The sequence below is a fragment of the Bos indicus genome, chromosome 6 (assembly GCF_029378745.1).
Source record: "Bos indicus isolate NIAB-ARS_2022 breed Sahiwal x Tharparkar chromosome 6, NIAB-ARS_B.indTharparkar_mat_pri_1.0, whole genome shotgun sequence".
Taxonomy (NCBI): domain Eukaryota; kingdom Metazoa; phylum Chordata; class Mammalia; order Artiodactyla; family Bovidae; genus Bos; species Bos indicus.
In genome coordinates, this window is record NC_091765.1 from 98,366,447 (window position 1) to 98,486,316 (window position 119,870).

Sequence of the window (119,870 nt, forward strand, 5' to 3'; positions counted from 1 at the left end):
CCCCATACACTGTAGCCCTCCTGGCTTCTCCGTCCATGGGCTTTCCCAGGCAAGAATACTGGAGTGGGTTGCCATTTTCTTCTCCAGATCTTCCCGACCCAGGAATGGAACCGGGGTCTCCTACATCGCAGGCGGATTCTTTTATCAGCTGAGTTACCAGGGAAGCCCCTAGAGGCACAGTGGAGTGAATAAGGTACTATAGTTAGTATCCTGCGATACTATTTGAGATCTCTGGTGGCTCAGAGGTTAAAGCGTCTGCCTGCAATGTGGGAGACCTGGGTTCAATCCCTGGGTCGGGAAGATCCCCTGGAGAAGGAAATGGCAACCCACTCCAGTATTCTTGCCTGGAGAATCCCATGGACAGAGGAGCCTGGTGGGCTACTGTCCACGGAGTCGCAAAGAGTCGGATACGACTGAGGGACTTCACTTCACTTCAACATTTGTCACACTGTAACTTGATTGGTTTCGCCAGAGCCTGTACATGTGCAGTTCTCTTCCCAATACAGCATTTCTAAACGCCTTCACTGGAAGTAAAGTAAAATATAGCAAACTCTCGTATTTAAGAAAGTAGGCACGTTTTTGTGTTCACTAAACATACATGTATGAATGGTCTTAGGCACATACCAGCCAAACAGGACTGCTAGAGTTAAGCAATCTTATTTATCTGCTAGACTTGTCCTTCACAAAGATAAACAAAACTATCACTCTGATTCTGTATGAATTATACTTTGCATCTGGCACTCTTCCCCTACATTCTCTTGTAGCATTTCAAAAAAGGTCACAGGTTGTTTTAACTTCAGGGAGACATGACCTGATTACTGAGTTGTGCGATGCCAGCTGTGGCTGTTCTGAAATTTTGCAGAAGAAAAAAAAAAAGCAGGACCTTCATTGGGATACAAAGCCTCTCCCTATTCCCTAAAGGAGGCAGGTTTTGAGGTGCTAGCCTACTGTGTTCCCTCTTTGCTTGCCAAAGAAATAAAACCACTATTTCTCTTCCATACTATTTCTGTTCAGCATCGGAGACAAGATTTTGGCATCACTTGTAAACCATTTAGTGGTGGTGTACACTTATGGTTCAGTTTAAAAAGCAAATATAGTTAGTTCTGTAAGGCTGAAGTAGACCTACTCAAGAGGCTTAGGATAGTTGTTAATTTCAAGTTCTAAAAAGCCTTCCATTTTTCACTTACCATTCCAAGGACTAGTTTACCTAAAAAGGTGTCAATAAAAATCCGATTTAAAAGTCGGACCATATTTGGGGGCTCCCCTAGTAGCTCAACTGGTAAAGCATCTGCCTGCAATGCAGGAGAACCAGGTTCAATCCCTGGGTCTGAAAGATCCCCTGGAGAAGGAAATGGGAACCCACCCCAGTATTCTTGCCTGGAGAATTCCACAGACAGAGGAGCCTGGTGGAGTCAGAGTTGGATGCTAGTGAGTGACTGTCTCTTTCATTCTGTTAGACAGGGTTTTGCCTGTAAAGTCCAAATGACTTTGTATAAATTTTTATTTCAAAGCCTTGATGTAGTAGCATACAATGTGAAAAGTGTCAATAATAATTGGTTATGATAAAGCTTACAGTTCTAGACTTGATGCACTTATATCTGACTGAATATAAAAACTCCACACCTTGTTTTAAACGCAGGTGGTTCTGCCTTTGACTACACAAGCTGAAATGGTGCAAAGTCTTAATCTATGGGATTAACAGTAATTGTTAATATTTAACAATTATTTTGTGACTTGGCAAAACATTAAAAAACCTCTTGATGTTGGTTATAAATGTAATTTATAAATTTTTGTGTAATTTTGTAATTTATGGTTTTAAAGTAATATTTGTAGCAACACTACAAACATTGGGAATTCCCTGGCAGTCCAGTTGTTAGGATTTGTAGCTTTCACTGCTCTGGTTAAGATTAACTCCTGATCAGGGAACTAAGGTCCCACAAGCCACATGGTGCAGCCAAAAAAAAAAAAAAATCAAACCCAACAATTATCTCCCCCACCAAACAAAAAAACCTCAAAACAAACCACTGGAGACACTGAAAGTTACGTTTTATTTCTTTATTAAAAAAAATGTATCAAGTAGTTTTGAAATGTGCTTGCTTTCTCATTATAAAACTTATAATATGGAGTGAGATGCCAAGGCATCTTATCTATGCCTTGGCAAACTGTCATACTCATTTCCAAGTTTGAATCAGCTTCCAAAATTTTATCTTTTAACAGTCAATGTCATGATAGTTCTGCAAGTTCCTTCAATGTTAAGTTGTTCAACAACATCACTTCTTTTGAGATGCATTCATTGTTTACAACTGCTTTCCTACATAAAACTTCACTGAGTTCTGCCTCCTATATACCTAGAACTGTTTCTTGAATGGCAGCAGCGTCAACACTCTAATGGTCATCTCTATCTTCTAACTCCATTTACATCCCATCTGAATGCTGCAGTTTTTCCACAGTACAGCCTCTCGCTACTGCAAGGACTGCCTGTAGTTCTTGGAATCTGAGCACACATTTCACAGTAACATCCTTATCTGAGTTTGTAGCTTCACTAGGTAGTTTAACATTAGTTTGTGTTGACTTTGAGATGAAACCAGCCTTTACTGGCAGTAAATAGATGTCCTTGTAATTACCATTTCCTTCAATGTAGCAACTGATTTCAATGCCAAACTGATTGGTATTTGTTCTTGATTACACTACAAAGGAGAAGTAAATGCTTCATTTCAACCATAAGCGGCTTTCTGTTCTTGGTGAAATTTTACACTAAAAGATGTTGAACCAACTTTACCTTGCTTTTATATTCATCAGACTCAAAAAATGTGGCTTGTACTGTAGCTTCATGTTGGTCGTGGTATCATCCTATATTTGCTTTGCAGTGGCCATTTTCAAAGCTTCTAACACTAATTTTATCTGCAGTGTTAATCATTTTTCATTTCTTTGTAGTTCAGTCATATTTATTGACCAATTCCCTCTTCTGATTATCCATTTTTGTAAAATGTTCCATGGGCTTATCACTGGGAGACAAGGAGGCAACAGTTACATGCTTTGCTATCTGTGTAACTAATAGATGTTCGATGACCAAGACTTTGAAAGAAGTGATGTAACTGATACCATTCTTGATGCACACCTTTTCTTTGCATAATGATTCTGGAATAAAGAGCCATAGCCAAGTTTATGCAATAATACACAGTTAATATTGTGACAATTGAAAGTTCCGCTGTGTTGCTGTGGGTCAGGTGCTGTTTAACTACCGTGTGAAAAGATTCACATGTTGAAATGGCGCAAAGGACCCGTATCTAAAACAGAAAAACTTGTGTTGGAAATTCACAAAATAGTCAACTTTTAACCCAATTTAGTTAACTACTGGCCAACCAAGTTCTAGATCAAATAAAACTGAAGTTTTTCTGAAAAGAATGTTAATTCTAAGACTCTGAAATACTCACTGAAAGAATGTTTGGAGATAATGTTATATAGAATTCTTCAAAGAAGGATTTGCAGACAGTCCAAAAACACCCTTTTAGAGTGTTTAAATTTATGGAGAATTTAGAGCCCCTCCCCTCATTTCAATAGTCTTAAGGACTGCAAAAGATTAAAGTTCTGGATAACTGTACTGTTGTCCAGATGGTAAAACTTCACAATCACAAGCCCATATGTGTATAACATTTATTGAACAGCAGCCAGTACTATGTTTACTTCTAGAAAACAGTAGCATCCAGCCCATTAATGTTTAAATTGTTTTCGAATGCGTTAATTTCATATATCTTATAACTAAGGGCCATAAAGTTTATATCAAACTTTAAGAAATAGAAAATTAACTTGGTTAAATTTGAGAAACACCCCAAGATGCCATGCCTAATTCATAGCAGGTCAATCTGGTATTAGGTTTGAGGTTCTCAGCTCTGACTACCTGCCTATCTACTGTTCTTGAACAAAGCTCAAGTAAAAGGATGGTCATCCACAAGCATACCAAAGAATTATTTACAGAATATCCAATAATTCAACCAATTTAAACCGAAGAATATATGACCTCTAAGAATTTCAGGGCCTGAAAGAATTATATCATTATTTTTTTTTAAAGATGATTATCAAGGTTAAAAGTCCTGCCACACACCCCCCCCAACCCACCCAAGAGCCTCTCCTGAATTAAATGAAAGTTATATTATCTTTGAAATAATATTTTTTATCTTTGAAAGCTGAATGAGGAAAAAGTTTAATTAAATATCCACATTATGCTCAATACATAATGAATACAAAATCCAATGTTTTTCTAAAATTACTATCTTAAAAAAAATAAGTTTATAAACTTCTTACCTTATATAAATCTTCAAACTCTTGATAAATCTCACACATGGTGTTCTCTAAGAAAAACACCCTTCAATTTTATTCCTAAAATGAAAAACATTTACAGGCAAGTCAATGTACAAAAACCATATCTTAACTATATGCATCATGATTTTCTTTTCTTCATTATGTCCTCATTCACATACATTAATCACAACAAATCATGATGTGAACAGCAATGGAAAAGTTTAATCATTGGACATTTGTACTTATTTTCAACTTAAGCTCTAGTTTTAAGTTTTTATTGCTTAGCTCCCCTTTAAAAATACATAAAGGCACATTTCTATAGTTTTCCGTTTTCTCACGTAGAACAGACAAGACTTCCAATTTTACTATGACTGGAAAAAACTCAACAAAGATAATTTCAAGCATGTCACTTACTTCTTTGTACAGGTTAGCTTATGCTAACTTGGAGGTGCCTTCTCAACATTAACCCTGATATTAGAAGAGTACCCATACCTTCCTGACCTGCATATAGGTTTTTCAAGAGGCAGGTCAGGTGGTCTGGTATTCCCATCTCTTTCAGAATTTTCCAGTTTATTGTGATCCACACAGTCAAAGGCTTTGGCATGTCAATAAAGCAGAAATAGATGTTTTTCTGGAACTCTCTTGCTTTTTCGATGATCTGCAAGGAGATCCAACCAGTCCATCCTAAAGGAGACCGACCAGTCCTGGGTGTTCATTGGAAGGACTGATGCTGAGGCTGAAACTCCAATACTCATGTGAAGGGTTGACTCATTGGAAAAGAGTCTGATGCTGGGAAAGACTGGAGGCAGAAGGGGACTACAGAGGATGAGATGGCTGGATGGCATCACCGACTCAATTCACATGGGTTTGGGTGAACTCTGGGAGTTGGTGATGGACAGGGAGGCCTGGCGTGCTGCAATTCATGGGGTCACAAAGAGTCAGACACGACTGAGCGACTGAACTGAACTGAACCCATACCTTAACACATCCCCAAACTGGTTATGCCTCGCTCTGTGTGTAATGTCTTTGTTACCAGACAACGTTTCCAGTGATCATAAACACTAAAACTTTAAAGGAAAAGTGGGAGAGTCGTCTCTGCTAACAAAGAACTTTCAAGCAGTGATGATGCGAAAAGACTCAAAAAGATTACAAGTCTCCAGAACTAATTAGAATTCTGCCTATTTAGAACATTATGCGGAGAAGACAAAGGCACCCCACTCCAGTACTCTTGCCTGGAAAATCCCATGGACAGAGGAGCCTGGTGGGCTGCAGTCCATGGGGTCGCTGAGGGTCAGACACGACTGAGCGACTTCACTTTCACTTTTCACTTTCATGCACTGGAGAAGGAAATGGCAACCCGCTCCACTGTTCTTGCCTGGAGAATCCCAGGGACAGAGGAGCCTGGGGGGCTGCCGTCTATGGGGTCACACAGAATCGGACATGACTGAAGCGACTTAGCAGCAGCAGCAGAACATTATTACTGCTTGACAAGGTCTATGTTTTGCTCATTAAGAGGGACAGAGCCCAGGGCGGCGGCGAGCAGCAGAAAGAAAAGGACATATACTCACCCTTTGGGGGAAAAGGGCAAACTCCTCTAATTCTGCTGCTGCATATTTGTATTTTTAATGCATCCTATCTCAAATATTTGTGTAATTGCCTACAAGCAATCAGACTACATTCCTTGAAATACTCTACATAGAAATTTCAACTGTTTCAAGTCATTCTGCACCCCAAGCAAAATAATAAGGCAAAGGATACACAATTTCTATCTACGGTTTAGTGTTACTGAGCTTCTCTAACCACTTCCACCTAGGAGGAATTAGGAGAGGGGAAACGGGTCCGACAACAATAATACTTAATTACGTGGGCTGCCGTCTATGGGGTCGCACAGAGTCGGACACAACTGAAGTGACTTAGCAGCAGCAGTCAGGCTCCAAGATGGTCTCTGATGACCCCTCCCCTCTTGGTAGTCACACCTTTGTATAGTGCCCACCTACACCACACTAAGGCCAACAGAACAGGGCACAAGCGATGTTTTGTCACTTTCAAGCAAATTAAAAAAAAAGTATTAAAAGACAAGCTTCCATCTTGGCCTTTCTCTTAGACCAGTCCCTCTGGGTAAAGCCAGCTATCACGTGGTAAGAACACTCAGGAAGCCCAGGGAGAGGCTCACACGGTGAAGAAGAACTGAAGCCTTCAGCCAACAGCCATCAGGGAATGGAGGCTTGCCAACTGAAGACAGTTTGGAAGCTGATGTCTGTCTTCTACCTCCGTTCCTTACTGTTTAATCAGTGTTTGCTTTAAATCGCCAAATATTGAGCAATCTGTTACAAAGCAATAAACACTAACACAGAAGGTCAGAAGTCAAGTGAAGTGAAGGTCGCTCAGCTGTGTCCGACTCTTTGCAACCCCTTGGACTATACATACAGTCCATGGGATTCTCTAGGGCAGAACACTAGAGTGGGTAGCCTTTCCCTTCCCCAGGGGATCTTCCCAACCCAGGAATCGAAACAGGTCTCCCACACTGCAGGCGGATTCTTAACCAACCAAGCCACGAGGGAAGTCCCAGAAGGTCATAATCTATATCCAAAAAAGTAAAATGTACAACTTATGAATTAACTGAAAAGGTCTAAAATTCATGGGCAAGGATTGGATTCAGAACTGACTTTATACTCAGTCACCAATAATTTCAAAACCCCAAGGCCTTCTGAAGAACAAAAATCCCCAGAGAACAGGATGAAAAATTCAGTGAGAATATGTCAGTTACTAGAAATACATTTTATGATGTCAGGATGACAAATAAATGTAATACTAGCTAAAAATCTGACAAAAAGATAGGTAGTCAATACGGAAGATACCAGTCCTAGAAGGCAAAGCCTCTATTTTTGCTTTCATAGCTGAGAAAAATGTGTTAAAAACAAAAAATCCTGCACATACAAAACATTTAGTACAACTCAATAAGCATTAGCTGTTACTAATTTTTCCCCAAGTAAGCAATTAATGAGATTTTATAACATAAAACAGAAAGTTAGATTTCATTCAACCCTTTATAAATATATGTTTTACTTGGACAATCCTCCCCTTCCACTCACTGCTCTTGTACCAGGAATACTTAATATGCTAAAAAAAAGAAAGATATTACACTACCTCCCCTGCAGTTTTAGTAATTCTCTTCCAAGACCCAGGAATCTTTTTCCGACATCTTCAAGAATACAATTCCTGAAAAGAGATATTTTATTTCAAATTATTTTTTGCACTGGTCAGTGCTTTCTACAAATAATATCTTTAATACAGCTTACATATCCTCATTCATGTATTCAGTAATCACATAAGTTCATTATGTGAACAGCAGTGAAAATGTTTAATCATTGGATATGAAGCTATCGAAGGAAGCAAAGATATAACCAAATGAGAAATAAATTGAGAACTTCAATTTGACCAGGAAAAAAATGAAAAATAGTAACAAAAAGTATATAAAGCTTATTAGCAAATGTAAAAATACATAAATACAACTCAACATCAATGATGCCATTTATAAAGGATTGCATGCTTCCCTATCCAGAAGCACACTAAGAATACCCACAGCACCGACCCCCTGTGGCTGTAAAGTAAGCTGGTTACTTTCATTGAGCAGGTGTGCATTGAAGTCAATTGTTCCCCAGCACTGCAGTTTTCTGAAACCCATCTGTAATAAATAATTAGATGGATACTGTCAAGACTTTGAGAGCCACATTCTCATGAACTAATTCAGCAGGAAAGAAAAACATCCCTTCTTTGTACTCTGATGCTGAACTGGCAGCTCTAGCTTAAGAAAATGAAAAATGTGTGCCTGCACCTGGACTCTCTTAGGAGCAGCACCCACCTCCGTGCCCAGCTCGAAGCAGGTTAGATTATCCCTGAACCCATCTTAACAGCAGCCCTTTTGCCCAGGGCTCTACTTCAATCAGAAATGTCCAACACCCGCAAGCATTGCTCTTTTAATACTCCATAATGGTAACTTTAAGTCTCCATTTAAAGTTATCTTTAATGGGTTCAAAGAGCCTAAGCGTACTTCCCTGGAACCAACACTTTTTCAGTTCAGTTCTGTTCAGTCGTTCAGTCGTGTCCGCAGCACACCAGGCTTCCCTGTCCATAACCAACTCTCAGAGTCTACTCAAACTCATGTCCATTGAGTCGGTGAGGCCATCCAGCCATCTCATCCTCTGTCGTCTTCTTCTCCTCCTGCCCCTAATCCCTCCCAGCATCAGGGTCTTTTCCAACAAGTCAACTCTTCGCACGAAGTGGCCAAAGTATTGGAGTTTCAGCTTTAGCATCAGTCCTTCCAATGAACACCCAGGACTGATCTCCTTTAGAATGGACTGGTTGGACCTCCTTGCAGTCCAAGGGACTCTCAAGAGTCTTCTCCAACACCACAGTTCAAAAGCATCAATTCTTCAGCACTCAGCTTTCTTCACAGTGTAACTCTCACATCCATACATGACCACTGGAAAAACCATAGCCTTGACTAGACGGACCTTTGTTGGCAAAATAATGTCTCTGTTTTTTAATATGCTATTTAGGTTGGTCATAACTTTCCTTCCAAGGATTGAACTGAATACTACATAAGCATATTATAATGGAAAGCAACTGTGAACAATACCTTGAGATGAATCTTTTCAGCCAGAATCTGGATTAAGTAACAAGGGAGAAAGAACAACCTTGCTTGGATGCTGGACTCATTCTTGCAGCTAGAGACAGAAATAAAAAAGTTTACGAACATTCGTTTTCTTTAATGAGCCTCCAACGTTAAGCAGGAAAGATGCTACATAATATACTAAGGACGTCTTCAAACATACAAAATAGAAAGTACGCCCCACCTTGGCTCCATTTTGTTTCTTCTGTAAAAACTGAAGTCTCATACCGTAAACATAAAGAGCTTAAAAAAAGACATCGTTCTAAGATCTTCTCATTCCTGAAAACTATCCACGATGTCGCACATCCCAAGCAAAACCATTTCACTGCCCTCCCTCCTGCCCCTCCTAGTACTTCTATTGACGAGTCCCCACTAGACCGTGCGCTTCCCCCCAAATCCCCAGAACCTTCTTACCTTATCTCCTTCTTAATCCCCATTGCGGCAAAGGATCTTGCAGGAAAGAGCTCGATGAATTAAAAACCGACTTATCTTGGTATTAAATTCTCATTAAATCCTGAGGTCACATACCTACTCTACCAATAGCTCCGACATTATCTCCGCATCAGATACCTGCAAAATAAAATGCAAGAAAATGACATGCCCCCCATTAAATAATTTATTTGGGTTCTAATTTTGCCTTCAATATTTTTAGGGAGCCACGTTCATCCTTTCCTAGACCTCCCGACACTTTCAGAGCTCGCACTTTGAGACCCACCGGCATGCCTCTGGATTCGCCTCAACTTTTGTCCTGCCTTTCCCCCTTGGCATTCTCTGGCCGAGCCTCGGAAGAAGCCCGGATGGCCCTAGATTTCACCAGGCCGGACGAAAAAGAGCCCATTGTAGCGAAATATAGTTACCACCCTCCAACGAGGAGCGAGGGGAGGCCCAGAGGTTGGCTCAATACCCCCCGGCCTTTCCGATTGGCTGCTGCGACGTGACGTGCTCTGTGATTGGCCACGGCGGCGAGCGCAGCGCCCGCGGAGAGGTAGGGCGGGAGCCAAAGAGCCTTAAGAGCCCGCCTTTCTCAAACAAATAAAGGTGGTAGCTGCGGAGTCAGCGGGCGGAGCTAACTTGACCGCGACTCATGCTGTCGCGGGAACACCGGAGGTGGAGCCCCACGTAGCAAGAAGATGACCCGAAGTTGCTCGGCAGTGGGCTGCAGCACACGAGACACCGTGCTGAGCCGGGAGCGCGGCCTCTCTTTCCACCAGTGCGTGAGAACAGCCTCCGCGCTAACTCCCAGCAGGGCCAGGCGCTGCAGGCCACGGGGGTGGGGGCGGGGCCGGGTGGTGCGTCACGCCGTCGACGTGTCGTGCGTAGCGTGGGGCGGGGGAGGGAATTGGGCAACCTGGAGGGTAACGCTCAGTTTTGTCATCCTGCTCTGTGTTTGTCATCCTGCTCAGTGTTTGTCTGCAGAGTGTGTCTGCGAAGTGCTTGTTTTCTCCTTGCCTACCAGTGCCCTGTAGCTTGCCTACCGGACCCCAGTAGCTTTTAGCAGGAGTTACTCTAAAGGAGTCTTGCTGCCTTTCCGTCGTTTTATTGAAGAGGAGAAAGGAAGGCAGTTTAGAAGAACTGTTGAAGGCGTGCGCTTTCTTTAGTGTGTGTCTTGCTTGGGAGCTTGAGTACATATGCGTTTGTTACGAATAGAGCTCGTAATAGAGCTTGTTTGGAATAGAGCTCGCCTCCCTTCTCCCTCCGGTTAGCAAATCCAATTTACTGATGGTGGGTTGTGGTGAAGGAAAGTCCAGCGTTAATTGGTGCCAAGCGAGGGGAATGGATAGATGGTGTTGAAAAGTTCTGAACTCCCTGATGGCTTTTAGATTTTTTCAAAGCGGCATTTGGGATGAGGGCTGCAGGGTGCGTGACGTTATTCTGATTGAGTGGGGGTAACAGGTTGGTGTTTGGAGAAGCTGAATCATCAGCTTTCTGGTTGTGGTTAGACCTCTGGTTCCAAACCTGAGGTCTAAGGGCTTGTGATCCACAGGTAGTCACCATTCTCCACCTGGGTGGGGTTTAGTTTTTACAGAACTACCTAAAGATAGCCAAAACGTTATGTGTATTCCTTGAGAAGGAATTGGGACTATTGTGTTGTCACTGAACTATTTATTGTTCAGGCTATCTGGTTTAAGTGCTACTTTTCTGCTTTCCCTGATTTCCCTAATTAGTCACTGCTTTGATCTCTTTGGAACTCAGAGAAGGCTTGGGAGACTGAATTCCATCACCCTCCCTCCACCCCCCGCCCCCCCCTCCAACACCCCACTTTTAGAAATAAGAAACAGGAGACACAGGGCTTTTGTACCCAGGAGGGTTCTGAAGGCCCTTGTTTTCAGATTTTAACTAGTACTGTGTGTCTTTACCAGTTGTTCACGATCATTAGCCCAGCTCTGCAAGCCAGGTCCAATTCTGGCTGTATTTGGTCATGGCAAGGAAGTTTCATTTGGCACAGGACTGGGGTGTATTTTCAGACTGATCAGATTTGAACCCACATCTGTGGGACAGTCTGGTAAAGGTCACTGAAATTAATGCGAGGTAGAAAAGTGGGTAGAACAGATCCTCTCAGAGGGAAAGAAATGTTTGGTATTTTTTAAAGTGGTAGCCTAATAAGGCAATATGATGAGGTAGCGAGTTAGACCAAAGTAGACAAAGGACTTTTGTGAAAAGATCAAAAAGACCTGTAGGGGACAAGTGGTATTTGAATTGGACCTTGAACTCTATCTAGAATGGAGGGTGAGGTGGACAGAGGATAGCATTTAAATAGAAATAGCATGGAAAAGGGTTTCCCTGGTGGCTCTGATGGTAAAGAATCCGCCTGCAATGTGGGAGACCTGGGTTTGATCCCTCAGTTGAGAAGATCCCCTGGAGGAAGAAATGGTGAACCACTCCAGTGGTTGCCTGGAGAATCCCCATGGACAGAGGAGCCTGGCCGGCTACAGTCCATGAGGTCGCAAACAGTTGGACACGACTGAGCAAAGAAGCACAGCACAAAGCACAGCATGGGAAAATAAAAGAATGGAAAGTGAAGATGTAGGAAACAAATTATCTAAAAACATGTCAAGGAGTTTCAATTATGTATGGTAGGCTTTTTGTAGTGTTGCTTATTTTTAAGGGAGGCCCTTCCTCCACCTAAGCTGCTGTAATTGTATCCTTTCTTCTCTGAGATTTGCTTCCATCACTTAGTTCTTGTTCTAGTTTCATTTTAAATTGCTCTCTCTGATGGTTACTTGCCTAAAAACACTGAACAGGCTTGAATTACTTCCACTTTTAAATACACACAAACTCTTGAACCTTTGTGCACCTCTGCACTACCCTACCATTCTCCTTCCATTTACAACCAAGTTCCTCAAAACAGAAGCCTGCACCTACTTCCCTAAGTCCTGTTGACTTATCAACCTACCGCAGCCAGATATCTGTCCACACCCACTGACTGAGGGTTATTGGTAATCTTGCCAAACCTAAATGAGCAATTATATTAATAAGTCTTTCTCTTGACCTGTTGAACTTTTAATCATACTGGTCACTACTTGAAACCGACACCTCCTTTGGCTGTTCTGACATCCTCTCCCTAGTTCTCTCCCTTTTCTTTGATTTCTTTCTCAACGTTTGCTGCCCTGTTTTTCCTGTGCCTTTTTCCTGCTGCTGTTGCTGCTAAGTCACTTCAGTGTCCGACTCTGTGTGACCCCATAGACGGCAGCCCGCCAGGCTTCTCTGTCCCTGGGATTCTCCAGGCAAGAACAATGGAGCGGGTTGCCATTTCCTTCTCCAGTGCATGAAAGTGAAAAGTGAAAGGGAAGTCGCTCAGTCGTGTCCAGCTCCTCGCAACCCCATGGACTGCAGCCCACCAGGCTCCTCTGTCCATGGGATTTTCCAGGCAAGAGTACTGGAGTGGGGTGCCATTGCCTTCTCCAGCCTTTTTCCTAGTTTCTTTAAATAAGGAAGAACTCACTTACTGCTTTTATTTGTTTCATATGTTGTGGACCAGAGCAAGACCTGCTTAATTAAAAAAAATTTTTTTTTCGATACAATTATTACACCAGTGTGCTGTGACTCTTCCAGCCTGATTTCTTCCCCGTTCATTTCATTTTCTAGATTAGTGAACTGAAAGTCACTCAGTTGTGTCTGACTCTTTGCAAGCCATGCCAGAATACTGGAGTGGGTAGCCTTTCCCTTCTCCAGGGGATCTTCCCAACCCAGGAATCGAACTGGGGTCTCCTGCATTGCAGGCAGATTCTTTACCAACTGAGCTATCAGTAAAGTCCTCATGTTCTAGATTACTGGAAATTATGTTTCTAAAAATGCAAATTTTATCATGCTCACTCCCTTAGGGAAGGGTTTTAATCCCTCGGGCTCTTTAGTGCCTAAAAAATAAGAGTCCAAGCTCCTCTGTGAGCCTTTCCTCTATACCTCTGTTCCAACCTAAATACATTCTGTCTGTACTTCTGTTAATGGTACATGTGTGCAGAATTAAACACAGTCTATGTATGAATGAGAAGGAATTGTTGGCCTTCCTGACAGCTAGAAAGTTGTAAGGAAGACAGAAAAGAATAGAGAGGAGAGAAGGAGTTAGGATACTGTGGTGTAAGTCCTAGTGACAAGGTAACACTGGTCTGCAGTAGTTCAGTCGCTCAGTTGTGTCCGACTCTTTGCAACCCCATGAATCGCAGCACACCAGGCTTACCTGTCCATCACCAACTCCCAGAGTTTACTCAAACTCATGTCCATCGAGTCAGTGATGCCATCCAGCCATCTCATCCTCTGTCGTCCCCTTCTCCTCCTGCCCCCAATCCCTCCCAGCATCAGAGTCTTTAACAATGAGTCAACTCTTCACATGAGGTGGCCAAAGTATTGGAGTTTCAGCTTTAGCATGAGTCCTTCCAATGAACACCCAGGATTGATCTCCTTTAGAATGGACTGGTTGGATCTCCCTGCAGTCCAAGGGACTCTCAAGAGACTTCTCCAACACCACGGTTCAAAAGCATCAATTCTTCGGCGTTAGCTTTCTTCACAATCCAACTCTCACATCCATACATGACCACTGGAAAAACCATAGCCTTGACTAGACGGACCTTTGTCGGCAAAGTGATGTCTCTGCTTTTTAATATGCTATCTAGGTTGGTCATAACTTTGCTTCCAAGGAGTAAGCGTCTTTTAATTTCATGGCTGCAGTCACCATCTGCAGTGATTTTGGAGCCCAAAAAAATAAACTCTGACACTGTTTCCACTGTTTCCCCATCTATTTCCCATGAAGTGATGGGACCAGTTGCCGTGATCTTAGTTTTCTTATTGTTGAGCTTTAAGCCAACTTTTTCCCCTCTCCTCTTTCACTTTCATCAAGAGGCTTTTTAGTTCCTCTTCACTTTCTGCCATAAGGGTGGTATCATCTGCACATCTGAGGTTATTGATATTTCTCCTGGCAATCTTGATTCCAGCTTGTGCTTCTTCCAGTCCAGCGTTTCTCATGATGTACTCTGCATATAAGTTAAATAAGCAGGGTGACAATATACAGCCTGACGTACTCCTTTTCCTATTTGGAACCAGTCTGTTGTTCCATGTCCAGTTCTAACTGTTGCTTCCTGACCTACATATAGGTTTCTCAAGAGGCAGGTGAGGTGATCTGGTATTCCCATCTCTTTCAGAATTTCCCACAGTTTAAAGTGATCCACACAGTCAAAGGCTTTGGTCTGCAGTAAGGGCTCAGCAAAATGGTAATATGGGAAGGAGAGAGTTAATCAACTTGCTGTTGCCTGAAGCTGCCATCTTCAAACTATTTGATCATGGCACTCTTTCCATAACAAAAATTTTGAATACATGCCTCTGATATTATTATGAGAATATTGGTGCTCTGTCAAACATATGAATGACTTAAATGGAAAGTGGGACCGGCAAGTTAAGAATTGAAATGACTCTTTGATATATTCTCTTTCTGTAGGTATAAAGAGATTAAGAAATTTATTTCATAACCAAGGAAATATATGTATTGGTAATTTGGAACAGTTCTGCCTGAACTGTTGTAATGAATTCTATTTTAAACTTTTATTTATATGTTACAAACATCTGTTTTCAATAAGCAGATGGTAACATGTTTGCTTGTCTCTCTTTTGGAAGAGGCTTAAGCTATAGGTGTAGTTAAAGCCCTCCCCCTCAGTCCTTTCTCTCTCCCTCCCTGGATGTAACCCCTGTAGAAGAGGTTTTGTTAGCCACTTTTCTGGAAAATATTTGATGTGCAGGGAGCCAGAGGTAAATCCTCACTAACAGTGTAAAAAAGGCATAGTCAACAGGAGGAAGAAAATGGATTCTGTGTTACAGAAGCCAATTCATTATTGTGTATGTGAGATGGTGATTGGTTGAGAATTTTTCTGGTAAAGAACCCACCTGCAATGCGGGAGACCTGGATTTGATCCCTGGGTTGGGAAGATCCCCTGGAGAAGGGAAAGGCTACCCACCCCAGTATTCTGGCCTGGAGAATTCAATGGACTGTACAGTCCATGGGGTTGCAAAGAGTCAGACATGAATAAGCGACCTTCACTTTGAGAGGTGGCTTTAGACTGGGGACCTCTGGATTCCAGTTTTATTTGATTAGTTAATCTATTTGCTTTTAAATATGATTTATGTGGCTGGTCTGGGCCATAGCTGTGACACACAGGAACTCTGGGTCTTAGTTGCAGCATGCGGGATCTTTAGTTGTGGCTTTGCAACTCTTAGCTGTGGCACATGGGATCTAGTTCCCTGGCCAGGGATGGAATCGAGGCCCCTTACCTTGGGAGCAGAGAGTCTTAGCTACTGGCCCACCAGGGAAGCTCCTGAATTCCAGTATTAACTGACTATTTACTGATGGCTAAACTTGGCTGCTCCAGTCTTGGTTTCATCTTCTGTAAAAGGATAAAAACCTGTCTTACTGAGCTTTTTTTTTTTTTCTGAGACTAAAAATGTCTTTAAAACATACAAAACACAAGGTAAATGCTTTAAAAGTATTATCAATTATTAATACCAATTTATTTTTGTCCAGAACTCAATCATGCTGGTTAAAGACTGCAGTATTTACCAGCCTTTTCCATGTCATTTTACACATCAGAAAGCTACAAACCTAGAAACCTGTTTGGGACTGGCTTAATGTAACTACTTCAAGAGCTCCAGGTGGCCCAGGCCCACCCCATGGGCTAAGGGGGTTGATAGCTGTGCTCTCCAGGTGTGCCAGTTGGGAAGCTCTGCATCGGAAAATCAGGCTAGTAATGTAACTTGGTAGACCAGCCAACTTTTGATGGTCCCTGACTTGTTAAGAGACTACACTCAATCTGGAAATGTTGCCTCACAAACACGTATCATCATTAAGAAAACCCAGTGAAAAGAGATGTGCCTTTGTTTATTGGAAAATAATTCCCTGTACATTCTCTCATGATTGTGTAGCATCATTTTTCTGGAACAATAAGATAAAAAGCCCCCAAAGTGGAATTAGTTGTTCCTAACAAAGAACAAACTTTAGATGGTACCTTTCCATTTACAGAGTGCTTCTGAACACATCTGTGTCATACACTCTTCCTGCCGCCCTGGAGGAAGCTGATAGACTGAGAGATGTATCTAGTGCCACATGGCTGCAAAAGGGAATGGAGGCTTAAGTGCAGGTTTTCCAACTCACTGTTGTTTCTCAAGCTGATTGAGAGAGTATCTCAGAATTATGTTTTGCCATTTTGACATATCATTTCCCTAACAAAATTAGCTGAGGAAATGAAACTTTTTTTTACCAGTTTCAGTTCTTTACAACTGTGCGCTTTAAAGCATGAGTTAAAATATGTAAGAGTGATACCTGTCAATCTGTCTCCAAGATAAAAGAAGAAGGTGCAGATAGAGCAGTTCTGTGATTTAATCTCATGAGTTTTTTCCCTCACTCATTTCTGAATATAATAATTTGGCTGGGATTGACAAGTAGAAAAATGCAAGGTAGTTTTTATGTTCAAGGCTAGGAAAAAGTTGTCCTTTCAAAACGAAATAGAAAAACTGAGTGTAAGAAATGTACTTGTTTTCTTTTGTTGTTCAGTTGCTAAGTTGTGTCCAACTCTTTGCGACCCCCTGGACTGCAGCATGCCAGGATTCCCTATCCTTCACCATCTCCCAGAGTTTCTTCAAACTCATGTCAGTAGAGTTAATGATACTGTCCAACCATCTCATCCTTTGTTATCGCCCTTTCCACTTGCCTTCAGTCTTTTCCAGCATCAGGGTCTTTTCCAATGAGTCAGCTCTTCCCATCAGGTGGCCAAAGTATTGGAGCTTCCCCATCAGTCCTTCCGATGAATATTCAGGGTTGATTTCCTTTACAATTGGCTGGTTGGATCTCCTTGCAGTCCAAGGGACTCTCAAGTCTTCTCCAGCACCACAGTTCAAAAGCACCAATTCTTTAGTACTCAGCCTTCTACATGGTCCATCTCTCACATCCATACATGACTACTAGAAAACCATAGCTGTGAGTACATGGACCTCTGTCAGCAAAGTGATGTCTTTTTAATACACTGTCTAGGGTTGTCATAGCTTTTCTTCCAAGAAGCAAGTGTCTTTTAATTTCATGGCTGCAGTCACCATCTGCAGTGATTTTGGAGCCCAAGAAAATAAAGTCTGTTGCTGTTTCCATTTTTTCCCCAATATATTTCCCTTGTTGTGATAAGACCGGATACCATCATCTTTGGTTTTTGAATGTTGAGTTTTAAGCCAGCTTTTTCACTCTCCTCTTTCACCTTCATCAAGAGGCTCTTTAGTTCCTCTTCACTTTCTCCCATTAGGGTGGTATCATCTGCATATCTAAGGTAGTTGATATTTCTCCTGGCAGTCTTGATTCCAGCTTGTGGTTCATCCAGTCTGCTGTTTCACATGATGTACTCTGCATATAAGTTAAATAAGCAGAGTGACAATATACGTACTTGATGTGATCCTTTCCCAGTTTGGAACCAGTCTGTTGTTTCCTGTCCGGTTCTAACTGTTGCTTCTTGACCTGCATACAGGTTTCTCAGGAGGCAGGTCAGGTGGTCTCATAGTTCCATCTCTTAAGAATTTTCCAGTTTGTTGTGATCTACACAGTCAAAGGCTTTAGCATAGTCAGTGAAGAAGTAGATGTTTCTCTGGTATTTGCTTGCTTTTTCTGTGATCCAGCGGATTTTTCTACTTGTTTTCTACTGTTTAATAATGAATTTCCTCAAAATTCATCAGAAGCATCTGTTTTCTCACAAAATTTCTGAGGGTCAGGAATTGTGGAGTGGATTAACTGGGGGTGACTGGGAGTCTCATAAGATTGCAATCAAAATGTTAGCCAAGACTGCAGTCACTTGAAGCTTTGATTGAGGCCGAAGGATATCCTTTCAAAAAGGCTCTCATGTGGCCTTTGACTGGAGAACTCAAGTTTCTAGCCAAGTGGACTCTCCACAGGGCTGCTTATGGTATGGCAGGTAACTTCCCCCAAAGAAAAACCATTCAATAGAGCAAGGAAGACAAATCTTCAGTGTTTTTTCCTGATCTGCTCTTACAGCCCATTATCACCTTTAGAAGCAAATCACAAACTCCAGCCCACACTCAAGGGGAGGGAAATAGGCTCCATCCCTTGAAAGGAGGCATACCAAAGAATCTGTGGATATAGTTTAAAATCGCCACAGGAAAGGAAAGACACACATGTTAAATTTGAGCAGGTTCTGTTAAGTGTAGGCTGTGCAGATAGAATGTGCAGGATATTAAATGTGAGAATTGTCCACATACAAGTTGAAACAGATGAGATCACTTAGATACTGAGCTTTTGGATTTAAAAAGTCAAAGAACTTTGAAAAATGAAATCAGATCAAGTGAGTTAAATTTTAGCTGGACTTAATGTTTACATAAAGCTGTTAAATAATAAATGGGTTTGTGTAATAAATAATACTGTAGTATTACTATGATGTTTTCATGTTAATGGAACTTTAATATGATTGCTGTAGATTTCCAACTGATACTATACAGCGCTCAAAATGGATCAGGGCTGTTAATCGTATGGACCCCAGAAGCAAAAAGATTTGGATCCCAGGACCAGGTGCTATGCTATGTTCCAAACATTTTCAAGAAAGTGACTTTGAGTCATATGGCATAAGAAGAAAGCTGAAAAAAGGAGCTGTGCCTTCTGTTTCTCTGTACAAGGTACTTAAATCTAGGTGTAAGCAAAATTCAACTTTATAGAAACTGAAAATTGAGACTGCTCACATTATAGCTAGGATTTACAGAGATAAAAGCAAAACCAAAAACCTAGGCCTACAAAGTAAATCCAATAATACAATACTTTTGTTTTTAAAAATATATATGTAATATTACATAATATTTTAAAAATACGTATGTATTAATATTAATAATTATGCTTTGGAAGGTGTATATATGCAAATCATGACTAGAAATACATAAAGATTACTGACGTGATCGCAAAAATCAACTAGTGAATGTAAATAGCCTTAGAATTCAGGGTTTTGTTTAAATATTAGACAGTTTTCATAATATTGAGCTGGCCAAAAAGTTCCTTTAGTTTTTAAGTGAAAATAAAAGACACCTTTTTCATTTTCACCAAGAACTTCTTTGAACAACATATTTACTGTTTTGTTCCATTACCTTCTGCCATTTCCCAGGCAATTTCATAATTCTTTCCTCCCAAAACTTTCTATGTTTTTGAGCAAAGAACTTTTGCAAGTGTCTTTCACAATATTACAAGGAATTAAATTTTTTTCTGTTAAGATAATTTTATAAAAACTGAAATAATTGGAAATCCAAAGGTGCAGTGTCTGGTGAATACAGCAGGTGAATCAAAACTTCCCAACAAAGCCATAACAGACTTTGCCTGGTCATTAAAGGAACACACAGCCTTCCGTCAGCCTGATGGGAGATGATGTGTTTCTTATAGAGTAATTCTGGATGCTTTTCATTGAGAGCTGCTTTCAGTTGGTCTCATTGGGGTTAATCACTTGGTTTTCCAGAAGGAGCTCATAATAGAGGACCCTTTTCCAAACCCACCATACATACAATATCACCTTCTTTGGATGAAGTCCAGCCTTTGTGGTTGGTGGTGGTTCATTTCATTTGCCTCACAATCTCTTCCATTCCGCATTATTGTCTAGTATCCACTTTTCACTGCCCATCCCAATTTGTCTTAAAAATGGAATGTTTTCATTACATTTCAGTAGAGAATTGTGACATGTGGAAATATGGTCAAGGTTTTTTCACTTAACTTATGTAGAACCCATACCTCAAAGTGATGAACATTACCAGGCTGGTGCAAATCATTTCCAGTGCTTGATTTGGATGTTTTGAGTATGTTTGCTATCTCCCATATGGCGTAGTGTTGATCATTTTCAATGTCTCGATTTGATTGCTATCAACCTCAACTGGTCTACCTGACCATGGAGCATCATTCAGTGAAACCTGCAGCATAAAACTTTGCAAACCACTTTTGATGCGTTCAATCAGTCACAGCACCTTCTCCATTCACTGCACAAATCTTTTTTTGCGTTTCAGTTGCATTTTTGCCTTTCTTGAAATATCAGTAATTAAGTATAATATGCTGAAACTGTTGTTTTTTCCCCACCTTTAATATTAAAGTGGCTACACAAAAATTCACCAATTTTGATAGTTGTTTTTTTTTTTAATGCATGCTGATATGACAGCTGTCACAAAACAGTCTAACAAAATTGTTTCAAATGAGGTTAAAGACAACTTTTTGTAAGATGGCTCTTTTTTGTTAGAGCCATCTTACAAAAAAGAATGAACTCTTTGGCCAACCCAATACTTTGAAATTATCTACCCTTTTTTTTGGCTTTCCCCCAAAATGTTATTGATTTTGACCAGAAATGTACCTAATCATTAGCACTGATATGGAAAGAAGTATACAGGAAATAGAAGATTTTCTATGAGTCAATCACCAGTCTTGGTGTTATATTTTTATGTTTCTTTTGATTGTTTTTATGTTATCCTTTTACCCCTTAGTCACCCACTCACTCATATGTGACTCAGTCACTGTCTGCAGTCTTCATATAGTCACCCGACTATTCTATCCTGGCACTGCCCTAACCATCCTCTTATTCACTGGAATCTCTTTTCAGTGTTGTTTTATCTCATTCCCTCTTTCAGAAGAATATCCTTGGTGTCACATCCAAACTCTAAGTTCCAAGAGCTTTTTATTATTTGATTTGTGCATCTCTGACTACTCTGAATTCTCTTTTGGAACCACAAATACTTACCCACTGCATATATGATAAATTGCCTTGCTTTTATGATTTTGTTTAAAATCAGTAATAGTTACAATTTATTGAGACCCACAATGGTCCAGGCAGTGCACTAGGCAATTTATGTAAATTAGCTTATTGTATCCTCAAGTCAACTCTGTATTGTTATCCATATTTTATACATGAAAAGTTAAGGGATTATAGAGGTTAAATTACAGCTTTAAGTGAGGGAGCCAGGAGTCTGATTCCCCGGCCCATGCTCTGTCCTATGCCTTCCCTTCTGCACAAATAACTTCCCAATCTCCTTTATTAACCATGTTATTACTCTTTCAAAGAACAACTCAAAACCTTCCCAAATTATCACCACCTTTCACTAGTTACTTGAATCATTTCAGAAACTCAGCATTATGTTACTATTTCTGTATGGATCCCACCACCAAAAAACTTGTGTACATTGTCCTGGAGACTATACATTTTTAAAAATCAGAGATTATTACCTTTTCTTTCATACCTGATTCTCCACGGCAACCAGGCGAGTGCTTTGTATTCAGTGATATTTTAATAGATAATCATTGTGTGATAATTTCTGAAATAAACCTCATTTTCCTTTTGTGTCCTAGGTTCTCCAAGGTGTACACCTTAAAGGTAAAGCAAGACAGAAAATCCTCAAACAGCCACTTCCTGATAATTCTCAAGAGGTTGCTACTGAAGACCATAACTACAGTTTAAAGAGACCTCTGACAATAGGAGCAGAGAAGCTAGCTGAGGTGCAGCAGATGCTGCAAGTGTCCAAAAAAAGACTTGCTTCTGCAAAAAACTACAGGATGATCAAGAAGAGAAAGGGCTTACGACTAATTGATGCGCTTATAGAAGAGAAGCTACTTACAGAGGAAACAGAATGTCTGCTACGAGCACAATTTTCTGGTATGTTCCCCAGTGACCTGTAATACTTATTGCACAGCTCCTAATTTTTATGAAATATTACATTTTTATCTTGTATTGCCTATGAAAATATGCCTTTAGCTGAAGAGTCTCTAGCATAAATAAGAAAAATGGAAAATAATCACCAAAATCTTGTTACGATTATCCATTTTTAAAAGTTCTGTGTTTATTATAGGAGAAGCAAAGAAATGTGTAAATGATAAAAACAACACATAATCCTACAACCCAGAAATGAGATCATATAGTTTATACCATATATTGTACTTTTCACTTTTTATAGTCACACTTGTCACTGCAAATTCTTTGTAAGCAGTTTTAATTTGCTGCATAATTTATCACTAAAGCCTTTTTTGCAGTGAGTTGAACTAGATAATTTGCAAAATCTCTTTGAGTCTGAAAATTGTGTAAGTCTCCAAAGTTTTTTCTAAAATATTCTATAGAGTATATATATGTCCATTGAAAGACTACCTAGTCTTCTTCGTGAACCAGGATATTTGAAGAGGGGTAACATAAGAATTGCCAACATACTCTTTGATGAAAGGAGTAGGGATTTTTGGATTTGCATTCTGGTAAAAAAAAAAAAGAAGCAGCAGCATGTCAAAAGGACTAGATACCTCCAGTGGAGGAGCATATTTTGTGTTTTTCCAGGTGGGGAATATAGGTTATAAATAGGGGTGCTCACCAGGAACAGAATTTTTTTTTCTCAATGGTAGGAAAGATTTGTCTCTTCATTCTGATTAATGCTGTATACTATATCCCTCAAAATGTTTCTCGTGTCTAATTTTTACTCTCAAATAAATGGTAACCAAGGAACAAACTAAAACAGATGAATGTCCTCATAATCCAGAGACTTAATTTTACTCCTTTATTTCATTTTCTTTCCTGTTCCTCCAAAAATATCCACATAGGCTGCTAATGAATAGTAAAACATAATAACTTAGGTTGAAACATTTTTCATCCCTCTTTTTAGTGAAATGATCCACAGTGAACAAGATAAATTGATAGTCTCTAAGACTGGATAGTAACCTCTGAACCAATTCAGTTAAAATGTGATTATATTTGAATTTTGGTGCCTAGCACATTTTTATATCCAAATACTATGATCTGTGTCTGAAAATGTTACTGTACACATTTTTCATCACAAAGAATAAATTTACTCTCAACAGATTTTAAGTGGGAGTTGTATAACTGGAGAGAAACAGCTGAGTACTCGGCAGAAATGAAGCAGTTTGCGTGTACACTCTACTTGTGCAGTAGCAAAGTCTACGATTATGTAAGAAAGATTCTTAAGCTGCCTCATTCTTCCATCCTCAGAACGTAAGTGAATGACCTTTTTGATGTAAAATAAAACATGCTGTTCTTTCTTACAGTTTATACACTAACGCTGTGTGTATTCATACTCTTCGTTTCGTCCTTCTCTTTTTAAAAACTTGTTGGTGGTATTTGCATAGTATCACAATCTCGATATTTGATCAGCAGAGTGAGGGCATGTAGGCTGACAATATTTTTTTTTGCATTTTTCAGATGGTAGAGACCCTCTGGGTGGTAAAAACTGAATCTTGAAATAGTGGAATATACTTCAGTAGTTTTGTGTACTTCATATACTTCAGTAGTTTTAATATGTAACTAATCTACAGGAGTTCTAGACTGCTACCATTGGTTTGAGGCAAAGATCACTGATGCCAATGCAGTTATCCAGAGAACAGATTTATGAAAAATAATTTTTTAGGATCTGTGGTTAAAATACATAGATATATTTATTTTCTCTTCTTGTTGTTCAGTCGCTAAATCATGTCTGACTCTTTGTGACCCCATGGACTGCAGCACACCAGGCTTCCCTATTATTCCCTATTATTTTCTCTAAGTGGGAAGCAAAAAAACACAGTGACTGTGATGCCGTATAAATTTAATACTCACTATTCACTGTTATTTAAAATCACTGGTTTTACAGACCCCTTTATTTGTATTTGGCTCAAATGGCAGCAGTGCGTTGCCTCACACTTCTGGAAGCTAGAGGTCCAAAATCAAGGTGCTGACACGGTTAGTTCCTTCTGAGGGCTGTGAGGTGAGGGTCTTTCCAGGCCTCTTTTCTTGGCTGATGGATGGTGGTCTTCTCCCTGTGTTTCTGCACATCGTCTTCCGTTATCCACGTGTGTTTCTGTGTCCGCATTTCCTCCTCTTACGAGGACGCAGTCATGTTGAATTCGGGTGTGCCTTAGTGACCTCATTTTTGCTTGATGAGTAAAGATCCCCATCTCCAAATAAGAGCACACTCTGAGGAACTGGGGATCAGCATGATGATACATCTTTTTCAAGGGATGCAGTTCAATTTACACCAGTCACATTCCTGCTGCCTGGGCCTCCCATTACCTGGAAACTGTAGGCTAACTCCTTCCTGTGGCTCCCGGAGCCTCTGTGACGAAATGCGGCTCCTGCTGGGCTCTGCAGCTCATCTCCTGCCTCCCTCTCTGCCTTCTTAGAGTCCATGTTCCTTCCGTAAGGCATTTCTTGCCAAATCTGGCCTTGGAGACTTTCTCCTCCATCTGCCTGATATGCCCATTCTCCCTGTTAGTCCTGGAGGTTAGCCCTTACCCTTCAGACTCAGATCAGATGTCACATCCTTTCTGAAGCCCAGCCTGCTGTTCCTCCAGTTCTGGCCGAGGTACCCTCTTGCACACACATATGGAACTGAATCTTAGTACTTAAAACACTGTCTGCCTCATGAGACTGTGAGCTGCTCAAGTACGAGATCTACGTCTGGTTCTCTGTTACACCCCCTGCCCTGGCAGGGTGCCTGGAACACAGTGGTCTCTTGATAAATATTTATGGAATGGAAGAATGCCTGGATGGGCATTTAGGATTGTGAACAGATGTAAGGAAAAAGATCTGGAAGAATGTCTTTAAAATATTAAGTGATTTTTTAAAAAATTATTTATTTATATTGAAGTATAGTTGATTTGGGAAGATCCCTTGGAGGAGGGCATGGCAACCCACTCCAGTATTCTTGCCTGGAGAAGCCAGTGGACAGAGAAGCCTGGCGGGCTGCAGTCCATAGGGTCGCACAGAGTCGGACACGACTGAAGCAACAGCACACACGGTTGATTTACAGTGAACAGTGTTTTGTTGCAGGTGTGCAGCAAAGTGATTCAGTTATATGTGTGTATATAAATATATTCTTTCTCAGAGTCTTTTCCATTATCAGTTATTGCAAGATTTGGAATGTTCCCTGTGCTGTACAGTAGGCCCTTGTTGTGTATCTGTTTTATATAGAGTGGTGTGTATATGTTAATCCCAGATTCCTAATTTATCCCTTCTGCCTTTTTGCCTTTGGGACCCATACTTTTGTCTTCTATGTCTGTGAGTCTGTTAGTTTTATAAAGTTCACCTATTAACAGTGTTTTTTTTTTCTTTTTTTACTTTCCATTTTGTACTTTTCTGTATTGTTTCATTTATTTTAAAAAATGAAAGTGTCATTTTATACAATCAGAAAAAAATTTTTTTCACTTTGAGTCAGGGAAAAAGTTGGTGTGAGAGAGAAATCAGTTGCTTCCCTACAACTCTAAAAACCTGGTTTGGGTATTTCTACTCTAAGTTATAAAAACTTAAAAGAAAATGAAGAAGTTCACTTGTCTTTCTGCCTGATAAGCGTCACTCTAGTAGTTGTGGACATTAAGATATCATTCAGATTTCCATTTAGAAGGCAAGCTCACCAGAACATAAGCTTTTTTAAACTGTTTAAGCTAGAACTCTTACTTAGAAGCATTAAAGAGTTTCATTATATACTTACTGTATGTATAACACAGTTAGCATCTTTAGAGTTCGAGAATCCTAATGCAAAAGGACAAATTTTAACCACTTGATTAAAATTTGGTGACACGCTTGAAAAGGGGTTTTCACCATACCAGTGAATTGTAGGTAAAAAAAAAGCCTGTTGAGAGCCATTATACGTTTTCTCATTGTCTTATTTTGCCCTATTTTAAAATATAAACAACTAATATTTTTGCCTTCTAAATAGTTACAGTATGTCTTTTGCATCCTATAATTGTCTCTCAAATCTATTAGTGCATCTTGAAATCAATTTAGTGAGTCATAATTCACATTAAATTTTATATATGCATTTATATGCACACATACATATAGTAAGGATATGGCATATAATAAATTCTATTTATGAAAATTCTGGGTTGCAGCAATCTACCTGCAATGTAGGGGACCTGGGTTTGATCCCTGGGTCGGGAAGATCCCCTGGAGAAGGGAATGGCTACCCACTCCAGTATTCTTGCCTGGAGAAGTCTGTGGACAGAGGAGTCTGGAGGGCTACAGTCCATGGGGTCACAATGAGTCACACATGACTGAGCAACTAACTTTCAGATTGCAGCAAAATACTTGGAAAGCTCTGTCCTGAAATACTTATGGAAACATACTTTAAAATTTCAATTAGAGATCGGCTAGTCTAGGAAATAATCTTGGCAACCTAGGATATAGCCCCCAAATCAGAAATTCAACCTAAAAAACGTCATTTGAGAGTTATAAAAGTAAACTTCAGCAAAGACAGACACTTCAGTCTACCTCAGAATCGATTTAGTCTTATTTTAGACAGTTACTAAACTTGACTACTTCCTTTCCTGCTGCTGCTGCTGCTGCTCTCGCTTCAGTCGTGTCTGACTCTGCGCGACCCCATAGACGGCAGCCCACCAGGCTCCCCCGTCCCTGGGATTCTCCAGGCCAGAACACTGGAGTGGGTTGCCATTTCCTTCTCCATGCATGAAAGTGAAAAGTGAAAGTGAAGTCGCTCAGTCATGTCTGACTCTTAGCGACTCCATGAACTGCAGCCTACCAGGCTCCTCCGTCCATGGGATTTTCCAGGCAAGAGTACTGGAGTGGGGTGCCGTTGCCATCTGTAGCAAATTAGAGTAAAATAGAACTGATGAGAAGAATTCTGTCAGTTAGTGACAATCACTAATAGGAGACAATTAGCAGCAGCCTGGGAAGGTCAAGGAAACTGTAAAAGACTTCCCTGGTGGTCCAGTGGTTAAGAATTTGCCTGCCAGTGCAGGGGACATGGATACGATCCCTGGTCCAGGAAGATCCCACATGCTGCAGGGTGACTAAGCCTGTGTCCACAACCACTGAACACATATGCACCTAGAGCTGGTGCTCTGCAACAAGAGAAGCCACCACAATGAGAAGCCCATGCGGCGCAACAAGGAGTAGCCCCTACTCTGCAACTAGAGAAAGCCCTTGGGAAGCAGCGAAGACCAGTGCAGCCTAAGATAAATAAAAAAAAAAAACCGAACTCCCAAGATAAATATCATAGTATAGGTACTTTTGTTGGGAGCAAACAGACACTTAATTGTCCCAAAGGGCATAATTCTTTGACTGTAAAGTCAGGAAAGCACTGAACGAGGGTCTCAGGAAAGCTGAGTTTCCTGTTTGTGCATGACCAGCAGCACAGCACGGGCCAGGCATCTTACCCTATCCCTCTGAGTTCAATCCCTGGGTTGGGTAGATCCCCTGGAGGAGGGCATGGCAACCCATTCCAGTATTCTTGCCTGGAGAATCCCAGGATTCATGGACAGAGGAGCCTGGCGGGCCACAGTTCATGGGGTTGCAAAGAGTTGGACACGATTGAGCAACTCAGCACAGCACAGCAGCTGCCTCACTATCTCCTCATCTATAAAATGGGGTAGATGTACTAGATTTCTCAAAGTTTTCTTCTCCCTCTACAATTTTCATTTCAATGAATATATAGGTAAGGCTGGTTTATCATCTAAATTATAAACACATCGATTAGAACAAACTAGGTAATTGATTTGTACACTTAAGTGAATAAGTTTAAAATTATTTTGTGGTATGTTTGCGTCTTAAAAATGCTATTTTTTTTTTTTTTAAGTTTCTCTACTGGGGCTTCCCAGGTGGCACAGTGGTAAAGAATCCGCCTGCCCAGTTCAGGAGATGCAACAGATGCTGGTTCGATCCCTGGGTCGGGAAAATCCCCTGGAGGAGGAAATGGCAACCCACTCCATTATTCTTGCCTGGAAAATTTCGTAGACAGAGTTGCCTGTCCATTGGGTTGCAAAGTTGGACACAACTGAGCAACTGAGTGTACGCACTCTAGTTTCTCCATTATCTTACTATTTTATGGTCACAATAGGAATATATGCTTGAAAGTGTCAGTACAATTTGGCTACTTGCCTTTATTTCAACAGGGAGTTGAGGCTACTTTAGAACCATTTAAGGCATTTCCCCCTTTTTAATGTCTTCATTAGTGGTTTTTTAAAAAATATTTGGCTGCACCAGGTCTTAGCTGCAGCACGTGGGATCAGTTCCCTGACCGGGGATCAAACCCAGGCCCCCTACACTTGGAGCGGGGAGTCTTAGCCACTAGACCACCAGGAAGGTCCCTCTTCTTCTGTGTCTTATTATTTTTCATCTTTTACATTTTCTAGATGGCTGTCCAAATGCAAACCTGGTCCAGGTTTCAACAGCAACATTTTTTCTTTTCTTCAGCAAAAAGTAGAGAATGGAGACCAGCGGTATCAGTCTTGTTCACTGGTGATTAAAGGTCTATCTCTCACGCAGCAGCTCCAGTGGGACCCCAGCGGTCACCATCTGCAAGGCTTTATGGACTTCGGTCTTGGCACACTTGATGCTGATGAAATGCCACTTGCCTCAGAAACTATTTTGCTCATGGCAGTGGGTATTTCTGGTCACTGGAGTACACCTCTTGGTTATTTTTTTGTAAACAGGACCTCTGGATATTTGCAAGCTCAGCTGCTTCGTCTGACAATTGGCAGACTAAGTGACATAGGGATCACAGTGCTGGCTGTCACATCTGATGCCTCAGCTCACAGTGTTCAGATGGCAAAGGCCCTGGGGATACATCTTGACGGAGACAACACGAAGTGTACATTTCAACATCCTTCATCTTCCAGCCAACAGATTGCCTACTTCTTTGATTCTTGCCACTTGCTTAAATTAATAAGAAATGCATTTCAGAATTTCCAAAGCATTCAGTTTATCAACGGCACAGCTCATTGGCAGCACCTCGTGGAGTTAGCAGCACTAGAGGAACAGGAATTATCACATATGGAGAGAATCCCAAGAAAACTTGCAAATCTGAAGAACCACATACTGAAAACGAATTGTGCCGCCCAAGTCTTCAGTGAGAGCGTGGTCAGGGCGTTAGAATGTTTGCTATCGTTAGGCCTGCCTTCTTTTCAGAACTGTGTTGGTACCATCCACTTCTTACGCTTAATTAACAATCTGTTTGACATTTTTAATAGTAGGAACTTTTATGGAAAGGGATTTAAAGGACCTCTATTACCTGAAACTTTTAATAAAGTCAACCATGTGTTAACTGAAGCCAAGACTATTTTTGTTACATTATCTGACACTAGCAATAATCAAATCCTTAAAGGTAAGCGGAAACTGGGATTCCTGGGATTTTTGCTTAATGCCGAGAGCTTAAAATGGCTCTACCAAAGTTATGTTTTCCCCAAAGTCATGCCTTTCCCCTATCTCCTGATGTACAAATTCAGTCAGGATCATCTGGAATTATTTCTAAAGATGCTCAGACAGGTATCAGTAACCACTTCTAACCCTACCTGCATGGCATTCCAGAAAGCTTACCATAATTTGGAGACCAGACACAGATTACAAGATGAGGTCTTTCTCAGTGAAGTAAGCAGCCTTGACATTTCAATTGCTCGAAGGACAGACCTGGCCCTTGGGACAGTTCAGCGTGAGTATGGTGTCAGCGTTATAGAGAGTCTTTTTTACAAAGAGGATATTTGCCCAGACTGGTCTGACTGTTTGCTGAGCGAGGCCTTACTAGACCTGTCAGTTCGTAGGCGAAATCTCACCTCTTGCGCTGGTTATATTGCCAATAAGTTATCAGCTCTTTTAACATGCGAGGACTGCCTCAGTGCGCTGTATGCATCGGATCTCAAAGCCTCTAAAATTGGATCCCTGTTATGTGTTAAAAAGGAGAATGGTGTGCATTTCCCTTCTGAAAGTTTGTGCCGAGTCATAAATACTTGTGAGCGAGTTGTGAGAACCCATTCAAAACCAACAGTTCATGAACCACTGCTTCCCAAACAGAGGGAATATTACCTTCAACAGAAAATATTATATGAGCTTTCTGGGCATATTTATCTTTTTGTAGAGTTAGATGAGCATCTCTTTGATGGAGAAGTATATGCCATCAATCACTTTGTAAAGTTACTGAAGAATATCATAATCTGTTTCTTAAAGATCAGAGCTAAAGATGTAACTCAGTACTCCTTAAAACACCACTCAGAAAGAATTGAGTTGAAAACTTTGTCAAGCAAACACTGGTCATCTTCACAGAATTACAGATGTTCGAGTTTTGCCAATACCAATAAATTCAGGCATTTGCTAAGGAACAATAGATAGACATTCAAATGAAGGACCTAAAATATATTAACATTTTTATTAAAAATAATTGGTCAACATTTATTTTAAAATTCAACTGACAATATTTTACAAATTCTGCACAGTGGACAAGTTTGTGTCTGTGTCTTAGGAATTTCTGTTATGCACGTTATCAAATCTGCATGGAATTTGGTAGGGCTTGCAAGCATTTGAGTTACCTAAAACGTAAAAAGCGAGAAGTCAGTAAGAACACTAGCCAACAGGTGCTGTGTTTGAATTTACGACTATCCAACTGAGTAATTCAACTGGACATACTTTAAAAACAAGTGAGAATGGCAGAAACAAGCACAATATTGTAACACAATTATCCTCCAATAAAAGTTTTAAAAAGAATAATGACAAAGGAGTCACTAAAACATTGACTCCTTTTATAAAGACTACATTCCCAGAAAGAGATTTGGTCTACAACTCTTAAGAATAACACTTGAAAAAAAAAAGAAGACTGTTAACAGAATACCTATCAAACTGTGAATATAGTTTACTTACACATGAAAATTAGGCCAAGTTAAATACCAAACACTACAAAAATCCTTTTGCTGGGGTACCTTTAAATAGAAATAATTAAACTCTATTAGGCAGAAGGTAAACAAACACATGAGCCCTGAAACGGACGATTCCTTGTGCTACAGCCAAGCTCGGAAATGTTGTCTGGGGAGTATGCAGGTGACGCAGTTTTCACAGCCCATTTGTCTGGACTTCATACTACTATGAATAATAGAGTGGGTACTTGACTCCTATTGGAGGAGCACAGTGCTCACCAGAGAACGCAAAGAAGCCTTTTCTCAACTTCTTCTGAAGAGGATAATGATGAAACATTTTCAGTTTGCAATAAGGTTGTTTCATATCATGTGATAAATCAGTTGGGGAAAAAATGGTCAGTTGGGAGAGTATGAAAAAGTTTGTCTTAATCACATAATGAGATTTTTCAGAAATTTGGGAGAAGCTTAAATAATCTGAAGATGGAAACATACTAAGAACAATTTTCTCTCTCGTATCCAGATCTGAAAAGACAAAATAGGATAACATATAGTTATATGTACTTCCAGAAATGGGGGTATTTTAATGGGGAAAAAAAAAATGAACACAGACATTATTCACCTATGTAAAGTATCTCTTATTGTCATTAGTATTCATAGACTACAGTTAATATGAAGACAAAGTTGTAAAAGATTAAGGACAGATAAAACTTGTTTTATTCATCGAAGTTCCCCATAAATAGTATATTTTGATATATTTCTGGTGGGTCTACCTCAAAGGCTTCAGTTTTGAACTGTAACCAGAACTGTCCTGTACTGCATTTTATAAGGAGATATTACTAAGGAGTCTGAATACTGTGGGTTTTGTTTTGTTTGCACTAGAATGAGTTTAGATGCACCAGGATAAATCTTATTTAAAGGAAGCCTGTTTATGTCACCACCTTTAACTTATTGCTTATATAAAGTCAAGTTTTGTACTTATTTTAACTTAAAGCTAGGTTCATATCTGTAGTGTCTTATGTTCTCTGCTGTTACATCTGACCCATGTCTTGTGTAATTTATTAAAATAGTGCTTTGCATTTATTTAAGTGCTGGGTATAAACTGGACAAACGCTGAAGACAAGAATTTTTCCATCACTGCCATTAGCTCAGTTAGTTGTTCTTGCCTTAGTGCAGTGATCCAAGTCTGATGTCAGATTTACGTGATATGATATGCTTCACAGTGAACTTGCTGTCCATACTTGATTAGGGTAATTGATAGTTTACAGTTTCTACTCAGCACCCTTGTTCTTTCTCTTCAGAGAAAACAAATGTTCAGAAATGTATCCTTCCTACTTTCAACAAATAGTGCTGGAATAACTGGATATACACATGCAACATGTTAACTCTAAATGGAGCAAAGATACAAATGGAAGAGGTAAAACAACTCTTAGAATAAAATAGTGGAGACTCGGATTCGGCAATAGCTTCTTAGGACACCAAAAGTACAAGCAAAAACTTCATCAAAACTGAAAACTTTGTGCTTTAAAGGACACCCATCAAGAAAGTAAAGGACAAGCTATAGAAACATTTTCCAAATCATGTGTCTGGTAAAGCACTTGTATCTGAGTATACAAAGAACTCAATAATAAAGGATAAAACAACACAATCTTTTAAATGGGTAAAGAATACGAAGTTATTCTTCAAAGGAGATATACATGAATATGTGCTCAACATCATTAGCCTTTTGGGAAATGCAAATCAAAACCACAACGAGATATCACTTCACACTCACTAGGATGGCTGTAATAAAATAGACAAGATAACAGGCGTTGGCAAGAATGTGGAGGAACTGGAACCCTCATATGCTGTTGGTAGGAATGCACACACTTTGGAAAACAGCCTAGCAGTTCTTTGCCAAATGACCCAGCAATTCTACCAATGGGCATATACCCAAGAGAAATGTACAAATTTCATAGCAGCATTAAAATAGCTAAAAAGTGACAAAGTCCAAATGTCCAACTCATGAATGGATATTTTACATTGTAACAAACTATCTTTTGCTGTGATGTACCATGCAGTACATTAACCAGAAATACATGAAAAGTTCTAGTTCCTCTACTTTCTCCCCAACACTTGGTATTGTCAGGGTTCTGTTTTGAATCAGCTGTTCTAATGGGTGTGCCATATTTCATTGTGGCTTTCATTTCTTTTTCTAATGACTAATGATGCTGAACATCTTTTCATAGGTTTATCTGCCAGTCACTGTCGTCTTAGGTGAAATGTCTGTTCAAGTCTTTTGCCTCTATTTTAAGGAAGGTTGATTGTTCTCTTACTGAAAACAGTTAAATAAAAACAGTAAGTTAGTTAAGTATTCTGGATAAAAGTACATTATTAGATGTATCTTGCAAATACCTTCTCCCAGTTTATGGCTTTTAAAATTTGATTGAGGTAAAGTTGTACAGTGTAAGTTGCAAGTATACAACATAATGAGTGGTTCACAATTTTTAAAGGTTACGATGTGGCTTTTACTTTTTTAGTATGTTTTGAAGAACAGACATTAATTTTATAAGTCTAATTTATTGATTTTTCTAGGGATCACACTTCTTAGTTTCTTATCTAAGAAATTTGTCTAAACCAGTCACAGATTTTTCTTCCTATGTTTTCTTGTAGATATTTTCCAGTTTTAGGTTTTGCATTTAGGTTATGATCCGTTTTCGTTGACTTTCGTGTGTGGTAGTTCATATTTTTACATACTGATGGTATCCCAGCACCATTTGTTAAAAGGACTGTTCTTTTCCAGTAAATTACCTTTGATCCCTTGTCAAAAATTGACCACATAAATATTAATCTATTTCTGGGCTCTGTATTCTGTTGCCTTGATCCATGGGTCTTTCATCAATACCACATTACCTTGATTAGCCTTATATAATTCTTGAAGTCAGGTAGGAGTCTTCCAACTTCGTTCTTTCATAAAAAATGTTTGGCTATTCCAGTTGTACCTTCCCATGTAAATTTTATAATCAGCTTGTTTTTACAAAAACTCCTTATGGGATTCTGACTGGAGTTATGTTGAATCTATAGGCTGAGGAGAAATGATATCTTAATATTGACTTCCAAACCATGAAAATTATATATATATAGAAGATCTTCAATTTTTTAATCAATGTTTTTGTTTCACATACAGATCTTGTACATATTTTTGTTACGTTTCATGTTTTGTGGTGCTGCTATAAATGGTAATTTTAGAATTTCAGTTTCTAAATGTTCATTGCTACTATGTAGAAATATACTTTTTTGCAAACCAATATTGCTAAATGCACTTGTTAATCCTAGTACCTTTTTATTAAGACCCTTTGACTTTTCTTATATAGGCAATCACATCACACCATCCACAAATAGACACTGGCATATTTATTCATTCCCAATCTATGGCCGTTTTGTAAAAAAAAGAAAATCTTATTGTACAGTGACCCAAACACAACACTGAACAGGAGTGTTTTGTTCCCAATCTTAGGGGGAAACACAGTCTTCACCATTCATGTGATGTTAGTTGTAGGCTTTTTGGTTGAGGATCTTTTCTATTCCTAAATTGCGGAAGAATTTTTTTAAACCATAAATGGGTGTTGGAACTTTCTCAGATGATTTTTCTGCTGGTTTCAGGGGGAACATTTTTGAGCTCTAATTTACATACCATAGTATTCACCCTTTTAAAGCATGTAATCTAGTAGTAGTTGGTATAGTCAAAAGGTGGTTTTCCGCAGTTTTTGAGATGATTGTTTTTCTTTTGTATGCTGATACACTGAACTACACTGATTTCTTTGAATGTTGGGTCAACCTTTTATTTCTGGGGTAAACCCAACCTGTTCACAATGTATTCTTTTTATTTACTGTCAGATTTTTCTGTTGTTCAGTCGCTAAGTCGTGTCCAACCCATGGACTGCAGCACGCCAGGCTTTCCTGTCCTTCACCATCTCCCGGAGCTTGTTCAGACTCATGTCCATTGAGTTGGTGATGCCATCCAACCATCTCATCCTGTCATCCCCTCTCCTGCCTTTGATCTTTCCCAGCAACAAGGTCTTTCCTAAGTTGACTCTCTGCACCAGGAGGCCAAAGTACTGTAGCTTCAACTTCAGTCCTTCCAATGAATATTCAGGGTTGACTTCCTTTGGGATTGACTGGTTTGATCTCCTTGCTGTCCAAAGGATTCTCAAGAGTTTTCTCTGGCACCACAGTTTGAAAGTATCAATTTTTCGGCACTCAGCCTTCTTTATGGTCCAACTCTCACATCTGTACATGACTACTGGAAAAACCATAGCTTTGACTATACAGACCTTTGTCGGCAAAGTGATGTCTCTGCTTTCGAATGCGCTGTCTAGGTTTGTCATAGCTTTTCTTCCAAGGAGCAAGCATCTTTTAAATTCATGGCTGCAGTCACCATCCGCAATGATTTTGAAGCCCAAGAAAATAAAATGTCACTGTTTCACTAAATTATAGTTACACTGAAGTCTGTGGCCTTATAATAAACATTACTCTGAATATACTTTTTGAAACTAAAAATGCCTTAAATGCAAAATAAAGTTTTAATTAAAGCCTTTAAAACTTAGTATTTTATAAAATTACTTGGATTAAAAAAGTTCACATTTGGTCTATAGGTAAGGGGAAAAATGTGCATTAAAGAAGCCCTAACAAGAAAAAAAAATCCTAAGTATTAACATAATGAAAAGTAACTATAGTAATAAAGGCTTCTTAGCTGATTGACTTCCCTCTCCTTTAAGCTGCTGCTCCAGAATTCCTATATAAAATATTAATACTTAAGGATTAATACTTAAGGATGCAGTACGATCATAGGGCTGGAGGTCCTGGTTTGAAGCTGTATTTACATAACAAGTATTCATCATCTTAGTTATTTGTGTTATAAAACAATAAAAATAGAAAACTTTTCTAAAGGTATTTTTATTCACATTTTACATAAGACTGAGAAAAAGTCAGTTGTCCGTATCAGAAAACGGGGAGGCTAAAGCAGCTGTCTGTCCTGCAGTGTCACTGCTCAGCTTGTTTTATTACCTGCAACATTAAGTTTCTGTTTTCCCATACAGTCCAGAGGTGAGACCTGCAGTTCTTGAGAAAAGGAAATTAAGAAAGGTGCTCTCCATAAGAACATCAAACATGAAGAGGAAAGAGTAGATTGAGTTTCTACTTAAAAGAAGAGTGGAAATAAGACATTCTCATTTCACAGCAATTTATGTTCATGATAATTGGGCAAAATGATAGATTTATTTTTCAGTTGTGTACCTTCAGAAGTAATGTCAAGTTTATTTAATATCAGATATTTTTAAAGGTTTCTTGCATGTTCAATAGTTAAAAGTGGTAGTATTAAAGAAAAAAATGCAAAACCTTTTTTTTACAGAATAGTATAAATGTTTATTTTCTGTATGATTTACTTTGCTGTTCCTGTTTTTACAATATAGAAAAGTGTATTCTTTGAATAGCTCTAGTAAATATAAATTTTATCTTTCTACTTTGGGATGTAAATAGAACTAAAAAATTATATACCCAACCCTCCCCAAATAGTCTTTTAAAATTGTTGAACTAATGTGGATATTAATCTTGTTCAGCAATTTGATGCAAATGCCTAAATACAAAAAGTTGTTTAGTAAGTACTACACAGGAAGGAAAAAGCTTAATACTTTAGATAGCTTCTTGAAAATCAGAAAAACTAGTAGCATTTGATTGCACCTTCAAATTTTTACAAGCAAAACATTCTCAAGCAATGCCATCATACATAATCTACAATTGTAATCCAAATTTCACAACCATATTATGCACACTGTATATAAATACACATCACAAAGGTGCAATTAGAATTAAACACAGAATATGTACAAAATGAACACAGTTTAGGTGTGGACCAAAAAGGTATTGTTATCTTTTGAAAAATAACTTGATTAGATATTACTTTATCCTCTTATACTAATTTACATTTATACAAATTTTAATTAAACATACTAGAGTGAGGTGCTAAGGATGTCGGCACTATCTACATTTAAAGTTACTGCACTATGACTTTATAAATCCAGATTTCAAAAGGAAGATACTTAATAACGGAATCTTCTTTTGGATTACTTAATTTCTATTGCCTATATCTTGCATGTTCATATGAACATATATACACACTTAATACATACAACTATAGATTCCTTGTAGGAAATGTAATAATCATATACTACTAATTACTGAGCATTAAGGTACCTAATAAAATGTCTGAATTCCAACATGGTTTTTTCTCATCATAAAATCCAGAGTCCTATTATAATGGGCTGTTAAATTCATAAAGCTTTTGAATTCTGAATTATTGAAAATGATTTATGTTATTTTAGTAATTATATGAAAACACTCATACTGTAGGCTTACCAAATCACTGGCTAAAAATAACGCCATATTAAGCTTCCCTTATAAAAAGAAACCCCACTATAATTCTGAAAGCTCTGTTAGGAGGCCCCTTTCAGTAAATCAAGGAAGAGCCATACATTGGTTTGAAACCTCATAGTTCAAAAGTCTCTAAAGAGAACTGTATGTATAGATGAAAAATCCTCTAAATTCATCTCTTAGAGCTTCAATACCCTTTATTTCTCCATCCAAGCCAAATTTCATACCTGATAATTATGTAAGGTTCTACTTTATCACTACATAATAAAAATATGTTTACTTCTATTCATATGCACCGTTCATTTTAATAGTACCCCTTAATCACTGACAATTTATTATTTCAAATACATACCGCCTCTCTCAAAGAAAATGGAAACATCTCAGAACTTGTCTTAGTCACTCCTTATTGCAGAAACAAATTGTCCATCTTTTGAGAATTATTTTCTGTCCTTTAACACTTTTATGTTTTTTAAAAAAGCAAAATAACTTTTTTATTTTAAAAGTGTGCCTATAAATGATTTCCCCTTCTGACAATTCCCAAAGTTGACAACAGGATGTTATTCCAGGATTCACCCTAAAAAGTTGATTTTTCTTAAAAAGATAGTCCTTTTCTAAACACAAAATGTCATTTGAATATATTTCATAAAAATTTGTTTATACAGACATTCTATCTGCTAGTACCAAAGAATAACTGGGTAATACCAGTACTACTTTGGCTTTTTGTACTGGAATAAAGTCATACAACGCCATACATTATAAATTATATAATAGTAATTTATAAATGTTCTTTGTCAATAGAATCAGAAGGATAGAACATCTAGTTCTTAAGAAACCCAAGCAAATTAAAAACCTATATAATACAATGAAGAAAAATTCAATTTAGAAGGGGCATAAGAAGATTTAACTAAGATTTTAAATGTACTAATTTCCTCCTTTAAAATTTCTTCTCCATCAATATAATTTCAGGTCTCAAGGACTGAATTAACAATACAATAATTATCAAGCTATTTCCAGAAAAATCAAGTGTCCCTGAACCTTCAATTTTCTATACAGTTCCATTTAGCAGTTTTTTTGTGCAAGAGTTAGCAATTCATGGCACAAGGGTCACTTTTTGCTTTTCCTGCAGAGTTGATGACACTCATTAAGCATCGCCCAAATTCCTCAAGTATCATCCGTTCAGCAGCTGCCTTTGATTTTCCCTTCTTGTCTGCCTGCTCCGCCTGGGCAAGAAGGCAATTACACGTGGCTTCAGCTACTTCTTTAGTGACAAACGTAAATGGCAACCTGCAATGATTTTTGAGAAAGAGAGAGATGATGGTGGTGTTGAATATCGGCAGAAGTGGCTGACATTCACCTGGACAACTTGTCTACATTTTCATGATTCAGCTGGCACAGTGAACATCACAGTTCGTGCCATGAACACAAGCACATCCCAAAGAACGTCACATTTTTAAAATATAACACTTGATATAAAATACGTTGACCTAGACAAGATTACCTGGTTAACTGAATGATGTAATTCTATATGTTGACGGGCTACTGCTATAACAGAAGTCCTCCTGATTCAGGAATGTAAGCTCTGAGTGCAGTTTTAGTTTTACTTACTCTTGTTTCTGCACTTCTGAGAGCAGTGCCTGACACAAAAAGACACTCCACGGATATCTGCTCAATGAATGAAATGTGTAATGTTGGAAACTGAAAGCACTGTCATTTCCTGGACAACACAGAAAATAAAGCACTTTCCTATAGGCCCTTATAGTGTTTTTGTAAAAAAACCACACCAAAAGTTTCCATTATTCCATAACGAAAACAAAACAATGGGGACACAGATGCTGTTCTGTACAGAAAGTTTCAGTCATAAAGACCTAAATTACTGAGTAGTAACTCAGAGGAATCCATCCCGAGGCTAGCTATGTGGAACCAAGTCTTAAAGCCTAAGAGACTAAAATCAGGTAACCTGCTCTAACCACTAAACAACCTGTAAGCGAGCAGTCACTGATCAAAGGGCCCACCAAATGAATGAAGTCAGAAATGAAGCCCCACTAGGACAAGACAGGGTAACAGGATTTCAGCTGCTACACACTTGCATGGAAATTTTTTTAGTATAAAACATTAAAATATAAAAACTTCAAATTTTAAATTAGAAAATATAATCTTAAAATATTAAAGTTAATATTATAATAATATTGTACAAGTAATCATGTATAATAGTAGCATTCATTATATAGTATTTGGAAACTATGGAGAGTAAATGGAAAGAAAAAAATTCAAATTTTTGCCACTCAAAGACAAAAGCCTATTAACATGCTAGCAGGGCTTTTTTAATACAGTTCGTCTTATACTTGGTGTTTTTTTCTTTTGGCTGTGCTGCATGGGATCTCCGTTCCCTGACCAGGGATTGAACCCTTACCCCCTATATTGGAAGCATGAAGTCATAACCACTGGACTACTGGGGAAGTCTCTATACTTAAGTTTTGATTATAGTGTATAATTTTGTGTTCTTTCACACTTCATAATAACAAACACTTTTCAGAGTTGAAAAATTACTTGTAAATGTTTTAGCGTAACATTATCTTTCATCTCCACATAGATATTAGATTGGGCTTCCCTGGTGGCTCAGTGGTAAAGAATCTGCCTGCCATGCAGGAGACTGGGTTCAATCCTGGGTTGGGAAGATCCCCTGGAGAAGAGAAAGGCTACCCACTCTAGTATTCTTGCCCGGAGAATCCCATGGACAGAGGAGCCTGGTGGCCTGCCGCCCATGGAGTACACAGAGTTGGCACGACTGAGCGGCTAACAGGCAATTAGATTTAATCATCTGAAGGTATACTGGGACCAGAAAGGACCCCCTGTGGCTCCTCTCATGAAGGTGTCTGCCCGTTTCTCCTTCAGTCAGTCCCAGAACCTCTTGCTGATTATAGGCCAGTAATAAGAGTTCTCTAGAATTAATATCCAAAATGTTTTGTACAAAAGCCTTACTTTTATAAGTTTTATAAATTGGATCTTATTTCAGCTTAGGCATTTTAAATAAAATACCATTTGCAAGGCTCATTCCATTTAGTAATTCCTCAAATTAACCTCTTACAGACTCATACAAATTCAAGTCAGAAGATTGTTGCACTGCTACTGCTGCTAAGTCACTTCAGTCGTGTCCGACTCTGTGCAACCCCATAGACAGCAGCCAGAAGGCTCCTCTGTCCCTGGGATTCTCCAGGCAAGAATACTGGAGTAGGTTGCCATTTCCTGCTCCAATGCATGAAACTGAAAAGTGAAAGTGAAAAATGAAGTGAAGTCGCTCAGCCGTGTCCGACTCTTCGCAACCCCATGGACTGCAGCCTACCAGGCCCCTCCGTCCATGGGATTTTCCAGGCAAGAGTACTGGAGTGGGGTGCCATGTCCTTCTCCAGACTGTTGCACTGGGCCCTGCCAAACTTTCCTTGACTCCTCACGGCCACATGAAAAGGGTGATGGTAAAGATAAGAAAACTGAGGTGAGGCTCAGAGAGATGAAGTGCCTGTCAAAGTCACAAATCACGAGCGCACCGGTAACTCTAAAACTCAGGTCGGCCCGACTGTAAGGCTCCAGCTTTCCTGCTCCAGAGCTCGGCAGTCTAGGAAAAGAAGCTTCAACAATACAGTATGTGAGGGGCTCCAATGAGGTGGGCAAAGTGCCAGGGGGGCACGGGAAAGGCAAGAGAAGGTAAGAATGGGAAGAAAGATGGAAACCAGTAAGAGATACAAAAATTTTGTTTTTCTTCAGAGTTTGTCAAATTACATAATTACCTCATCTTAGTAGGAAGAAATCCAATTAATAAGCCCAGTGACCTAAAACTTTACTGAGCATTTTACAACTATATATGACAGTGATTTTTCTGTTACTTTTATATTCCTTCACAAGTAATTAATGGTAGAAAACAGAAAAGTCAGGTTTGCAAGAACCAAAAATATGAGCCCAATTCTGCCCCCCAAGAGAAATTTTATCAGAAATGAATATATCATACCATAAAAAGCTATTAAAATGTCAACTTACTTTCCTCCTCCGCTATTCAAAGCTGGTGCTGGCCTGGTCAGCAAGTCTGAAATTTGAGAGGATAACTTGGTCTTCGCTGCTGTTTGCTGCTGCACCCTTACTTCAGCTGCATCTGCCAAGTGCATCAGTGTCTTTCTTTCTGGGCTTTCTTCAAAATTCTTACAGCCAATACACTTGCATATTGAGGAACACATTATTTTTGCCTAAAAGATTTACAAAAGAAAAGCTTCCAAATCAAAACCCAAAGATAATGAGAACCAACTGTCCAGCACAGGGAACTCTACTCAGTGCTCTGTGGTGGCAAAGGGCGGGGGTACATGTATACGTATTACAGCTCATTCCACTTTGCTGTACTGTAGAAACGAACACAACCTTGTAAAGCAACTGAACGCCAATAAAAACAAACAAAACAAAAACCACAGGACATAACCACAGTAGATTCCGTGACCAAGTCAACAGATAGAGTTAGCTGGTCAACTGACGGAAGATAAAATGGAAACACCTCTTGCTAGCAACACCCAGCGGGCCAGCGCTGCATGTAGACGGGTCCAGTATTGTTGGCCGTTCTGAGTGGCTATCCTATGCTGGCTTGAGGCCTTCCATACCAAGTTTCCCCTCACTATATAGATTTTCCTCCTGACATGAATAACGTATATTCATTCTAAAAAATATGAGTGATACATTACAATATTAAAAAATAAAGATAATCCATAATATAGCCACCTCAATCAAATCACCATGAACACGTTGGTGACCTCCCACTTATGCAAACACACACACACAGAGTATCACATTAAAGGGATTTCACAGATGCTGTTTTTATTATGAATACCTCTCCCACCCTACATTCCCCTCTGGATGCCCCAAACCCTTCAGTAGTTCAGTAGTCTTATCCAGCAACTACATGTTCCTCCGTAACTACTTTTATGCTCACAAGGCAAACCTCCTAATAGAATTTCGTTTTCTACAGAGTTCTTCAACAGGGTACTAGTGGCATTTGGGGCAGGATAAGACTACACTCTCAGGATTGCACCCTGGAATGCAGGTTATTTTGTTATCCACATATTTTCCCAAAAAATTTCTGGGGGAGAAACTGTGTAGTAAGACCCCTCAGTGAAGAACCACTACTACAGAGTTTTCAATCCACTTCGATGTTATTTTTATTGAAAATCCATAAACTGGTACTATGGTTTGCATACTTCCAGGTACAAGAAGTTATGAGCTTATAAAGCTGCCAATGAGACCCCAAACTGTAATGACAAAATGAAGGTACTGTTCCTCTGAAGTCCTGCTTGGGAAGCTAGAAGGCAGGTCTTCCTCAAATTAAGGCTGACTTTTCCAATGCAGTATTTTCCAACTGCAAAAGCAAAGTAATTTCCCAATTTACAAATAAACTTTTTTTTTTTGGCTGTGCTGTGAGGCATGCGGGATCCTAGTTCCCCGACCAGGATTCGAACCTGCATCCCCTGCAGTGGAAGCACAGAGTCTTAACCACTGGATCGCCAGGTTAAGTCCCACAGTAAATTTTTTTGTATGCCCTTTCTAAAGTTATTTTCAAAAGATGGTTAGATCATTTTTCCCAACCCATCTCACCTCATAGCATTCACAGTAGTTCTTAAGACATCCTGATCGTTTGCAGTTACATCCTTTGCTGTGACGTCGATCAGATTCTCCCTCCTTCCCTTTCCCTATCTTAGGCTTAAAAGCTTCTGGATTTCTGTCAAGGCATGCCTATCAAAACAGATCAAATATCAAGCCATGTTAAATCACAGCAGATTAAACTTCAACTCTGCAAAGGGAATTAACTTCCTTTGTAAAATACTTGAGCTCAACAAAAAACAGGTGAAACGGGAAACTTGTCAGATAAAAGAAATAAAAAATAATCACCTTTATTGCTTTTTGCCTTTCATTTTCATGTTCCAAGTTATTATAACAATTAGTACAATTGCAGTTGTTGCAAAATTCACCATTTGCAAAGCAATCACAATATCTGGAATATAAAAATTAGCATAAGTCACATAAAAAGTCATTGTTTAAAGAAACACAAAGCTAGAAATTATCTTATTTAGTAACACTATACATGCAGTAAAGCATTTTAGAAATGTACTCTGAGCCACTTACTTACAGAGTTGACAACATACACTGATTGTCAACTACAAGACAGGGCTCAAAGGTAAAGCCCCCGACCTCTACAATTTTGGTTTATAGACTTAGTTCTAGTAGTAACAGCTGTCAACACAAGAGCTATGTGACTTTATGCACTCAAAAGTAAGTTATTTCAAAATCACAAAAAGGAAAAACATGGGCTAAATTCTATTAGTGGAACCTGCTCACTTGAACTACTGTCATGTTTCTTTGGATTCTAAACCCTCATAAGACCACTGCATTTTATTTAACTGTTTCATGTCCAATCTCTTAGTTCAGTACTAACAAGCAAATTAATCAGCAATTTAAAAGACTACTCAAGAGTACCATCTCACTTAGGAGACCAAACACAAAGGTCCTAGTAAGTTCAAACTGACTAGTAAGGACAGAGACCACGTCTGTCTCATGCTGCTGTACCTCCCCTGTGGCAGAGACCCTAAAACTGCTGCTCTCTTGCCAACTCAGAGTGTCTGTACACTATCGTACGTGTTCCAGCATTCACTTGTCTGTTTACTTAGGACTTACGAAATCGGTCTGTTAAGAATTTTGTTAGCTCCATTTATTTTTTAAAGCATTTTCAGTTGTATCAAATGAGGAAACAGTAGCAAAAAGACTTACAATTTCAAACACAGCGATTTCGTACAATTACAAGGCTTTCTGGGCCGACTAGCAGACTCTGATGGGATTATGCTATAGAGACACACACAAAAATACACATTTTAATTAATCGAAGGTAACTATGTAAAATTATAAAAGTGTCTAACCTGTAAATTCCTCCTAAAATAAAGTTTTAACAAATATATCCACCTCTAATAAAAGTTTGCTATGTTGTTCCATATACATTAAATTCAAAAAGCAAGTAGTAATGTGAAAAGAAAGGTAAAACCAAGATATGGACTAAAACAGAAAAGGAAGTTATCAACAGTTTCTAAAGAACAATCCACAAAAAGTACTCTCTTCTAAGAGAACTAAAGTTGAAATCTCCTAAACTCTTTTGAGATTCAATTATAAAATGTAGTAAGTAGAAAAGGGTGTGTGAGGTTGGAGTTCAGGAGGGGAGAGAAGGGGAAGATTGGTTCCATGTAACTTAAGCTTCTCAACCAATATTATAAAGACAGCAATTAATGGATTAAAAAAAAAAAAAAAACCTGCCAAAGCAAGGCTCTAAACAATAATTTAAAAACTAGGTAATATCATTTTTAAGACATATTCAGGAGGAGATAGAGAAAATAGACAGAAAATAACAAAACACCTGCGCTGAATTGGTGACTGGGAGTAAAAGATAATTTGGGAGTTCTCTGACTATTCCTGCAACTTTTCTGTTTAAAGTATTACAAAATAAAAAGTACTGCAGGGGCATGCTCACATGGCTTTGAGGGGAGAAAAATCAAATACATGTATTTTGAAATATGTATGGCTATTTCACGCAGCATTTAACCTGATGCAACAACTTAAAACATATTCAAATAACTCACTCACCCATTGAACGGAAGCCTTGCCTGGGTCTGGATACCAGGTGTTCCTGTCAAGTTGGAGTTGCTTGCTATAGACACATAGGAAGACTGCTGGAGCTACATATAAAGAAAGGTAATTTCAGACCCTGTTTACAAAAATGGACAATATTCCTAAATATAATGATGGGGAAGAAGCACAAAATCACCTCTTAAAATAGGAATAACAGAATGGAAAATTTCATACAAAAATACTTACTACCTCATGGAGCTCTTTTAAAGACCCAAAACTAATACCAGAGGTAAAAAACAATATGAACATTTTAAAGTACTACAGGGCACAAATGGGAGAAATTCTTTCACAGAGGAATAATCGTATCAAAATTAGAAAATTCTCAGTGAATGTCCTGAAAATACTATAGTAACATGTATCGGCAAGAAAAATGCAATGTGTCTACTTGCAAATAAACTGGGGTCATTTATCACAAGTTACAGAAATGAGAAGTTATATGCATAATAATTAAGTTTCTATTTCATACTCATTCTAAGAAAAGAGATGCTAATGATAAAAATACTGAACACTAATTTTTTCAACCAGTACCCAGATATTATACTCCAAAGTACATTTCTTTAAAGTACACAGAAAAATCTGCCTCTCTCTCTTATAATCTGAGTACATCAAAACTGAACAACAGCTTAGAAAAGTAAGCTGTTTACTTTAGAAGAGTAAAAGTGTTAACTGCTGTGTTATGTCTGACTCTTTGTGACCCTATGGACTGTAGCCCACCAGGTTCCTCCGTCCATGGAATTCTCCAGGCAAGAATACTGGACTGGGTTGCCACTCACTTCTCCAGAGGATCCTCCTAACCCAGGGATAGAACCTGAGTCTCCTCAACTGCAGGCAGGTTCTTTACCATCTGAGATACCAGGGATTGATTCTTACACGAGAAGGAAAACTTCTATCTGCTTCCTAGAAAGCAGCAGTCCTAATGAAAGCCAGCTGACTAGACAATGTGGCTCTGATGCCAAAGATAACCAGACGTCATCTACAGCTGTCACCTAAAGAGGACCAGGTCTGGACAGACAGCTACCAGATACGTCACCTGGAGACACATCTCACAGTTTACTTTCTAAGAACAAGTCAGTGGCATCTTATTCATTACAGTCACAGCCCTTTCTAAACTCACTGGGACGGCTCATCTTGACTCAACCTACTTTCTCTTGTATCTACATGATCTCGCCCTCCCACCAAACTGTTCTCAGCTCCAAACTTGTATACAAATCAGGAGCTTGTATACCAGACTTGTGTTGTACATATCTAAATGCTAAAGATATATAAAAATAAACTTGGAAATTTTTATTAACATGTCAAGGTTTTGGGAAGAGTCTTCAACACTGAGTTACATGTTTTTGAGTAGTTTTAGAATGTGACAATGCTAGACATCTTAGACCTGATTAACCTTTCCAAGGAGACTTCCCAGGTGGCACAGGGGTAAAGAACCTGCCTGCCAATGCAGGAGATGTGGGTTCAATCCCTGGGTTGAGAAGATCCCGTGTAGTAGGAAATGACAATCCACTCCAGTATTCTCACCTGGAGAATCCCATGGACAGGGAAGCCTGGAGGGCTACAGTCCATGGGGTCGCAAATAGTCGACTGAGCACACATGCACACATAAGCTTTTTGAAATGCAGTGACTGGATTTTCTGCCCATACCTGAGTCACGTACTGAGCAGGAAGCACTGCGTAGCCCACATTCCCTGTTCCTGGAGCTGGTGCCAGCACAGTGCCTGGTGGCAGGTTCGTGAGGTTTGGCTGGATTTGTGGCAGTGGGGTGGCAGGCATGATGAGCCGCTGCTGTGGCTGGCTGGTGGTGACTATCTGAGAAGTTGGATTGATCGGTTTTGGAACAACCTACAAAGAAAGGCAGTGTATCAGGAACCACAAAAATAAATTTCATAGCTTCTCAATTCAGTTGAAATCTCTTAGACTTAGGGGATTAAAAGGTCCAAACCATTATACAGAAATAAGCTACAAGGGTATATTGTACAACACAGGGAATATACCCAACATTTTATAGTAACTAGAAATGGAGTATACTATTACAAACTGTGAATCACTATACTGTATACCTGTTAACATATAATATTGTATATCAACTCTGCTTTAATAAAAATACATAAATAAATCTTTTCTTAACTTTCAATTCTAGAGGTAACCTTCTGTTTGGGAGAGACTGAGAGAAGTGGCGTGACACTCACTTGTTTGACTGTCTGCGCTGAGACGAGTGGGACGGACATCCGCACTGGGGTGGTGTTAACAACAACTGGTTTAGCTTTGTAAAAAGGAGGGAGGAAAAGGACAGTTTATTTACAGAAAATAGTTGTTTAAAACATTTAAGACACTTAGTTCCTTCAGAATATCCTCATGAAAAAGCTTAAATAATTCCACTGGTTTCCTATTTGGAAGAATCTTTAACCAAGAGAGTTATTTTCAAAATTCTTTAACCCATGTACTGGGGAACTTACATCTAAGATAGCTCTAGTCTGCCTGCTTTATGAGGGATTGTCTGTCGTTTAAGATATTCTGAAAATATTTCAGCCTGTATTCAGAGGCTATGTAGATTCACTACTAAATCCAGTCAGATGAAATGATGCATAAATTAAAAACTGCCATTCGGGAGCGTGGGTTACCATGCTGTTCTATCTATTTCTATCTCTGTGTTTATATTCAAGCCAGAGAAAATATCATTCTTGTACAATTCATTATTTACAGAGTACTACTAAAAGGCAGTATAGCAGGAAGGTTAATAATATCATCCCCTTAGTTCAACTACACTTCAGTAAAAAAATAATTTAAAAAAGTGAACACAGTCTCCTAAGTCATAAGTCAAGATTGGGGGGTTCAAACCCCAATCCTGCTGCTTTCTCACTACTTAAGTTCTCTTTCCTGTATCCTTGCCTGCAGTGTAGGGTAGTATCTCCTTTACAGGGTAAGAGGATTAAATATGTTAATTCATGAAAATTTATTAGAACAGTGCTCAACAAACATCAAGTGCTCAATACATGTTAGTAGCCATTATTGTTACTGGTGTCGTTAAAACCCTTGTTACTACACAAATGTCATTGTGGACAGTGTTCCAGGGAAACTACAGTACAAGACACTTGCTCAAAGAGATTATTACATTCAAGCAGAACAGATTAGACAAGTACTCAAATAAAATAAAAATTAATTTTAAAAAAGAGACAGCACCATGGGAGTCCAGAGGAGACGGAACATACATATGCCTGGCAGGGGATGGGAACAGGAGGAGCTGCATCCTATGAAGGACAGAGCCTGAGATGGGTCCTGACCGTCGGCCAGGCTGCAGGGAGGGCACACAGACTGGAGGACGGAGGCTGAGATGGGTCCTGACCAATGGCCAGGCTGTAAGGAGGGCATGCAGACTGGAGGACGGAACCTGAGATGGGTCCTGACCGAAGGCCAGGCTGCAGGGCGGGCACGAAGACTGGAGGAGGGAGGTCACCGCAGAGGCAGAGCCTGACAAGTGGGGAGCCTGATGCTGGAAAGCTTCACATTTGAAGCTTCTCTTCACAAAATGCTTGGAAACAGACAAGTCTGGCTGGGACTGGGGGTTAAAAGTAGGTTGCTGCTGCTGCTGCTAAGTCGCTTCAGTTATGTCAGACTCTGTGCAACCCCCGAGATGGCAGCCCACCAGGCTCCCCTGTCCCTGGGACTCTCCAGGCAAGAACACTGGAGTGGGTTGCCATTTCCTTCTAAAAGTAGTCTAGTGCTGGCAAAAAAAAAAAAAGGCACCTGACTCTGGCTGTTTTGTTGAAGGTTTTGAATGTCAGGGCACAGATCTATATACGTCATCTGTATTTTTAATTCAGTAGGCAATCAGAAGTTTCTGAGCATTGTGATGTAAAGAAACACTACTGGAAGAGCACAAAGGGAAGCTGTTCATGGCAGCAGCATGTAAAACCCAACAGAGCTGTGAGGAACAAAGGAAGTTAGACGAGTACAGAACCTGAGAGCCTGACCTGGGGTGATGGCACTGGGAATGGAAAGGAGGGAAGAGCTGAAAAGTCAGGGTGGCAGGGAAAGGATGGAGAGAGGTGTAAGCACAAGGGAAGAAGAGTCAGCCGTCCTGGAACCCTCAAGTGAAAGGGAAAATGGTGGCCATTAGCACGAAACATTCAAGGATGCGCTGACCGGAAGGGAAGATGAAAGCCGACATGGAGCAGTGGCGTGAGATGATGAAATTCAGGAGACAGGCTGGCCCTAGACCTGTATGTTTGGATCAGAAGGCGCACAAGTTCCAATCAAGCCTGCTGCCACTCCCACAGTCTACAGGAGGGACCTGAGAAGACATCCTTCAGGTCTTACTTACACCAAAGACCTAGGGCCTGCGATGAGAGAGGCTGAGATAATAAACTGCTGTGGACACTGAGACAAACTGTTCTGAACAGTAAAGAACAGACTTCCTTGAACAGAAAGGCTGTTAACAATGTTAAGAGGGTTTTCTTTGTTTTTGTCTTTTTTACTTTTGGTCGGGATGGAAGGGTTGATGGCTGAAGACAAAAGTTGAGAGCCCTGGAAGAACACGAGACGAGAGAGAGTACTCTGATCTGAAAGGGCGCAGGCCTCCTCAGCAAGGTAACAAACTAGGGAGGAGGGGGGAGGTGGAAAAGGGAGAGACCTCCAGAAAGAGTGCGCGGTCAGTGCCGGGGGGCTGCGCTGTCTCTGAATATACTAAACATCACTAAACTGCCCCGTGTTTAACATAAGGATCAATCCTATGGTAGATCTGAATTGTATCTCGAAAAAGTTGCTATATGAAAAAAGTGTACGACCATGAATTACAGGAGCAGTGACACCTGACACCCGAATTGAAACTGTTTCCTATTCTGATTTGATTTTAATACAGGTTAGACTGGTCTCAGCGATACTATGAAGAATTAAAAGATGAATTAAAAAGAAATTAAAAGCCTGAATTCATGCCTGGGACATTGAAGAGGGGGCTCTCTACACCACCTGTTCCTTGAAAAGGCGACGCTGGTCACTGCTCCATGAGTGTGCCAGCAGTGATTTGGGGGCAAGTGCACAGAAATGCAGGAACTTTCCTGGTGGGCTGTGAGATGACGGGGAAGGAGTGTGCATCTTGCCCTTATTCACTTCCCACAGGAGACGTGAGTGGATCTCATTTGGATTAGGACAGCGGGAGTGTCCCCACGTGTGCACACACACATGCATGCACACACTAGCATGCACACATGTACACACACACAGCTGGAAAACGTGGGATCTCTAGGTTTACATTAGCTTGGCATCTGCATGCTGGGTTTTGACTGAAAATCTGGAGAATGGAGAAAACAGAAAACATAGTGGCCAGAAAAAAAGAACATGATCAAATATACACGGTGGGGATGGTCATACTGACGTCACACGTCTTAGTCAACAGTCGAGGTTTCTCCTCCTCAACTTTTGAGCTTGGTCCCACATTATCCCTACTGCAGCTTCCACAGAAGTTGGCATAATCTTTAATGTTTTGGTCTTCAATAGGAATTCTGAAGAATCCTTTTAAAATAGTCTCCTTCAAAACTTCAGAAACCATACCTGCTTTGAGGGCTTTTAGTTTCTTAAGTTGATTTCCTCCCTCACCAAGACTGTAGATTATATTTTAAAGAGGTTAATTAACCAAGCAATCTTCTGGGTCCTTCTATTGTGCTATCTGCCATCCAGCCAGCAATTAACACGGCAGAACCTTTGACTACTGGTATGGCTTTGATGGGAAAATGAACAAGATGAGCCCAGTTCCCTTTGGCTTTTAAGTAAATCCCTCATAGGGAATCCAGCCTTTAGAAAGATTTTAGCATGTTTCAAGAACTGGAGTAACTATTTAGTATATCTCTAACGAAAACAGAGGCATTAATTCGTTATTCCTATGAAATAATATCTTTTACATACACCCAGATCTTCCATGGGATAGGAGAGAAAGACAAAAAGAGGAAAACTGGGTGAACAGAAGGGAAACATCATGGGTGGCATATGTATGCAAGTAGTGGGGAAGAGGGAATAGACAGATGTGAAGGACATGGGGGGAGGGGACAGAGAGAGAAACTGAAGGTAAGCAAAAAAGGAAGCTGTGGGGAAGGAGGAGGGGTGCGGAACCGCAAGGAGGCAAAGAACAGAGAAGCAGAGGGAAGCAGAGAGACAGATGTAGGTGGGGAAAGAAGGAACCAGTACACACACCAGAATTATGAAACACCCAACTCATTCCTCTACTCTTCCTAGATCTTCAGCTTCCTCTTCTGCTCACAACAAAGACTTATTCTCGATGACGAATCAATCAGTGTTAAGTCACACTAGAAGTGGAAGCTCAGCATATTTGCATACATACAAACACACAAACATAAAATATAACCAACTGTATCTAGTGACTGCTTTATATCGTTATGATATCTAAGAAAAGTGTAGCACTGAGCAGCACTTCCTAAGTAATGAGAGAATATAAACTTGACTCCTTTAGTCACCAGTACATGCAAATGTCATTTTTCCTCTCATTAAGAACACTATAATTATAGAAGACTTTCTTTCATAATCAGTTTAAAGAGAGAACAGAAAACATAATTACTTGAGGTGTCTAATTTTAATAGAATACACACCGAAATACTATTTCCCTAATGCATCTTCCATTTTCTCCCATCAGTAATTTATAAAACAAGTTTTTTCTTCCACTTTCCCTTAGACTTACATGAACGAGCTATTAGCAATGGACAGCTCCAACCCTCTGATCCCTTAATAAAAATGAAGGAGCAAACAAATGGTCTTTAATCCGTCTAGCTACATCCAATAAACAACACATCATTCACCTGCCATTTGACACTGATGGAATATGCAGTGATCTTCCAAGGAAAAAAATTAGACCCTAAATATAAGCTGTCCTGATCCTTTCAGTTTCAATTTCTTAACAAGTAGATAAATGTGGATAAAGGTTATATGTGTGAATCTGTGTATGTACATCAGGCAGCTGGAAGGATTAAGTACAAACAGAAGTAGGACTACTAACAGGAATACTTGCCAGGAAAAACACAATTGAGCAAAATAACATTTTAACTGATTTTCATTATCAATTCAAAGTACATAAAGGATGAAGTACATACTAATCATTTATACCTTGCCTACTGGTCATTTCAACTGACCCCAAACCCTGTGTAGACAGCTTTGTCATTTAGTAAAAAAGATTATAAATAATTGGGTTCCCTTTAAATCAATCCCACTGGCATAATGGTAGGTTTTTAAATCAGCAATCAAATGGCTACCCACAAACTGATAAATAATCATCTGGTATTACAGCACACTATGTATCAGTTTCTAGCAGAACAAAATACTATAGTTATATACAACTGGGATATATTCTATTTCACTGCCTTCTGCAACAGCTGCTGATTCAAACTCTCAGCTGAAATGCCTGCTTAATCAGGATTTCAGCAAGAAAAGGATCACTTCCTATGATAAGGTTTAAAACATTCATTAGTGTTTTTTAAAAAAAACGGTTACCAACCTTGCTGGAGAGGCTGAGTGTTTGTACTGGGATTCTGACTAACTGGCTGGGTTGAGCTACTGGCTGTTGTGGCAGTAACAAGTCGGACATAATGAAACTTGCTTCCAGGCACTTGAATCTGCTGGACATTGGGAGCAGTTGCCAGAGGAATAATTGTCTTAAATTGTGATGTGCTCACGCCTCCAACAGTGATGGTCTGCACAGTTGATTTCACTGCCTATTAAACAATACAACATGGCTATCATTAATCTGGGATTTCACTTTCCTACCCCTTGGCACTTATGACAATTGCTCAGTAAAAGAGTATGTTCCTGAATTGCATCAACAGCTGTTGAAAGGAATGACCTGTTCAAAGAGAAATGAATAGTAATGAAAACACCAGTGTAACCAAAATCAGTGAGTTCTACCTTCCATCTCTAGTAGTTAACTTCCTTGACAGTCTAGGTCAGATGACTTGCTATGAAGAAACTACTGTGTAAATTACAAGCACTCATACAGTTTTGTTAATATCAGGTAAAATTTGTAAGAAAAAGATTATTTTAAAACTTACAGAAATAAGCCTCATTTTCAACACAGACAAAAAAAGGACACAGATATTTGGTTTTATTGCTACCCACCAAATTAACTATGGCAAATTTCATATTCACATGTCCTAAAGGAGAAAGAAATCAAAAGAAAAGCCTTCATTAAATCTAGCCAATTCTGGAAGGCATATATATATATAAAACATCCCACAGATACAACTGTACCCACTAGCCTATGGGCAGAAGGCCAAACTCAGTCCAAAATTACAACTATATTTTGGTTGGTCTAGGGAAACTAATTTTAGATGATTCAGATCTAAGTCAATATAATCATTTAAAATCCTTTCCTTCAGTCCAACAAAAAAGCAATGTGACTCTCCAAAAAGCTAAATGAAACATCAAAGGCAGAAAAGAACAAAAGTCTTTTAAGATGTCTCCAATTAATGTTTAACCAATGTACAACAGGCTGTCATACAAAGAAAGGGTCCAGACAAAATTCTCTAACTAGTTCTATGGTACTATTTGATAAGAATTACACCCCCACCTATTCTTCAAACAGCCCTCATGCTAAAAGACAGGTGACATGAGGGAGGTAGCCCAAATTCATTCTATGGATAACAATTCATGAGAGAATAGTTCTGAAGAATTTGACCATTTTCATAAAAGTACAGGGAAAAAGGAAGAGTGTCACTTTAGTTTGGCAACTCTCCAAGTAGTAGTCAAAGTACATTACTTCAGCATAAAATAATTCACAATTATCACTAGGCAGAGGCACCACAAAGCAGATTTAAAATAAAGATAAAACAGGTTGATGGTCAGTGAGTTAAATGAAAATATAAAGCTTAAAAAAATGTATACATATGGAAGCTACTTAAGAGTCAAGCAACCTATGAGTCAGGTGTATAATGATGCAAGAGACATTATCTTTGGGACATCAACTCTAAAGGGAAAAAGAATATTATTTTAAGAAACAAGGCAGGGGAAAGAGGGGGAGGATAGATAAACTATGGATTTGGGATTAACAAATACATGTTACTCTATATGAAATGAACAACAAAGACCTACTGTATAGCACAGGGGACTATATTCAATATCTGACAATAACTCATCAGGGAAGATGATCTGAAAAAGAATAGATACATACATGTATAACTGACTCACTTTGTTGTACACTTGAAACTAACACAACACTGTAAGTGAACTATATTTCAATTAATATTCATCTTTAATAAAAAAGAAAAATTTTGTTACAGAAACAAGGTGCTTCAGATATAGTAATTAAATTTACTGCATACTTAATACACACAGAGGGCAGTGCTTCTGAAAACACTAAGATTATCGAATTTGAATCTAACAATCACATTAGGAGCTAGGTACAGCAAGCCGCAAATATGGGGGCTGGTTTAGATAAGTTTGCACAGTATACTGTGTTTCCAACTCTACTTTCAATTTTTTTTTTTTTTCTTTTGGCTCACCACGCAGCTTTCAAGATCTTGGTTCCCTGACCAAGGATCGAACTTGGGCCATGGCAGTGAAAACGCTGAATCCTAACCACTTCACTGCCAGAGAATTCTCTCAATTTCTCTAAACTTCACACTACAACTCTTACATGCTGTATATAACTGGGTCTCTGAGGACAAAATCAGATCTGACTATATTTTTTATCAGTATACATCTATTTACATCTAACAGTTAAATAACTATGTGGATTTAAATCTACCATTGAACTAATCCCTATCTGAACATCCTGTCCTCTTCTGTCCCTTTTCCTCTCTTTTTTTGCCTGCTTTAGGGTTAAATGTTTTATTATTTATTTCCCCCATGGTAGTTTGTTATTTATATATAGTTACTATTTTTATATAGTATTACTCTAGAGACTACAATGTTCAATGTTGGAATTAAATCAGTACTTTAAATATCACCCAGACAACGGAAGAACCACAGAACACTAACATCATTTATTCCTGCCCCATCTTTGTGTTACAAAAATATGTAAATATTTTTAAATTCTCCATTTAATTGAAACTCTGTAAGATATTAATTTAAATATACCCACAAATGTACCCTTTCCATCCTTTCTATACTCTTTCTCTGCTTCCATTTGGGATTGTTTTCCTTCTGCCTAAAGAACTCACTTTAGGATTTCCTTAAGTACTGGTCTGCTGAGAAATTCTCTACCCTTTGTTTCTCAAAAAATATTTAATCCTTTTTGTTTAATCTGTATCTCTTTTGCTGACAAACTCATCTACTGAATTCTTAATCTGTTTTAAGCTTTCAGTGTGAAAATACTCATCTGATCCTTTTTATAGCTTTTAATTCCCTGCTGGAGTTCTTTGTCTTGTTAAATTGTTGTTCAGTCACAAAGTCGTGTCTAACTCTTTGCAACCCCATGGGCTGCAGCACACCAGGTTTCCTGTCCTTCACTGTCTCCTGGAGTTTCTTCAAACTCATGTCCATTGAGTCAGTGATGCCATCCAACCACCTCATCTCCTGTTGCCCCCTTCTCCTCCTGCCTTCAGTCTTTCCCAGCATCAGGGTCACCTCCAATGAGTCGGTTCTTTGCATCAGGTGGCCAAAGAACTGGAGCTTGAGCTTCAGTGTGTCCTTCCAATGAATGTTCAGGGTTGATTTCCTTTAAGACTGACTGGTTTGATCTCCCTGCTTGTCCAAAGGACTCTCAAGACTTTTCTCTAGCATCCCAGTTTGAGAGTGTCAATTCTTCGGAACTCAGCCTTCTCTGTGGTCCAACTCTAACACCCACACATGACTAATGGAAAAACCACAGCTTTTGACTACACAGACCTTGTTGGCAATGTGATGTCTCTGGTTTTTAATATGCTGTCTAGGTTTGTCATAGCTTTTAAATTCCTGAATATATTAGTTATTTAAAAAGCCAATCTGATAATTATACTACCTATACCCGTTCTGAATACTTTGGTTGCCTGATACGCTTAATGATTTTTGACTGAGTACCAGGCACTGTTTATGAAAAATTAAGTAAATAATTTGAGGCTCAGAATGTTTTTGTTTTCCTCCAGAAAGCATTCAAGTCAGCTTCTGGCAGGCAGTTAAGAGTAGGGGCAGGTTCACTCCTCCCCCGATTAGGACTCCAGGCTTTACCTAGCTTCCTTCTCCTTTTGGGGGCCTGAACCCAAAGTTTTGTCCTTGAGGCCTGTAAGACTGAAGGTCTGTTCAGCTCCTCAACTTTCTGGGACCACTTTGCGCTTTTCTTCTCAGTCTCTCAGCCACACCTCACAAATGCCCTAAGACAAAGGGTCACACTGAACACCAGGCGACTTCTCTAGGCTTCCCTTGACTTCAAGATGGTGACCTATAAGGTTCTGGGTCCCTTGGTGGGTCTCCAATGCTTTCAAACGAATTTTACAAATACGTTTTCTTTTTAGTTGTTCTTGGTGGGATGGTTGGTCTTCACAAGCTAGTTTCGTATAGTCAAAAACAGAACATCCAGACTGAGTTTTAATCTTGGTTCCAACAGTACCTAGGTGAGTGACCTTATGCAAGTAACTTAGCTTCTCTGAGCTAAGTTTCCTTATTTGAAAATCTGAAAATGGCACCTTTCACATAGGATTGTTATAAGAATTAACTGAGTTAAATTATATGAGGTACAAACAGTAACTAATCACATATTATTGATATAACACTAAAAAAATGTGAACTGCTATTTGTATTATCATTATGCCCATTATAGATGGAGAAACTGAAGCTCAGATAGATTTAGTTAACTTCCCCAAGTTCACATAGCTAAGAGCAGCTGAGTTAGGGTTTGAACCAGAGCCAACTCTGAAGCCCATTTTCTTAAGTTAAGACATTGTAATGCCTCCTACTGTAGACATTTGGACTTCCCTGGTGGCTCAGATGGTGAGGAATCCACCTGCAATGTGGGAGACCAGGGTTAGATCACTGGGTCGGGAAGATCCTCTGGAGAAGGAAATGGCAATTCACTCCAGTATTCTTGCCTGGAGAATCACATGCACAGAGGAGGAGCCTGGCAGGCTACAGTCCATGCAGACTGTAAGTCAGACATGACTTAGCAACTAAACCACCACCACAGAATACTGAATAGAAGTATAAATAGCATTTTAAAAAACTTTTTAATTTTGAAATAATTTTAGATTTCACAAGAAATTACAAAACTAATACAAACTTCCCATATGCACTTTCCCCTCTCCCCAAAAAATCATCTCATATAACCATAGGACGTTATTAAAACCAGGAAATGGACATTTGGTATAATGCTATCAACTAAACCACAGACCAGACCGTACTCAGATTTCATCAGTTTTTATGCACTTTTGTGTATGTACACTAAAGACTGTATAAATTCATGTAACCTACATCACCATCAAGATACAAAATTCTTCCATTACCACCAATAGACTCTACTGCACTTCCCTCTATAGTCACAACCCTAATTCTTGGCAACCACTGAGTAAACTGCATTTTTTAACACCTAAAATAACCTAAGTAACATACCAAAGCTACTAATTTTGTAAAAGACAAAAGCATTTGAATACTACACTTAACTGCTTTAAGAATTCACAAATTGGTACCTTCCTTGGAGAAGCCTGAGAAACTTCATGTGAAGGCATGTCTCGCTGAACATACCACATCAGCAGAAAAATAGTTCACATGCATTCAGTAAAAATCTTCAGTTATTGTTATTCCTGATTAACCCCACTGACAGTTGGGTTAAAAAGAGAATAATTTATATTCAAACTAGCTACATTTAACATGCATCAGTGGTTGTCCTGAAAAACATGGACTTGATTTTTTTGTACTATTTTTAAGCCATTTTTACTTAAATATCAAGGTAATAATTATACAGGGATATACTTCTTTATTGTTTTCTAATTAGCAAATACCACAAGTCCTTGCTTAATTGAAGATTTTCCTTAAAGGGGGAAAAAAAGGAATAATAAAATACTCTTCTTGTTCTATAAATGAGGATTCTTATTTAGTGAAGTTGGAGATAGACAGAGGGCTCAATCAATATCCAAACCCTGAATTTGTGGGGTTCCATATAAATATGTTGGCTTTTTTTTGAGGGGGAGGAGTATACTTTAAAATTTGATTCTGTTTGTAAACACAGCTTAGAAACAAATGTTTGGACATATGAGTTTTGGTTCCAGTTTGTCTCAATCTTGTGCATACTCTGTCAAGCAACCTAATGCTTCTTTATAACTTTGTCTCTATCTGTGCAGGGTAGAATGTTACCACTGAATGAAATTCTTATACTGCTTTGGGACACCTACACAAATCTCCTTGTTTTGAACAGATATTAAGATACTATTTGTTTAATCTACTGCAAAATCAGAATAATAACTTTCCTCAATGCTGGTTGGGTACCACTTACTAAAGTTTGTTCTTTAAACTTGTTGTTCTTTAAAGCTTGTTCTTTAACATAAGCTCTTCAAGATCAGGTAGTACATAAAACAATCTACTTTTATCACATTAATTATGAAGCCCTGAGGTAAACAAAGTTAGACAAAGCCCTTTGCTATGGGAATTCTTAGAGTCTTTAATATGCCAACGAGCATGACAGATCTCCTAGATGGGTATGGTGTATGTTTCCCAAACTTATTTAAAAACTGCCAAGACCAATGTCAAGGACCGTACCACCTCCTATGTCTTCTTCTAGGAGTTTTATACTTTCAGGTCTTACATACAAGTCTTTAATCCACTTTGAGTTAAATTTTGTGTGTGGTACAAGAGAGTGGTTCAGTTTCATTCTTTTGCATGTAGCTGTCAGGTTTCCCAATATCCACCGTATATTCTTGGCTCCTTTCTTACAAATTAATTGATTACAAATTAATTGATCACATACACATGAGTTTATCTCTGGGCTCTCTATTGTGTTCCACTGATCAATTTTTCTGTGTTTATACCAATACCACACTGTTTTGACTATTACAGTTTTATAATATAGTTTGAAATTAGGAATTTATAGGGTTCCATCTTAATATGCTTTTCAGAAATTTGTGACAGAATGTTTATAGACCTTATCATCATGGAAAAACTATGTTTATATTATCCTAATTTCCAAACTTAAGGTTACTAAAATAAACCTACCAATTTGAAAGCTTTAAAATGCTTTCAAGCTATAAGAAACAAATGAGAAAATGAGAAAAGATAGATATTATAAATATTACATGACTAAAGACAGAGTCAAACCTTGGAATGGATACTAGAACTTTTGGCACTAATGTACTGACTGGTGAAATATTACAAAAAAGATGTAAGGTGTTCATTTGCCAGTTTTTCATGGATATTAACCTAATTTATGCTTTATTCACAGTTACAGTGACAAAGATAAGTAATTTAAATGTAATGTGTTAGAATCTATGGGAGCATTCAAGGAAAGGGTCAAATGACCATATCAGGCAAGTTTAGACAATGTGATTTAGGAGGCAGCAGTCTTATAAAAACCAGAAAGCAGGGAATCCCCTCGTGGTTCAGTGTTTAGGACTCCGTGCTTCCACCCTAGGTGTAGCAGCTATTTTTAAATTTTATGCCTCAAAAGACACTGTCAACAGAGTAAAATGGTAACTCACAAAACAGCAGAAAATTTGCAAATCATATGTCTAGTGGGGGGGGGGTTGAGATCCAAAATATATAGGGAACTTCTAAAATTCAAACAAACCAATTAAAAAATGGGCCAAGAATTTGAACATATATTTCTGCAAAGTATCATCACCTGGTAGTTCAGATGGTAAAGAATCTGCCTGCAGTGCAGGAAACCTGGGTTCGATCCCTGGACAGGAAGATCCCCTGGAGAAGGAAATGACAAACCACTCCAGTATTTCTGCCTGGAAAATCCCATGGACAGAGGAGCCTGGTAGGCTACAGTCCTTGGGATCACAAGAGTTGGACACAACTTAGTGACTAAACCATCAGGGCATCATCAATTCAATGGACATGAGTTTCAGCAAACTCCAGGATGAAGTTGCAAAGAGCTGGACACAACTGAGTGACTGGACAACAAAGAAGATATACAATGACCAATAAATACATGAAAAAATACTCGAACATCATTAATCATTAGTGAAAGATGAAAACTACAATGACATACCACCTCACATACACTAGGATGGCTACTATCAGAAAAACAGTGTTGGCAAGAACACAAAGACATGAGAACCCTTGTGCATTGTTGGTGGGAATGTAAAATAGTACAGTTATTGTGATTCCTCAAAAAATTAAATATAGCATTACCATATGATCCAGAAATTCAGCTTCTGGGTATAGACTCCAAAGAACTGAAAGCAGTGCATCAACATGAATTCGCCGTAGGTATACATATGTCCCCTTCTCTTGAACCTCCCTCCCAGCTCCCACCCCTCCTACCCCTCTGGGGGTAGAGCCCCTGTCTGAGTTCCCTGAGCTATACAGCAAATTTCCATTGGCTATCTAGTTTACATATGGTAGTGTATATGCTTCCATGCTTCTTTCTCTATTTGTCTCACCCTCTCCTTCTCCCCCATGTCCACAGCTCTCTTCTCTATGTCTGCATCTCCACTGAAAGTGAAAGTCTCTCAGTCATGTCTGACTCTTTGCAACCCAATGGACTATACAGTCCATGGAATTCTCCAGGTCAGAATACTGGAGTGGGTATTCTTTTCAACCCAGGGATCGAACCCAGGTCTTCTGCATTGCAGGTAGATTCTTTACCAGCTGAGCCACAAGAGAAGCCCAAGAATTCTACAGTGGATAGCCTATCCCTTCTCTAGCAGATCTTCCCAACCCAGGAATCGAACCAGGGTCTCCTGTATTGCAGGCGGATTCTTTACCAGCTGAGCTACCAGGGAATTATATATAATTATAGTTATGCTGCCCTGCAAATAGATTCATCAGTACCATCTTTCTAGATTCCATATATTCACATTAATATATGATACTTGTTTTTCTTTTTTTTACTTCATTCTGTATAATAGGCTCTAGGTTCATATACCTCATTAGAAATGACTCAATTATCCTTCAATTAAAAATAATTTTTTAAAAAAATTCAATAAAAAAGGACCACATTATTAGAGAGATTTTAAAGAAATGAATTCAAAGCAGGGTCTCCAAGAGATATTTGTACACCTAATGTTCATAGTAACGTTAATCATAAGAGCTAATATATAGAAACAATCCAAGTGTCCATCCACAAATGAATATACATACAATGGAGCATTAATCATCTAGCCTTAAAAAGGCAGGAAATTCTGATTGGTGAACCTTGAGGACACTATGCTAAGCGAAATAAGCCAATAACGAGTAAAGGACAAATAATCTATAATCTCAGTTTTATGAAGTAGAGTAGCCAAAATCCCAGTGACAGAAAATAGATTAGTGGCTGTCAAGGGCTAGGGAGAGGGGAGAATGGGCACAGAGCCTGAGTTTTCCAAGACGGAAAGTGCTCTGGAGATGGATGGTGGAGAAGACTGCACAACAATATGAATGCACTTAATACCACTGACCTGAACACTTAAACATGTATACAAAGATGGCAAATTTCATGCTGTGTGTATTTTACCACAATATAAAAATTAGATGCCCATCCTGCAAGATGTGTTATATAAATCAGTCAGGATCAAACTGGTAGACAGGTGAATATAAATTTAACCATTCCATCATGCTTAAAAAACAAGAATAAATCTATTTGTTCTTGTGCTTAATTTGTAATAAAATATTATATGCAAAATAATTACATAAAAACAGATAATAATTTTTTAATGGATAAATAAAATACTGGGAGTAAGGAAGACTTCCCTAAGCATAGATCAAAAACTCAAAATTCACAACTTAAGACACTATTTTGAAAAATTTAATGTGCAAAATATCTGGCAAGAATACAAAGATGAAACCAACTGAGAAAAAGGTTTGTAACCACACTGATAACAAAGGAGTACTTTACATAACATGCTATGAGCTTGTTTTAGTTTGCAAACAAACAAAAAAGACAAACCACCCAAAGAGCATCAGAGTTCAGAGGAAGAGTCCAGAAGACACACAAATATGAAGAATTTTTAAAATATAAATGTTTGAAATCTTTAAATCAGTTATGCTGGCAAACTAAAAATGACTGATAAACAAGAGAGCACAGAAGTAGATCCATACAAACAGAGCAACTGACCTCTGGATAAGGAACAAAGGCGATTCAACGGAGAAAGGTTATTTTCAACAAATGATGCTGGGACAACAGGGCATCCACACACAAAAAGTGACTTTCAATACAGATCTGACATTTTTCACATATGATCACAGACCTAAAAACTATAAAACTAAACGACAAAGCTCATGGAAGATAACAGCAGAAAAGTTAGGTTACCCTGGGTTTGGTGATGACTTTTTTAGATACAATACCAAAAGTACAATCCATGAAAGAAAAAACTGAAGGGTCAAACTTCATTAAAACTGAAAACTTCTGCTCTGTAAAAGACACTGTTAAAAAAAATTAAAAGACAAGCCGAAGACTGGAAGAAAATACCTGCAAAACATATGCTAATGTCTAAAGATACAGGAGTCATCTGAGTTATATTCCAGAAATTCTCAAAATTAAATGGTACCATAGCGATGCAACCAGCAAACTCCAGGCTATGAAAAATATAGGATGTAAACAACTAGATTTTTTTTTTAAAGGGCAAGAGGAAAAAAGGAAGAGGAGGAAAGTAAGGGAAATAGCATTCACTCACAAACTTTTCTGAATCCCAAGTTCAAGCACAGTGTAAAAATTTAGGTGCCTAGGGAAATGTGAATTAACTAGGTATTTAATGGCATTAATGGAATGTGAATAAGTTAAAAGAAAAAGTGTCCCTATCTTTTACATACATAACAAAATACCTACAGATAAAATGACATGATTTACTTTTTTAAAAAGTGGGAAGTGTTACAGATGATAACACAATAGTGGATAATTCCAAAGTTGGATGAAGGGTACACAGGGGTTAATTATACTATTCTAACTTTTTAGCATATTATAAATTTCTATATTAAAAAAGTTTTTAATAATAGTGCAACAGGACCCCAAAGGCATTCAAACATCATTAATTATAAAAGCATAAAAACAAAACCAACATAGTAACATAGAAAAGAAATTCTCTGCTAATGGGTGCTGATATGAGAAACATACTTATCTACAAAGTAACTTAGGCAACTGAATTAATGGGACTAGGAACCTGCAGTCACCCTAACTCTAACTCTTAATCAATCTTGAAACAACCTATGCTAAAGTTTATCAGGAAAACAGATCCCCTTCACTTCAAACTGTACTCACAGGACCATCCCCATTTAAGAGACTCACAGCAAAAGCAGAAGCTATCAACTCCTGAAACCTCTGTCCCAAAAGTGTTCTCTCAACCTCCCAATAACATCATTGCTCATATCTCTTCTTACCTGGATATATGTAAAACAAATTCAAAATCAACTCATGATTCATCTCTACCTGCTTTGAATCCACCACACAAACACTGCCTAATTAGAGACATTTTATAAGTCTTCATTAAATGACAAAATTAAGTCTAAATTTGCTTGGTTTTGAAAATTATCCAAAATTGAACCCTATCTCTATATGTTCTCCACTCCCTGCAAAGGATTACTAATTCCAATCAGAGTCAATCCAATCCAATCTTACTACTCTGTATGCATGTATCTCATAGGTATACATATGTGTACATTATAAGTATTTTTACCTCCAATCTTTCACTCTTGTGGCTGACATCCATTCCAATTCTACCCATTAAAAAAAATCTTAGCTCAGGGATGCCTTCTCTGATCATCCCAACTGCAGCTGAATCCTCTTCTATAGGAGTTCATATCATCACTTGAGCTTTTGTAATTTTATACTTTTGTATATCATTTAAAGTCATTTCTGTCACATTCCCTCCCATACCTTCACAGACTTTAGGTCCCACATGTCTATTTTTGCTCTATTTCCCCAAAGAGTACAGCCCCTAACACATGGCAGGTATTGCTGAGTGTAGAATGAAGGAATCCCAGGACTTCTTTTTCTCTTCTCTTTAGTTTCACCTCACCTTGCCTATACACACAACTTAGCACCTATTTCATTGTTTGCTATTATTTTACATGCATTCAATTCTGTCTGACCAACCACCATAAGCTCTTCCATAGTTTCCACAGCCTCAGCACACAGCACACACTGACCTACTGACAGCCATTCACAAACAGAGAAGGAAAGAGTGACTCTGTCTATTTATCAGCTGCAACATGCAGCACGTGGGATCTTAGTTCCCTGACCAGGAATCCAACTTGTACTACCCTGGAAGTGTGGAGACTTGACCACTGGACTGCCAGGGAAGTCTCCAAGAGTGACTCTTAATAACAGGAAATCTTCATTATTGTTCAGCCTTCCAGTTTATTGCCTAATTCATGTCAATTACTTGTGTTAATATAGCACTACTTACTCTGCTGCTAAGTCACTTCAGTCGTGTCCGACTCTGTGCGACCCCATAGACGGCAGCCCACCAAGCTCCCCGGTCCCTGGGATTCTCCAGGCAAGAACACTGGAGTGGGTTGCCATTTCCTTCTCCAATGAAAGGGAAAAGTGAAAGTGAAGTTGCTCAGTCGTGTCCGACTCTTAGCGACCCCATGGACTGCAGCCTACCAGGCTCCTCCGTCCATGGGATTTTCCAGGCAAGAGTACTGGAGTGAGGTGGACAATTACATTATAGACTGCTTGCTGCTAACCAAAATCCAAACTCTCTTCTGCTTCCTGCATACAACCAGGTTACATTTCCTAGGCTCCCTTGAAGTCAAGGTAAGGCCACAAGACCTTTAGCTAGGGAGGTGAAAACTGCACCATGCATCTGGTCTGGTCCATAAATGTACCACCATGTACCTTTTCCCTGACTTTTCCCTGTTCAAGTTGGCTGGAATGGAGATAATCTTCAGGGAGACTGAGCACATCATTCAGTTTACTGTAATTTCTAGCCCATTATAAATATTAGCATTAAAAAAAACAAAACCGTCACATTACTTTTTTAAATGTATTCAATGGAATCAAGTCAACATAGTGATTTGACACTCACCAGTATCTATTACATTTTTAAAATATATATAAAGAACTCTTCAGCAGTCAGAAATTTACATTATTCCTTTTCCTCTATGAACTTGTGCTTGAATTCCATATCCTCTAAAAATTTTATTCTAGTGTAACATTTTTACCCTTGAAATTCTTTTATCATAATTTTCTGAAACAAAAAGATGTATATAAACTGAAAATTTAAAAACATTTTGTATCACCCTGATGTTGGAGAGGGGAATGGTAACCCAATCCAGTATTCTTGCCTGGAGAATCCCATGAACAGAGGAGCCTGGCAGGATACGGTCCATGGGGTCATAAAGAGTCAGACATGACTGAGCACACACATTACCCTTTATGTAAAGCTCTATGTGTTAAATAATTTTGTCTTAACTGAGTTCATAACACAAACACTGAAAACAACAAATACATTACAAACTGTGATTATTACAATATAAAAATTTTATTGGAATGCATTGCTCCATAAGATGATGGGACTCATTTTAAAAGATTACATTTATGTATCCATAAATGTATATTATATATCACTAGAGTGAGAGTTCAGCATCAATTCTATTCCTATTTTTAAATAAACACTGAAAAACATTATTTTCATAAATCTATATAAATGAACAAAGATATTTATTATAATAATATACATTAATACTTAGAATTCCTTCTGAATTTTATATCCAAAATCACATTGTATTCTACCATCAAAAATTATTTCTAATGACCTATAAACTTACTTATGTCCTCCTTCAGTTGAGTAGGAAAAGAAAACTGGAAACTCTCTGAAGTACTAGCAAACTAATTTTTAATAATCCGCAGTCATTTGTTTTGTCAGTTTCTAGGAAATACGACCAAAACCTACCAAATGACACGTGCACTGTTTACCGTAATACGTTCAGAAATAGGAAAAAACATTTTTTAAATTATTAACTTCTTAAGGTGGTGATAATGTTCTTTATCTTCACAGAGGACTTTTCTGTTGTATAGATGTATACATTTAAGCTGAAAACATCCGAATGTTTAAGATTTGCATATTTGTACCTTTAAGATTTGCATATTTCAGTACATGTGAATTACTCCTCAAAATGAAAAAGAAAACCCTCTAAACAAACAGAGAATTCTAGTTAATGGTATACTTGGAATATGGGGGGAGAAGTATACTGAATATGTGCAACTTACTTTGAAATGCATTTTAAAAATAAGATGATTAATGGAGAGAAGGATGGGTAAATAAATGATAAAGCAACTATAGTAAAATGTTGAGTCTAGAGTTTAATTATAGAAGAAGCTTTACAGAATTCTACCCATGCTAGAAGGCTCAGAAGTAGAGAGTTCAAGAAATTGTACTGGTCATAGATTTCAGAGGAATAAGAAACTTTTCATTTGTACGCAGCTTATGCTCTGAAATTCCTCCCCTGGAACTGAAGTACATTCTGCATCCTAAATGGCTATGTGATGATTCAATCACCAACAGATCTTCCCTGTTTGCCAAATAAGGCCAAAAAAGAGGAGCACTCCCCTGGGTAGGAGAGAAAAACCGACAAGAGTGTGAATAAGGTAGTTTCAAGGATGTCCAGGATAACTTCCAGAGACTTTTAAAGGTAAAGAGCAGGATATTTGAAAATGTATTTGTGTTCATTATAAAGATAGCCAGGGGGAAAAAAAAAAGAACCCATCCATCAACATCAGGTAAAGGGTGACCAGGCCTTACATTTTAAGAATATTTACTTGTAAGACCAAATTAGTGAGAAAGAAAGTGTTTTGAGGTTTCTAACCCTTGTTTCTTTGATCCAACTGTCCCAGACCCACACTCTACAAATATTTATTTTCTGAACTTCAGGTATCCAAAAATTTAACTGTCCTGAAGTCTTTCTAATCAGATTTGTTAAAAATCAACAACCCAGCTTCAGTGCTTGTGCTAAGTTATTCACCTTTAATAGAGTCCCCATTCTAGATGTATAAGCTTTAAAAAAAAAAAAAAAAAAAAAGGCCCAGATGGCATTCTAAAATGAAAGCCAGACTTAAAGATAACCTGAATGCTGTAACCATCCGATAAGGACTTTAAAATAACTATGATCAAAATGTTAACAGGCCTAGCGGGAAAGGAAAACAACATGCAATGAACGGAAGGGAGTCTCAGTAGAGAGACGGAAACTATAAAAAAGAGCCGAATGGAAATGACAGAAATACGATAAACAATTATCAGGGATGAAGTCCTTCAGTGGGCCCTTAAGTAGATTCCACACAACTAAGGAAAGAATCAATTAATCTGAAGACAGGTCAACAGAAATGACCCAAGTGAAACAAAGAAAAAGTGGGGAGGGAGCTGAACAGAGCATCCAAGAGCTTCAGAACGATCTCAGTCTGGCCCTTTTGAAACCAGAGTCCTAGAATGAAGAGAAAGAAAGAATGAGGCAGAAGAAAGAGTTGAAGAGATATAGTCCAAATTTTCCAAAAATAAAAGACAATAAATCAGAGGTCCAAGAAGCTTTAAAACTGAGATACATACACACTTTTGGCGTAGTGGCAGTCGTAAAGAACCCACCTGCCAATGCAAGAGAAGCGACACGGGTTTGATCCCTGGGTCGGGAAAATACCCTGAAGAAGGGAATGGCAACCCACTCCAGTATTCTTGCCTGGAGAATCCCAGGATTCATGGACAGAGGAGCCTGGCAGGATATAGCCCATGGGACCGCAAAGAGTTGGACATGACTGTAGTGACTTAGCATGCATGCATGTACTTTAAAAAGAACAGAACAGGAACAAAACAGACATCTGGACACATAATAGGTCCCCCCTTCCAGGCTCGATGGTGGGGTGGAAGCACAGCCCACACTCAGGAGGTCTGCAGGGGAAAACAGTGCCATCAGGAAGAGTCAGGTATCCGTTAGAGAAAAAGATAAAGCAATCTTCGGTGAAGAGGTTGAGGGCTTAGGGGATTATTTTGCTTGTGAACCCCAGATAGGGTATGGTGGGAGGGTTTCAAGAGTTGGGGGTGGGTAGTGGGTAAGGCGAAGAAGGCAATGGCACCCCACTCCAGTACTCTTGCCTGGAAAATCCCATGGACGGGGGAGCCTGGTAGGCTGCAGTCCACAGGGTCTTGATGAGTCAGACTGGACTAGGCGACTTCACTTTCACTTTTCAGTTTCATGCACTGGAGAAGGAAATGGCAAGCCACTCCAGTGTTCTTGCCTGGAGAATCCCAGGGATGGGGGAGCCTGGTGGAAGGCCGTCTATGAGATCGCACAGAGTCGGACACGACTGAAGCGATTTAGCAGCGGCGGCGGCAGCGGGTAAGGAGACAGAAGATACTGACGACTTCAAGGAGATCAGATGTGAGAAAGGAAAGGTAATCAAGGAGTCTGGCTCTTTTGATGATAGCCAGTACCATATAAATAGGAATAAATAATGAGAAAAGTCCTGGCAGATTCAAGGAAGATGATGGTCAGATTGTGAGTGCTGGCAGGGAAAGAAGTATCAGTGTTTGAGGTTTCTTTTGATCACTTTAGATTAATGGGAGCAAGGACATCTCCAGCAAATCCTGATTTTTTTAGTCTTTTTCTTAATTGACTGATTCTTCTTAACATTTGAAATTTGAGACCATCTTCCCTTCCCACTTTTTTAAGTTTCTCATGCTACCTCTCTTATTCCTTCTATTCCATTGGCTTCTTTTCTTCTACCCACTCTTAATATTCTGTGGTTCAGTCCTGCCTTTCTTGTCACTCCACACACAACCTCATGCTCCCTGGCTGACTTCATCCATCTGCACAGTTTTAGCCACCACCTATATTCAGCTTCCTAATGGACATTCTCCTTTAGACAGGCAGTGGGCACTTCAATGACAAACAGCTCCAAGAGCTAAACAATATCTTTTTGCCCAAACCAGCTATTCCTTCTGTATTTCCTCTCTAGGATAAAGGGATAATGGGAGTTCTCTCCTGTCTTAAAATGTGGCTCTAGTGAGAACAGCAAATGATAAGCCCCCCTATTCTCTAAAAAGAACAAACCATCCATGCCAGAGTGAGTTGCTAGAACATAGTACCCCTATTATCCACCTGCTGCCTATTGAAAATGAAACAAAACAGACCAGAAACAGAAGTGAATTCATAAACATAGACAACAGGGCTTTACACCTTAGTGAGAACAAGGGCAGGGGTTCCCCCAGAAAATCTCTGGGACAGACTGGGAAACTTGACATCTCAATCTTTGGCTGGCGATATACTGAGATAAAGGAACTCTTAAGCCCATTTGGGTGTAGCCACCAGAAGGACCTGACATACATCCCCAGGAATTTAGGCCTTATGTGAACATGGGTCCCAGCCTGTAAAAAGCAAGAGGTTAGATGGAGGGACTTCCCTGGTGGTACAGTAGATAAGAATCTGCCTGCCAATGCAGGGGATAAGGGTTTGATCCCTGGTCCAGGAAGATCCCTCATGCCTCAGCACAACTAAGCCCAAAAGCCACAACTACTGAGCCCATGAGCTCCAACTACTGAAGCCTGTGTGCCCAGAGTCTGTGCTCTGCAAAAGAGAAGCCACAGCAATGAGAAGTCCACTCACTGCAGTGAAGAATAGTCTCTGCTCACCATAGCTAGAGAGAGCTGGCGAGCAAAGCCAAAGGTAAAATCAATCAATAAATAAGCAGTTTTTTAAAAAGAGGTTGAAAAAAAACAACAGAGCAAAGACACAGAGGACCACAGTTAGATGAGCTATGCTTCTACCACTGGGTTCTATAGGTTTCCCATTAGCCAAAGAGATGTTGTGGAAGGGATAAAGCATTTGCTAGGCCAAAGACATGTGCCATCTAGAGGAAGGATACTCAGCAGTAACAGGCTGTAGGTGGACTACACGAGGAAAAGAGAGCGAGAAGACTGCCAAAGGCCATTGGGGTGTGTTCCAGACAGGGACCTGGGCAGTGTGGGCACACCACACGGCCTGCAGAAACCGTCCTAAACGCACAACGCTAAAGGCCACACTTGGACACCTGCCACACAGGGCACCGGCAGCTGGACTACAACAGTCCCGTCACATAAAACTCCGTCCTTTCTCTTCTAATCTTCCTGCCAATCAGAAGCCCAACGCAGAAAGAGGGAGGAAGTGGAAGAGTGAAGTAAAACACAGTGCCCCTCCACTGCATGGACCCTGAGTCATGATTAGGTGTAAGTTACCTCCACTCAACTGGATGTAAGATTTGGAGTAGACTTTTCATAACTTTGAATTTAATCATTGCAATAAGGCTCATTCTTATAGTAAAAATGATGTCTTGTCAAAGAGGCAGGGAAGGAAGATTCAACGGGGCTAAAGTCAAGGATAAAAGGAAAATAAAGCAAGTTCTTACTTGTATGCTATCAGATACAGCCCATGTACCAGTCCACAGTGCCACCACCTACCCTTGTTACTCAAGTTAGGAATCTAGGCGTCATCCCCCAGAGTCTCCCTCTTCCGAACACCCTGGCATCTGGTCATTATGTCTTAAACACATCTCTTCTCCCTGAGCCTTGAGCTACTAATCTAGCTCGAATCTGAAGTACTATAACAATCTAATTTAATGATTCTCTACCCTGGCCTATACTTTATTATTATTATTTTTAAATTTGAGTATAATTGCTTTACAATGTTGTGTGGCCTACACCTTAAATTTTTTAAATATTATTTTTAATACCTAGGCCCCAGCCCAGAGACTGATTTAAATGGGATCAGACAGAGGCCAGCCATGAGGTTTTCCAAGAGGTCCCCTGGCGCTTCGCAAGTGCAGCCAAGATTGAGAATAACTAACCTACCTGGTCTCTTCTAAAATCCAGGCTTACCTTCCTCCAACCTATCTTTCATTATGCTACAAGAGTCATCTTTTTAAAAATGCAAATTTCATATTATCCCACAGCAGTTGTTTTCAATCTAGGCTGCCCCTTCAGAATCACGTAGTGTAAAAATTCCTGATACCAGGCCTAACTCCAGACCAATTAAAACAGAGGCCCTGGGGTTAAGAACCAGGCCCTGGTATTTATCAGAGCTCCCCAGATGACTCTAATGTGCAGACAAGGTTGAGAACCATTGTCCTAGAAGCAATAGGAAGTCACAGCAAGTCTTTAAGAACAGTAAAATCCAAACTCCCCTGAGGGTAGCGCAACCTTGCTTCTAACCTTAGCACCCTCAGCTTTCACTCTACCAAAGCAATGTAGCTCCCTACACTACATTTATACACGGGCCATGCTTCTATGCTTTCATGTAAAGTATTACCTCAATCCACGCACAGCCAAGGCCCAAACCACCTTTAAGGTTAAGACCTTTCAGAACAGCAGCGTTTGTACAAAAACCCCTGACACATTCAGTGGGGCTCATCAATCCACTTGTAACCGTGACAATCCTGTAGAGTAATTTTTAACTTTTAAGACTAACTTGCCTACTGAACTACCTGAAACTTCAAGCTTATCTATGCTTTTAAGCCTAGCGTATCACTATGAAGAACACGCAGTGAGCACTCAAAATTTCTGTTCAATTCATTCCATTTAAGTAAATGATTATCTGTATTATTATGCAGGTAGGAGATCATTTTAATAAACTGTAATAGACACCATATTCATACCTTATAGTCAAGTCTTACTGAAACAGAAGCCAACAGTTAGACTTTTTAACCATGTAAGGCAAACATTTAATGTTCGTTCTATTCATGAAAAGGCAGGTACAAATGGGAGTGTGTTTCCGGAATCCCAAGGGTGGCACCTTACAGAGTAGATTCCTGGCTTTTCCCTTGAACATATCCATCAAGTATGCTTTTTTCAAAATGCTGCGCTGTATAATGACATCTGTACGTTTTAGGAAAGTGAGCTAAGACTACCTACTTCACCTAAAATGACAGGTACTTCACAGTGTTAAAATGAAACAAATTATGACAAGTTTTCAAATGCTTTCCATGAACTGTATTAACCCAGTAATATGTTAACCAGCATTTGATGGCAATTTCTAGTACTCTGGGTGCTGTTACCCAGCAAACTCTCAGCTCTCTATAAAATCAAGGACAGCTTAAGCAGAAGACATCAATATCCTATTTCCAAAAAACCTGCATTTAACATTTTATAATCACTATGTATGTGACTGACCCAAAGAAAATAATTGTGCACAAATATAAACTGAAGAGGAATCACATACTTACATAAAATACTTCATTCAAAAGATTTATGTTGTACCCACACTCACATGGGCCATGGAAATCATCTTAGCATGCAAAATGACTACTGTGTTACTATGCGTTTAGAGTTAAGTTTTTTATCTGTCACACATTCTCGATTACTAAATCTGGTATTCACCAAATACTTATTAATTGTTTGGGAATATAAATAAAGTCATTAACCACAATACTTGGCATTTGTGGCTAATTCTTTTTTTTTTTTTTTTACCTTATTTGGCGATTTCAAAGGTGAGATGGCTATTTTATTTGGTGTCTGTGTTGTAGAATTTAAAGTTGATCCAATAACACCACTTTCAGATATTGTTATGGTCTTTGATGGAGTCCCCGGAGTAGACTGTGAAAGAACCCTACCTGCAAATGAGAGGCAGCACATCAGTTTGACTTTTTTCAATAATTGTATAAAAACGAATGTGGTGATGATTTACACCCACTGCAGCACATATGCTCAATACTTCACATGTAGCCACGTATGAACTGAAACATGTAAGGAGGTCTAATGAACCATGGTGAACCTAATGAACTACGATGAACCTAGACACAAAGAAACAAAACAATGCTTTTTAGTAACACTTAGCATCTTAATACCACCTTATGAAAGTCCACAAAAACACCTCTGCTCACATTCTCATCAAAACTGTTTTGTGTGGTTTTTATGGCCTACTCTTGGGATCTCAGTTCTCCAACCAGGGAGTGAAGCCACACCCCTGCAGTGAAAGCACTGAGCCCCAACCACTGGACCACCAGAGAAGGGCCTCATCAATAATAGTGTGAAGTGATACCTATCAGAAAATGGGCTCAGAAAAGTATGCAATATGTCCTGTGAAAGGGGCTCCCAAAGTCAGGACGTGAATCCAAGCCTTAAAGCTTCAGTCTCTGTTCTCTACCTCAGCTGCTTCCTGTTTGAACTTAAACCTCAGCATATGATCCAAGTCCACATGTCTAAAACAGACAGTTACTGGGCTAACTTGAACAGTCTGGAAATATACTTCCAGAACAACACAGAAAAACTACACTGTGTCTGGATGACTAATGGAACTGGAAATTAGACGATGAGTTGAAGTATTAGGAATTTTTATCCTAGGTAGGACAGGATTACAAAGCATGACAACTCCTCCAAATTCCTGAAAGACTGAGCAATGGTGCCATTCACCCTTCTGGGCACACAGTAGGACTGTCCTTCCTACCCCCACCTCTTCCCTGTGGTGAGATTAGGGCCATATGACTAGTTCTGACCAACAGATTGTGAGCAGAAGTGATGTGTATCATTTACTGCCTATGCAAGATCTTGCCAGGCTCTCTCTTCTTCCACAGCTGAGATGGTGGCTCCTCTGTCAGCCTGGGTCCTTGAGTGACCATGATGACAAGAGACCCACCCCTTTGGAACCCACAACAGACATGTAGATAACCCTGAAGTAAAAATCTAAAATAAAGCTTCTTTAACTTCTGATATTTAGACTTTTATTATGGCAGAAAAACCAAGGTTATCCTGACTGATTCAGGCTGTCAGGTTGAAGGATCAGAGAACCATCTGTTATCTATAAGCTGCATAGCACTAATATATAGGAACAGAAAATTTTCAGTCTATCAGTAAGGAAGAACTTCCAACAAAAATTTCTAGTTGAAATGACTGTTTTAATATGAGTGAGTTCCTACTCACTGAAGGTGTATGAAATAGATGGTGGATAATCGAATCCACTGGCTGAAGAAGAAACTCAAACACTCAAGAAACAGAGAGGGTAGATAACTAAATTATCTCCAAGATCCCTTTAGATGCTATGATTTTGGACAGCAAAGAGATCAAACCAGTCAATTCTAAAGGAAACCAAGCCTGAATATTCACTGGAAGGAATAATGGTGAAGCTCCAATACTCTGGCCACCTGATGTGAAGAGCTGACTCATTAGAAAAGACCCTGATGTTGGGAAAGATTTGAGGGCAGGAGGAGAAGGTGGCAACAGAGAATGAGGTGATTCAATGGCATCACTGACTCAATGGACATGAGTCTGAGCAAACTCCAGGAGACCATGAAGGACAGACAAAGAAGCCTGGTCCATGGGGTCGCAAAGAGCTGAACGTGACTCAGAGCAGTACTGAACAACAAAACAACTATTAGAGATGAACGAGAGGAGAGAGGAAGGAAAAAGGGGGAAAAGAGAGGAAAAAAAAGATGGGACTTAACAGAAAACCAGCATGTAAGAGTTTCAGGGCTATTACTAATAGCAATGTAATAGTAGACATAAATTTTTTTTTTAAATGAGTTAAATTTTACCAGGCATTTATGAATTTTAAAATTATTTTAAATATATATATTTTTAAAAATTTCTTTTACTTCATGATTGCATTTTATATTACAGACATATTCCTTAGTGGATTTCAGCTGAGAGTTTTGCTAGGGTTTTTCTAGCCTGACTTACATCATAACTAGGCTAAAAAAAAAAACCAAATCCTAGCAAACCCTACCAAAACCCCTCTGTGTCGATCAACTCCTTTGACTGTGTGGATCACAACAAACTGTGGAAAATTCTTAAAGAGATGGGAATACCAGACCACCTTACCTGCCTCCTGAGAAATCTGTATGCAGGTCAAGAAGCAACAGTTAGAACCTGACATGGAACAACACACTGGTTTCAAATTGGGAAAGGAGAACATCAGAGCTGTATGCTGTCACCCTGTTTATTTAACTTATATGCAGAGCACATCATGAGAAATGTTGGGCTGGATGAAGCACAAGCTGGAACCAAGATTGCTGGAAGAAATGTCAATATGCAGATGACACCACCCTGATGGCAGAAAGTGAAGAGGAATCAAAGAGCCTCTTGATGAAAGTGAAAGAGAATGAAAAAGCTGGCTTAAAACCCAACATTCAGAAAACTAAGATTAAGACATCTGGTCCCATCACTTCCTGGCACACAGGTGGGGAAACAATGGAAACAGTGAGAGATTCTCTTTTCTTGGGCTCCAAAATCACTGCAGGTGGTGACTGCAGCGATGAAATTAAAAGACGCTTGCTCCTTGGAAGAAAAGCTATGACCAACCTAGACAGCTTATTAAAAAGCAGAGACATTACTTTGCCGACAAAGGTCCGTCTAGTCAAAAACATGGTTTTTCGGGTAGTCATGTATGGATGTGAGAGATGGACTATAAAGAAAGCTGAGCGCTGAAGAATTGATGCTTTTGAACTGTGGTGCTGGAGAAGACTTGAGTGTCTTGGATCAAACAAGTCAATCCTAAAGGAAATCAACCTTGAATATTCATTGGAAGGACTGATGCTGAAGCTGAAGCTCCAATACTTTGGCCACCTGATGCAAAGAACTGAATCATTGGAAAAGACCCTGATGCTGGGAAAGATTGAAGGCAGGAGGAGAAGGAGATGACAGAGGATGAGATGGCTGGATGGCCATCAATGACTTGCTGGACATGAGTCTGAGCAAGCTCTGGGAGATGGTGAAGGACAGTGAAGCTGGCATGCTGGAGTCCATGGGGTCACAAAGAGTGAGACGCGACTTAGTGACTGAACTGACTGACATCATAACTAAATAAGTCAATTCTATAGAAACTGAATGAATCTGTATCAAATATTTTTAGAAGGCCACCCTCAAGCGTGGAGCCTGCCTCAAGTAACATGTTTATGTGTTCTGATTTCCGAAACTAATACCTGTGGGATAAGCCTGAAGCCCCAACAATCATATTTTAAGGAGGGGAAAAAAAAAACTACCAATAAAGACACGTTTTTATAAAATGCTCATTTTTATGGCTATTACTATAATTTCTTATATGTTAAGCATTACATACATTTCAGAAAACATATATATATATATATATAAAATCTCCAATTCCTGAGGATAACTGGTACCAAAAAAGGCCACTTACTCTGAGATAACCTAGGAATGCAAAGGAGGTGGAAGGGAAATTCAAGACGGAGGGGACACATGTACATCTGTGGTTAATTCATGTTGACGTATGACAGAAATCAAACCAATATTATAAAGCAGTCATCAATTAAAAATAAATATTAAAAAATAAAAACAATGTGACCTTAAGCATTCTATTATCTGTCAAAGGAATAATAGTAAGTCAGAAGGTTGTTATAAGTAATAAAATGTGATTATGGTTTGTTATTTTGTAGAATTTTAAAAATTAAAATGAAAAATAAAATTGGCTAAGTACATCAAAAGAAAAGAAAAGGCCACTTAAAGTGAATTACATTTAAAACAAGGTCCAAAATGTCATTGTAATTAACAACAACAAAAACTTCTAAAAGTTATTGGCTAATATTTCATAAAAATTCTGTTTATAACTTCAACTACACTGTCTCTTAGAAAAGTGTTGAATTTGAGGGAGAGAGGATTTCTCTGAAAATTAATATGACAGCACAACGACACATCCTATTTGATGGGCACATGATGACATAGAAGATTATTTCTGACAAAATATCTCAGGATTTCATCAATTTTCCCAAGAACCCTCTATATCCTTTAAAATTCAAATTATTCTCTTTTGAAGAGCTACTTTTTTTCACCAAGATAGCATTTCTCCTGATTAATGTCCAAATCCCCATTTATCCTTGGCTCTTCACATAGATGCACAAAAGTATACAAGTCACAGTTTCACTCTGAAATCAATTTGTAAGGCCTTTTATACTCTGCTGTAGGTATTCTCCAAGAAACAAGAGACATAATCCAAAAAGCTGCAGACGGGACAGGCTGGGGGCAGGAGCTAGCTTACCTGAGCCAGGACTAATTCTAAAGAGACTAATTCATTATCAAATATTTTAACATTGATGAAGTTTGCTCTAATATAGCAACTTGTTACCTTGGGAGCTCTGACAATGAGGACCTCTGTACCTCATTTAACCATCTCAAAAGTCACGTGAAGTGATTGGTTATAATATTCTATATTATTCTATTTTATAGAACTATACAATAGTTCTATAAAATGATCAACATTTTATAGAAAGAAATAAGAGGAACAGAAAATATATTTACCCAAGATCAGGGAGAAAATTAATAGAAGAACCATGACCAAAACCCAAGTCTCCAAATAGCTCCTCCAACATACCACACCACACTGCCTCCATGATATTCACTCAACAATACACATTCACTGAAGACATCTATGTACCAGAAACTGTAGGTACCAGAGACTCATAAAAAGCTAGTCATAAAAGGACAAATACTGTCTGATTCCACCTATACAAGATGCACAGAAAAGTCAAATTGATAGAGACAAAAAGTCTCTGCTAGGGGCTGGTGGAAGGAAGAAATTGAGAAGTTTAATGGATACAGAGATTTAGTTTTGCAACATGAAAAGTCCTAGAAACAGACAGTCTGATGGTTGCATAACAGCATGAATATACTTAAAGCCACCAATGGTTAAAATGGTCAATTTCATATGCGTATTTATCACAATTCTTTAAAATAATTAATTTTAAAAAACTAAATGGCAAACAAAATCCAAAATTACTATTGAGAGAAATCTTAAGTGTAGTAAGGGAGACAGACAGGTAAGAAAACCAAGTATTACAATACATCAAGACTAACACAAATGTTAAAAGTCACTGTGAAATTTAACAGAAGTCTAAAGTTAAGTATTTGGTGGGTATAACCAAGTTTTATGGAAATATATAGGAGATGGTCAGAGAAAGAGTACTTGGCTAACCTAGGGATCAAAAAATTACCAGACAGTGGAGATAATCCAAAGATAATGGAAGACTTAGCCATGAGGGAAGCAAAAACAAAAATCATTTCTGGTAAACCCAACATTGCCAAAAGCCTAAGTTCTAAAAGAACATGATCAATCTGGTGATCTCTTAGAAATAAGTTACATCAGTAGGCCTGGAGCTAACAGAAGGTGAAAATGAAAAAGGTATGTATTAGATAATAAATGACTTTAATGCTAAGCAAGCTCTGGCATTTGAACCTATTCCTGATGATTTAAGGCCAGGAAATGGAAAAGAAATGGATGTGATAAAGGAAATTTTAAGCAAGGAGTGACAAGATTTGCATTTTAGAAAAATTAATTTTATAAACACTAAGTTCATCTTAATTGAAAGAAAGAAAAATGATATTCATCTTCCATGAGAAGCCCCAAAATCATTAAAAAGCAGTCTAAATGTAGTTTGAAAGATCACTGGCTACAACTTAAAGACAATGGAATCGCCACAATAAGACAATTCAACAGGAGAGCTATTTTGGTGGTTTAAATTTGGCTTACATGAATTTTAAAAGCTATGAACTACTAGTTACCAGTTGAAATTACCCCTCCAAACTGAACTTAATGCCCAAAACCCTAGTGAAATTTAATAGAAGTCTGTCCCTATGCATTTTGGGAGGGCTAATGTCTGTAATTAAAAGGTGAAGCTATGATTAGTGTGGAACACACTATAAATGACCCAAAGACCCAGCAATGACATCCGTTACAGTCAAATGTGAGAGGTACAATCTTGACATTACCAAATATTCACTCAGATACACTTCTGAAAAACCACAATTATTTAGCATACAACTCCCCCTGTCCCACTTGTGATTAAAAGTTTTAAGGGATGCTCTCAAACTCAAAAATAGTAAAGAACTTCACACTGAGACAGTCCTCCTAGTTAACCACTTCCACCCACCCTACCTTCCAAGGGTCTGGTGGTCCCTTTATCACCAGTATATCCAAGCCTTACTCACTTTCAGCCAACTGAAGCCCAGTTCCTGAGGCAGCTCTAAACCTAAACCCTTTCCGATTTTTCCTCTGGGACTACACCTAGCTCCCATGACAGTCCTCAAGACACAATCATCCTGTATAACCCACATCTCTACTGAAGACCAAACGAAAAAGAACAAAACGAGAATTTACCCAACACTGCCCTCTAACCACCACCTCCCCAAGGCCTTTTCTCACTTGCTAAAAAAGAGAAGCCTCCCTGCATATAATTCAAAGCCTTGGGAAAATGATTACGTCTTTGACACTGACTGCAGAGTTGCCTACTGTTATAAAAATGCTTAGTTGCTCAGTCGTGTCCGACTTCTTGTGACCCCATGGACTACAGCCCGCCAGGCTCCTCTGTCCATGGGATTCTCCAGGCAAGAATACTTGAGTGGATTGCCATTTCCTTCTCCAGAGGATCTTCCAGACCCAGGGATCAAACCCAGGTTTTCTGTACTCTATAACCATCTGAGTCAACAGGGAAAGACAGTATTAGGTGGCTTTAATACATATCCCAGGGATGGTTTGTTAACATTTGAAGTACCTTCATAAAGAATACACATTGTGGAAATGGGTAATTAGCATTTGAAAGTCTCTAGTCAAAGTCTACCACCCAGAGGTGCTTCCATAAGCTCTTAGCACAATGGAAAGTAGAAATGGGTTCCTAAATGGTGAAAGGAGTAATGTTAGCATAGCTCTGAATTAAAGACCAGCCACCGTGGCCTGGAGCAGGAAACCGCAACGAGTTCCAGTGTTCTTGCCTGAGAAACTCCATGCGCGGGGGAGCCCTTGGGGTGGCAGAGAGTCAGACACCACTGAGTGATTAAGCAGGAGTACCATGACTGTGTGATATTCTCTAGAAGCAATGAGGTACCTGCCAGTCAAGAAGACATAAGAGAGCTGGGCCAGTATGGAAGGAGAGTGAAAAGAAAATCAATGGTGTTTTCAGAGAGAATAATGATGGGTTATGAACTCTGTGTTGAATAGAGATGAATTTAAGGACAGGAAAGAACTCATTATTAACGAGTGGAAGAATTAATAGATCAGAGATTTCAAAGTGAAAGAATTGCCAGATTGGAAATACAAAGGCAGATGAACTAGAACAATAAAGAGAATGAAATACTCAAAATCAAGATTTTGGAGGTTTTATTGGTGATGACAAATTTTAATGTATATAATAAAAGAACTGGCCCACACTAAAGAATTTGCTGGTAAAAGTAATACAACTAAAATGCTGTTCTCACTGAAGTAATTATTATTGTCACAATTTTTTGTTTCAAAGAGAACTGCATACAGAAAATATTAAAACAATGAAACCAAAAATTCAAACAGAAACCATGAAATACTATACAATTACATATACTACTTTAAACTTACTAGACTTAGCTTGTGCTCTGGAGACAAACTGCCTGGATTCAAATCCCAACTTGGCCATTTACTAGTTGAGTGCCTGTTCCCATACTGGCAAAATGGGGATGTTACTAGAACCTACCCCATAGGACTGCCAGAGAATTAAATATATCACTCTTTGTGAAGAGCTAAGAACAGCATGGGGCCCACAGCAAACATTATGCAAATGTTAGCTGGTATGATCGGAGTTTGAGGCGTCACTTCTCCCAAAGGTATACCAAAAACTAAGGACACTAAGCGATGGACTGATTTTGAGATAAGGCATTTTGCTTAAAGCACACACTTAACAAGCGTAATATATCTCAGTTATTAACCAGTTTGATTTATAGTAATAAACACTGAAACATTTCAAGGTGGTAGAGCAGCCTTTTTTAAAACTAAAAGGAAAGGAAGTATTTAGCTTAACAAACTATAAGGAAATATAACCTGCAATGACCGGTGGTGACACTTGAGTCGTCTGTCCTGTAACTGCTTTACTATTGATTGGTTTTGCAAAGATCAGCTTCGTGATTACCGGACCAGAGGTTGGTGTTCGAGGCTTCTTAGCAATCTGAAATATATAAGTAACTATGAAAACCATTTTTCTATGAAGCACCTACTCAATCAAAATGAGACAAGACTGATATACAGAAGTACATATGAAACCAGCTCATTTAACAAAAATATCTCAGTATTAATATTTAAAACATTCAAAATGCAGCCATTCACCCAAATACTAATATCACATCCTTAAGCCATTATGTAGTAATACCTTTGAATTTTATTTCAAATCCTTATCTTAGTCTCTGAGACATATGCATATCATGAAAATTAAATTAATTTTTAAAAATAATGTTTAAAATAAGTGTTAAATAATAATGAAACCAAATTTCAAAATAACAAATTATTCAATAATAAAAGATGGAGTAGAATACATTAAGAAAGCATAGTGCAAATGATAAAGACATCTGTAAATATAATCTCATTGGCCCCTGGAAGCAAAATATAAACACACATTAAAGATAGGCTTATTATGACTTTATCTTCAACTTTAGATCTATGTATCAGGGGCAGGTAAAGAACTGCACAAGTTAATGCCTTAGGATACAAAGAGACATGTTTGGCAAAACAAAGACTATTCTGAAGGTGAAGCCTCTGAAATATTATTGACTAAAATATGATTTACTATAGTTTACTAGACTATAAATTCTTTAAGGGAGAGTCTATGTTTTATTCACCTCTGATTTTACATGATACATGGTACATTGTTGCCCTGAACTAAAATTCTTCACAAGTCAAGGAAAGTAGAGTTACTGATATTTTTATATTTAAATTATCAATGTATGCAAAGAAAAGCTTTTTCTAAAAGCCAGAAGCAGAAATTTAGCAATGACAAAAATCACAAATTTTCACAGCAGGAAGGACATTAAATATTAACTTTACCTTTGACAGATATGAAAATTGAGGCCCTGAAAGTACTATTATTGGAAATAATAACTCAAAATGAACAAACATGACCAACTTAAATTACAAAATATACTAGAAGCTGCAACTGATCACAGAACCAGGTAAATATCAGCTTTGTGCTCTAACTACAAATTAAACTTAAAAACATATTTTCTTAAATCTAGAATAAATTACTTCCTTACACTCAGAACACATAACTGACAAAACAAAATGTACAGGAAATACAAACCACATTTAAAAAAACAAACCAGAGAGATCTACAACTACATATTAAAAAATATCCAGACTGCAAAACTCTGACATACCCAAATAAATCCATAATTGTACTTTACAAAACTGATGCAATTTGAGAGACATAAAGGGAAAATATTTCCCAAATGTATTTACAGGCCTAGAACTCTAAAATAAGTTAGAATAGGTTGTTGATTGACTTAGTATTAAGAATCTCAAGAGGCAGAGATACTGATATTTTTGGAAATCTGTATCTTGCAAAAAATAATCTTAGCTACAGTTTGGGAACTTAAAGTATTTCCCCATTTTTAACTGATTTTCACAATCACACAACAATACAAATACTTACCAACCAGGGAAAAAAATGTAAACAATACTACCGAAAGCTCATTAATTACTCAAATGAACAATCTCAACTTGCCTGTGTGGTTTTGTTTCTTTAATGGAGCATAGCTGAAAATAAGGACTTCCAGTTCTGTTAAGGAACCTTGCTTTTTGTATCATGAATTAAACTACCCTAGGAGAAACTTAACTTTTATTAAATAAAACAGAGCATAAAGGATCATTTTTAAACAAATGTATCTAATTAACAGATTAACACAACAATGAATCAGAAAAGGAAATTTACAAGTAAGACTGCCAAATATGTGATCAAATAATACATGCAGGTAATTTCGGGCACTGTGTTGTACAGATTTAGGAACTAATAAGGAGTTATGTTGTTCAAGACTGCTAATTATTTATTATCCTTACACACTATGCAGAAGAATTATAGGAAAGGGTTTATGTATCTGTAATTAAGTGTAACTATCTCTGTTACTGCCTCTGGTTTCAACTGTCACCTCTTTCCTTCATTTTTCAAGATGGGTCTCCTTCTTCCACCCTTTCCTGTCGTCCACTCCCTAAAAGCTTCAATCCGATTAAACTTAAGACAATGCTGAGGACCATCTGGGGAAAAAAATGAGAGGATCATACACATTATGTAATACTAAACCGAATACTCTGGTACCTAAAATGGATACAGATAGGCATGTAGCTTTTTGTTTGTTTTTTTCTGAGCCTCAGAGCTTTAGAGGCTACTCATGAGCTGAAAAGATGTGAGTTGCATAAAAATAACTGGCCAAGAAGAACAATATTCTAAATGGGGTTTCTTTCGTTTTTAAATAGAAGTTCTTTTTAAATAAATAGAATCAAATGTTATAAAAGTAACGACAATAAGAGAAGTTATAAAAATTAGACCCCAGTTTTCGTTTTTATTGTTGGTACTTGAGGGATTATAGAAGAATACTAGTGGATACAAGTACCCAGGTCTTACAAACAGTATGTATACACTGCTCTATTAAATGGGGAAAAAAAATGACATTCTGATTTACATTATCAGTATCTTATAAACATGGCTATGATCCACATCCCCAAAGCCAGACAAACTCTGGTAAACCATAAAAACAAGTTTCACAACTGATTTTTAAAAGGACAAGTTGAGGACAAGGTGCCTGATGGTGACAGGATCTCATTCAAGAGATCCTCATCAAAAGAAGTAAAAGGAAATCAGAGGTAAGTGAGAGACGATTGTGAATGAGAAAGCAAAGAACATTAAATGTTTAACAGTGGCAAAAGGGACATGGGCAAATTATATATAAAGTCTGAGAAATCGTATGAAGTTCTTAAATAAAAAGCCCACAAAAAGATTCTATTTTGCCAACATAATAACAAAAACATTTTTTCTAGTATCAGCTGTGAGTGGATAATTCTCCAAACCTTCCTCCCTTCCTTTTATGCATTTAGTTCTCACGCCTTCTCCTTTTTTCTAAAAGCCAACTCTTTAAAACAGGAGACGCATTTGTGTTCCCTGGTCTTAAGTGGATCATTGTATTTCTAAGCATAGTGCTGACCTAAAAAGGCCTACCTGGACACAAAAAAAATGGGCAATCACTTAACATATGTTCTGAGAACCTTCTAGCTTGGGTTTCTATTCATACTAACAATGGGTACCATTTTGAAAGATCTTCAGTGTTTTGAGAACCATACCAAGTACTGATCTTACGTGTTTCATCATGATCAAATAGCCATCTTACAGCTAAAGTCAAAAAGTCAGAGAAAATAAATAGCCTATCCAAAGTTCCACAGCACAGTCAGTCCTGCAGAAAAGTGACTGAAGTCCAGTTGGTCCAATTCTAAACCTTCCATCACACGGCACTGTCTTTCTACACTGCAAATGTGAGTGATGCAGGGGACAGTAAATTCCAAAGAGGCACATACTGGCTGGTTTGCACTACTGCTGGCTCGAACGGTTTCTCAGAGCAGCAACTTCTCCTAGACTTTGGCCATCTGTTAGCTGAAAATATCATGTCTGAATGATTTTTTGACAGCCCAGCACCAACTCTGCCATCTTTACACCAGCAGAACATCCTTGGACTCAAATTACGACTGAGAATAAAATGTGTTTCAAAATGAGTAAAAAGCTATAAATACACTACACATTGGAATTTAACCACAATTAAGTTCTAAGTTCTCTGGCAGAAATTTTCAAAAGCATTAGACATATCAAAGACTTTACAAAAAAAAAAAAAAAAACCACACAATTAACTAAAAGCACATTCAAGAGGATTCAGTAACAACTACGCATTTAATCACCCTACACATACAACTATGAATCAATTTAATATTTAACATGCATTTTCATTAAGAAGCCCCCTCTTTTTTTTTTTTTACCTGTACTGTTTTTAACTGTTGGGTCTGTAACACAGAGGGCTGAGTTGTAGTATTAAGCAGTTGACTTCCTGGGGTCAATGCTGAGACACCAATGACAGGTTTCACCTCTGGCCTCCCTCCAATGGTAACTACTTTAATCTGCTGCGGTGGTAACTTAGCATCTCCTGACTGGGCCTGAGTTGTAACTTTCTGAGCCTGGGGTTGGCTATGGGGTAGTGCTAAAACAATTGGTGAACCAGACTTGCCCAAAGTTGTTAAAATTAACTTCTGTCCATCTGGTTTAAGGGTCTGATTGCCAAGTTTAAGATCAGATGTCTGTGATACTTTGTTTAAAATAATCTGATTGGCTGATATAGTCACAGGAGTCTGAGCACCAAGTTTTTGAAGGCCACTTGGAAAAGCTGGTTTCACTGTGGTATTAGAATCTGCTTTAGTGACTGTGGTGTTCACTGCAACTCGGGTAGTGTGGTTACTGTGCACTGTGATTGGTTCCGTGGAAATGGGCGTGGCTGCAGAGTCACCAGTAGAATTTATGTTGACAATTTCTTCCAGTTCTGTCTCCATGGGAATTGGGGATGAAACAATAACAGCCTCAATACTATCATCATCCACTAAAGTTATACCAGTGTCCATTATCTCCTCTGGAAGCAAACTATTCACCTCAGCTGGCACCACCTCCATGATCGTTCTCCTTCGAGAAAGTTGATCAGGTGCTACAATAAAAGTTGAAAAATGAATAAATTACTAAGTTTCAAAACAGATATAAGAGAAAAAAAATAGCCAAGAAAAAATGCAAATGACAAACAAAAATTTCTACTGCTGTATAGCTGAGTGAGGGATATTCCTGATGCATATTTGTGTTAAACCATTTCAACAAATCCTCAACCTTCAAGAATCTGAAATGTAAGTCCTATGAGACACAAAACTAGAAGCAAACATTCTCATTTACCATGTCTCAATCCAAAAGTATACTGCATTCAGTCAATACATAATTACAGGAAACGCCTTTCCAATTCCTGCTCATAAATAAAACCTTTTAATCTTTGACATGTCTGATCATCTTATTTCTTCCCAGTTCTGGGTTTTTCTTCCCTACTAACAAGACTTGAAAACTTCTGATTTGCACAAGGAAATAAAGATTTAAATAAAAACAGATATTAGAAAATACAGTCGAACCTCCAGTGAAAGAGGTCCTAAAATGAGGTTACTATATCATTTATAAAAATCCATTAAATACTCAAATTGATGTTAAAGAAGTTTCTAGAGTAAGCCACCTCAGCAACTGCAGGTCAAATGGGTTATAGGTCCCCAGTTTGATCCATCAGCTTCATATTAAAGAAATTTTTATTTGGAAAGAAGATTCTCAACTCCTCCTCAGCTACTTAGAATGTCAAAAAGGGAACCATTTAAGAGGTATACAACCAGGTCCCATAAAGGAAAAAAAAAGATGGTAATGATAATAATAATAAAGCAGATCACAAATCAGAACTGCGATGCTTTCAGCCAAAGGTCATGAAAAACTTCCAATAAAAGTCAGTACCATTATCTTCACATATTAAAGAGTATCTCATATTTATGACTGACTATATATCTTATTTGGACTTCCCTGCTGGCTCAGCAGTAAAGAATCCTTTTGCAATGCAGAAGACGTGGGTTTGATTTATGCATAGGGAAGATTCCCTGGAGAAGGAAATGGCTACCCACTCCAGTATTCTTGCCTGGGAAATGCCATGTAAAGACGAGCATGGCAGGCTACAGTCCACAGGGTCACAAAAGAGTTGTACACAACTCAGTGACTAAACCACCACCACCAAACAAGTTATTTGCCCAGAGTACATCAAAGGTTCATAGCAACCTAATCAGTAATTCTTTCTTTTCCCTTTTTTTTTTTAATATAAAAATGCAATACCCATTCCAAGATTAATAGTTAACAGACATGAGTGGCAAATTATAATTGAGTAGCACCAATAAAAACTAATACTGACAAAATTAATCATCATTATTGAGCATTTACTACCTACCAGTGATGGCATAATTTAACCTATCCTGATAACAACTCCAAGATGCATCATTTAACAGATGAGGAAACTTAGGTTAAACTCTATGCCCAAGGTCACATGGCTTGTAAATAATAGAGCCAGAACTCAAGCTCAGGATATGTTTTATGATACCAAAGTTCATAATTCTCATCACACAATTTACTGCCTTAAAAAATAAGTCTACTTCTTTACAGTCAACCCTCTACCCCCAAATTCCTACTCTACACAACCACCGCTCTATTCTACAACTTCACTAGATTAGTGTTGCCTTTTCGTCCATTTTAGAACTTCACAAAGATGGAATCATACATTATGTAAATCCACGGTATAAAGCATGAGCCTCTCCCTTTAGCATGCTTTTTGAGATTTATCTTTATTCTTACACTTATTAGTAGCTCAGTTCCTTTTTACTGCTGAGTAATATTCCATTGGATGAATCTACCATAATTTGTTTATCCATTCATCTGTGGATGGACATTTTGACTGTTTCTTGTTTCGGACTATCATAAATAATATTGCTAAAAATCATTCGAGGTTTTTGTGGATAGATATTTTCATTTCTTTTGAATAATTACCTAGATGTAGACTTGATCATAAGGTAAATTTACTTTTAACTTTGGGCTTCCCTTATGGCTCAGTGGTAAGGAACCCGCCTGCCAATGCAGAAGCGGGTTCGATCCTGGGGTCAGAAAGATCTCCTGGAGAAGGAAATGGCAACCCACTTCAGTGTTCTTGCCTGGGAACCGAGGAGCTTGGTGGGCTACAGTCCATGAGGTTGCAAAAGTCAGACACAACTTAGTGAGTAAACAACAACAATTTTAAACTTTGAATGAAATATGCCAGACTATTTCCCAACTTAGCTGTACCATTTTGTACACCTACCAGCAATGCATGGGATTTCCAGCTGCTCCACTTCCTCACCAACAACTGGTTTTGTCAGTCTTTTTAACTTTAGCCATTCTAGTGGGTGTGAAATGATAGCTCATCGTGGTTTTAATTTGCCATTTCCAGATGACTAAATATGTTGAGCACCTTTTCACATGAATATTACCTATTTGTATATCTTCTTTTTTAAAGTACCTGTGTGTTAAGTCTTTTGCCAATTAAAAAAAAGGATTGGGGTTTTTAATCTTCTTATTGAGTTGGGTGAGTTCCTTACGCATATTGCAACATCATCAATAGCAGTAACTTATAGCTCAGAGGAAATCACTAGGGTTTGGGGGATCCCAAAGTATGAGTACTTCTCTAGATTCGGCTCTTCCTGGTCAGTAGAGTCCCCCTCCCGCACTTTCAGAACAAGGCATTTATGGAACAGGCTTGCTGAAACATCAATACCAACTACACCCTCCCCACACACAGTGGCACATCAGCTTCCCATTCCTACTGCAAACCTTGTCCAAGCCCTATCAGCTGTTTCTCAACATTCCACCCCACAAAGAACGAGGAGGAGGATGACTTGGGTGTCATTATCCAATGCAGCCATTAAGTTTGACTCTCTTCTCCCTGAAGTTCCCCCAGCAGGTTTAGACCCGAAGTCAAGGTGTTAAAGGAGGAGAGGTCACACCACAGAGGGAGATGGTGGCCTGACAGTGCATTTACTTTCAGTTTCATGCACTCACACTTGCAGCTCAACTGAACAAACTTCTAATGTTTTCAGTCCACCCAAATCCTCACTTCTGAGATCCTTCTCTTGGCTTGGGGGACTCCTGGACTCAGCAGCTACAGCCCCATTGCCTTTCGGCTAAGGCCATGGAGTGGAGTGTACAGCAACCAGAGCAAGCACCATCCAGGCCACCTCTCAGCTCAGCCCCTGAAGATTCTAGGAGGTAGAACACGGGAGGGCTCCTACTCCTCCTGCCCCCGCCACCCTTGCCCGCCACATGGGTGAGAGCATTCCCTGCCAGAGGCCAGTCTTTGCAGATCCCCCAGCCCAGGCCTCAAGGTGCTCATCCTTCCTCTTTCAAGAAGCCACGTCTCTGTCAGCACTCCAGGCTTATGGCTTAAAACTGTCCAGAACTGGGAGGCCGTTCAGATTCTAGACTCTCCTTGCAAGCTAACAAAGCTGCCTGCCACTGTTTCGTGGAGACTGGCAGACAATGCGGTAGTCCTAGGACAGAGACAGGGGACTTAACACACCCAGCGTGGCAGGGAACAGAAGCGCCATGTGTGTCTCGGTCCCCTTGTTGCCCCCTCGTCCCACAGGGCAGACGTGGAGAGGCGCCCAAGCGTATGCTGTGCAGGCAGCAGGTTTACACTGAGGAACCCTGAGCCTAAGGAACCTGAATTGTTTCTCATGGGCTGAAGCACACCTGCCCTTTGTCCAAAGGGAGACACTATCTTTATGATACTGGACGTATAAGCAAATCTGCCCTCTGCTATGACAGGAGTCACTAACTTGATCACCCAAGGCTATATGCTATACAAACATCCTGGAGGAAGCTGTTTAAAAGGGTTGTCACTGCCTCTCTTGTAACAAGTACAAAACTACAGAGACCCATGGGGAGCTGTCTCCCAACAGTATACCTCTCTACTTATTTATTTTAGCAATGTGTTTTGTACTTCGAGTGTTTAGGCCTTGCATATATTTTGGTAAATTTATCCCTAAGTGTTTTGTGTTTTTTGATGTATTGTAAATCGCCTTATTTTCCAACTGGTTGGTTGCTAGTATATAGGAATTCAACTGACTATTTTACATTGTCCATGTATCTTACAACCTAGCTAAACTCACTAAATCTTGTGTAGAGTCCACAGGATTTTTTAGAAAGATAATTCATATTATTTGAGAATAATAATTCTCTTTATTATTATTTATAATAATAATAATAACCTGTAGTTCTTCCTTTCCAATCTGCATGTCTTTTGTTTCTTTTCTTGCCTTACCATACAGGCTAGGACCTCCAGTAAAATGCTGAATAAAAGTGGTAAGCACAGACATCTTTACCTTGTTTCCTATCTTAATCTTAGCTGTAGGTTTTTCATAAATTCCCTCTGTTGGGTTGAGGAAGGCAACTTATAGTGCCAGAGTGTAGTTGTTTCTTTTTTCAAATGGATACCTAATCATGTTTTTTTCTGCAACTAGTGAGATAAACATATGGCTTTTTCTTCTTTGTGAAAGTCACTCAGTTGTGTCTCTTTGCAACCCCAAGGACTACACAGTCCATGAAATTCTCCAGGCCAAAATACTGGGGTGGGTAGCCTTTCCCTTCTCCAGCGGATCCTCCCAACCCAGGGATCAAACCCAGGTCTCCCATATTGCAGGGAGATTCTTTACCAGCTGAGCCACAAGGGGGGCCCAAGAACACTGGAGCGGGCAGCCTATCGCTTCTCCAGCGGATCTTCCCGACCCAGGAATTGAACCGGTGCCTCCTGCACTGCAAGTGGATTCTTTACCAACTGAGCTATCAGGGAAGCCTATTTTCTCTTTTAGTCTTTGAGTTATATTGATTTTTTTTATTAAGCCAATTTTGCACTGCTGAAATAAACCCCACTCAGTAAAATTATATAGTTATATTCTATATATATTGCCAAATTCTGTTGGCTGATACTTCATTAAGTAATTTTGTCTAGAATGGGAAAGACTAGAGATCTCTTCAAGAAAATCAGAGATACCAAAGGAACATTTCATGCAAAGATGGGCTCGATAAAGGACAGAAATGGTATGGACCTAACAGAAGCAGAAGATATTAAGAAGAGATGGCAAGAATACACAGAAGAACTATACAAAAAAGATCTTCACGACCCAGATAATCACAATGGTGTGATCACTCACCTAGAGCCAGACATCCTGGAATGTGAAGTCAAGTGGGCCTTAGAAAGCATCACTACGAACAAAGCTAGTGGAGGTGATGGAATTCCAGTTGAGCTATTCCAAATCCTGAAAGATGATGCTGTGAAAGTGCTGCACTCAATATGCCAGCAAATTTGGAAAACTCAGCAGTGGCCACAGCACTGGAAAAGGTCAGTTTTCATTCCAATCCCAAAGAAAGGCAATGCCAAAGAATGCTCAAACTACCGCACAATTGCATTCATCTCACACGCTAGTAAACTAATGCTCAAAATTCTCCAAGCCAGGCTTCAGCAATAGGTGAACTGTGAACTTCCTGATGTTCAAGATGGTTTTAGAAAAGGCAGAGGAACCAGAGATCAAATTGTCAACATCTGCTGGATCATGGAAAAAGCAAGAGAGTTCCAGAAAAACATCTATTTCTGCTTTATTGACTATGCCAAAGCCTTTCACTATGTGGATCACAATAAACTGTGGAAAATTCTGAAAGAGATGGAATACCAGACCACCTGACCTGCCTCTTGAGAAATTTGCATGCAGGTCAGGAAGCAACAGTTAGAACTGGACATGGAACAACAGACTGGTTCCAAATAGGAAACGGAGTACGTCAAGGCTGTATATTGTCACCCTGTTTATTTAACTTCTATGCAGAGTACATCATGAGAAACGCTGGACTGGAAGAAACACAAGCTGGAATCAAGATTGCCGGGAGAAATATCAATAACCTGAGATATGCAGATGACACCACCCTTATGGCAGAAACTGAAGAGGAACTTTAAAAAGCCTCTTGATGAAAGTGAAAGTGGAGAGTGAAAAAGTTGGCTTAAAGCTCAACATTCAGAAAACGAAGATCATGGCACCTGGTCCCATCAATTCATGGGAAATAGATGGGGAAACAGTGGAAACAGTGTCAGACTTTATTTTTTTGGGCTCCAAAATCACTGCAGATGGTGACTGCAGCCATGAAATTAAAAGACGCTTACTCCTTGGAAGGAAAGTTATGACCAACCTAGATAGCATATTCAAAAGCAGAGACATTACTTTGCCAACAAAGGTCCGCCTAGTCAAGGCTATGGTTATTCCTGTGGTCATGTATGGATGTGAGAGCTGGACTGTGAAGAAGGCTGAGCGCTGAAGAATTGATGCTTTTGAACTGTGATGTTGGAGAAGACTCTTGAGAGTCCCTTGGACTGCAAGGAGATCCAACCAGTCCATTCTGAAGGAGATCAGCCCTGGGATTTCTTTGGAAGGAATGATGCTAAAGCTGAAACTCCAGTACTTTGGCCACCTCATGCAAAGAGTTGACTCACTGGAAAAAACTCTGATGCTGGGAGGGATTGGGGGCAAGAGGAAAAGGGGACGACAGAGGATGGGATGGCTGGATGGCATCACTGACTCGATGCACGTGAGTCTCAGTGAACTCCGGGAGTTGGTGATGGACAGGGAGGCCTGGCATGCTGTGATTCATGGGGTCACGAAGAGTCGGACATGACTAAGCAACTGATCTGATCTGATACTTATAAGGGCTCTTGGTCTGTAGTTTTTTTGTACTGGCTCTCTGGGGACGATTGCCAGTCTAACAAAATAAGCTGAGACATTGCCCCTTTTCAATTTTCAAGAAGCATCTACATGTAACTGTTACTATTTCCTCCTGAAATGTTTGTTAGAATTCACCACTAAAGCCATCTATTTAACTATAAATTCAATTTCTTAAACAGATGTAGGGTTATTCCGGTTATCTCTTTTTTTTAAATGACCTTTGGTATTTGATAGTTTGTATCTTTTAAGGAATATGTCTATCCCTCTAAGTTGCCAAATTTATTAGCATAAAGTTACATGTAATATTATTTCAATGTCTGTAGAGATGGCAACTCTTCATTTCTTATTTTGGTAGTTTCTGTCTTTTCTCCTTTTTTTCTGATCAGTTGGAGATTTTTCAGTTTTATTGATATTTTCAAGAATCATTTTGGCTTCATTGACTTTTCCCAACAGTTTGTCCATTTTTTAATTTAATTGACTATTATCTTTATCTCCTTCTGCTTACTTTGTTTCTTCTAGAAGCTTAAAATGGAAGCACAGATCAGGATTCAACACACCATAGCCTACAGATCAAATTAAGACCACAGTCCATTTATGTATTGCTCTCCAACCAAGAATGATTTTTACATTTGTAAATAGTTGGGGGAGGGGGATCTACAAAACCTAAAATAGTTGCCATCTGTCCCTTTATAGACAGTTTGCCAACACTCGTTTAGATCATTGATTTTAAAACTTTCTTCTTTCCTAAAATAAACATTTAGTGTTAAAAATTCCCCCAACACTGCTTTAACTGCATTCTGCTAATCTCGATGTTTTTATTATCATTCACTTCAAATCTTTTCTAATATTCCTTGTGATTGCATCTTAGACAAATGGAAAATAAAGAAGTGTGCTATTTAATCCCCAAATATTTGGGGATTTTTCCACCTTTTATTATCAATTTCTAATTTACTGCTATCATTGTCAGAGAGTGTAATACTCTACCATTTCCACTGTGTGAGATGACATTTGGAGACTTGTTTGAGGCTCAGCGCATGGTCCATCTTGGTGAACAGTGCGCATGCACCTGAAGAGAACCTGTGTTCTGTGGCTGCTGAGAGGAGTGCCCCACAAATGTCCAACAGGTCGAAATGGCTGAGAGTGCCGTTCAGACCTTCCAGACTTTCTTTTTCCTCTTCTATCCATTACTGAGACAGACTGTTAAAATTCTCAAATATGATTGTGGATTTGTCTGTTTCTCCTGTGCATTTTTAGTTCTTTATGTATTTTAAAGCTCTGTTATTAGGAAGAACATGTCCTCTTCTGACTGGTCCTATTAAAAGAGACCAGGAGCTATAGGACTAGGAGTCTCCCTTGGAAGTAGGAGTAAAGTTCAAACTTCCAACCAGAAAAGGTCTGATTGGTCTGGCCAGTCTCTAAGTAGCATGGGCTGTGCAGAGTTCTGGAGCCAGCACACCTCACAGGCCACTGAGCAGATTGTAATAACTGCTTTATGATTAGACATCCCTAGCTGTTTCAATCAGGGTCACATGCAGGACAGGGTGGCCTCCGCTAAAAGAAAACTCTCAGAAGGAGCTTGTGGGCATGGCAGGAAAGGGTTTGGCCATCTAGTGACATGAATCATCACTCTAATTTTATCCCTTAGGAATGGAAGATATGCCCTAGCACATGCAACCTCATCACCCCTGTGCTGAGGACCACTCCAAGAAGAGAGAGAAAGAGAGGATTTTCACAAGCCGACAGGATAGAGGAGCTGTAGTTTACCCCATGTGTATTAAGGGTTACCTCTCAAGGTATGGAAAGAAAAGAATACCATTTATACAACACATTTCCCATGCTTCCAATATTTTCTGCTCATAAAACAACGTTTTTAAAGCTTTAGTTTTAAACTACTTTTTAATTTTTATCAGTATTTACTTAACAAATATGTATTGCTTCCCAACTTTGTAGAGGGAAATTAACCAAAGCCCTTGCCCAGACAGACCTTAGAAGTCAACAGAAGAGTGGCATGATCACAGCTATAGTTTGGGAGGATTAACTTCATCTTGGAGTTTTATTGGATGGAAGGCAGGGAAACCAGTTACAAGGCTATTATAGTAATTAGTTCAAGTCAGAGATAAATGGAGGGTCTGATTTAGGACATTAAAATAAATAAATACAACATAAAAACAAAGTAAGATAGAAACGACAAATGCTCTATGCTTTCACACATTTTTTTTTTTTTTTGAGACTATTGCCAGAGCTGAAGCACTGTTCTTTTTCTTAGTTACAGGTGGAGGACAACCTGGTAAACAACTATTTTCACTCTTGCACATAATCATATAAAGTGGTGAACTACCACCGTATTATAAATAACTTGTCAGATGTTGGGACAGAAACACCTGGATGTTTAAGAACTATACTTTTGTACCTAGAGCTTATAACCAACACTAACTGGTTAAGTATACTACTTGGATTTTAGCTTTCATTAAGTCTAGCATCAACAACTCAAAAACTAAGTACAGAATTACATTTCTCAAACTAAACTGGGAGCAATGGACTGTAAGACACGAGTCTTGAAGAAATGCTGGGAAGTTTGTATTTTCATTTCAGTAATATATTTTTTAAAAAGTATATTCTGGATTACCACCATCAGTAGTACCAGAATTAGAGTGGGCTAAAGAAAAAGGTATATGAGGATCTTACAAGGTAAATGACATATTTAAGCCACGTGGAAGTCAAACCACCTAACCGGTGATTTAAGGAGCAAAGTTCTGTGACACTCAAACTTAGAAAAATAGTGTAGGAGTTGAGTTATCGTATGATACACAGCATGGGGCTTCCCAGGTGGCTCAGAGGTAAAGAATCTGCCTGCCAATGCAGGAGAAGGGGTTCGATTGGAGGTCAGGAAGATCCCCTGGACTAGAACCTGGCAACCCCCTCTGTATTCTTGCCTGGAGAATTCCATGGACAGAGGAGCCTGGCGGACTACAGTCCATGGGGTCCCAAAGAGTCTGACACGACTAAGTGACTGAGCACGCATACCCCCACACAGCATATAGAAAGCTCCACGTCTAGTCAAGGCAGACTATGCAAGCAAAGTTTCCATTTCATCAAAACATCATTCATCACCCTAAATTTTACTGGCTCTATAGTTTTGTTTTTATTTCATTTATACTTCCCTAAAAGCAATAAGCATAAGGAATTTATATACATCTAAAAATTAAGTATTTTAATACAGTGAAACTATTTAGGCCAATCCTGACAATTCACAATATTTTTCCCCTTTAAAGGGGGACTGTACGTTATTCATGCTGTAAGACTAACATGGAGGAAAAAACATGGAGATTCAAATCAGAAAGATGTGTTTCCAAATCTTGACTCTCCTCATTGCTTATCGTGTATCCCTAAGCACTAATCTCTTTAAGCCCCAGTTTACTAGCAGAGTTACTGTGAAGATAGTTACGTGGTATGCTACAGCACAAATGAAAATTCTTCTCTTCTTTCTCTATCTAAATTAGCTTCTCCTGACTTCTATCTTGTTTAATTTTTATAATTTGTGGGGGGAGGGGAGCTGTGCCACATGGCATGTGGGATTTTAGTTCGATGACCAGAGATTGAACCAGGGCCCTGGGCAGTGACAGCTCGGAGTCCCAACCACTGGACCACCAAGGAATCCCCTCCTCCTAAGATTTTTAATCCGTCATATATCATGCAGATTACACCTTCACAATATTTCCTTCCCACTGCAACCAAGAGTTTTTAAATCTCCGAAGCTCAGAGCCAACTACTGTTATTTTTTACCTTTATCTTCTCTTATCTGCGACACATCCCACAGAAAAAGCTACAGGACTTATCTCACCTGAGTGCACCTCTGAGGCTGTCACTCTCCTACTCAAACATTTTCTGTAACCCTGAGGCCTTCTGCATTACGGCCCTACCCAACCTATCCTTCCAATGTTACCTCCACCAATTCCAAAAGTGAAAGTTTCCTGGAGGAGGGAATAGCAGACTACCCCAGTATTCTTGTTGCGAGAACCCCATGAACAGTCTGCAAAGGCAAAGATACTGAGCTGTCTCCAAGCCCTAGCACAGTACGCGACACACGGTAGATATCCAACAGTAACATTCAAAAAAAAAAGTAGCAGGAATCTTCAATGCTCCTCTTCACCAAAAAAGACACCCGACTAACTCCACTGGCATAACTCTTCACTGCTAACACACTTCTAACTATTAAAAAGCAAGTCTTTCAACAATAATCTAAAAACTGGTCTTTAAAGACAATCACAAGGAATGACAAAAAGACAATGGCAATGGGTGATTTAAAAAACAAAAACAAAAAAAGCCAATGAATAAGCATGTTTCTTTATTATTTATTGGGCTTCCCCGGTGGCTCAGCTGGTAAAGATTCTGCCTGCAATGCGGGAGATGTGGGTTAGATCCCTGGGTTGGGAAGATCCCCTGGAGAAGGAAACAGCTACCCACTCCATAATTCCGGCCTGGAGAATTCCAGGGACTGTATAGTCCATGGGGTTGCAGAGTCGGGGACATGACTGAGCGACTTTCATTTATTTTATTTTTAAAATTCTTAGCACTGACTTAGCATCTGAGTCGGCAGAGACCAAACAACTGCAATGTAAGAGTTATAAGAAAAAACAGTAACAACAATCAAATTCCTACTGGATAAAACATCAGGAAAAAACGATTTAAAAAACTCATTAACTAAAACCTCTGAGTACCCCTCAGTTATTTCCCCCGAAAAAATACTTTTGGTCTCTCAGTCCTCTAGTGAATAAATTTGGACACACAATGTGCAAGCTATACACACACATACACACAAAATATTTCCTCTCTGAACAGAACACACAAAGAATAAAACTGTATGACATGCTATGACATCATCTCTTTGTAGGAAACTTGGATATGGAAAACCATTGCTAATCATAAACATTACCAGGGTACATTTCTTAAACATTCATCTCTCTGTTCACTCATATACTCAACCTTCAACTGACCCAACCTACCACTACAAAAGCTGGAGGAAAAAAAAATCAGAGGGCCCCAAGTTAATGTATAAAAATGTGATTCATATGTAACTTTTCAGTAACACTACTGTTGAGGATCTGCAGCACAATCTAAAGCACACATGGATCTTTAAGCAACCTAACAAAACCAGACTGTGGCTGTCAAAAGCTCAATCAGCCCAACTCTCCAGCTCTTGAAACAAAGGGCTAAAAAGTCCAGTAGGGAAAAAAACCAGAGGTCTCAATTCGTCTTTAACCAACTTAAAATTTGACTCATATCAAGTGTGAGCATCAAGTCATCACAACTTCCTTCTTAACAATGAAGGCAAAACTTGTGAACCAAAACAGGGCTCCCAAAGCTGTATTTCACTTGGATCATAAAATCTACTGTAAAATCTCCCATCACTTTACTCTCTGAATTCATGAAATGGATGAGAGGCAGGGAAACACATAGATTTGATATGACTGACAGTATCTCAATTGTCATCTGCCGAATGGCAAGGGCCAAGGAGTCCTCTATAGATGACAGAGCCATCAAAGAAAGAGACAACATTTCAGTGATTACAGAACTGGTCCATAGGCTCACAAAACGTGAACATCCACACCCCAACAAGTTACAGACTATGATCTAAGACCCAGAGCTTAAATGCAGAATAAAATGACAACGTTTGGCCTCCCTAAAGACACGTACAACCCTATAAACTGTTGGACATCATCAAACCAACACCCGCCGGAGTGGATATTTTAAACATTCAATCAGGAAACCAGGATAACTGCTAGCGGTTCCTCTAGGCCTCAGCAGCAGCCTTGGGTATAAGAGCAAACTCGAGTCCTCTTAATACTCAAAAGAATAATGTTGATGTCATGACGAGCCTGCCGATCCTTTGCACTCTAAACTAGCCCTTCCTTGATCCGCGGGGCGATCCTTCGCCCACCCGCCCCCTCCCCACAAATAAAGCGACCTCGCAACCGAGCAGCCCTAGGGTAGCCCCTGGCTCCTCTACCTCCGGCGGCGGCCGCTTTCTCCTCCCTCCGGCTCCGAGGTGGGGGCTCCAGAAGGTCCCGGGCAATCCCGAGCCCGGGCGGTGCTGCTTTTGCGTGTGCACGGTGGCTCCGGCCAGCCGCTTCCTCCCCTCGTCTGCCGGACCTGGAACGCTACTGGGGAACCCTGGGGCCGCGGACGGAGTCCCGGGTGGCGACGCCGCCGCGGCCGCCGCCTCTGGTATGTCAGGGGCCGGGATTGTATTTCGAAAGATCCGCCATTTTCACCTCGTCATCACCATCACAGCTCAGCAGCTTCCCCGACAGCCCGAGCCCGGGCCGCCGCCGCTGCCGCCGCCGCCAGTAACCTCCCCCTTCCTCCTCCTCCCCTCCCCGGCCCTCCCCTCCCGAGAGGCGCACACCCACATATCCGGGGAAACCTCCCGCCGGCCCCGCCAACCTTCAAATGCTCGGGGAGACACCACTGCACACACAACCCACGCCGAGACCTTTCACCCCGCCACGGAGGGGAAATCGCGCTACCTGCAGCGTCCCCAGTCCGGCATACTTTTGTTTTGAAGAGCAGAAGAAAAAAAAAAAAGCGTAAGGGGGCAGAGGGACCACCAAGAGCTTCCACTCTTTGCCACTTTCAGGACAGCAACTTGAGAGAGATGATGGAATGCCTTTGATGCGCGGTGTCCATCGCAGACACGAAACAACAACAACAGGATCAAGACCTGGAGTGTCATTCACCAGCTCTGACATTTTCCTCCACCGCCAGCACCGCTTTTGACAGAATGGGCTGTTTCCCACCGCACTTCAGACCTCTCTGATACATTTGTAAATTTACAGGCATTGATTCTTACGCAGATACCGTGGTCAAGACGTCTAAGTTTTCAAAATAAAAGTTGCGAACTCCTCTGATCATTTCTGTCCATAAACACTGTGACTTCCAGTTCGTTTGGTTTAAGACGTCAAAGAGTAACTAGGTTTAAAACGTACGGATCCTACTCATGAGTGAACAATCTCTAAAATACAGAAAATATACCTCGGAGTTAAAATTTTTTTTGCCAAACGTTTTTAGAATCTAAATCATCAAATTAACAAAAAAAATCTGCCGCTGAAATTTTTGATACAGTGAAAATAAGCAGCGTGCTTTAGAAAAGACCCTAGAATTACCTACCCAGCTCCACCAGCATCTCTCATCATGTAGTTTAATAAATAACTAAAAGAGAAGATAGGCATGTTTTAATCATCAAAGAAATAACAAGAAAACATAAGCTGCATGGCTTCTGAAAGGAATAAAATTTTTCTAAAAAACTAAATTGGCTACCTTTGCTAATTTCAGATTTGATAACCACCCATTTTTTAAAAGGTAAATTCTGTGCCCACCATTCAACTACACCATAAGCTCTAAAAGATCTATCTGAAATGAGCAAACTGAATTTCCAGGTTTCGAACAGAGCCACTCTACTGTCTTTTTTCAGAAGTTAGTTTAAGAAGAGAAGGGGTAGAAGCTGAATAAGGCATTTCATTTCCTTACCTGGCTTGAATGACAACTCCATAGAAAAGTCGATAGCTTCAGGCTTAAACGAGTGCTAGCATCACCCAAGCCCGTCGCCGTTTTCTATATGCAGCCGGCTAGACGCTGAGAGTATCCAGCCTTCCCAATTTTTTCATCTGTAAACTTTACTTCCCCACCGCCAGCCCCGGCCACCCGCACTCCGCTTGGTGCTTACCGTTGCTTGGCCAAGCTGAGTGCTGGCCCGCTCCCTAACCCATGCACCTCGGGAACATTATGACATTTAGCCGGTGGGCTTCGCGAGGAAAACGGACAGACACGAAGAAGACACCACTACAAACGGGCACAGGAAGGACGGGGCGGCGGGCAGCAGGGAAAAGGAGGGGCTGGTACAAAATGACACAGCAGCCAAACCGGTTCCCAGAAACCCGGGGCCGACACGGCGGCTCTTCGGGCCGCGCAGCTTGCGTGTCAACAGCCGCGGGAGCCCTTCCTCCGGATCGCCGGGAAGGGCGGGCTGCCGGCCGAGCGCCGGCCCAGCCGGGTGACAGCCGCCCTCTCGAGTGCCGGCGGGAAGGGGCCGAGCCCGGAGGATCCTCCCGCCTCCTGCGGCCCGGGAGATGGGGCGCGGCGGCCCCCAAGACTGCAGGTTCCCGCTCTCCGCCATGACCCCTCTAGCCCGGGCTCCCGGAGGGGGCGGTCCGGCGCCCCCTCCCGCGCGCCCCCTTTCCCGCCCGCCTGCCCGGGGGCCCCCACCCTGGCGGGCTGACACTCACCAAAGCCGGCGGCGCCGCCGCCTCCTTCTCACGCCGCGCTCCCTGGGCTCCCAGCAGCCGCGGCGGCGGCGGCGCCTCCGAGACACAGACCCGGGTTTGTTCAAAATCACGCGCCCAGCGCCATTCCACCGCCGCATCCCATAATACGCTGGGCCCTCCCCTCCCGCGCGCCCCTCTCGGCCCGCCCCTCCGCTCGGCCAGCCCCGCCTCTCCGGCCGGCTTCCTTCCCGCCCCTTCCGCGGCGCCTGGCCCCACCCCTTGGCAACCCTACCCGGCGTCATCTCGCAAGGCTCCGCGAGTGCGCTCCGGCTCCACGTGACGCCGAGTGGGCGCTCTGTCAAAGCTTTCGCATGGAATGTTCCATCCGGCTGAGCCCGGGAGGGGGGTGGGGGGGAAGCGCGGGATCGCGCCTGCGGTTGGAGGGACTGCTTTATCGTCCAGCTTTCCTTGTTAGGAAGTCTGTGCAGTAGGTGCGATTTCCAGCGTCTTGCCGCTGTTTGATGTTCTTGCGTGGGAAAGTGATCGGTCGTCACATAATCTCTTAGTTTCTGAGGCGCTGTTTTGCAGGGGTCGCTAAAAAGCCCCTAGAACAGCACGCAGAGTTAAACTTATTTTGAAAGGGACTTTTTTTTTTTTTTTAAACAGTGTACTGCCAAGACTAACACAATCCAAATTCTTGGTGTTTGGTCACCTTTTCCTTGTATTTTTCCCGCTATTCTTTTTATAAAGTAAGAAAAGATACCCAAATTTGGAGTCGGATCAGCACACGCACAGAGATTCCGTTAGTAACTGCCCTGTGTGAGGCAAAAACTGCAGAGGAAACAACAGAAAATATACAGAGTATACGAAATATAAATGGTGTGGTGCAGTCTAATTGCTAATGGAGCACGGAGGACAAACAGGTCAACGAGGGAGGCTGAAGCTTGGGAACACAATGGAGGAGGTGAGGCATGCTGTAGTGGAAGCAAAAGTCACTGTGGAGTCAAGCAGTCCTGGTTTCAAATTCTGGCACCTTCACTAATTGGTATATAACGTTATCAAGTTTCTTTTCCCATCTACAAAAGAAAAATAACAAAGCTTCCCAGGATCCTGACGATCATGTAAAGTGAGGGATGTCAAGCAGCTACACACACTGTCTGCCTCAAATGTTAGTTCTATTTTGCCAGAATCAACAGCACACCCATCCCGTCTACCTCAAATTCTATGGTTAGGACTTAGCAAGGCAAGTGGCATGAAATTAGCAGAGTCCGGGTCTGTGCACGGAAATGTTGAAAAAGCTGAATGATGCCCAGGCGTTCTTAAGGATCAGTAGGTGAGTTCCATTTATGAAGAGCTTTGAGGGCTAGTGTAAGAAAACAAGAGTCGGACACGACTGAAGCGACTAAGCAGCAGCAGCAGAAAGAAAACATCCTCGTGGTTACCATGGGGCACCTCCGGAAGGAAGAAGAGAGTGAGATGGGTACCCAAACTGGGCTGGAACCTAGGGAAACAAAGACTCCCACAAAAGGAGAAAAATTCTCAGGTTATTCCACAAGGCTAGCATAATCTGTATACTAAAAACCCCCCCAAGGCAAAGAGCACCAAAAGAAAAGGAGAATCCTATTCTCACTATGACTTTGTTACAAAGACAAAATTGAGTATTAAGACATAAAATCCAGTAACACAGTAATAAAAAAGTTCGCACTGTAACAAAGTACACTTCATTCCAAGAATGATGATTTAACATTAAGAAATCTACTTAGGACGTTTGTTAAATTAAAGAAGAAGAGCCAAATGATACTTCTTAGAGATGTTTCATATAACATTTAACAGCCATTTCTCTTTTTTTAAAGTGTGTAATTCAGTTGTTTTTAGTTTATTCACAAAGTTATGCTGCCATCACCACAGTCAATATTAGAGCTTTTTTTTGGGGGGGGGGGGGGGGCCTTGCTGTGTGGCCTGCAGGATCCTAATTTCCCAATCAGGGATAGAACCCAGGCATCCTTCAGTGGAAGGAAAGAGTCACAATCACTGAAGCACCAGGGAATGCCCTCAACAGCCACTTCTGAATTTTAAAAATGCTCAGCAAACTAGAAATAGAAGCACAGTTCCTTAATTGGATCAAGATTATCATCAGAAAACAACAGTAATATCATGCGTTAGAGTAAAAAGGCAGAAGCACAGTAAAATCAGGGACCCACAAGGATGCAGGGTTATAACAGTTATTTAATATTTTCCAGGGTATCCTAGCTAAATGCAATAAATAAGAACATTACATAGAGAGGTTTAAATAGTGGAAAAAAGAGACAAAATGGTCCTTATTAAAAAATAATCACAAAGAGCTCAGTGTTGTGATTAATTGCATGGCCTCTGGAGCCAGTCTGCCTGGGTACAAATTCTGGCCTTGCTACTTAGTAGCTGTGTGAACCTAAGCAAGTTACTTTCCTCTTGCATCTCTGCTTCCTCATCTATAAACTGGAAATAAAAGTATCATCACAAGGTTGTCATGAAGATTAATAAGGTATTATGTGTAAAGCACATGGATCAGTACCTGGCATGTGGTGAGCACCATGACTGAAAACTAGTAATAACCAAAGCTACAGTACAGCCTAAAATAAATATAACTTTTTACTTTTTTCAAGGAGAGGATTCTTAAACCCCTAAGCACCACTGTTCAAACAAAAGGGAAATTTTGTTTATATTTGCCTCAGGGCTTTTCCAGATGGACTAAAAGCGTTTATTTAGCAAGTATTTGTTGATCATCTACCAAATCCTAAACACTCAGCAAGGCAGGGAGAATGAAGTGGTGAATACGACAGAGGACAGAGCACTCTATCCTATGGAACTGTCTGCCGTGGTGGAACTGTTCTGTATCCACACCGTCTGATAGTAGCCACTTCTCACCTGTGGCTGTCAAGCAAAGGAAACATGGCTAGTGTGAATTTTCATTGCATTTCATTGTTATTAATTTAATAAATAGCCACACGTGGCTGATGACTACAGCACTAGACGGAACAGTTTTACAGGAAGTGACAGGCAAAAACTAACAGGAAAAATCTAAGAGATTTTAAATAAAAAGAGTTTCTCAGGAATATATTAAAACAAAAAAAAGGATGGTGTAGAGGTATGAGTTGCTTAGATGAAAAAACAAAATGTATTACTGGACACCTATTATGTGCCAGATACACTGCTAGATACAAAGTACACACAAGTTAAAATTTTATTAACTTTTTAAATATATTCATTTCCAAATGATTATTTACAAGTTCCTTTGCTCTTGGGCCCATTTTCATAAATCCAGGATGTCTCTATAAAGCAACCATCATGTGTAAATCTATATAGGTGTAATTATCACTTTTATTTCTTTTTCATTATCACATAACTTTTTATAATACATATACAAACCCCTTATCAACAATTTTAAAATCCAAAATGTTTTGAAAACTGAAAAGTTTCTGGAAGCTTATGGCAAACTCATTTAGTAGGAAGAGCAATATGACAATAAGGTATTAATGTTCTCTAGAACAAAGAATGCTCAAACTACTGCACAGTTGCACTCATCTCACACGCTAGTAAAGTAATGCTCAAAATTCTCCAAGCCAGGCTTCAGCAATATGTGAACCGTGAACTTCCTGATGTTCAAGCTGGTTTTAGAAAAGGCAGAGGAACCAGAGATCAAATTGCCAACATCCACTGGATCATGGAAAAAGCAAGAGAGTTCCAGAAAAACATCTATTTCTGCTTTATTGACTATGCCAAAGCCTTTGACTGTGTGGATCACAATAAACTGTGGAAAATTCTGAAAGAGATGGGAATACCAGACCACCTGACCTGCCTCTTGAGAAATTTGCATGCAGGTCAGGAAGCAACAGTTAGAACTGGACATGGAACAACAGACTGGTTCCAAATAGGAAACGGAGTACGTCAAGGCTGTATATTGTCACCCTGTTTATTTAACTTCTATGCAGAGTACATCATGAGAAACACTGGACTGGAAGAAACACAAGCTGGAATCAAGATTGCCGGGAGAAATATCAATAACCTGAGATATGCAGATGACACCACCCTTATGGCAGAAACTGAAGAGGAACTAAAAAGCCTCTTGATGAAAGTGAAAGTGGAGAGTGAAAAAGTTGGCTTAAAGCTCAACATTCAGAAAACGAAGATCATGACACCTGGTCCCATCACTTCATGGGAAATAGATGGGGAAACAGTGGAAACGGTGTCAGACTTTATTTTTCTAGGCTCCAAAATCACTGCAGATGGTGACTGCAGCCATGAAATTAAAAGACGCTTACTCCTTGGAAGGAAAGTTATGACCAACCTAGATAGCATATTCAAAAGCAGAGACATTACTTTGCCAACAGAGGTCCGCCTAGTCAAGGCTATGGTTATTCCTGTGGTCATGTATGGATGTGAGAGTTGGACTGTGAAGAAGGCTGAGCGCCGAAGAATTGATGCTTTAGAACTGTGATGCTGGAGAAGACTCTTGAGAGTCCCTTGGACTGCAAGGAGATCCAACCAGTCCATTCTGAAGGAGATCAGCCCTGGGATTTCTTTGGAAGGAATAATGCTAAAGCTGAGACTCCAGTACTTTGGCCACCTCATGCAAAGAGTTGACTCACTGGAAAAGACTCTGATGCTGGGAGGGATTGGGGGCAGGAGGAGAAGGGGACAACAGAGGATGAGATGGCTGGATGGCATCACTGACTCAATGGACATGAGTCTGAGTGAACTCCGGGAGTTGGTGATGGACAGGGAGGCCTGGCATGCTGCGATTCATGGGGTTGCAAAGAGTCGGACACGGCTGAGCGACCGATCTGATCTGATCTCTGATCAGAACATCTCATGTGAATATACATATGTCAATGCAGAAATATGAACGTGTTTGATTATGGAATTTGATAAAGGCTAAAGAGTTCGGAGAAGGCAATGGCACCCCACTCTAGTACTCTTGCCTGGAAAATCCCATGGATGGAGGAGCCTGGAAGGCTGCAGTCCATGGGGTCGATGAGGGTCGGACTCGACTGAGCGACTTCACTTTCACTTTCATGCATTGGAGAAGGAAATGGCAACCCACTCCAGTGTTCTTGCCTGGAGAATCCCAGAGATGGGGGAGCCTGGTGGGCTGCCGTCTATGGGGTTGCACAGAGTCGGACACAACTGAAGTGACTTAGCAGTAGCAGTAAAGAGTTTGGAAGGAACTTTCTGAGGTGGTGGAAATGTGTTTGACCTTAATTGTGGTCTTGGTTGTATAAGGGCATATACCATGGCCTAAACTCATTGAGTATACTTACAATGGATGTGTTTTATTATAACACGTGTAAATTATCCATTAAAGTTTGTGTTAAAAGGAAAAAAGACAGTTCTTAAAATTTGTGCACTTGCTTTCTAAAACTCAAAATATCCTCAATTCCAAAACACATTGCTACGAAAGGGTTTGGAATAAGGGAATGTAGATCAGTATCAGAGAAGGCAATGGCAACCCATTCCAGTATTCTTGCCTGAGAAACCCCAAGGACAAAGGAGCCTGACAGGCTACAGTCCATGGGGTTGCACAGAGTCAGACATGACTGAGCAATTAACATACATTCACAAAGAGTTTAATGAGTTTGAAGGAATATGTTCCCCTTTCCATCTAGTTGGGAAAAGGAAATGTCTGCCTCCAGAAAGACTAAAAACTAGGAAGAGGTTTTTTTTAGTTGCCTTCTTTAAGTATTCAATTTGTTTATTTTTGGCTGCGCTGGGTCTTTGTTGCTGTGCATGAGCTTTTCTCTAGTTGTGGCAAGTGGGGGCTTCTCTTTACTTGAGATGCGTGGCTTCTTGTTGCAGTGACCTCTCTAGTTGTGGAGCACAGGCTCTAGAGCTGGGGTTCAGTAGCTGGGGTGCACAGGCTTAGTTGCCCCTCAACATGTGGAATCTTCTCGGATCAGGGATCAAACTGATGTTCCCTGCATTGGCAGGGGAATTATTAACCACTAGAATTGTGGCTCAGCTGGTAAAGAACCTGTCTACGATGAGGGAAACCTGGGTTTGATCCCTGCATTGGGAAGATCCCCTGGAGAAGGGAATGGCTACCCACTCCAGTATTCTGGCCTGGAGAATTCCATGGACTATCTAGTCCATGGGCGTGCAAAGAGACAGACATGACTGAGTGACTTTCACTTTGAGAAAAACCCAGGGAAGTCTTTGCTTCTCGTTGTAATTATAAAATATCTTACAATTGTTCATGGCTTATAATCACAAGCATTTATTTTTCTCCTGGTTTAGCCTAGATCGCTGGGCTCAGGTAGGCCAGGTGGGAACCTAGGCTTTTGGTTGGGCTTCCATCGGTTCCATATATTTTAATTCTGGGCCCAAGCTAACAGGGCATTAGCTCCCTAGGGCACGCTCTTCTCCTAGTGGATCACAGGAACACATCAAAATGGAGTGGAGACATGGTATCCTTTTAAAGGTTACCCCTCTGCTTTAACTTGGTGGCTCAGATGGTAAAGAGTCTGCCTGCAATTCAGGAGATCCCTGGGTTGGGATGATCCCCTGGAGAAGGGAATGGTTACCCACTCAAGTATTCTTGCCTGGAGAATTCCACGGACAGAGGAGCCTGGTGGGGTCTACAATCCATGGGGTCACAAAGAGTCAGATAAGACTTGAGCAACTAACACTCCCCTTTAATCAACGGGCACACTGTCACTTCTGCTTATGTTCCATTGGCCAAAACAAGTCTTACAACCAAGCCCAACATCAATGAGATGGAGGGTATATATTTGTACTCTAGTGAGAGGTACTGCAAAGGGTATGGATGTATTACAAATACTAGTACAAAGAGGAAATGAAGAATTGGGAACATTGATTCCAACCAGCAGAGGCGGTACATGTGAAGATGCAGTGTACATCAGCCTAAACAGGTGTAGCATGGGAGGAGGTCAGAGCACTTTCATACTTTATAATCTTCATGAAAACACCCCCTTTCTTTGACAAAGACAAATGACCCTTCCATCTTTTGTAAATTGCAGTGCTTACACAGAATTAACCTCCTTATTCCAATGAAACTGTTATTCTTTGTTCTTCCTCTGTAAAAATTCTAGACCTGGCCCTGGCCTGGAGCAGGTGAACTCATAAAGCTACCCACAAAGCTATCTGCTACATAGTTATAACTTACTGACTATAGTAACTAATCTGCTTTCAGTTGCAAGTCACAGAAAGCCCAAGGAAAAGTAGCCGATATATTTCATTCATTTTTTTTAACTTTTAATTTTGGATTGGAGCATAGCCAATTAACAATGTTGTGATAGTTTCAGATAGATAGTAAAGGGACTCAGCCCTATATATACATGTATCCATTCTCCCCCAAACTCCCCTTGCTTCCAAGGTGCCACATAACATTGAGCAGAGTTCCCAGTGCTATGTGTAGGTCCTTATGGGTTGCCCCTATGTATTATTTACTTATTTATTTGGCTGTACTGTGTCATAGTTACTAGGGGTCTTCAGTTGCAGCATGCTAACTCCTGGTTGCAGCATGTGGAACCCAGCTTCCAGATCAGGGATCAAATCCAGGCCCCTGCATTGGGAGTGTGGAGTCCCAACCATTGGACCACCACGAACTGTCTGCACAGCTCATAAAATAAATAGCATAGAAATAGACTTCTCTAGGATAATTCAGTAGAGAAAAGATATCCTTAAACTTCCTGGCTCATTCCTCCTTGCCGTGCCACAGTTCTCAAGGTTTTCATTCACAGGCTTGCCTTCCAGTGGCTGCCACCGAGTACCATACCCACATAACACACACGACACACAAATATTAACCACAGGGGAGAGAGATTTCTTCCCCTGCACCACTTTTTAGTTGCAAGGTTAAACTTGTCCCCTGGAAGGCTTCTCATCACGATGCACTGGCCGGACCTAGACTGCATATGTCGTCTTCAACCATTCACTCTCAAAAGGAAATGGAGTTACGATAAATGGTGTAGAGCAGGGCTGGCAAATTAAATTGTCTCACAGGGCACATCCAGCCTGTTTTTGATGGCCCACAAGCTAAGAATGTTTCTGTATTTTTATACTTGTAAATGGAAGAAGAAGGGAAAAGGGGGAAAAGAAGATGAAGTAGAAGCAGAAGCAGCAAAGATGACAATGTGACTCACAATATCTAAAATACAGTTTGACCCTTAACAGAAAACGCTTGCAGGCTCCTGCCTAGATCGCCCATGATCTACCTGAGGAAATGAAGAAAGGCCTACCTTCCCTGAGCACAATGCCAGTGTGAGGTTTGCCGCATCACACACGTGTAATTTCCTTCTGCTCTCCCCAAGCCCTGAGTTAAATCTTAAAAACCATTACTGAATGGTTCCATCATCTACCACTGCTGGGGTAAATTAAAGGAAAAGTCAATGTGTAGATGGGTGTGAGGGTGTTATGGGGGAGCAGTGGGTTTTCACTTCTGTTTTGTTAGAATGATAGTGTTGACTGAACTATCCCCAAAGAAAAGGTACAGCTGAAGGGAAAACCATTAAAAGGTAAGGTCCAGACACCTTCCCTTTTATCACGCCAACATATTACTCCGTTGTCTTCTGAATCGCGTAATTTGTGACCCTTCTGTGCTGTGCTTAGTCCCCAGTCATGTCCGACTGTCTGTGGTCCCATGGACTGAAGCCTGCCAGGCTCCTCTCTCCACAGAATTTTCCAGGCAAGAATACTGGAGTGCATTTTCATTTCCTACTCCAGGGGATGTTCCCCAACCAAGGGATCAAACCCACATCTCCTGCATTGGCAGGGAGATTCTTTACCATTGAGCCACCAGGGAAGCTGTGAACTGGAGAGATGGAGGTAAATATTATATATGCCTGGAAATGGGCACGCATCTTTTTTCTGCTAAGCTGTTAGTGTAAGAGGTTGAGTTATTCTAGTCAGGAGTTGAGCTGGGCTTGGGTTTTAGTGTTGCTATGGTTACCTTCAGTGCATCATCATTTTCAAATTCCTCTAAAGTTATTTTCTGCTTAGAGTTGGGGCTGCTTTTCTAAAGGGTTTTGCTTTCTTTTCCCTCAGTGTTACTGTTCCACTTTCAGCCATTAGGATTTCTGTGCTTCTACCACTCAGAGGAGTCCCTCTAAGCTCATGCGCTTCTTCCAGCAGTAACCTGCTTGCTATTTGGTACTTACTAGACTGCTTGTGAAGAAGGAAATGGCAACCCACTCCAGTGTTCTTGCCTGGAGAATCTCAGGGACGGTGGAGCCTGGTGGGCTGCTAGCTATGGGGTCGCACACAGTCGGACACGACTGAAGTGACTTAGCAGTAGCAGTTAGCAGCAAGCTGCTTGTGGTGATGGGGAAGGAAGACAGTTCCTCTGTGGTCCTGTTCCAGGTTCATTCTCAGGCAGGCTCTGTGTCTCTGGGTCTTGGGGATCCTGACCCTCTCTGAGCCTTATGACCTCTAATAATAGACAGTTTCCAGGCCACTCTTCAGGATTAGAAGTTTTGCTTTAGGGATTTTTTCGTTTGTTTGTTTCATTTTTCCCATTTTTCCAGCTGCAGTAGGGCTTTACCTGTCTCCTGGAGAAAACTGGGTTTGCTGCCTTCTCCCCTCAGTTTAAGTCTTCTGTTCCCTGCGGGAGGAGGGTCTGGGTTTCTTCCTGCTTTTCCTGCAATGGCAGCCACTCCTCTCCGCTGGGCTTGAAGGACACAGAAGTCTTTCCTTACCTTCCACTCTGCCCCCAATCTTTGTCTCAGCTGCTCAGTGGTGGTCCCTGGAGAAGAGCCTGTGAGTGGACATGAACTCTTTATATGATTGTGGTTCCCACGGGGTTCTACAAGCATGCCAACCTGCACTTGTGTCTGCATGCTAAGTTGCTTCAGTCGTGTCCAACTCTTTGCAACCCCGTGGACTGTAGCCCTCCAGGCTCCTCTGTCAATGAGATTTTCCAGGCAAGAATACTGGAGTGGGTTGCCATTTCCTACTCCAGGGGACCTTCCTGATCCAGGGATCGAACCCACACCTCTTATGTTTCCTGCATTGGCAGGCAGGTTCTCTACCGCTAACGCCACCTGGGAAGCCCCAGTCTGCATTAGTCATTAGCAATGTATTTAAAAATTCAGCAGAATTCTACCTCCCTCTTTGTATGGCTGCCCCATCTTCTTGCCCATACTCTCCCACAGGTGACACGGTGCCTGCATCCCCTCTGCATTTAGAAGCACCTGTCTTTCCAGAGATTTCAGGTCATGAGTTGCTCTATGTCCTCAGCTTTTAGAGTGGCTTAATAAAATCTATGATTCTTTAGGTTACCTAGATTACTGTTGTATGGAGGGAGCAATGCTTTTTCCAGCTCTCTCCAGCTAAACAGAAGCTGGAAGTCCTCCAGGTGTTATTTTATTAAGGGGGTCTAAAAGTCTCTATTGTTGGACTGCAAAGCTTACACAGCTTTTCCGAGGACAATCCTTCTGCTTATTCTCTCAACCCATCCCTTCCTATTTGTCTTAGTAGCCCACAGACCTCTTGCTTTACAACACATGTTGAATATCTGCTTCCGGTTGCTGCCACGGTTGGTGGCAGATTCGGATCATCATCTTCACCTTCCCAACATGAGTTCCTACTCAGCTTTGGATTTGTCTACTCCTTGATTTTAATGCCCCCAGAGAAGGGAGATTTCGATGGAAACACTAGCACATTCTATGATGCTGGGATGCTCTGAGTCTCCTATTTATCCAACTATGTTCTTTTTGAAAAGATATTTTGATGTGGACCACTTTTAAAGTCTTTATTGAATTTGTTACAATATTGCTTATGTTTTATGTTTTGGTTTTTTGGCTACCAAACATGTGGGATCTTACCTCCCCGACCAGGGATTGAACCCACACCCTTTGCATTGGAAGACAAAGTCTTAAGCACTGGGCCACCAGGGAAGTCTGTATCCAACTGTACTGCCATCCAACAGGTGGCAACTTTACTCAACAAGTATTTTTTGAGTGATTACGTAATACAAAGCACACAGTTCTGGGTACTGGGTGGCTTACAAAAAACAATCAGGCTAGCACATCTCTTTCACCCACTTTCAACCATATGACTCCGCTTGAAACATTAACACAGGGGAACCAGCAGACAGACATGGCGGGCATTAGGTGACACAAATAAAGCCTCAGGTTACAGTGAGTATAGAGACAGAAAGCAAGGAAGATTGGAACAACTGGATAGTAAAGAGAGTGTAGCCTGTGAACATCTATGGACCTCCTGGTGGAACGATAAGACCTACCCTGGCACTACTGTTTAGAGGATCTGTTGGTTATCTTGATATCAGAGGACCTTTGGGGAAGCCACCCAGTTGTGTTGGAACATCTCTTCCTCAAAGGCTCTAAGAGCATAGCCTTTGAAACCACGAGAGAAGGCAGAAGACAACTTAAACCATAAACATAAAAACACATAAAAGCACCCAAGAAGGCTAAATTCAATACATACACACAAGATTATGGAACAAAAAGCGTGACTTTGTTCCCTTTTATAATTAAGGTGTAACACTTAGTGAAATGCACAGATCTTAAGTGTACAGTCTGATAAAACTTGATAAATCCATACACTTCATGTAACCCACATACCTATCAACATACGGAACATTTCCATCACTTACACCTCTTGTTATCTCCCAGTAAATTCCTACCCTTCTCCACTTTCTTCTTTTTAAGCACTTTCTGATTCTCTCTTACCATAGATTAGTTTTTCCTAATTCAGAACTTCATATAGATGAAACCATATTACATGCATTTTTTTAATGTCTGGCTTCTTTCACTCAGCATATTGTTTCTGAGATTCATTTATGTTGTTGCCTATATCTGTAGCTTTTCCTTTTCAATGCTGAGTAGTATTGTACTGAATGAATACACCACACTTTGTTTACCCACTTTCTTGATGGTATGTTTTTTGTTTTCACCTTGTTGTCATTGTTCAGCCCCTCAGTCGTGTCAACTTTTTGACCCCATGGACTGCAGCACGCCAGGCTTCCCTGTCCATCACCAACTCCCAGAGTTTGCTCCAACTCACGTCCATTGAGTCAGTGATGCCATCCAACCATCTCATCCTCTGTCATCCCCTTCTCCTGCCTTCAATCTTTCCCAGCATCAGGGTCTTTTCTAATGAGTCAGCTATTTGCATCAGGTGGCTAAAGTATTGCAGCTTCAGCTTCAGCATCAGTCCCTCCAATGAATATTCAGGATTGACTGGTTTGATCTCCTTACAGTCCAGGGGACTCTCAAGCAGCTTCTCCAACACCACAGTTCAAAAGCATCAATTCTTTGATGCTCAGCTTTCTTTATAGTCCAACTCTCACATCCATACATGACTACTGGGAAAACCATAGCTTTTACTAGACAGACCTTTGTTGGCAAAGTAATGTCTCTGCTTTTTAATATGCTGTTTAGGTTGGGCATAACTTTCCTTCCAAGGAGTGAGCATCTTTTAATTTCATGGCTGTAATCACCATCTGCAGTGATTTTGGAGCCCAAAAAAATAAAGTCTGCCACTGTTTCCACTGTTTCCCCATCTATTTGCCATGAAGTGATGGGACCAGATGCCATGATCTTAGTTTTATGAATGTTGAGCTTTAAGCCAACCTTTTCACTCTCCTCTTTCACTTTTATCAAAAGACTCGAGTTCATCTTCACTTTCTGCCATAAGGGTGGTGTCATCTGCATATCTGAGGTTATTGATATTTCTTCCAGCAATCTTGATTCCAGCTTGTGCTTCATCCAGCCTGGCATTTCGCATGATGTACTCTGCATATAAGTTAAGTAAGCAGGGTGACAATATACAGCCTTGATGTACTCCTTTCCCAATTTGGAACCAGTCCGTTGTTCCATGTCCAGTTCTAATCGTTGCTTCTTGACCTGCATACAGGTTTCAGAGGAGGTAGGTAAGGCAGGTAGGAAATTCCCATCTCTTGAAGAATTTGCCACAGTTTGTTGTGATCCACACAGTCAAAGCCTTAGAGTAGTCAATGAAGCAGAAGTAGATGTTTTTCTGGAATTCTCTTGCTTTTTCTATGATCCAATGGATGTTGGCCATTTAATCTCTGGTTCCCCTGCCTTTTCTAAATCAAGCTTGAACATCTGGAATTTCTTGGTTCACATACTGTTGAAGCCTAGCTTGGAGAATTTTCAGCATTACTTTGCTAGCGTGTGTGATGAGTGCAATTGTGTGGTAGTTTGAACATTCTTTGGTGTTCCCTTTCTTTGGGATTGGAATGAAAACTGACCTTTTCCAGTCCTGTGGCCACTGCTGAGTTTTCCAAATTTGCTGGCATATTGATCTGCAACACTTTCAGTGCATCATCTTTTAGGATCTGAAATAACTCAGCTGGAATTCCATCACCTCCACTAGCTTTGTTCGTAGTGATGCTTTCTAAGGCCCACTTGACTTCATATTCCAGGATGTCTGGCTCTAGGTGAGTGATCACACCATTGTGGTTATCTGGGTCATGAAGATCTTTTTTGTATAGTTCTTCTGTGTATTCTTGCCACCTCTTCTTAATATCCTCTGCTTCTGTTAGGTCCTTACCATTTCTGTCCTTGGCACTATTACAAATAAAGCAGCTATAACATTTTTACACAAAATTTTATCCACATAAAAATCATGATTTTTAAGATATAACATCAAAGATATATTGAAGGAAAACTGAATCTTGCTAAGCAGCCAAAAAAGTGGAAGAGAAAACTCAAAACAAAGCAAAAATATAAGGAGAGAAATTACAATGAAAAAGGCAAATCACTTTGAAGAGATACCCAAGCGATCTGTCATATATGACTAGTTACAGTTTCAGAAGGAAAGAAAGGAAATGATAAAAAAAAAAGAGAGAAGTAATATTAAACAGATGATACTAGAAAATTTCCCTCACCTAAAGACAGATTTGCATCTACAGATAAAAGAGTCACTGAGTTTCAACTAAGATCAGTGGGAAAAGACACACCCAAGCACATTTGAGGGAAATTCCTGTTAAGAAAAGATTTTAAAAGCTTCCAAGTGGAAAGAACAAGCTTCCTACAAAAAGATGAAAAAAGAAAGAACAATGAGGAGGATAACGGGTGGAGGAGAGGGAGACAAGGTACTGGGAAGAAAACGCAGGAAGAAAGTGTGGAAACAGGGAGCAACCAAATGACAATAAGCAAAAGCTATTTATTTAGAGCTTTCTATATCAAGGGAGGTGGTCACCATCACTTGTGTCTGAGTCAAAGGCAGGCATCTTTACAGTGGAAAAAAGGGAATTCAGGTGTGCCCTGACATGAAGCTGTGGACATGAGGAGGCTGCCAGCAGCCTAACTTGAAGGGAGGTATCATGTGAATCATTAGGGGGGGGCATATTTAGCTTTCCTTGGTTGGTCTTAAGTTATAGCTGAGGTTCCAATACCTTGGCCACCTTTTGCGAAGAACTGACTCATTGGAAAAGACCTTGATCCTAGGGAAGACTGAAGGCGGCAGGAGACAGGGATGACAGAGGATGAGTTGGTTGGATGGCATCACCGACTCCATGGACGTGAGCTTGAGCAAGCTCTGGGAGTTAGTGATGAACAGAGAGGCGTGGTGTGCTGCAGTCCCTGGGGTCGCAAAGAGTCGGGCACGACTGAGCGACTGAATTGAACTGAAGTTACAACTGGGAGCAAAAATTCAGGAATCTGGTAGTTATTGATCAAGTGGTGACTATTTGGGACTGAAGGTTACAGGAGCTGCTGTTTGGATCCTGTAATGGTTGATGCAGATGGTGAATTGATTTCTTGGTCCAGATGCTGTAGACTATGGGTCAAGAGTTTTATTTTAATATATGGTCTTGCCACTGCCTGTTTGCCTATTTAGTCTCTCAAAGAGAATAAAGAAAGAGAAAAAAAGGGGAGATAGAGAATGGAGGAGGGAGGGGGTAAAGGAAGGAGAAAGAAAAAGAGAGGGAGCAGGAAAGAGAGAGAGCGAAATCACTGCATTGGTGCATGCATGCATGCTCAGTCGTGTCCGACTCTTTGCAACCCTATGGACTGTAGCCCATCAGGCTCCTCTGTCCATGAGATTCTACAGGCAAGAACACTGGAGTGCATTGCTGTGCCCTCTTCCAGGGGATCTTCCTGACCCAGGGATTGAATCCACATCTCTTACATCTCCTGCATTGGCAGGCAGGTTCTTTTCCAGTAGCGCCACTGCACTGATCTTACCTGAAATCCTGCAAGCTAGAAGGCTGTGTGGAATACCATCTACAGATCACTGAGGGAAAAGAACAGCAACTCAGCCCAAGTTCCATTTAAATGTCAGGACGATAGGTATTTATGAATATGCACAGATTCACAAGTTTTGTTACCCAGGCACAGTATCTGAGGGACCACTTCAGTAGTAGTAAACACTACCAAACAACAAAACAATCAGAACAGAGACCTCATAACAAGACAAGGAAGATGAAGAGAAAGGAAATTTGGTGAGTAATTCACTTTGAATTTATATAGTAGTACAAGTGAATAATGACAATGTAACTGGGCATTATAACACAAGTGGTAGATTAAGGATTCCTTGAATAGAAGAGACAGTGCAAAGGAAAACAAAATATTTGGTGGAATAGAACAAAAGCACCAACTTTTCTCAGTGAAACCTAGGAATGCAATGGAAGTGGAAGGGGCAGAAGTAAATACTGTATGTTCTGAAGGTTTCCACTAGGACTGAAGAGGGTAGAAATAAAAATACTTTAAGAGTCCCACTTCTTGAGGTGTAATAAAGAGGCAATGAGGGCTTCCCCGGTGGCTCAGCCAGTTAAGAATCTGCCTGCAATGCATGAGACTTGAGTTTGATCTCTGGGTCAGGAAGATCCCCTGGAGGAGGCCATAGCAACCCACTTCAGTATTCTTGCCTGGAGAAACCCATGGACAGAGGAGCCTGGTAGACTACAGTCCATGGGGTCATAAGAGTCAGATAGGACTGAGTAACTAAACCACCACCACCACAAAGAGGCAATGGGGTACTAAAGTGTCTAAAAGGAAGGAAATATGAAAACATATTCTCATATATTACTGAAGAAAAAGTGTTTGATAGTGAATGTCAGAGAAGGGAAGACATTTCAGTTCAGTCGCTCAGTCGTGTCCAACTCTTTGCGACCCCATGGACTTCAACACACCAGGCTTCCCTGTCCTTTACCAACTCCCAGAGCTTGCCCATACTCATGCTGGGGAGGGTAATCAGTAGTCAAACTGAAAAGAAGATGATATACATTTTTTAAGCCTTCATACACTTTTTTCATGAGTGAAATTGAAAAGAAAACAATAGAGGACATGATGGGGTAACATCATAAAATTAGAAACACCCAGAATGAGTGGTGGAACTCGGGAAAGAATTAGAAATAAAAATATAATTTTTGAAATGAAGACTAGACTAGGAGGAAACCAGGAGTACATTAAAATAAAAAAATAGTGCCTTAAGAGACAGAGTGAAAAGGATGAAATTTTTAAAAATAAGAAGAATAAAAAGATTTTGAGGAAAGGTGACTAGTATTAAAAATAGGTAGCTCTTCAGATTTAACATAGAGATATAGTAGTTTCTGAAGAAAGAAACCAAAGGAATACAGCAAGTATAAGAAATTATAATGAAAGACAATGATGTTGAAAAGAAATTGAAACTATGTATTAGAAGAGCATACTGTGTACCTGAGAATGACCCAGAATGACCAACAACACCCAGTCTAGTAAAATTACTTAATGTGAGAGGAAGATAAATTGGGGGACATCTAGGTTAAAAAAAATGTAGGTCATTTACAAGAAAAGAAAATTAGACTCTCATGAGGTATTTTTCAGCAATGCTTTATTCCCCAGGAAAACAGAGTATGACACTTAACAGTCTAAAGAAAAGTGAGCCAAGGTTGATTATATCTAAGAAAACTGACTTTCAAACATAAAAGGCTGTTCACCTGAAACTATCACAACACTGTTAGCTGGCCATACCCCAAAACAAATTGTTTTTGGTATTAAAAAAAATAAAAATAAAAATTTTTAAAGATTAAAGAAAAAAAAGGAACAAGGCCTTCTTGGAGAAATGGCTGATTCAGGGACTAGTCTGGGAAACACAAGATAACTCTAGAACAATATTGATAATAGTACCAAGAACATATGGAACGGATTTAGAGCTTTCCTGGTGGCTCAGAGGTTAAAAGCGTCTGCCTCCAATGCGGGAGACCTGGGTTCGATCTCTGGGTCGGGAAGATCCCCTGGAGAAGGAAATGGTAACCCATTCCAGTATTCTTGCCTGGAGAATCCTATGGACAGAGAAGCCTGGTAGGCTACAGTCCACGGGGTCGCAAAGAGTCGGACACGACTGAGCGGCTTCACTTTCAGTGCTCAGAAAATAGCAGAACATATGCACTCACCCTATTCTTTTTTTTTTTTTTAATTATTATTATTACTTCTACAGCAAGGCATATTTGAGCTGGGCACACAAGACGCAGAGTGGAAGATGTGCCAGGAAAAGGACCCTAGGATAGCCTTCTTTGCATATCTAGGGGAACTGTAAGGAGGAAGAGACCATCTATTAAGAGGTGATTATGTGAAAACAGGAGATGTCTGACCAGGGAAATGGCCTTATTAAATAAGGGTTTAATGAGAAGAGCTCTACTAGTGGTGACGTCTGCTAAAGCAGTGCTACTCAAATTTAATGTGCAACAATTAACTAGAGGAATTTTGTCAACATGACAATTTTGACTCAGTTAAGTTGGGACTGGGACCCAAGATTTGACCTAGTTAAAAGAACTAGGATTTGTGCACTTTCCATGACTCAGAGGTGCCCAGCTAGTTTCTTGTTAAGCAACTGAAATAAGGGAGGGAAAAATTCTCAGTACCACCCAGGTTTGTTTTTCTCGTTGCTATAACCAAACCTAAAACTATGTAGTATTCTCTTAGAAGTTGAGCATGCGTAATAATCTGGAAAGGGAGGCTTTGTCACATCAAAAAGTTTTAGTAAAACTGCTGCCTACAATAACTAGAAAGGCAGAGAACCTCCCTCCCTAGTTTGTAGGTCTAGTGGAGATATCTTGAAAAGAGCCACTTTAGGTATGTGTCTGCTGCTTTTATTTTTCAGCAAGGTATTACAAGAGTTTCCCAGGTGGCGCTAGTGGGAAAGAATCTGCCTGCCAGTGCAGGAGACACAAGAGATTCAAGTTCAATCACTGGATTAGGAAGATCCCCTAGAGTAGTAAATGAAACCCAACTCCAGTATTTCTTGCCTGGAAAATTCCACGGGCAGAGGAGCCTGGAGAACTACAGCCCATGGGGCAGCAAAGAGTCAGGGGTAACTGAGCACGCACGCATAAGGTACTACACGTAAAGTTGGAAGTCAGGGTAGATAGAGAACAGAATGTCTGGAAATTCTGGAGCTTCACTAAGTTGAAAAAGTTGATGGCTTGTGTAACCCTATATTACAGGAGAGAAAACTTAGCCTAGAGATTTCTCAGAGCCCAATGTGATTTTTTTGGCAAACACACATAAATAAAAAGAGAAAGGAAAGATACACTGAAGCAAAAATCAAACTAATAGAGTTCTCTTCTCACTTAAGCTTTTTCTTTCAGATGATTTCAAGGATGCCATCATTAAGATGTTAAGAATGGGTTGCATATGGAAGTCAGGATATAGGGCAGATTTAATGACCACTTAAAAAAAAAAAAAAACTTTAGGAGCTTCCCTGGTGGCTCAGACAGTAAAGAATTTGCCTACAATGCAAGAGACCTGGGTTCAATCCCTGAGTCGGGAGAATCCCCTGGAGGAGGAAATGGCAACCCACTCCAGTATTCTTGCCTAGAGAATACCATGGACAGAGGAGCCTGGTGGGCTATAGTCCATGGGATCACAAAGAGCTGGACATGACTGAGCAATTAACACCTCACTTCAAAAACAACTTTGAGTATGTTTATTGGCACCTGAAACTGTCTGTAAAGGAAGCAGAGTTTACTGAATATTCAATGACATTATGTTTAAAAAAAGCTCACTGAAAAACCTGGTCTACAAATGCCCTCGCCCGTTCAAGTCTTAAAGCGTTCCCCTAGAGAGGGAATACCCTCCAACATCCAGTTAACTTGTATTTAGAAGGCAAAGCTGGGGTCCACCAAATACAATGAACAATGCAATTATCCTCTCAAAATGCAGTACTAACCATGGTGTCCAACCACCATGCAGGTATAACAACTGTAGTGGGTGTTCATAATTCCTGGGCAGGATTCTACCATTGCTGTGGACAAGTAACTACTGTGCTTCCCACTCTTACTTTTCTGGAACTGTAGTTATCCTATTCCTTCTGTCCTTCCTCCTCTATTGTTTTGGGCCTGAGGCAGATAATTTGTTCTATAGTGTATATATGTCTGGACCATGAA

General features: G+C 39.9%; 2 protein-coding genes across 14 annotated transcripts; one reads left to right on the plus strand and one right to left on the minus strand.

The window, feature by feature from the left end:
- Positions 1-10,008: 10,008 nt before the first annotated feature.
- Positions 10,009-35,522, plus strand: THAP9 (THAP domain containing 9). Of its 2 annotated transcripts, XM_019963014.2 has the most exons (5): positions 10,009-10,181; positions 18,916-19,111; positions 21,798-22,101; positions 23,286-23,436; positions 28,569-35,522. In XM_019963014.2, exons 1-5 carry the CDS (start codon positions 10,102-10,104, stop codon positions 30,535-30,537), a joined length of 2,700 nt encoding a protein of 899 aa, XP_019818573.2. In that variant the 5' UTR covers positions 10,009-10,101; the 3' UTR covers positions 30,538-35,522. The 2 variants fall into 2 exon arrangements, with proteins under 2 accessions (XP_019818573.2, XP_070647797.1); XM_070791696.1 differs by lacking the exon at positions 18,916-19,111 and having other exon boundaries at positions 10,047-10,181.
- Positions 35,523-35,968: 446 nt separating this feature from the next.
- On the minus strand, positions 35,969-100,691 carry LIN54 (lin-54 DREAM MuvB core complex component). Of its 12 annotated transcripts, none has more exons than XM_019963020.2 (14): positions 100,544-100,691; positions 99,429-99,470; positions 85,560-85,612; positions 80,937-81,060; positions 72,620-72,762; positions 52,651-52,867; positions 47,345-47,418; positions 46,800-46,997; positions 45,114-45,205; positions 44,253-44,324; positions 43,377-43,479; positions 43,083-43,220; positions 41,490-41,692; positions 35,969-38,744 (listed from the first exon to the last, which is right to left on the minus strand). In XM_019963020.2, exons 2-14 carry the CDS (start codon positions 99,442-99,444, stop codon positions 38,543-38,545), a joined length of 1,635 nt encoding a protein of 544 aa, XP_019818579.1. In that variant the 5' UTR covers positions 99,445-99,470; positions 100,544-100,691; the 3' UTR covers positions 35,969-38,542. The 12 variants fall into 12 exon arrangements, with proteins under 12 accessions (XP_019818579.1, XP_019818574.1, XP_070647798.1 ...); XM_019963015.2 differs by having other exon boundaries at positions 84,900-85,612; XM_070791697.1 differs by lacking the exon at positions 100,544-100,691 and adding an exon at positions 99,789-99,961 and having other exon boundaries at positions 84,900-85,612.
- Between the last annotated feature and the right edge of the window lie 19,179 nt (positions 100,692-119,870).

Excerpts from the sequence above, each read along its gene's own strand:
- THAP9 (XM_019963014.2), top strand. The coding sequence starts at position 10,102 with ATGACCCGAAGTTGCTCGGCAGTGGGCTGCAGCACACGAGACACCGTG. Across the intron at positions 19,112-21,797 it reads CTTCTGTTTCTCTGTACAAG|GTTCTCCAAGGTGTACACCT; the intron begins GTACTTAAATCT and ends TTTGTGTCCTAG. Across the intron at positions 22,102-23,285 it reads GCTACGAGCACAATTTTCTG|ATTTTAAGTGGGAGTTGTAT; the intron begins GTATGTTCCCCA and ends TACTCTCAACAG.
- LIN54 (XM_019963015.2), bottom strand. Across the intron at positions 72,763-80,936 it reads GTCACCACCGGTCATTGCAG|GTAGGGTTCTTTCACAGTCT; the intron begins GTTATATTTCCT and ends TCTCATTTGCAG. Across the intron at positions 47,419-52,650 it reads CACTCAGCCTCTCCAGCAAG|CTAAACCAGTTGTTGTTAAC; the intron begins GTTGGTAACCGT and ends CTTTTTACAAAG.